The 144,179-nt window shown below is 36.7% G+C and overlaps 6 protein-coding genes across 12 annotated transcripts; 4 read left to right on the forward strand and 2 right to left on the reverse strand.

The window, feature by feature from the left end:
• Positions 1 to 1,999: 1,999 nt before the first annotated feature.
• Positions 2,000 to 23,577, reverse strand: LOC126773236 (sorting nexin-27). 2 transcript variants are annotated; one of them, XM_050493998.1, is made up of 8 exons: positions 23,281 to 23,577; positions 16,842 to 16,944; positions 15,512 to 15,785; positions 15,283 to 15,380; positions 14,460 to 14,706; positions 11,033 to 11,196; positions 10,252 to 10,617; positions 2,000 to 3,512 (listed from the first exon to the last, which is right to left on the reverse strand). In XM_050493998.1, exons 1-8 carry the CDS (start codon positions 23,547 to 23,549, stop codon positions 3,444 to 3,446), a joined length of 1,590 nt encoding a protein of 529 aa, XP_050349955.1. In that variant the 5' UTR covers positions 23,550 to 23,577; the 3' UTR covers positions 2,000 to 3,443. The 2 variants fall into 2 exon arrangements, with proteins under 2 accessions (XP_050349955.1, XP_050349956.1); XM_050493999.1 differs by lacking the exon at positions 23,281 to 23,577 and adding an exon at positions 17,456 to 17,911.
• A 318-nt stretch (positions 23,578 to 23,895) lies between these two features.
• Positions 23,896 to 65,532, forward strand: LOC126773226 (ATP-dependent Clp protease ATP-binding subunit clpX-like, mitochondrial). Of its 6 annotated transcripts, none has more exons than XM_050493978.1 (13): positions 23,896 to 24,353; positions 44,677 to 44,808; positions 47,505 to 47,712; positions 57,166 to 57,344; positions 60,247 to 60,381; positions 60,510 to 60,654; positions 60,965 to 61,056; positions 61,274 to 61,623; positions 61,734 to 61,826; positions 61,911 to 62,039; positions 62,192 to 62,341; positions 63,301 to 63,363; positions 64,463 to 65,532. In XM_050493978.1, exons 1-12 carry the CDS (start codon positions 24,281 to 24,283, stop codon positions 63,355 to 63,357), a joined length of 1,743 nt encoding a protein of 580 aa, XP_050349935.1. In that variant the 5' UTR covers positions 23,896 to 24,280; the 3' UTR covers positions 63,358 to 63,363; positions 64,463 to 65,532. The 6 variants fall into 6 exon arrangements, 5 of the variants coding, with proteins under 5 accessions (XP_050349935.1, XP_050349934.1, XP_050349937.1 ...); XM_050493977.1 differs by having other exon boundaries at positions 63,301 to 63,342; XM_050493980.1 differs by having other exon boundaries at positions 57,166 to 57,299; positions 63,301 to 63,342.
• A 74-nt stretch (positions 65,533 to 65,606) lies between these two features.
• On the reverse strand, positions 65,607 to 67,009 carry LOC126773259 (kynureninase-like). The gene has a single exon (XM_050494076.1). The coding sequence runs from the start codon at positions 66,976 to 66,978 to the stop codon at positions 65,698 to 65,700; it is 1,281 nt and encodes a 426-aa protein (XP_050350033.1). The 5' UTR covers positions 66,979 to 67,009; the 3' UTR covers positions 65,607 to 65,697.
• Positions 67,010 to 71,211: 4,202 nt separating this feature from the next.
• Positions 71,212 to 72,693, forward strand: LOC126773265 (serine protease inhibitor 77Ba-like). The gene has a single exon (XM_050494085.1). It carries the CDS (start codon positions 71,240 to 71,242, stop codon positions 72,398 to 72,400), a length of 1,161 nt encoding a protein of 386 aa, XP_050350042.1. The 5' UTR covers positions 71,212 to 71,239; the 3' UTR covers positions 72,401 to 72,693.
• Positions 72,694 to 80,132: 7,439 nt separating this feature from the next.
• On the forward strand, positions 80,133 to 87,219 carry LOC126773250 (uncharacterized). The gene is made up of 8 exons (XM_050494058.1): positions 80,133 to 80,811; positions 81,072 to 81,301; positions 81,618 to 81,906; positions 82,147 to 82,274; positions 82,501 to 82,673; positions 83,044 to 83,163; positions 86,290 to 86,457; positions 86,972 to 87,219. The coding sequence occupies exons 1-8, from the start codon at positions 80,617 to 80,619 to the stop codon at positions 87,043 to 87,045; spliced, it is 1,377 nt and encodes a 458-aa protein (XP_050350015.1). The 5' UTR covers positions 80,133 to 80,616; the 3' UTR covers positions 87,046 to 87,219.
• A 61-nt stretch (positions 87,220 to 87,280) lies between these two features.
• Positions 87,281 to 89,288, forward strand: LOC126773299 (uncharacterized). The gene is made up of 3 exons (XM_050494128.1): positions 87,281 to 87,452; positions 87,523 to 87,902; positions 88,969 to 89,288. Exons 1-3 carry the CDS (start codon positions 87,422 to 87,424, stop codon positions 89,206 to 89,208), a joined length of 651 nt encoding a protein of 216 aa, XP_050350085.1. The 5' UTR covers positions 87,281 to 87,421; the 3' UTR covers positions 89,209 to 89,288.
• The last annotated feature ends 54,891 nt before the right edge of the window (positions 89,289 to 144,179 follow it).

Raw genomic sequence — 144,179 nt, forward strand, 5'->3', positions numbered from 1 at the left:
GAATATACGTATGTGTAGTATCCGACAATAAATATTGCAAATCGACCTTTGAAAAGACAATCGGCTGATTTCAGCTTCGTAGAGCGCTATCCGGTGGTAGAGCTTTGTGCAAGCTCGTCTGGGTAGGTACCACCCACTCATCAGATATTCTACCGCAAAACAGCAGTACTTGGTATTGTTGAGTTCCGGTTTGAAGGGTGAGTGAGCCAGTTTAATTACAGGCACAAGGGACATAACATCTTAGTTCCCAAGGTTGGTGGCGCATTGGTGATGTAAGCGATGGTTAACATTTCTTACAATGCCAATGTCTATGGGCGTTGGTGACCACTTACCATCAGGTGGCCCATATGCTCGTCCGCCTTCCTATTCCATAAAAAAAAAAAACTGTGTCGCACACTACCTATGTGACATTTCTCAGTCGTTGTCCAACTGCGGTAGAGTGCGGTCGCGTTCAATTTAAAGTTGTACGATGTATCTATAGTGTGTTGTTCTGTTCTAGTTATCAACAACGAAGGGTGCCTTGTCGATAAGCCCGGCCGGCCGTCAGAGCGCCACGGTAGCATGCGCAAGCGATCCCGTGGCGCTCCTCGTCAAGACGGAAAGGGTACCGCTGGCTTTTAGTGGGTATTCCGATGTTCGGGGCGCACCCGGCGCCTTGGACACCGGCGAGCTCCACATACCACCCCCCACTGTTCCCGTGGGGGAAACGCGTAACGTGTTTTTGCAGCGTTAAAAAAGGGTGCTTTGTCGATAACCAGAATAGATCACGAATCCCCTATTCAAATACAGCTGATAGTGAAAATGATACTGACCTCATTGAGAGCACATCAAGACGATATGGCCTAGTGGTTAGAACGCGTGAATAACCGATGATAGTGGGTCCATACCCGGGCAAGCACCGCTGAATTTTCATGTGCTTAATTTGTGTTTATAATTCATCTCGTGCTTGACGATGAAGGAAAACATCGCGAGGAAACCTGCATGTGTCTGATTTCATTGAAATTCTGCCACATGTGTATTCTACCAAACCGCATTGGAGCAGCGTGGTGGATAAGCTCCAAACCTTCTCCTCAAAAGGGAGAGGAGGTCTTAGCCCAGCAGTGGGACATTAACAGGCTGTTACTGTTACTGTTACTGAGAGCACACATAGTGTTTGTCATGTATACTTTATCTGTAACTTAAAAAAAATACATCAACATGATATAAAAACGATATTTTTATTTTATTTTTTCATAATCTGAAGAAATCACTTATAGGAAGAATTGATTTATTTTATTCAATTACACAGACACTCATAATTGTTTTAACAACTCCTAATAGATACCGGGCGGTTAGTGTTTCGTGCGACAGAGATAGCACTCTACGAAGCCGAAATTAGACGATTGTCTCTTTTCAATGGTCGATATGCAATATTTATTGACGGGTACTATATATACATATATATAGTAAACACACACACACACACACACACAAATATATGTGTGTGCGTGTGTTTTGTTACTTTCCATTTAATATTCTTTCAAATTTTATCGAGTTAATATCCTTAAATTGTTAACTTGTATTTTTTTAGGCTTTTTTTTACTTTCCTTGTGAGTTATGTGTGGATCAAGTATTACAAATGATTTTTAAACTAGTTTAAACCAGTTTCACCTAACTGATTAAGATAAAACTTTCCACATTTAGTGCTGGTGAGAATTCAATCTGATATATTTAATATAATTTGGTAAGACATTGATTTAAAAAAAAGAAAGCTTTTTAAGTTGATACCTTAGTCTAAATAGTGTGGTTATTAAAAAAAAAATTAATAAAGGCGGTTAATTTAAATATATTCCCTTAATTACAATTAATATTCAGTTATATATATATATTTTAAATATATCAAATCGTTTTAAACCAAAACATGTACATTATTTTATTGAACGAAAAATATAAAAAAAAAAAAAACAAAACATAAAACTAACTGTATACATGTACACATTTTAGTTAAAACATTCGATTTTAATTATATATTTTAAGTATAATTAATAAAAGCTAGTATCCAGTATCGATTGATTTCAAATACAAGTTAGAATCATTCCAAATGGAATTAATTCCGTAATTATTTTAGGCTTGGAAATGAAGTTCATAGTAACGACCTATACTATTGGAGAGATTTATAAAAAATATGGGATTGTATCTGGAAGAAAGTGAGTACGAGACATTCTTGTTGTGGGGAGCGAGAGGGGGAAGTAGCCCAGCAGTGGGGTTATTTAAGGAGTGTTTCTTTTACGAGAGGTTTTCGCTTTTTAACGTGACAGTGACATACTGTAGCAACTTTTATTGACAACTCAAAAGTTGCCAATTTTTCATTTATGGGAACCAGCTTTTAGATCGGTGTGACTCTGAACCTTAGCTACCTCATTATAACAGTACACTATACTTTTGAATAACGTGCAAGGTATTTGCCAATACCGGGTACGCACAATCATCTACGCTGTTTATTTAATCCCACGGTCAACGCTTTGAAGACCTCTGCTTTGGAGAAATGTAATTTCCATTAAAATTATAACCATCAGATAAGCTTCAAGTGTCTGTGTTACCATAAAAATAAAAAGATTAAGTAACATTGTATCTGGTGATTTAATCTCGTGTCGAAATAATTTCAGATAATTTTATTAAAGTTTTTGATAACCCCCCATTAAATATTTTTTAAGCTAAATTCGCGCATCGAATATCATTAAAATACGCGTTAAATTTCTTGCTATTAGTGTAATGAGTGCACTTAAGACATTATGTATATATAAATAAGTTTTTTCGATATAAAAATCGTTTATTGAACGCAAGAACTGTCCAAGTACGGAAGTTTTCAAAATAGTTCGTATAAAATTATTCTTCTTCCCAATAAAATATCGACCTAAAAGCATTATAAATAAGAACCGAATTCGCTTCAAAGGACGCTCGCTGTACATAATTATTACATTAAACTTATATTAAAAAGATTATAAATTCCACTAATAATATTTGATTATGTATAAAAATTTGTAAGTACGTAATAAACGTAGCATGAGAGCCGGTACATTTCATTGACTTATATTATAAATTTAAGGTATATTAAAAAAAATTCGTTTAAAATTAATTTTCAATCCAGCCACGATTTATAAACCTGAACATTTCAAATGACATCCGATAAAACGAACCTATCACAGTATCTCCGTTCATGGCAACCCTTAAAGATAACACATCGTCTAAATTATTCCCAATTTTAAATAATCACTTAAAAACAAATCACATTAATATGATACGTAAACTAGATAGGATTAACGTCGCCATTTTGAAAAGGCTTTTTTTTTCAACCAGCAACATTCTTTTGTATGAGTAAAATCAATCTCGTCAAAATGGCGGTGCTCATTGGCGTAATACCGTTGATATCTTACATTCTAGTAGATTCTGGCCGGTGCGACGTTTTATTCGCCGGTGTCGACCCAGCTCGCTTCCTCCGCTATTCGGTCCATGCAGTTGCATAGAAATTGATACTGGAATGAAACGCATATTATGATCACTCCAAGTGTTAGATAATTTTTTGTCTTGGCCTCTCGTAAAAGACTTGAAGAGTTCGAAAGGTTTAGAGAGATAGAAAAGAAGGCGATTAATTCGAATGCATCCTAGGGCTGTTTCTATGCATATCGGCGTTTGTCGGTATGTGTCGACGTGTGTCAGTGCGTGGCGGTATGTGTCAGTGTGTGTCGACATGTGTCAGTGTGTGTCGACATGTGTCAGTGCGTGTCGACATGTGTCAGTGCGTGGCGGTGGTATATGTCAGTGTGTGTGCGGGACTCACGTAGGGCGTGTGCAGCGCGAGCGCGCGCGGCGGGCGGTCGCGCGGGCGGTATATGTCAGTGTGTGTGCGGGACTCACGTAGGGCGTGTGCAGCGCGAGCGCGCGCGGCGGGCGGTCGCGCGGGCGGTATATGTCAGTGTGTGTGCGGGACTCACGTAGGGCGTGTGCAGCGCGAGCGCGCGCGGCGGGCGGTCGCGCGGGCGGTATGTGTCAGTGTGTGTGCGGGACTCACGTAGGGCGTGTGCAGCGCGAGCGCGCGCGGCGGGCGGTCGCGCGGGCGGTATATGTCAGTGTGTGTGTGCGGGACTCACGTAGGGCGTGTGCAGCGCGAGCGCGCGCGGCGGGCGGTCGCGCGGGCGGTATATGTCAGTGTGTGTGTGCGGGACTCACGTAGGGCGTGTGCAGCGCGAGCGCGCGCGGCGGGCGGTCGCGCGGGCGGTATATGTCAGTGTGTGTGCGGGACTCACGTAGGGCGTGTGCAGCGCGAGCGCGCGCGGCGGGCGGTCGCGCGGGCGGTATATGTCAGTGTGTGTGCGGGACTCACGTAGGGCGTGTGCAGCGCGAGCGCGCGCGGCGGGCGGTCGCGCGGGCGGTATATGTCAGTGTGTGTGCGGGACTCACGTAGGGCGTGTGCAGCGCGAGCGCGCGCGGCGGGCGGTCGCGCGGGCGGTATATGTCAGTGTGTGTGCGGGACTCACGCAGGGCGTGTGCAGCGCGAGCGCGCGCGGCGGGCGGTCGCGCGGGCGGTATATGTCAGTGTGTGTGTGCGGGACTCACGTAGGGCGTGTGCAGCGCGAGCGCGCGCGGCGGGCGGTCGCGCGGGCGGTATATGTCAGTGTGTGTGTGCGGGACTCACGTAGGGCGTGTGCAGCGCGAGCGCGCGCGGCGGGCGGTCGCGCGGGCGGTATATGTCAGTGTGTGTGTGCGGGACTCACGTAGGGCGTGTGCAGCGCGAGCGCGCGCGGCGGGCGGTCGCGCGGGCGGCATATGTCAGTGTGTGTGTGCGGGACTCACGTAGGGCGTGTGCAGCGCGAGCGCGCGCGGCGGGCGGTCGCGCGGGCGGTATATGTCAGTGTGTGTGTGCGGGACTCACGTAGGGCGTGTGCAGCGCGAGCGCGCGCGGCGGGCGGTCGCGCGGGCGGTATATGTCAGTGTGTGTGCGGGACTCACGTAGGGCGTGTGCAGCGCGAGCGCGCGCGGCGGGCGGTCGCGCGGGCGGTATATGTCAGTGTGTGTGCGGGACTCACGTAGGGCGTGTGCAGCGCGAGCGCGCGCGGCGGGCGGTCGCGCGGGCGGTATATGTCAGTGTGTGTGCGGGACTCACGTAGGGCGTGTGCAGCGCGAGCGCGCGCGGCGGGCGGTCGCGCGGGCGGTATATGTCAGTGTGTGTGTGCGGGGCGCACGTAGGGCGGGTGCAGCGCGAGCGCGGGCGGCGGGCGGTCGCGCGGGCGGTATATGTCAGTGTGTGTGTGCGGGACTCACGTAGGGCGTGTGCAGCGCGAGCGCGCGCGGCGGGCGGTCGCGCGGGCGGTATATGTCAGTGTGTGTGTGCGGGACTCACGTAGGGCGTGTGCAGCGCGAGCGCGTGCGGCGGGCGGTCGCGCGGGCGGTATATGTCAGTGTGTGTGTGCGGGACTCACGTAGGGCGTGTGCAGCGCGAGCGCGCGCGGCGGGCGGTCGCGCGGGCGGTATATGTCAGTGTGTGTGCGGGACTCACGTAGGGCGTGTGCAGCGCGAGCGCGCGCGGCGGGCGGTCGCGCGGGCGGTATATGTCAGTGTGTGTGTGCGGGACTCACGTAGGGCGTGTGCAGCGCGAGCGCGCGCGGCGGGCGGTCGCGCGGGCGGTATATGTCAGTGTGTGTGTGCGGGACTCACGTAGGGCGTGTGCAGCGCGAGCGCGCGCGGCGGGCGGTCGCGCGGGCGGTATATGTCAGTGTGTGTGTGCGGGACTCACGTAGGGCGTGTGCAGCGCGAGCGCGCGCGGCGGGCGGTCGCGCGGGCGGTATATGTCAGTGTGTGTGCGGGACTCACGTAGGGCGTGTGCAGCGCGAGCGCGCGCGGCGGGCGGTCGCGCGGGCGGTATATGTCAGTGTGTGTGTGCGGGACTCACGTAGGGCGTGTGCAGCGCGAGCGCGCGCGGCGGGCGGTCGCGCGGGCGGTATATGTCAGTGTGTGTGTGCGGGACTCACGTAGGGCGTGTGCAGCGCGAGCGCGCGCGGCGGGCGGTCGCGCGGGCGGTATATGTCAGTGTGTGTGCGGGACTCACGCAGGGCGTGTGCAGCGCGAGCGCGCGCGGCGGGCGGTCGCGCGGGCGGTATATGTCAGTGTGTGTGTGCGGGACTCACGTAGGGCGTGTGCAGCGCGAGCGCGCGCGGCGGGCGGTCGCGCGGGCGGTATATGTCAGTGTGTGTGCGGGACTCACGCAGGGCGTGTGCAGCGCGAGCGCGCGCGGCGGGCGGTCGCGCGGGCGGTATATGTCAGTGTGTGTGTGCGGGACTCACGTAGGGCGTGTGCAGCGCGAGCGCGCGCGGCGGGCGGTCGCGCGGGCGGTATATGTCAGTGTGTGTGTGCGGGACTCACGTAGGGCGTGTGCAGCGCGAGCGCGCGCGGCGGGCGGTCGCGCGGGCGGTATATGTCAGTGTGTGTGTGCGGGACTCACGCAGGGCGTGTGCAGCGCGAGCGCGCGCGGCGGGCGGTCGCGCGGGCGGTATATGTCAGTGTGTGTGCGGGACTCACGTAGGGCGTGTGCAGCGCGAGCGCGCGCGGCGGGCGGTCGCGCGGGCGGTATATGTCAGTGTGTGTGTGCGGGACTCACGTAGGGCGTGTGCAGCGCGAGCGCGCGCGGCGGGCGGTCGCGCGGGCGGTATATGTCAGTGTGTGTGTGCGGGACTCACGTAGGGCGTGTGCAGCGCGAGCGCGCGCGGCGGGCGGTCGCGCGGGCGGTATATGTCAGTGTGTGTGTGCGGGACTCACGTAGGGCGTGTGCAGCGCGAGCGCGCGCGGCGGGCGGTCGCGCGGGCGGTATATGTCAGTGTGTGTGTGCGGGACTCACGTAGGGCGTGTGCAGCGCGAGCGCGCGCGGCGGGCGGTCGCGCGGGCGGTATATGTCAGTGTGTGTGTGCGGGACTCACGTAGGGCGTGTGCAGCGCGAGCGCGCGCGGCGGGCGGTCGCGCGGGCGGTATATGTCAGTGTGTGTGTGCGGGACTCACGTAGGGCGTGTGCAGCGCGAGCGCGCGCGGCGGGCGGTCGCGCGGGCGGTATATGTCAGTGTGTGTGTGCGGGACTCACGTAGGGCGTGTGCAGCGCGAGCGCGCGCGGCGGGCGGTCGCGCGGGCGGTATATGTCAGTGTGTGTGTGCGGGACTCACGTAGGGCGTGTGCAGCGCGAGCGCGCGCGGCGGGCGGTCGCGCGGGCGGTATATGTCAGTGTGTGTGTGCGGGACTCACGTAGGGCGTGTGCAGCGCGAGCGCGCGCGGCGGGCGGTCGCGCGGGCGGTATATGTCAGTGTGTGTGTGCGGGACTCACGTAGGGCGTGTGCAGCGCGAGCGCGCGCGGCGGGCGGTCGCGCGGGCGGTATATGTCAGTGTGTGTGTGCGGGACTCACGTAGGGCGTGTGCAGCGCGAGCGCGCGCGGCGGGCGGTCGCGCGGGCGGTATATGTCAGTGTGTGTGTGCGGGACTCACGTAGGGCGTGTGCAGCGCGAGCGCGCGCGGCGGGCGGTCGCGCGGGCGGTATATGTCAGTGTGTGTGTGCGGGACTCACGTAGGGCGTGTGCAGCGCGAGCGCGCGCGGCGGGCGGTCGCGCGGGCGGTATATGTCAGTGTGTGTGTGCGGGACTCACGTAGGGCGTGTGCAGCGCGAGCGCGCGCGGCGGGCGGTCGCGCGGGCGGTATATGTCAGTGTGTGTGTGCGGGACTCACGTAGGGCGTGTGCAGCGCGAGCGCGCGCGGCGGGCGGTCGCGCGGGCGGTATATGTCAGTGTGTGTGTGCGGGACTCACGTAGGGCGTGTGCAGCGCGAGCGCGCGCGGCGGGCGGTCGCGCGGGCGGTATATGTCAGTGTGTGTGCGGGACTCACGTAGGGCGTGTGCAGCGCGAGCGCGCGCGGCGGGCGGTCGCGCGGGCGGTATATGTCAGTGTGTGTGTGCGGGACTCACGTAGGGCGTGTGCAGCGCGAGCGCGCGCGGCGGGCGGTCGCGCGGGCGGTATATGTCAGTGTGTGTGTGCGGGACTCACGTAGGGCGTGTGCAGCGCGAGCGCGCGCGGCGGGCGGTCGCGCGGGCGGTATATGTCAGTGTGTGTGTGCGGGACTCACGTAGGGCGTGTGCAGCGCGAGCGCGCGCGGCGGGCGGTCGCGCGGGCGGTATATGTCAGTGTGTGTGTGCGGGACTCACGTAGGGCGTGTGCAGCGCGAGCGCGCGCGGCGGGCGGTCGCGCGGGCGGTATATGTCAGTGTGTGTGCGGGACTCACGTAGGGCGTGTGCAGCGCGAGCGCGCGCGGCGGGCGGTCGCGCGGGCGGTATATGTCAGTGTGTGTGTGCGGGACTCACGTAGGGCGTGTGCAGCGCGAGCGCGCGCGGCGGGCGGTCGCGCGGGCGGTATATGTCAGTGTGTGTGTGCGGGACTCACGTAGGGCGTGTGCAGCGCGAGCGCGCGCGGCGGGCGGTCGCGCGGGCGGTATATGTCAGTGTGTGTGCGGGACTCACGTAGGGCGTGTGCAGCGCGAGCGCGCGCGGCGGGCGGTCGCGCGGGCGGTATATGTCAGTGTGTGTGTGCGGGACTCACGTAGGGCGTGTGCAGCGCGAGCGCGCGCGGCGGGCGGTCGCGCGGGCGGTATATGTCAGTGTGTGTGTGCGGGACTCACGTAGGGCGTGTGCAGCGCGAGCGCGCGCGGCGGGCGGTCGCGCGGGCGGTATATGTCAGTGTGTGTGTGCGGGACTCACGTAGGGCGTGTGCAGCGCGAGCGCGCGCGGCGGGCGGTCGCGCGGGCGGTATATGTCAGTGTGTGTGTGCGGGACTCACGTAGGGCGTGTGCAGCGCGAGCGCGCGCGGCGGGCGGTCGCGCGGGCGGTATATGTCAGTGTGTGTGCGGGACTCACGTAGGGCGTGTGCAGCGCGAGCGCGCGCGGCGGGCGGTCGCGCGGGCGGTATATGTCAGTGTGTGTGTGCGGGACTCACGTAGGGCGTGTGCAGCGCGAGCGCGCGCGGCGGGCGGTCGCGCGGGCGGTATATGTCAGTGTGTGTGTGCGGGACTCACGTAGGGCGTGTGCAGCGCGAGCGCGCGCGGCGGGCGGTCGCGCGGGCGGTATATGTCAGTGTGTGTGTGCGGGACTCACGTAGGGCGTGTGCAGCGCGAGCGCGCGCGGCGGGCGGTCGCGCGGGCGGTATATGTCAGTGTGTGTGCGGGACTCACGTAGGGCGTGTGCAGCGCGAGCGCGCGCGGCGGGCGGTCGCGCGGGCGGTATATGTCAGTGTGTGTGTGCGGGACTCACGTAGGGCGTGTGCAGCGCGAGCGCGCGCGGCGGGCGGTCGCGCGGGCGGTATATGTCAGTGTGTGTGTGCGGGACTCACGTAGGGCGTGTGCAGCGCGAGCGCGCGCGGCGGGCGGTCGCGCGGGCGGTATATGTCAGTGTGTGTGTGCGGGACTCACGTAGGGCGTGTGCAGCGCGAGCGCGCGCGGCGGGCGGTCGCGCGGGCGGTATATGTCAGTGTGTGTGTGCGGGACTCACGTAGGGCGTGTGCAGCGCGAGCGCGCGCGGCGGGCGGTCGCGCGGGCGGTATATGTCAGTGTGTGTGTGCGGGACTCACGTAGGGCGTGTGCAGCGCGAGCGCGCGCGGCGGGCGGTCGCGCGGGCGGTATATGTCAGTGTGTGTGTGCGGGACTCACGTAGGGCGTGTGCAGCGCGAGCGCGCGCGGCGGGCGGTCGCGCGGGCGGTATATGTCAGTGTGTGTGTGCGGGACTCACGTAGGGCGTGTGCAGCGCGAGCGCGCGCGGCGGGCGGTCGCGCGGGCGGTATATGTCAGTGTGTGTGTGCGGGACTCACGTAGGGCGTGTGCAGCGCGAGCGCGCGCGGCGGGCGGTCGCGCGGGCGGTATATGTCAGTGTGTGTGTGCGGGACTCACGTAGGGCGTGTGCAGCGCGAGCGCGCGCGGCGGGCGGTCGCGCGGGCGGTATATGTCAGTGTGTGTGTGCGGGACTCACGTAGGGCGTGTGCAGCGCGAGCGCGCGCGGCGGGCGGTCGCGCGGGCGGTATATGTCAGTGTGTGTGTGCGGGACTCACGTAGGGCGTGTGCAGCGCGAGCGCGCGCGGCGGGCGGTCGCGCGGGCGGTATATGTCAGTGTGTGTACGGGACTCACGTAGGGCGTGTGCAGCGCGAGCGCGCGCGGCGGGCGGTCGCGCGGGCGGTATATGTCAGTGTGTGTGCGGGACTCACGTAGGGCGTGTGCAGCGCGAGCGCGCGCGGCGGGCGGTCGCGCGGGCGGTACAGCAGGCGCGCGGCGGCGGCGGCGTCGTCGGCGCGCCACTCGCGCACGTCGCGCCAGCACACGCGCACGTCGGGCCCCGCGCCGCCCGCGTCGCTCCAGGAGGCGAGCGACAGGCCGGCCCAGCCCAGCGTGAGCGCCAGCGCGGGCGCGGCGCCGCAGTCGGTGCGCGCGGGCGGGAAGGCCACGTGTCCGTAGCCGGGCAGCGTGCGCGCCAGCGCCAGGTAGTCGGCCGCGCGCCGCACGTCCTGCAGCGCCTTCAGCTGGTACAGGCGCGCGCCCGCCACGCACACGCCGCGGTTCACGTCCTCCACGGCCTGCCGGGGTGGATTCGATTTCAATATTAGGAGGAAAGCTCGATTATTTATATTAACCCCGGATGATTGATTTGATCCTTCGAGCCGGATGTAGAAGTTATGAACACTTTTCAATTGACATATTACAGGATTGTATTCAATGTAAATCAATAATCAGTTCGGAAAGCGTTAAACGGATTTAAAACTTAGTAGGTTCTCGGTAGCGACCCGGCGTTTGGAAGTTCGAAATTTGTACAATCCGTGCCCCCACGTCGAGTATTTGGTTCTCAGCTTGATTCCACTCTTGTCGTACCGAACTCCCGTTCTTTCGAAATATACACTGCACTTGTGTTTACGCACACACCCTTGCGCACTATAACATATAATATACTTATATATAAATTGGCCGTCGTGACCTAAATATAGATTATATTACCTGCCAGAATATAAAAGCCGCGGCTTTTTCGTCTTCCTTCACGACTGATATCTCCCTCTCAGGATTGAACAGCCACTTGCGTATCGACAGACAGCTGCTAGAAGCTGTTGAGTAGTTCTGGATGTATAGGGAATGCGGACATTCGTTTGGTTGCAGTTTACGCTCTGAAATGTACAAGATCTTTATTAACCTTAATTTTAACAGAGCGTCCGTACACTAAACAAATAATAGGGGAAGGTGACCTTTACAATATTAATACTCTGAATGCCAGTAGCAAGAACTGGTCAATATTTATAACCGGCATCAACTTTGGACAGTTTTGTAATACATATACTACCAATTAATAAGAAACCCATCCAACTGTGTAATTTTCCACATTTTACTTATTCTATTTGTCTTAATTTTGAACATCTATGGGCAGTCCCAATTGCTCGATAGCGTTCAATTTAAAATAACAATGTCAATGAGTGTCAATGTTTATGAGCGATGATAAACAATCACTTGACGACATTCGTTTACTATTTTTTATTCGTTTTTATTGGAATGGAAAAAGTTTACTTGACACATATATTTACTATTATATCAGTAATCCGTAACAGGCTGTGAAAGTACCACTACTGGGCTAAAGGCCTCCTCTCCTCTTTTTTTTTTTTTGAGTAGAAGGTTACTACTATATAAGATTACTATTATATACACCACACCAGAGCGATTCTGAAGCCACATTTTTTGAGTTCTTATCAGATTTAAATTTGAATAACCCTTTTGATAAATATATTGTTGTAGGAGATTTCAACATGGGAGATATTGTGTGGTCACATAACTCTGAAAATACGCTAGCTATCCAAAACCCATCCGAAAATAATTTAATTATGCAACTATTTGCTTTTATGTGCTTCTCTGGCTGGTGTCAGTATAATGGGATTTTTAATGGTAATAATAGACTATTGGATCTCGTTCTGTCTAACTGTAGTTGTTCGGTCGATAGAACAACACCATTATCTTTGCCTGAAGACGTTCATCATCCGTCTCTCTCTGTGTTGACGGATATTATGTTGAATGATTCAAATTTACGTTATGCTCCTCGAATTGTTCGTCGCTTTCATGTTGCTGACTACAATGCAATTAACAATGAGCTAAATAATATTGATTGGGTGGAACAATTCGAAACATGTGATATAATTAACGCAGTAGATAAGTTTTATTTAATAGTTAATAATATTGTGGATCGCTTTGTACCAGCTAAAACAGTATACGATATCAATAAATATCCTGTATGGTTTAGCAAGTTTTTAATTAAATTGATTAAAAAGAAATTACAAGTGCATAAACGATGGAAAATTTATGGTCATAATAGTGACTATGACAAATTTGCTGACCTTCGACACAGAACTAAATTGATGGAAAGAGAGTGTTATAATGTCTTTATTGCTAGGGCTGAAGATAATATTCATCACAGTTCTCGGAAATTCTGGTCATTTATAAAATCAAAGAAAGGTAGTAATAATATACCTGACACCATGTTTCATGACAATACGGTTGGCTCCGACGGCCCATCGATCTCTAATCTATTTAGTAACTACTTTAAATCAGTTTTTGAAGTAGAAGTGAATCAACCCGAGGTTGATTATTTAAACAAGCATAGTAGTCAGTCCTTAATTAGTACTATTAATGTATCATGCCGTACCATTGAAAGATATCTCTCAAAACTTGACTCGTCTAAAGGCAGTGGCCCAGATGGATTACATCCTATGTTTTTAAAACGATGCAGTAAATCTTTATCAATCCCTTTACATTTACTCTTTAACAAATCCATATATTCAGGCATACTACCACCTGTTTGGAAAAAATCGCTTGTTGTTCCCATTTTTAAAAATGGAGATAAGCATATTGTCAAAAATTATCGTGGAATATCAATGTTATCTATCATACCTAAATTATTTGAGAAGATTATTTACGATACTTTGTTTCCTTTAATAAAACCTCTGCTCATTACCCAACAACATGGATTCGTAAATAAAAGATCAGTTGAGTCTAATCTTGTTGAGTTTCTCGATGTTGTTCTTTCAGCCATGGAGAGAGGACATCAGGTTGACACTGTGTATACCGATTACTCAAAAGCATTTGATAAAATTCCACATACGCTATTAATTAAAAAACTTGCATATACTGGTATACACGGCGATTTGCTAAGATGGATAACGTCGTATCTCCGTGACAGAACTCAAGCAGTCGCTGTCAAGGGACACATTTCTAGTTTTGTCCCCATAACATCTGGGGTTCCTCAGGGCTCTCACCTCGGTCCCCTATTGTTTAACATTTTCATTAATGATATACTAAAAAATTTTCAAAATCCTGATATACTTCTATATGCCGATGATACAAAACTATTTAAAATCATAAAAAGAAGTGATGACTGCTCAAACTTGCAATATGATTTGGATATTTTAGTGCAATATTGTTCATCTAATGGCCTACATCTTAACTTTGAAAAATGCAATGTAATAACATTTTCTAGAAAAAAAAATCCAATTTTATTTGATTACACAATTTCCAATCATTTAATTAAGAGGGTAACCGAGGTTAGGGACCTAGGAGTGCTTCTAGATTCTAATTTATTATTTGACAGGCATGTGAATAAAATTATCGCAAAAGCTTACAGTATGATGGGTTTCATATTTCGCCAGGGAAGAGACTTTAAGCATATCAATACATATAATGTGTTGTATAACTCGTATGTAAGATCTAATTTGGAATTCGCTTCAACGGTTTGGAATCCACAATACTCTAAGTATGTTATGGCTATCGAAAATGTTCAGAATAAATTTATTAGAAGATTAACGCGTAAATTTGGGTCCAATGCTATTAATAAGCTTAATATTTTGTCGCTTGAGAAACGCAGGGAATGCAAAGATCAGGTTTTTCTTTACAAAATTGTAAATAATTTTGTCGATTCAATGTACTTAGTCAACAACATTTATATCAAGTGCTCACATTCCATTGCCCGTTCAAAACATACCTTTTATGTCCCAATGTGTAGAACGAACTATGCTAAAAATCGCTTTTTAGTAAGAGCATGTGACAATCATAATAAACGCTACACTAGTATAGATATATTTAACGAAAATTTATTTAAGTTCAAAGAAGCTCTAAAAAACTGTATTTGTCAGTAATATACTTATCGTTTTTTTTTTTTTTTTTTTTCTGTTTTAAATTATTTTTAATACTTTATTCATATATCTTAATAAATTGTTAAATAACTTGTTATCGTTAGGTTCACTCCATGTTTGTTTGTATAAGTGGAAACTTTGTTGGCTTAAGTGAAATTTATTTTGTTACTAAATTTTATGTATTATATTATGCTGTATGTTTCCCAAATAAATAAAATAAAAAAAAAAAAAAAAAATAAGATTTAGAAATTTCCACTAACCGAAGTTATACTCGACAATTTCAAATAGATAGAAATACTTTTGCACCGCCTTCGATAGACCGATCTTTTCACAGACGGCGCGATAAACATCATCAGCATTGGTAGACTTTAATACTGAAACCGTCACCACTTCTTTATCAGGAAGTAGAACTTTTAAGTCCACCGGCGATGGATTCGAGGAATCATCTGAATCGGTGAGGAATTCTTGAACAGCATCCGATTCGGCTATCACACGTACCGCGCAAACCTATGGAATATGAAATTCGATTCATCAAACCCAACTGGTTCCATTAGTAAATATTCTTTAATGAAACTTTGTTTATCTTATTGGTCTCTAAAATAATAAACATACAGAAAAACCAATGTCACGACAATCAATAACCAATTGAATTGACAAGAGCAAGTCTCAGTTGCAGGAACTATTTTTTTTTATATAGAATAGGAAGGCGGACGAGCATATGGGCCACCTGATGGTAAGTGGTCACCAACGCATGGGCGTTGGTTAACATTTCTTACGATGCCAATGACTATGGAGCCATTGGCATTGTAAGAAATGTTAACCATCGCTTACATCACCAACGCGCCACCAACCTTGGGAACTAAGATGTTATGTCACTTGTGCATGTACACTGGCTCACTCACCCTTCAAACCGGAATACAACAATACCAAGTACTGCTGTTTGGCGGTAGAATATCTGATGAGTGGGTGGTACCTACCCAGACGAGCTTGCAAAAAGCTCTACCACCAGTATTGGCTGCATCAAATAAATTTTACCATATATGTATTATTTTTATTTATGACAAAAATATACAGCATATGTACCTTTTCTAAATACTGTTCGAGACCTCTTCTCCTCGCGTCCAATTGTTGTTCACTCAAAGTGAACGGCCACTTTCCAGGTAACTTTGGAAAATTAAAACCTGAAATAGGATTTCAATTTTGACAACAAATCTTCTAAAAGTGCTTGGCAGAATACTAATATTCTATTTGTTGTAATTAATTATAATCTGACAGTTCACCTTTAATTTTGTAATATTATATAATCACTTACCAATAAAATCTTTTCTCAGAAGCTGATGTAGAGCAGCGAACTCCCTATAACGTCGACTGCACAAATGTCGTCCAGCCATGTGAACATTGAAAGCCACATAGGATCGTCCAGTGTTACGTTCCATTACAATCCGGTAATCGGGTATGGAGACGGGTAGTGACCGCTTGTCTGTGTAGTCGTAGCGTTGGTAAACGGTCGCTCGGGAATTGGCCGCTCCTCCTATAACTCCAACCGGGGCATTTCCGTCTTCCCCTGGCTCTAACCGTTCTGCCTCCTAAATAATTGTATTACATCCACTAATTACGCAAATGTACGAATGAATTGAATTGTACGAGAATATTGCCGGGACAGGCAATTAATAAATTAGTTAAACGTATGTATGTAAGAAATATGTCAGTTTCTAGTTATAAAATTGTTATTTTGCTCTCTGAATTAAACAGTTATTAGCGGTGACATTTTATGAACATATATTTTATGAGTATATATGCTCTCTGATATTTGACGCGTGTACTTCTACGATTATAGTGTACTAGTTTTTATCCGCGGCTTTATCCTTGGGAGGTGCAGATGTTAGATACCTCATGTCCTAATCTGATCCCCCGCCCCTGACAACATATATTCAAAACTTCGCGATGTTCGGTTGAGTAATTAAGACGTGAAAGCGTAACAAACAAACTAACTTTCGCATTTATAATATGAGTTAGGATCATAGACAATTATTTTTATCATCATTTAGAGATCTAAATACATATCTCTGAAAGACAAGAAAACTGTGTTGTGTATCGGCGTCGTCACAATTAATACAATTAGATGGAAAACGTTGCCGTAGTGAAATACTCCGCCTTAGGCTTAAACTAGCTCATGCGATAAATCCGTCTGGTGATTCGATTACGTTGTATTCAATATAGTTGTTACAATAGACGCTATTAATATACAAATTTAACAAATATTAGTTCAGTGATCATTTCTTTTTTATATATAGAATAGTAAGGCGGATGAGCAAATAGACCACCTAATGGTAAGTGTTCACCACCACCCACCGGGTAGCATCCACTCATCGGAAATTCTTAGTATTGTTGGTTTGAAGGGTTAGAGAGCCAGTAAAACTACAGGCACAAAGGACATCTTAGTTCCCAAGGTTTCATTAATTATTTAATGTTTCTGAAAGTGCCAACGTTAATAGGCGGTAGAGACCATTTATTATCAGATGGCTTATTTGTCCACCCGCCGAACTAGCTATTAAAAAACTTTCTACCCATGAATTAATACATTTATATATTTATTGGATTTTGCTTATTTATTACAAGCGAGGAGGAGTAAATTGACATACCTTGGGTGTGACAGAAATGACAGTTAGGGTGAGACAGTCGCCTCCTGATTTGATGAGATCGACCACTTGCTTGTGGGTCGCACCTTCAACGTTCACCCCATTGCTGGAAACAAAATTTATATATTAAAATAAATAACTTACTAATATTTTGAAAATATTATAATGATTTAGGATAAAAGTTGATCGGACTGTACATGATGCTTAATTAGTCGAGTCTTAGCAGTCGAGTTTGGGCAAACTCAAAAATGAGTCGAGACCTGATGTCGAAGTATTGGAAACACTGCTGAAGTTCCACGTGCATATTTTGTGTTTACATTCATCTCGTATTCGGAAATGAAAACACCGCGAGGAATCCTGAATATGTAGGACGTAAATCTTTCAAATATGTTCTACCCTCATTAGATGATGTTATAAGCTCTAGAACCACCTTCTCGAAAAAGATTAAGAGGACTTAGCCCAACAGTGGGACATTTACATACAGCAACTTAAAAAGGAGTTTCATTTCACATTATTGCACAAGATTTATTTAGTTATTATTTTCCCATAAAAAAGAAGCTCAAGTAATTTCAAATAAGCCTAATATAAACTACATCAAAAATAATAAATTTAAATACCTAACAATGTCTTTTTTGTTTGATTGCGATTCCAAATCATATATTTCGAATCCGGTATTATCGCAGTAGTAATAGCAGTAACGGAACTCCCCCACTCCTCCCCTACACACTGACATGTCGCTTCAAGTTCTTTGTTCACAAGAAACCATTGACACAAAATATTCCCATCAACTAAACACTTTTTTACTAGAGAAATTCATTCGAATTAAATTTTTTAATAGATTTTTTTACACTAAAGTAATTAATTGCTAAATATGCCATCAGTACCGAAAGAGATCACAAAAGTCACTAACCCAGTATCATCTAAACACTTTAATATATGCGTAAAATACATACGACTTAACAAAAAAAATAATAGGGGGTGATCAATTAAACAACGCTGTCTCCTTCTTACGAATATCAAATCAACGATGACAGAAAGAGAGAAATAATTGTTTAACTAAATCGATATCAATAGTCTTTGTTAGTTTAAACAAATACTCCAAGTGATATATACTTCGATATGAACACTTGCAAATGGTCTCATACCAATTAATAATGAAAATAATTGGTTAATTAGCAACAGACGTGTTTATTTACACAGTGATTATGTTCAATAACTGCGACGTTGGCCCACATTGATATATTATCATTACGTATTATGTATTGAACCTATTTTTTTCATTACTAATTAATCAATACATTCATATCGTAACAATTTACACACTCATATTTTCGACGGTTTATTATCTACTTCTCTTAAGAGATTAAACGTATGATACTTCTGAAAAAGTTCAAGCATAATTTAGACATTTTCGACTTTCCGTATATCGTAAATTTTTCTGATACTGAATGTTTATTACCTCTTATGAGCATTCTAAGTCAAAGTCTTGATTAAATATAACACTAACCCCATACCAGTTGATGACTGATGTTGAGTAAGAAATAGGACCTCAGGACCGAATTTAAACGAAGAGAGAATATCAGAGGGTCTATTAATGTTTATTATTTTAATAACAATTGTATACAATTTTGTGCATATTTAAACGGTTTTGAGACGATCATATTAATCATTACAGGAAATCGTCGTGAGGACACCTACATTTGCCAAAAAAACTCTTTCCCATATACATAAGTCCACCAAATTGCATCGTGGTAGCACCTCCAAACTTTAGAGAACACCATGACCCAGCAGTGAGTCATTTTTTTTTATATATATTAGCCGGGAGGGCAAATTACTACTCCACCATGGTAAGTGGTAGTAGAGTCCAAACGCGACGACGGCCAGTACAGTCGGGAAGAATGTTCTGCACTAGCCGCCTTCGCCTTGCCGACCCGCAAGATGCCTCTTCACGCCTCGTTTGAAGGAACCCGGGTTGTAAGAGGAGGGGAACACGTGAACTGGTAAATAATTCCATTTTTTGGAAGTGCGACCAAGAAATGAGTTGCCAAATTTCTTTGTGCGCGATGCAATTGATGTCACAGTTAGGCGGTGACATCGAGAGCCAGCACGCGTAGACTTATGAAGGAAGGGGGAAGCAGGAATTAGAGAGAATAATTCCTCAGAGCACTCGCCGTGATACAGTCGATAGAAAGCGCTCAGCGCTGCAATCTCTCGACGCAATTGTAAAGGCTCGAGGATGTTTGTCATGGTCTTAGATTAAATACAAGCATTGGTTACTTAGCTTTACTTAAAACTTGTCGGATGACTTGTTGTCAATCCAAATCGTTTGCAATTATTACATAACATTCGATATGTTCAACATTGCCCGATTTTAAAATTGTAATGAGGTCATCTCATTATGTTTCATTCGGCCAGGAAACACTCCGATAAGTATACGATTATTAAACATTGAATTGACAATGTAACAGAGCTCCCACACAGATAGACAGTCTTCTTAATATCTAATAATTTAAAGTATGGCCGTGGACACATGTCTACGGTGATGCATCGGTTACCGTGTAACGGCACGGGGCCGCTACCGGGAAAGATGCGGCGTCTTGCCGCAGTAGACGATGCCGCACGGTGCATCGCATTTTTATGTTTGCTCAACAGGTTTCCTGAGCACGTATTGTTACACATATTTCAATTAAAAAAAAAATTAAAGTCTCAAAGAAAAATTCTCTACTTCTTAAATAATACAATGAACAAAATAAAAACGTAATAAGAAATCGATCTATATTGATATGGCATTTTAATTACTTTATCTTTCGAGTGTCCAATTTGCAGTCGGTAACGAGAATAGAAAATTTCTTGTAAGATAACGAGCAACTAGGTTACTGGAATGCGTGCAATATCAAGCGAAACACAATATAATAACACTTCTAGCATTGAAGACAAATATTAGAATTAATATGTTAAAATTAATCAGTTCCTTGATATTTGTATATTATTTTTAAATTTAGAATAGTCAGGCAGCCTGACGAAATGGCGATCTGATTTTAATTGATTACCACAACGTTTTTTTTTAAAATATATTTAGGCTAACGCTTGACTGTTATCACACCTGATGGAAAGTGATGATACAGTCTAAGGTGGCGCGCGCTTGCCTAGAAGATGCTGAATAGGTCTTGACTTGAAGGTACCCATATTGTAGATGGTGAGGAAAACGGAGGTCGGGAGGGTATTCCAGATCTTAGTGATGCGTATCAGAAACGAGGAAGCAAATCGTTTCGTACGTGTCTTAAATACGTCAACTACGTACGGGTGAAGATCTTTTCGATGCCTCGCAGTTCTGTGGTAAATAGGTGACGGGGGAACCAAAATAATTTTTTATTATATGTACATTGACACTAACGAATATTAACTATTCTTTACATTGCCAATACGCCACCAATATTGACAACTAAGATTTGTTTATACACTGGCTCATTCGCCCTTCAAACCTGTTCACAATAATAAATATTGCTTTTTGTTTGGCGGTATAATATGTGGTGAGTGGGTGGTACTCGGACCGATTGAACAAATCCCTACAACAAAATTAATGTTATAGTATGTTAAATATAATAAAATAAAGAAATTTGCCACTTGTAAGATAAGTTCCGATTAATGGAGCAGCATGGAGGTAAGTCCACATTAGCTCCAAACCTTCTCAATTACAGTGGCCTTAGCCCAGCTGTGGGACATTTACTGGCTGTTACTCGGTTATTGTAAATATTGGTTATTTATAAATCTGGAACTTTGTTGCTACACGACTCCATTATAGCTATAATATATTGTGTTATAAATTACAATATATTTTTATACAAAACTTGCATTTTTCAAACTATTAATTTAATTTTGATTATGGACTTTTTAGATTATTGCAATTTATCAATCATTGTTCATCATTTTACTAACATTTCCATACTTGTTCTAAAGATTTGTTTATTTTTTTTTATTTGTTACTAAATTATGCTATGGTGTAAGAAAACAAGTCAAATCATGAAGAAGGAATTTACCATTATTATTATATAGTATATTTAAAAATAACAAAAAAAAAATTAATCACCAAACAACTAAACCACAGAAAAAATAAAGTTATTATGATTTTCAATTGTTCAGTTCTAAAAACAATAATTTGAAATATATTATCATAGTCAAACAATCTTGGAATATGCATATAATGAGTAGGATTTTTTAATGGTGTGGTATTTTCCCAGTGTTTTTTTTTTACATTGCAACTCTAAGAAGTGTAAGACAGTGTAATATTATAATGTAATGCCTACTCTTTCACTAATAATTGTTTACAACCCAAAATACTATCGTATGGTTGAAATCAATGTCTACTGGTATTATAAAAACCAGTAAATACTATATACAAATGTTTGGAAAGTATCGGTGGTCTACTGGCCTGTTTTGAAACTTTTATACTACTTATAAAAACATTTGAACATGCCACTCCCAAGATCTAACAGTACAATAAAAATAATAAAAAAACATTGCTATAAAATGCAGGAATATTTAACACAAGTGAAAATACTTGGAGCAGCTATTACGGTGAAGCCTTAGCATTACCATCTCATGTATTTTTAAAATACTATATATGAATGTTTCATAATATAATGTTAATGATTGATTATATAACATGAGGGTGTATAAAGGAGTTTCAAACATTAACACATATCAACACACGCACACAGATGAAATTAATTTCACAACAAACTTTTACTCTCATAAGAATGAGAACAATCATATTATGTGCGGGTATCATTTATTTTCAATTATCTGATATATACTGTGGGTTCTGCTTGATGGAATGTTCATTCGGACTGGTGATAGCTTTACATTAAATTTAATCTTGTAAAATTATTTATTTATTTTTACTTGTAATCAACAGCGTTACAAAAATGGTTATACAGTTATTACTCATTACTGAAGTAAGGCCACATAGGATTATAATTTTATAATACGAAGCTTCAGAAAAAATAAAAGTAAAGACATAGTATAAGTATTAATATTTACAGTAAAAAAAAAAGAAAAAGATTCTTGGTTAATATTAATGCGAGAATTTGTATGTATTGTTTGCGTTTGTGTGTGCACTTATGAACTCTGTAGGTGTTCCTGTCATTTAATAATAAACTAATGACATATTTTAGGAAAATTATGAACCATTTTTTCACTTGTATATAAACTAATTTTGCTTGATAAAAATAATATAACAAATTTTCAAGTCATAAAATTTAATTTGACAAAAAAACTTATTATTGTAGCATGTGCAAGCAATCCCGTGGAACTCCATGTTAAAATGAAAAGGGTACTGCTTTTTGGGGTGCACTCAGCGCCTTGAACACCGGCAAGCCCCACATAACCCCCACTGTTTCCATGGGGAAAACAAGTAATGCGTTTTTCTAGTGTTAAAAAAGAAAATGACAGACCATATTATAAACTTGAACATTCAACACATACAAAGTAAACATTGTATTCTGGGTATAATTATTAGATTATTATGGTTGATAATGAATGGTGAAGTCAAAGGAAGGTTATGCCCAGTACTTGGAAATTAAATGCCTGTTGCCAGACTAAAAATTAAAATGATTTAACATTAATATTAATCATTTTAATGAGCAAAATAAGAAACCAATAAGTTATGTTAATATATTATTAATTATTGTTACTTGTTTACTTATAAAGTTTCAGCCTATATATTTTTTTTAATTTTGGAAACTGAGATTTAAATAAAATATTGTATAAATGTATACAATGCAAATATGCAAATTAAAAGTAGTAGAAGTGTTGTAAGTAAGAATTTTATTATTTAAAGTTTTTTAGATCTTTTTTAGATCAATTATAAATCTCATGTAAAATTTATAGTTAAAAGAAACAAGAATAGTTTGAGTATTTTTTAAATTTATAACATCACTGAAGTATTTATCCATAATCCGTATCCGTATCCGTAACAGCCTGTGAATGTCCCACTGCTGGGCTAAAGGCCTCCGCACCTCTTTTTGAGGAGAAGGTTTGGAGCTTATTCCACCACATTATTATTATTACCATTATTTATCCATAATGCTTAGCTTCAATATACAATAACGAACCTCATTTCAAACAGAACTTGCTCCAAATTCGTCGTATAAATAATATTTTTGTTACACGAAGTCAAACAATTGTAGTTTACACAACTAAGTTACTGAATATATTTCGTAAAACAGGTTTTGTGACTCATAGATTCATTTAAATGATTATGATAGCAACAAAAAAAAAGTTAAAACTGCCTTTATTGAAACAAGAAAAAGCAAATGCTCCAGTTACTCGACTAAAAAAAGCGAACAATTATGGGAAAACCTATAGATGGCCAGCAAATACCAATATGGAAACTATAGAGTTATAAAATGTATGTAAATAGATACGAAATCATGTAACTTACACTTCGAGGATTCTGTCCCCTTTTCTGATACCAGCTTGCTCAGCAGCACCCTGTTCCAGAACAGCACTGACGTGCTGCAAAGGAGCATATAATTCCCCATTGATCGATCTTAACTGCCCACCCTCGGAAACCTGACCGCGAACATTAAAACCAAAACCAGTATCAGTTTTGTAAATGGTAACGCGACGAGGGCCATTATTTGTCACAGTGCCCTTATTATTTTTTTCGGGCCGAACAATACTGTTATTATCGGTTTCTGTCTCAGCCATTTTGGACAATTTTGAACACAGATGACATAGGAAATTGCTGTCGTTAAATGACACTAAGTGAATAAATAGACTGACAGAGTATTTTAAGTGTCGGAATAATTGCTAAATAAGTAAGATCAATATTTTAAAACAAAAATATATTATTATTATCAACCAATCATAGAATTTAAACACATTTTAGAGTTTTGTTATAATCTAGAATAAAATATTATTGATTAACTTTCGAGTCTATGGTGTAGAGATTTCTTTTTTTGCTAGCTACGCCCTCTATCGCATATAAGTTTTCACCCAAACATTCTGTCGGTAAAACAGTACTTATATAAGAAAACATTCAGATGGTAGATGGCACATGTTTCGAAACAACGTGGTACATATTAAATTGCAACTTCACACATCAAAATCAGCTGTGAATATCAGTATGGCCGCTCTTATATCCACAAAATAAAATTGCTATTGCTATATTCATTTCACAAACATAGTAAAGTGCAGTTTTGGTGTCTACCGCGCGTTAAATATTTTGATTAATCTTTTACAACCGTATCGATGTTGATGTTGACTAAAAGTGTTGCGTCATGACAGAATAGACCTCTCTCTCACTGACAAACAAATACAATTTTGCGAACTAGAGATTACAGCTAAAAGTGGTAGCATTTCTATTTCGCTCGTATAACGTATATGTCGAGTGTATTGCTGATGTGATTAAGTGAATTTGAATAGTAACAAATCTAATAATGAGTAGTGTTCGGTTAAGCTTCGTGTCTGTTGGGAGAATCGCTGTACGGAGAAATTCACAGTTGACATCAGGTGAGCAATATTATTCTTTGTTTTCTATAAGAACTGGCCGTGTTCCAGTGGTTTGCGTCGCAGTTTTGTACGTCAATAAGCGTATTAAACGTGTTTGATAACAAACGTCATAAATCGAATTACGCTTTATATTGGAGATGTAAAATTTTTGTATTTTTAAAGCGATAATTTTCAAATATCATGTAAAGGTTCTTCACAGTAGCAAGGTCATTAACATGAAAATTGTATAATCAGTGCTTGACATTGATGAGGAAGGTTTTTATGTAAATTAAATATTTATTTATGCATATAAAAACAAAATACATAATATTATGTATCTTTTGAAATAGATTAATCATGAAGATTTTGATATGATTGTAATATAAAACAGAAGTTGATTCTGCAAATATAAAAAATATAGAAAGCCATAAACGCTGTTTGCATTTAACTAAACTCTGTATGGTGATAGCTGAACCAATCCTCAGCTAATTTGTAGCATACTAAGAAATGTAAGAGCTTCCAATCAATAGGAAAATACTTGCATAGCTTGAACTTTTAATGCCCAAACATAATAGCCACCAGTTTCTTTATACTACATAATATAATTGACTCATCTAACAATTAAGCTGTTAGTTATTCAATTAGTTATATTTAGATAACATTAACATATTGAATAATATTAATAAAAATACATAATCGTGTCAAAAAATTAAGAAATGTTAAAGATAAAATTAGTTTTTTTTTTAACTTTCAATTTTACAGAAATAAAATAAATTTATCAGTTCTTGTTTTAAGCAAATAAATTCTATCATTATTTTTTTTATCTCTTTTATAATTAATTGTTTTTCAAGTGAAATTTTATGTTAATTCTATTTTATTTAGCTGCTATATCAGCAGTCACAACAGTCATGTATTTAACTATTTAATCCAAGATGTTCAAACTCTCTACCTCTCGAAGCAAGAAATGCACAGTCACTTGTTACATTCAAAATATAATAAAAGAACATTATCTTGCTTTCTAGTTTAGTATGTTGCACTATTATTTAATAAAATCCATTATATTCTGTTTATTTAGTAATATTGATTGATATTCTTAAGTTTATACAATTTAATTCTGTATGTATGTATGTATTAATATACATGTGTAGAATACATTTTCTTCTATGTTCTTTTTCTTTCTCATTACTGAGTTAGTATACACTTTCTTGCTTGTCTTCCTTGATTGTGTATAGATTCCTAAGTGGTGGTAGTGTTATAAATATTTTTTTAATTACATAGAGTTATTTGTTTTTGGATACCTGGAAGAGTTCACTGTCTTGCCGATATACCAGAATCAGAGATATTTTAACTTCCATCTATGTAAAATTGTAAAAAAAAATGTATTATTATTTATGTATATGTACCACACATTCATAATACAAAATAAATGATATAGTCTGTTATCTATTTAATATAAGTTGAGATTTTTTTTTTATTATTTATCTGATTTTATGTTGCTTTGAAAGGTATACTATTGTCGTATAACCGAACATGTTATGCCCCTTGTGCCTGCAATTATACAGGCTCACGAAATCGAAACACAGCAATTGAAAATATTGCATTTTAGTTGTAATGAGTATATGGATAGAATGTAAACAGTTTACTTAACTAGTACAGAGTTCCTTTAATTCCAAGTTCAAGACCCAAACTATGTATAGAATAATTTTTGATAAGTACGACACTAAAAACTGTCGGTCCAATAAACCATATAAAACAATGCAATATTAAACTACCAAATCTCTGTCTAAATGTTTGACGTAAAAATATTACTTATGATTTCTATTCGAGCCAATAATAACCACAGGAGGAATAAAGACAAATAAACGACATTGACATTGAATTGACACAATATTCAAATCAATGAAAAAATTGTGCTTTTGATATTGGCAAAGTTGTTATCGGATCTTTGGAAGTGAATTTTAAAGTGTATATGTTAATTTGTTAAGTGGAATAGTGTTTTATTATAATATAATATCTTGGTACATTCTGATCCCAAACTAAGCAGAGCTTGTACAATGGAAACCAGACAATTGATATATATACTTCTTTTCTTTTGTAAATACATACTTATATGTATAATTACACCCAAACTCAGGACAAACAGATATGTTCATGCACACAGATGTCTGTCCTGGGTGGGAATCGAAACCACAACCTTCTACGTGAAAGGCAAGTATCTACCAACCATTTCAACCGGCCCGTCGAATTAAAATATATCCATGAAGAACAGTTTTAGTGCATATTATACGAGTCAAATCGCATTGGAATATGTAAATCTAAGGTATGCTTATCTTTAGTTCATTTTTGATTGGAATAGGCTATGGTTAGTTTATTGGTAATAATTTTTTTTTGATTAAGTTTTTAGTCATTAAAAAATTATTTTTTATAATAGAATACCAAGAATGGAACAGCACAGAACATGTGTTCTAACTAATAGATTCGGCTTCTCGGCTGAATTTCGGCCAGAATCTTGTGTAAGATTGTGGGTTCAAACCATGTAAGCACCACTGAATATTTCATCCTTTTTTGTAATGGAATGCTGACACACACACTGGACACACGAGCCTGCTGTGTAAACATTGCCTGATGAGATTTGATTGTATTATTTTTAACTTACTGGATTTAAAACAAGTCCAAAGTTGTATGCCCTTTTGCAAGTGTCATGGCTGTCGGTCAGCGCTCTTTTTGCGATTAAATTATAAATAGATTTAAAACGATTATTATTAATAACTATTATTTATCTATGTATCCATATAAAAAGTAATGAACATTAGGTATAAGTCGAGCGTGTTTATCTGTGAAATATATATTTTTTTAAAGTTTAGTCGCTTAATTTGATCTTCCGAGTTAAATATACAGAAAGCCTTGGAGAATGTGATATAGTTAAGTAATATGTGTGGTGCGCTCGATGTTTTTTGGGAGAGGGCTATCCAATGGTGAATGAAACACCAATGGTATTCTCCGCAATGTACAAAACAATTAAGTATTAAATCAACCAAATGGTGTTGATAGTGTGACTGGTAAAGAGGCCGAATACTGATACTAAGTAAAAAATACACCAGTAGAAGTAACAAATTTTATTATTTGTTAATTTTAATATCTTCAATGTAATAACTTATGAGATATTTTATATTTAATTAAAACAAAATATCATATATTGTTAATTCGATGACAGTCGTTTAGTTCTCCTTGTATTATATATACGCGGGAAAACTATTTTTTTTTTTTCAACTTTATTACAAACAATACCAATGACGTTCTGAAACCGATTATATTTTTATTAAATCAAATACAATATAGAAATATGTAATTATTCAATATATTAAGTGAAATACATAAATAAGTATTTCTAACATAAGTAAATAAAACGAAGTACATGTGAGGGCTTATAGAAGTCTTAATGGTGTTTTCTACGAGGGTGCACCTTAACTTGACGTCGTTGAGTTCTAAACGATATACCCAGTTGATAATATACAAAAAATATGTTATATATACACATAATAGGTTACATTTGTATTCGTTTATAGTCGAAAAGACGAAAGTCGCGGGCACGATGTACGGCCGTGTCTCACTGCTAGTCGTTGATTTTATCAAAATGTGTCATATAAAATAATCTCACTTTAATAGGGTTGCCAACAATAATTATTTAAGATAAATAAATTGTGAGCTTTATCGCTTCTCAAATAAGACATACTGTAGTAGGTATATTTTTTTTATGGTAACTTGTAAATGTCCCACTGCTGGACCTCCTCTCCCTTTTTGAGGAGAAGGTTTGGAGCTTATTCCACCACGCTGCTCCATTGCGGGTTGGTGGAAAACACATGTGACAGAATTTCAGTGAAATTAGACATATGCAGGTTTCCTCAGGATCTTTTCCTTCACCTTAAAGCACGAGATGAATTATAATCACAAATTAAACACATGGAAAATCCGTGGTGCTTGCCCGGGTTTGTACCCACGATCATCGATTAAGATTCACGCGTTCTTACCACTGGGTCATTTCGGTTTTTTTTTATGGATAATTGTATTTGTTTAGTTTGATTGAAATCTTTAGTTATTTAAGATAACAATGGATCAGAGCGAAGACTTGACATAATGTATTTTACTATATATTAACGAAAAGTATCCAGATGAACCCAACTAAAAGTGAATGTGAGTTTTTTTGTTACGCTCTCACGCCTTAACTATTCTTAACTACTCAACTTATCATCGTGAAATTTTCCATACACGTGTACAGAAAATGATATAGAGTGCCTAACACCTTATTGTTTTAATTTTATTACCGGTTGCTTAGTTTTTAATATGACAATTAAGTAAGTGTAAAGCTTCAACATTGAATAAATAAATTTGAATTTGAAAAAAGAACACGTTAGGCAACCCTGCTTAGTACTCGTATTGTTAACGACAATGTTTGCATTTTTACGACTTACTTAGATGTTAACAGTTGAATGGAGTTGGTGGATTAATAGGCCGTCCTAGATTTACGTATTGGGTCATTTTTAAATTGACTGTACTAAATATAATAGAATTATGATATTTATTTAATATAAGAGAGACAAACAGCATAGAAAGGCAACGTATACAAAAATTATTATCACGTTAAAAGAAATCATATCAAGTCATTACAAATAATTAAATCAAAAAATACACAGCAGAAAAATAACTAATAAAAATTAAAATGAAAGATTGATTAAAATTTTACGGAGTATGTCTTAATTGATAAATAATTTTGAAAAAATTATTAAATTTTACATTTTAATTGTAATATTATATGATATAGTCTGTAATCACATTACGAATATATGTTTTAAAATATAAATGCATAGAAAGTTTGATTGCAATTAATAACAATATTATAAGTTAAATAAAATTATGTAATACGTTTAAGTTCTAAAACGAAAGTATCAAAAGTTCCAAAAAGATATGAAAAAAACGTGTTTTTTAACTGTGTCTTCGCATCGCATGTTGCGAACAAGTGACGTCGTATCTCGGGTATGTTTTTCGACCCTCACAATAATATCGTTAATTCGTTTACGAAAATGTGTTTTGGAATTGATTGTACTTCCACTAGTTCCACTGGCCGGCTAAATTTCAGACTAGCCTACGAACATAATACATAATCTAAGCAAAGGGGATATTTGATGGTATTGCTTTGTGCGATCCAGTCTGGGTACCACTCATCATTCATTGTTTTTTTTCGGTATGTAGGGTGTGTGACAGTGTGACTACAGGCAAAAGGGACACAAAAACTTCGTTCCCTAAGTTGGTGGCGATGTTATGAAGGAGTAAGTAAGAAATGGTTAATATTTCTTACACCGTCAATGTATATGGGCGGTCTTGACTACTTACCATCAGTTACCCCATTTGTCTACCTATAACATGAAAAAAACCTTCAAAATCACCAATAGACAAACGTACGTTTCATAAAAAAAATATATTAGTTTTATCGTATTAAACTTCGACTGTAGTTTGCTCCAGTGCGGGTTTTCACCAACCCGCACTGGAGCAGCGTGGTGGAATAAGCTCCAAACCTTCTCCTCAAAAAAAAAAAAAAAGGGAGAGGAGGCCTTAACCCAGCAGTGGCACATTTACAGGCTGTTACTGTAGTTTTTAAAACAACTGTTTCCCCGTTTCTGAAAGTTGTGGTATTTTTATTGTTACGAAATTTCAATTTTATATATCATACATAAGCTCTCGAGTTATTTTAGTGACTTTGATGACTTTCTAAAATTGAAAATTATCGCAATATATTAACGTACGTAGTACCTAGCATTATCCTCTTGTTATACAATGTTATTATTTGGGTTACGGTATATAATACATTTAACATTTATTAGTTCAAAAGTATTGAAATAGTATTAGAATTGTAGTTAATCGCTGTGAAAGTGCATTGGACATAACATTTTAAGGAGATGGTTTGAAAGTTACTCATCACGCTGATCCGCTGCGGATTATGTTAATCAATTGTGGTCGAATTTAAATAGAAATATTTTTATTCAAATAGACTTTTACAGGTACTTATGAATCGTCAAGCGTGACCACCCTGCTACCACTATGCAGGTTTCTTTACAATGTTTTCCTTCATCGGATTTGAAACACCGATGTTTCGATAAAATTAACTTATTCTAACTACAAAGAATATAATTTAAAAGAAAGTCAACTTGTATCGTTTAATATCCTATTTTTATTTATCATATAAAGCGAATGCCCGACACGTGTTACCAATAACTAACGCGTACGACTTACGCGTCATGTCATACTATTGTACGATCATGGTACTATGCCAGAAACGATTATTTAAATGCCAATAACGACGAAGTTGCAACTCTGTGATGAACGATGTGTGCATACAATACGAACAAAGACACGTGTTTTAATCCGGCAGACGTTTTGTATGTGTACACATTCAGCATATGTCGTGACGATCGATTAAACGATATAGTTGATGAGCTTCAGCGCCATCTAGTAGCGAGTTATTATAAAAATTGATTAGGAAAAAAACCTTCTCCGTAAAAAAAAAAACAAATTTCATAGCGATATCAACATCGTTCATGTCTCAAGCATAAATATACCAACATAGTTTTTATTTATTATAACACAAGAACACATGAAAGTAAAGAGTTGACGAAATAAAGACAAAAATTTGTGATAACTGCATGAACAATAAATCAACAAACACGTTATAGCACAAAAATCCAAGTATAAGACAAAATTACAAATTACAAAAAAATAAAAAATTAATAATATTTGGAAAAAAATATATCTGGATAATTATGTTTTATTTATTAATGACGTTATGGTCCTTCTAAGTTTGTGTCAACTATTGGTAAAGATGTCAACATCCTTTTATATTCTATAAGAGTTATATATTATATAAGACAGTATAATTTAATCCATTACTTCGCAAGTTAATAAAAATTCCTATAATAAAGCAAATACGACTAGTTAGAAACCGTCCCCCTTCTCTTATTTGGGCTTGCATCTCAGTCTATAGGCAGCCTAGCGCTGATAAGTTGACGTAACACCACTTTCACCTGGAAATTTAAGTATTGAGCTTAGAACATTGGAGCCATTCTTAATATAGATTGACATACAAAATATGATTTTATTTCGCGTTATATAATGAATTGTTTGAATAAATTATATAAATATATTTTTTAATTTAAATATACTGGCGATACATAACAAAACTATAACCCTCGAATTAAGTGTACAGCTTGTATTAAGAGTAGCCATGACACTAGCCAAAGGAATTGAACCAGCGACTTTTAAATCGCTACTTTATGTCGGCCTATTAACAATTGCACTATTGAAACGCCAATAACAATAAGCCAGTACGCTTCTATATTGACGGGCCGTTTAGCGTGGTTGGTAGATACTTGCCTTTCACGACGAAGATTGTGGGTTCGATTCCCACCTTTGACATTTGTGTGAATGAATTATCTATATAAGTATGTATTTACAAAAGAAAAGTAATATATATATATAGTATATCAGTTGTCTGGTTTCCATAGTACAAGCTCTGCTTAGTTTGGGATCAGAGGGCCGTGTTTGAATAATGTCCCAGGATATTGTAGAAAAAAAAAGTTGTGACGTCACATAAAATTGAACCTTTCACCTTTCCGAATCGAATCGATCTCCGAGTACCACAAAAAATGGTCGGCGCGATATTTAAAGAGGCTCAACCAGTCGCACTGGTAGTACAGGCCAACATTCCAGATACCTGATAGCTGGTAGACTGCCATTCAGATGTAGCTAGCGCAAACATGGACGAGATTGATACAGACATTACGTAAGGAAGTACATCGTCACGGGCGGAAACGAGGTCCCGGCTTGTGACGTCTCGTCGACGGACGTGACGACCACACGCTCTCAATGACTCCCAAGAGACACCCTTGGAATGTTCCCCTTTCTAAGTCCTCACATACGACGTAGATATCCCCCAACCAGAGCCACATCCCCATTTTAGAACGTCAAAACAAACAAATTATATTTAAAATAAATTCTTATAATTTAGATTTAGATAGTATACATGTAATAATTATATTATGCAATTAAAAATAGTTAATATATTATTTGTATAAAATTCGCTGATTCTACTAATTAGGTTTTAGTGTTGAATAATTGTTAAATTAAATCGTATATGAATATAATGCCTTGAAATACATAAAATATGAATTTGGGTCGAAATTAAGAACGCAACATCGCTCACGGTCGAATATTATATATGCCTAAAATTTTTGTTATGTAAAGAAGAATACGTAAATAATTTATTAATATATTATATATTAATAGTTATTTATATTTAAACACACGCATTTATTAATGAAACTCATAATATTATAATTTCCGCCAAGTTCATGTTGAATCGCGCGGAAAATTGAACGTTTTTATGCCGTTTATATGAAATAAAGTAAATTTTCTTCCAATCGAAGGAGGATTAAAGATATATCTTACATATCGTTATATAATATAATTCGACACTATTTCATTTAACTACACTTACACACTAATGCACTTTAATTTTACTTCGAAACTAGTGATCATATATTAAGAAACGTAATCTATGGTATGTACTTATATGACTTGTATTCAATAAGGGATGATAAAAAGTGTACAGTTAATATTCGTTTATTTCCATGCAAGATAAATAATAATTCAATTCTATTTAATCATCTTTGTAACTTGATTGCCGAAAAAGAGGAACTATTGAGTTTTTTGCTGGTTCTTCTCGGTAGAATATACATTCCGAAACGGTGGTAGTTTTATATTTAATTTCATTTACTGGTGGTAGAGCTTTGTGCAAGCTCGTCTGGGTAGGTACCCCCCACTCATCAGATATTCTACCGCAAAACAGCAATACTTGATATTGTTGTGTTCCGGTTTGAAGGGTGAGTGAGCCAGTGTAATTACAGGCACAAGGGACATAAAATCTTAGGTCCCAAGGTTGGTGGCGCATTGGCAATGTAAGCGATGGTCAACATTTCTGACAGTGCCAATGACTAGGTATGCTATGTAGGGCGTTGGTGACCAGTTACCATCAGGTGGCCCATATGCTCGTCCGCCTTCCTAATCTATAAAAAAAACTTTTAAAATGACGATTTAAAAGTGTTCACAAAATCCTGCTTGAATAAAGTATATTTTGTTTTGATTTGAATAAAAATAAATGAACTAGTTACAAGAATTGAAATAAAAAGGTGTTTATATTTATTAATGATCATCATGACGTCTCGACATATTGAAATGTTTTCAATGATATGTAAATTTGATATCGTAACAAGCGAAGCTGGCGAACTTGAACCTATACACCTCGCGGATCGCGTACAAGGTGTTCTGCAATTAATACGGCGCTAAGCGACTATGGCGAGGTTTTCAACCGCTTTAAGAAATATACATATATATGTAAATAAACGTATGTATGTAAATAAACGAGCGTCATGTACGTACTACGTAGTTTTTAAGCGCTTTATGCGATACTTTTTTTTAAATCAAATATGATAGTAAGTGTTATAACAAATTTTATAACGTTGTAACAAATATTAACCATTTCTTACATCGCTACTGCGCCACCAATCTTGGGAACTAAGATGTTATGTTCCTTGTGCCTGCCGTTACACTGGCTCACTCAACCTTCAAACCGGAACACAACAATACTAAGTATTGTAATTTGGCGGTAGAATATCTGATGAGTGGGTGGTACCTACCACCTTTGGTTAATATTTCTTGCAACGCATATGTGTATAGGCGATGGAGGCCCTTACCAATGTTGGACTATTTGTCTATCCGCCTACATATTTTATAGACATAAAAAAACATTGTTTTTAAATCTTATTGGTATTGATGAATCTTATCTTTATTTTTGGTTTTGTGTCTGGTATGATGATAATATTTTATTGTTTGTCAAATATATGTATGTAATTTATTATTAAGAGAAATCTTTTATACTCATAGAGTAATAAAAACAATAATTGGCTTACAATCGTAACGCAGCTGCAATTGCATAAGGTCGTATGTGACAAATAGATAATTGAAACCAATTAAAAACAGCGAAATATTGAATTTTTAAATACTTGATTTGTATGTTTTAATATGCAATCCTCGCCCTCAGCCTATGTCCTTATATCCTTACTTCATATCACATTTCATCAAAATCGGTTTAGTGGTTTAGTCGTAACAGGTATTTACTTTCGCATTTTTAATAATATTAGTATACATATTAGTAAATATTATTTGCTATGTACTCCTTGTTGGACTCAAGTTTGACTGGAAAATAATACGATACGCCGTTGCTAGCTTTACGTTTTTTGTGCAAATAAATAAATAAGATGAAGTGAAAAATAAATACGGGAGCAATTAAATTACGTTCCGTTCAATGTTTAATATAGTAAAGAGAAATGGATGAAAATATAGACAAAGATAATTTGTTCGTGATGGTTTCACTCTGCACTGCACATTAAACGTGTTCACAGTGCAAATATAGTTTTAAGTAACTTACATATAAAGGCTACTTGAGTAAATCTTATGTAAACAAAGTCAAGTCAAGTAACAGCATCTAATCTCCCACAACAGCGCTCCTCCTCCTATTGAGGAGAAAGTTCGTCATCCCTTTATCATGCTCCATGGTGGGTTCGAATAAGCAAAAGATATCACACCTCGGCTGCTGGTTGTAATTTAAGATAGAAATCAAATAAGTATACATCTATACAAATAAATAAAATAGAAGTATTTCTGTGATGAAAAAAATATGCGTCTTTTTAAGTTAATATAGCTATGTGAGTTACTAAAACTCTGTCTGTTTGTCCAAGGTAATCTTCAAAACGGTTAAAAGTTATAAAAGCATACAATGCAATTATTCTAAAGAATATTCCAAGGCATCTATTAGATTTATTTCATTAAAATCCGTTTAGTCTATTAAACGTTACAACAACTTAAATTATACGTACATTTTTGTTTTCAACTAATTTAATTTAAACGTTATAAAAATGAGTTCTTTTGAAATATTATCTTCTCGAATTGAATTCCGCGCTGGCGGATGTAATTGTTTCAGAAAGTTCTATAAGCGCGAGATGAACTTTGTAGGTGAATATATGTATATTCAATAAAATGAAATATTATATATAAACCATGACTCCCGTCATGTTATGGATTAAGTTAAATACAGAGCTACAACCGTTTCGGAACGTAGATTCTACTCAAGAAGCTCAGTGGTTACTCTTTTTTTAAGTAAAATTCATAGACAAATATATATATAATTATTTACGAAATTATCTGCAATAAAAAACTATTATTACTTAAACGTAGTAACTATTCTAGCTTTAACGAAATTTATAACAATTTGTAACATCCGAAATATTCCGAAAGCGCAACCATTCGCTTGTTAAACGATAAAATTATCAGTGCATCAAAGATTATGACTAATAGGCAATGGAATTTACCGTTTTATTTTATAGTTAGGTTTGAAGTGAAGGTGAGAATTATTTTCAAGGACCAGAGAAACAGATAATCAGTTGAGAGAGATTAACAATGGTTGTAAGAGATATACCATTGTGATACGCCAACATTTTTTTTTATCGAGAAACAATATTACCTACAACTTTGAGCCAAAAAACAACCAGTGATGTTTTATAGTTTTAGTAAATGATTTATTAAAATATAGTTTATGATAAAATCCGCTAGCAAACCTTAAATATATATATTAAAATGTCTGTCTGTCTGTCGAAACATAAGAAACCCCTTTTTAAAGAAAAAAAAAGCTTTAGGCGCCGAGTGCGCCCCGAACCCCAGAATACCCACTAAAAAACCAGCGGTACCCTTTCCGTCTTAACGAAGAGCGCCACGGGATAGCTTTCGCATGCTACCGTGTAAACATAAGAAACCCTGGTTCAAGTTTAAATTTGTTCCAAATACTAAATTATACGGTATCTTGGAAATTTCAAAGTCTTTGAACCACGCCAATCATCAACCACGCCAACCGGCTTGTATATATTAGATATCAAGGCTGGTGGCGCATTGGCAATGTTAGGGATAGGTAATAGAAATCTATCATACACTGCCAACGTCCATGGGTTGTGGCGGTGATGATGTATATATATATATATATATATATCGTCATGTTTAGATTGAATGACATCGAGATACACAATCGCTTTCACTAAAACCGTTCTAAGTTTATTTTCGTTTTGTAATATAACTACAATCGAAAAGGCAAAATGTCGCCAATTACTCGCTGACGAGGTGAATTGTATTGTGTTCCTATTTGACTTACGGCCGGTTCGTGTATTTAATTTATCGTTAGTGTAAATTAGTAACTGACCGTTTTTCAATAACGAGTGACTTCTACCTGCAACGAACAATTGTTTGTGAACCATATTCGATGCATTGAATTATCACAAACAAGCTTATTTTTAATTAAAATAATAATTAATGCATAATATTCTTATTTAAGGTAGCTTCGAACGACGAAGCTACCTAAAATAAGGATTACGAAGTGAATCATGGCTCGTCGACGATTCTTCTATCCTTAAGCAAAACGAATCGTTTCTTTATTATAGTAACCGGGCATTACACGAAGTTGTTTTATTTTTTCTTGCGACACGAGTTCTCTCACCGCAAACAGTTTGTAAGGTAATGGTAAAATAGCGACAATTACCTAAATGGTCACCATCATTACCAACCCATTATATATTTATTCTGGTCTGAGTGAAAGCGGCGGCTATTAAGGTGGAGTCCTCACTGGATATCGAAGAGCGAAGCTATAATGCGACTCATAATCATAACACGCTTCCTCCACCATCCCACGGTACAGAGAAGCCAGGTCAGGACTGTGGATGTTCTTAGTAGGTTATTTGAGCTTAGGTTCGGGGCGTTACAGTTGTATGGTCAAGGGATTCCGTGACGTCCCAACATAAGGCTGAGAGTACCGCTGCATTTTAATCAGCAGTCTAGCACTCGGCAAGAGTCCTACCATATGCCTAAATAGGCAATATGCATAAATGCAGTTTCTAATAAAAAAAGGCTCCCCTATTCTTCAACTACATTTAATCGAATATTTGAAGATCGTTTTGGATTACACGAACGTGCCGCTCTAAAAACGTTTTTTTGTTTTGTTTTTTGTAGTTCTTCTGGCGCACAGTCGAGACTCAGTCTTATTAAAATGATTTTTCTTCTATTGTTATACTTCTATTTATGTTTTCAAATGACTCGTTAAAAGCAGTACGTTTATTATTTGAGTTCGTTAGAGGTACTTTCATAAACAGTAACATCCTTACTGATATTATAAATTCATAAGTAAGTTACTCTTTTACGTATTAACAACCGATCATCATGAAATATTGCGTATACGTTTTCAGGGTTACGAAAAGGACATAGAGTACCTATCATTTATACCCCCACACCCTTCCCTTCACTTTACCACTTCCCTTTAATGCGCAAGAAGCTAGAGGCAGAAACTAGTACGTATAATGTTAAGAGAAGAGACCACAAACATACATACAACTTACGAAATCAAATCATAAGTTATTCAGTACGCTCGAAAAAAACTTTGAATAGTTTTAGAATTAATTTAGATTCTAAAATATGAATGATGTATATCATTCCATTTTATATTAATTACGTAAGATACATGTAATTGTAAAATGATGTAACTGTATTCATATGAAATAGTGCGTAATGTACAAAGTTTCTCTCGTGTTATATTAATGTTTGATCATTTGTAATAATTATAAATCTCGGACTCTGAAATGACGTCTGCTCATCGTACCTTCACACGCAATGGGATTACCCGTGCCCTTAATACGGCGTGAAAGTTCGCTATTAAATTATTACCCTTTGCGTTCTTGGAATAAAATTAAATATATAGATAACTGATCATTTGAATCATAATGATTTTAACTGCTTGGCTTAAGCCTCCTCTCCTTTTAGAGGAGAAAGGTTTGGAGCTTATTCCACCAAGCTGCTTCAATGCAGCCTGCATTGCTGTGGTGGATATGCGTGGCAGATTTTCATTTACAATATTCATATTTTCTCACGATATTTTCCTTTACTGCTGAACACGAGATGAATTATAAAATTACGTGGTGCTCGCCCGGTTTTTAACTCGTAATCATCGGTTCAGATTCTCGTAAGATCTCGTATATAAAACATGTGTGGCTTGTTATGTTAACATAAGATAACGAGAGTGTATATATACAATGTATTATTAATAATAATGTCCACCAGAAAAATTTCGGCCACGGCGGCCAATCTCAAGAGAGATTAACCAACTACGCAGGAGATATTATAGTGCACAAGTATGTGCGCAAACACAGGTGCACTCTCTATTCACTAGCTCTCATATCCGATGGGACGGCAATCCCACACGACCGGAAAGAGTTCAGGTGCAGGACCAACGGCTTTACGTGCTTTCCGAGGCACGGAAGTGTACACACTTCCAACTTCCAGACTGGTCTGTTACTGAGAATTTTCTGACAGAAAAACCCAATAACTTTTTATTGGCCCGACCTGGGAATTTAATCCAGGACCTCCGGATCTGCGGCTTTACATCAAGCCACTAGAACAACGAGGCAGCCAGTACAATGTATTAATTTGTATTCGAAACGAACGCCTGGAGGCGATCGTTTCGTTTGATGCGTTGTCATCTAAAAAGTCATTAATATTATAATATTACATTTATACACACAATCGTTCCTTAGAAAAGATTAGTCAAAAGTTATTAAAAAAATATAGTCATACGTTGATGATGAGAAAAACCGACCACGTCTTATCTTATCTATCCAAATCTAATATTAACTGAGCTATCTTGTGAGTATATTAATTAATTTCGTGTATGTCGGAAACGGCTCTAAAAATTTAAAATTTTGTATTTAGTTAAAGTTTAACTCTTCAAGTCGACGGGAGACAATTTCAAATAGTATTATTTTAATGACTAAAATTTTTGTTTTCTTTATCTGAAAACATGCTGCTAATGTAAATAATTCATTTTCGTGCTATTAATTAAATAAAATCTACTTCAATTTTAATTAAACTTGTTTACAATTTAAGAAGAAAAAAACAAGAAATTTCTTAAGTATTTCAATGTGCCAAGGTGTGGTTTCGTAATCCAAGGTTCAATTCCACCTCGCCATTGCCTTATATGAGAATAATTCAAGATTATATACCTACTAAGGACACGGAGATTACGAGCATGTAACGACGAGAATATTACACGAAAAGTTGATCCTTAGTGCTTTAAAAAAGAGAAATAAATAAGTCATTTATTATTGTATATGTACTTAAAGACCTTGTTGTATTTTCACCTCAGCGCACTAGATGGCGAAGCGTTGCAAATATTCGTCTCTAATTCGTATCTGCTATGCAATTCTGTAAGAACTCACTTCATTACTCACCCGTGAAATTTTGACAGCTTACTTATGGTGATATACTATTTTGATGCGTGTATTCTTAAAACGTTATTATTATTATGTCAATGTCACATCACGTTCTGACATTTCACGATCGTTTTCTGCGGTGAGACAAGACAAGATACACTTGACGGGATAAAGGGCCGGTTCATATATCTCCTACAAAATCAGAATCACGTACGATTCAACGGTAAAATGCGGTAGCATTCAATTGTTTTCAGTGAAATGTATATTCCGGACTAGCGATAGCGTTACGTTTAATTTGAGTGAAAATGATACAAAAGTTATTATATTAATGTACACGCTGTGTCTGTCGCTATGTCCGCGAATAATGTAATTTGTAAAAAAGAAAATAGCTACATAATATGTACAATGTAAAATGTAAAAGCCGAGATGGCCTAGTGGTAAGAAAAAGCCGAGATGGCCTAGTGGTAAGAACGCGTGAATCTTAACCGATGATCGTGGGTTCAAACCCGGGCTAGCACCACTGAAGTTTCATGTGCTTAATTTGCGATTATAATTCATCTCGTGCTTGACGGTGAAGGAAAACATCGTGAGGAAACCTGCATGTGTCTAATTTCACTGAAATTCTGCCACATGTGTATTCCACCAACCCGCATTGGAGCAGGGTGGTGGAATAAGCTCCAAACCTTCTCCTCAAAAAGAGGTGCGGAGGCCTTTAGCCCAGCAGTGGGACGTTCACAGGCTGTTACGGTAATATGTACAGACATAAATATGATGCGTACGCGGATAAAGCAGCTCGATAGCGCTTTTTCTTCTGAATTCCTTTACATAAACCATTATTTTAGCTCTTAATCTTATATTTAATGAAATAAACCTTTGTTTTTTTCTGGATAAAGTAGCTAATGATTAAAGATTTATTAAAATCGGTTCAGTAATTTCAGAGTTTATAGATTACAAACAAACAAATCTATCCTCAAAACAATATTTTTAATTAACGTTAATATGGATTGAGCATTGAATAAAGTATATTTAATATATAATAATGTAAATTCGAACTAAGCTATTTTAAATACAATAATTTTATAATTCCTACAATAACTAAATCATCGCATTCGTTTCTTTATACGCTGAATTGTAAATAAAGAAAGTAGGTCACAAATTACGAATCGTAAGATAAACGAAAACAAAGGAGTTCAACGTCCTCTGTCTTATTGTTGACGATATTAGGTATGCTAAAGGTTTTTTTTATGGATCAAATGAACCTCTTAATGTTAATGACACAGACACGTAGGTATTATTATTATACATATAAGAATATTTAAATAAAAACTTTTTTAATTTTTTTATTTTGGCAAATCAAGGGATTGAAATTAAACTGCTTTTTTTATTTCAAACAGGTATTTAGACACTTTGAATTTTCATATATCTAAATTTGACGGCGCGAGACTTATATTTAATGTTATAACATTTATATGTATGTGTTATGTGTGTTGCAGATGTTGATAAATATAATGTATTAACAGTAAACAGTAACAGCCTGTTAATGTCCCACTGCTGGGCTAAGGCCTCCTCTCCCTTTTGTTTGGAGCTTATTACACCACGCTGCTCCAATGCGGGTTGGTAGAATACACATGTGGCAGGATTTCAATGAAATTAGACACATGCAGGTTTCCTAACGATGTTTTCCTTCACCGTCAAGCACGAGATGAATTATAATCACAAATTAAGCACATGAAAATTCAGTGGTGCTTGCCCGGGTTTGAACCCACGATCATCGGTTAAGATTCACGCGTTCGAACCACTGGGCCATCTCGGCTTGTATTAATCAGAATATAATTATTCAAATATAACTCGAAAAGCGTAAAAATCTACTGATATACAATAATTTTATTAATAAAAAATAATATTATACAATGTTAAATGTGAAGTTATGTACTCTACCTGCTGAGTATATATATAAGCTAAATTTTTTTTTTATTATTTTATTATCTTAAGGATTACAAATAAATAAACCTGAGGTAGTTTTGTATCCAAAGAAACGACATTTACAAAGTTTATTATTCCGTTTTTGCTCACAATTCTTTATTTCTTTTCTTACTCAATAATTATTTTTTTTTAAAACTTCAAATCTTTTTTTAAATGTCATTTTTTTATTATCATATATAAACTATTACACAAAACATAAATGCCAGTATCGATGAAAACTTATCAAACATTAAAGAAATATAAATACAATTATTTCTTTATATATATATATTATTTCTGACTGCTTCGTTGGTCTAGTGGCTTGATATAAGGCCACAGACCCAGTGGTCCTGGGTTCAATTCCCAGATCGGGCCAATAAAAAGTTATTGGATTTTTCTGTCAGAAAATTCTCAGTAGCAGCCCGGAGTCTGAAAGATGGAAGTGTGTACACTCCCGTGCCTCGGAAAGCACGTGAAGCCATTGGTCCTGCGCCTGAACTCTTTCCGGTCGTGTCGGATTGCCGTCCCATCGGATTATGAGAGTTAGGGAATAGAGAGTGCACCTGTGTTTGCACACACACTTGTGCACTATAATATCTCCTGCGTAGTTGGCTAATCTCTCTTGGGATTGACCGCCGTGGCCGAAATCGGTCTGGAGGACATTATTTATTATTATATTATTTCACTGAAAAATAACATATTCTACTAATGTAATAAACGCGAAGGTTTGTGATGATGGGTCGATCGATCTTTACTACTCTTTCTTGTAAAAATTACTGAAAGGATTTGAATGTAATTTGGAATAGATTCAGCCTATACCCTGACTTACACATATGACACATAACATATCCCCCCCCACATACGTGGGCGCAGACGCGGGCGGAAGCTAGTATCAATTTATAGGTATATAATTTAATCTTTGTGAAATACAACACATACTAACTACACGCTCTTTATCATATAAACAGACTGATTAAAAAAAACATTAAAAGGTTGCAGAGCATGAAGTATATACATATATAGTATAGCTACTTAAATCTAAAAATTAAATATTTTTATGATTAAATTGTTTATCACGCCAAATGATATATAAACATAGCACATATAAGGATAATAAAATATAAAAATATACCTAAAAGATTTTTAATATAAGTTTTTAATACACGTACTTGTTAAATATACTCAAAAAGCTTGTCCCAGCAAAGATGTTTTGACTTTGTGTACTCGGAAAGTTGGTACTAAAAGCTTATGTGCTTCTCGATTCTATACAATTAAATAACCATTTCTATTAGTAATCAATATTATTGTGGATGTACATAACATTGTTATGAATAGTGACGTAACTGTAAGTCCTACCTTGGTCCAGAAATGAATGACGAGCTGCAAGATTATTTAAGACCAAAACAGGTCATTAGAATGAAAACAGTTTGAATATATGTAGTTATATCAAAGTGATTTGCGGTAAGATTGTACTATGAATATAACCCGATAATATTCTTGGAACAGGAAAACATTTGCCATTTACAAGCTTGCATTTTCCTTGTCTTGGAGCACACGTTTAAAACTCAAACGCTACTAATATAGACGCAAATGTTTGCGTGCAGCTTCTATAGTTTGATATGAAAGTTGATTTTTTTTTTTTTTTATATTCGCCGGGAGGGCAAATGACTCTACTCCACCTGATGGTAAGTGGTAGTAGAGTCCAAACGCGACGACGGCCAGTACAGACGTGAAAAACGTTCTGCACTAGCCGCCTTCGCCTTGCCGGCCCGCAAGATGCCTCTTCACGCCTCGTTTGAAGGAACCCGGGTTGTAAGAGGAGGGGAACACGTGAGCTGGTAAGGAATTCCATTTTTTGGAAGTGCGACAAAGAAAGGATTTGCCAAATTTCTTTGTTCGCGATGGAATTGATGTCACAGTTAGGCGGTGACATCGAGAACCAGCTCGCGTGGACTTAAGAAGGAAGGGGGAAGCAGGAATTAGAGAGAATAATTCCTCAGAGCACTCGCCGTGATACAGTCGATAGAAAGCGCTCAGTGCTGCTATCTCACGACGCAATTGTAAAGGTTCAAGGGTGTTTGTGACCTTTACGTCGCCAATAATGCGTACGGCACGTCGCTGCAACCGGTCCAAGGCCTCAAGTAGGTACTTAGCGGAGCCATCCCAAAGGTGCGAGCAATATTCCACGCAAGACCGTACCTGTGTTTTGTACAGCAGGCACAGTTGTTGTGGCGTGAAAAAGCGCCGCACCCTGTTCAGAACTCCGGGTTTCCGTGAAGTTGTTTTTTTAACAGCCTCGATGTAATCTCTTGGACTAAGGTCGCAGCGAACGTCAATCCCGATTATGCCGTGGTATAAGAAAGAGGATATTTGTTTTAATATTTTTAAGGATCGTATAAAAATTATAAACGTAAGCAAAGAGAGGCCGATTTATTATTATTATTTCAATATTAAGGCTACGTTCTAGTATCGAGATTGTGACAGATCTACTGCTTTCCCACCGCAGCGGTTACCCGGTTATACGAGTATCTGATATTTACAAACGAACAAATGGATAATTAACTCTTCGAGCTGTAAAGCCTGTAAATGTTCCAATGTTGGGCTAAGACTTATCCTTTTTGAAGGGAAGCTTGTGCCACTACGCTGCCCTATTGTGAGTTGGTGGATATAAGTGGCAGATAGTCATTCACCTTATGCAGGTTTCCTCATGATGCTTTCCTTCACCGACGAGCACGATGAATTATAAACACAAATTAAGCACATGAAAAATCAGTGGGGCTTGTCCGGGTTTCAACGCGAAATCATCGGTTAAGATTCTCACCATCTAACCACTGGGCCGTCTCGTCTCATATCTCATACGCTAGCCCTATTTTACGGACAGAATCATACCCGGTTTTAATAATTCCAGAACGATTACATCAATTTACAAAAAAGTATGAAATTCTTGATATATTTTTTTAATAACGTATCCTTTCCAGGTGGCGCACAAACATGCCGTGCCCTGCGGCGCCCCAGCACCCGCCCACTGAGCACGTGCGCCGTGCTGTGCAAGAGTCCTACCGAGCAACCGCCCGGCCCGCCGCACACCGCTAAAGACGCCGCGAGCACCGGTTCGTACAACAATATATCTAAGACGCATCGTTTGTTTTATCTTGCTAGTTAAATATTTAAGCTGTGTCGTAACCAATATTATAAATGCGATAGTGAGTTTGTTTGTTTGTTACGCTTACACGTCTTAACTACTCAACTGATTGTCATGAAATTACACATAAACATTGTCAGGGTTGCAGAAAAGTGCATAGGTTATTGAACATCAACCCACTTACACGCGGTTGAAGTCACTATCGGAAACTAGTATGCATATAAAAGCTCTACCAGCCCGCAAAAAATATAAAATGTATGTAGGTATAGGTATATTGATGCGTTTTTACCATGTTGAAAGAATCATTAAAAGGTTGTGAATATTTGCTCACTATAATAAGACTGCCTACCCTGACTTTGTACGTGTAAAATAAGGATTTTAAACTGGGCTATATAACTAATGATATATAAATGTACCATCTATATGTAATCTAATGATATATTAATGATAATTTAATTCAATATAATTATAATTTAGTAAATATCACGTATTACCGATGTCGGTGCAGCGGCCGCTTTGAAATAATGATTTTGCGAAATACTTTCTTAACGGGTCTCTACATTACGAAACTAAGTATACATACTTATAAAGTCGTTTGCCCTAATTGACTATCAACGCACAGCCAAAACGACTCAGTCTATAGAGCTGTGAGCAGAGTTTTATTTTATAACGTAAGCATCCGATGAGAACGGGACCTTGGGAATTTCAACTTTCAGGGGGGGGGGGTCTAATGGGAGCAACAGGTATAAATGTTACTCATACGAAATCGAGACGAGTGGACTCCTCAAAATACCAATAGGTCGTTTGCGAGTTTGATCATTGTATTTTATGTGTGTATAGACGGTAGATACCTAAAATGGTCGAGACGTTTTCGCACGGAAGGTGACCCGCTCCGGTGCAACGAACAATTACGGCTGATTATCTGTTAGGTCTTTGACTTGCTCAGAAAACGTTCACATTGCCAGGGATTAATTAGTTTTAAAACAATTACGAATATTTGAACCTATGGACCACAACTGAGCCGTCTCGGTTCATAATATTATATAAATGAAGCCTAAATACAATATTTCTTGTCTGTCTATTGTTGAAATAAAATTTACATATCATACTGCCACTAAGAATTTTCTTATATATTTGAGGGGTGTATGTATGTATATTTCAAGATCAAATTGATTTCAATTGCAAGGGAACATCGCTCAAATAATTAATATGTTATCGTTTGACAAAGAGCAATTGAACACGATGCAGTTGGCAAGGTGAAAGAAACCCAAGCTGTATATATACAAGGTTGAATTTTCATTGTTCAACTCTCACTGAATGACGCCGAGTCGTTATCACTGTTTCTGATAAAGGTCAAGATCCACTGACCATATAAAACCAGCTATTATTTTCAAGGGTCATGACGAAATCATACCTTAAACTGTTAATGCTTGTGTAATATACTGAAACTTTTAATTTATATAAAAAGACAAAGATAAAACGATTTATACTTTCTCTCTTTCTCGATCGAATTTATTATTTTTTTTATTTTGTGTGGTACCTTTTGGAAAATTGGAAATAATGGTAAAATTTTGTTTTGGGTTATGGGTGGTCGAATATCGAACGATATTCGACCACTTGGCAAACACTAGTATAAAAAATTAAACGGAATACATGTGTAATAACTAAATATATATTATTGTAATGATTCAAATTTTTGAGGTCAATTTTGAACAAGCTATTTGACCATTGAAGCACTTTTTTAACTTTTATTTGTATGTTCGTGAATATTTCTTTCTCATCTTTAAACTGAGAACAAATGATTTTACATCAAAACCAGGATTCCATATATTATTTTCAATTTGATTAAGCTTCATTTAATTTTAAATAATATTTAAAAATATTGCTATTTATTTTGAACAGCATCGAAATACAATTATAAATAATCTAGTGGCGATGTGCAAAGGCGGTCTTATCGCTAAAACATGATCTCGTCCAGACATGAAACAACCTTTGGGCATTGGAGCCGACGTAGCAACAGCGGCTTTTTTATTTTAAAAGCATTTAGTTTGGATGTTGGTTTGATTGAAAATATTCAGTAAAATAGCGAATAGGCTTTAAAGAGAGCACGCTCTCTTAAGTCCTTAATACAAGTTGAGACAATCGGTTTTGCGGGCAAACATAATACTGCCCAAATGAAGGATCCTTTGAATTTTACTAAAGATCCGAGGATAAGCAAATATCATAAACGGCATGAATGCCTGCTTCGAATTGTTTGTTGCTATGCTATATAAATGTGTATTTACTGGTGTTAGGGCTTTGTGCAAGCTCGTCTGGGTAGGTACCACCCACTCATCAGATATTCTACCGCAGAATAGCAGTACTTGGTTTTGTTGTGCTCCGGTTTGAAAGGTAAGTAAGCCATGTAATTGCAGGCACAAGGGACATAACAGCTTAGTTTCCAAGGTTGGTGGTGCATTGGCGATGTAAGCGATGCTTAACATTTCTTACAATGCCTATGGGCGTTGGTGACCACTTACTATCAGGTGGCCCATTTGCTCCGCCTACATATACTATAACAGAAAAAATCAAATCAAAACTACTATAGATATTATTATTCCTCACGATAGTCCCTCATATATTATCGCATAGTTAGCTAACTATAATAATAATAAATGCCTCCAGGTTCATCATCAGGCGGTAAGAAGTCGGGGGGTAATGGTGTGCTAACATGTCCGAAGTGTGGAGACCCCTGCACTCACGTTGAGACGTTTGTCAGTTCCACGAGATTCGTCAAGTGCGATAAGTGTCACCATTTTTTTGTCGTGCTCAGCGAGGTCGACACCAAGAAGAGCATCAAGGACAATGCCGAAAACAAATCTGGATTCTACAGGTATTTATATTATATGTAACCCTTTTGTGCCGTGGACCCTATATCTCGCTACTAACTGTGTGTGCACTCATCGCTACTGCACAGAATGCCGCAAATTTGTGCATTGTACAGCAAAACATAAGATCATAGTATCAGAAGTACAATACAAACATATTATACACCACAAAAAGAACACAGCCATTTTACATAACTTACCGGGACAAAGGCAAAGTTTATTTATGTAATAAAAATTAAAACGAACCCCTCTGTACCACTGCTTAGTGAACGCGGTATTTAAGATTCACGCGTTCTTACAACTAGGTCATCTCGGTTTACGCTAAAAACGAAATCTATTAATTGAAGCTTGCCTTGGTTTGAATCCAAAATATTCATCCATATCGAAAAGAGAAAGTTACATTTAAAAGAAAGTATTAAATATAAACAAAGGAAATAACTACAGAGCTCGTGAAACTAAAACACGGCGACAAAGACAATTGAACAAGAAATTAGAATTAACTGACGCATTGAGCTTGACGATTTGTCGTTTCAACAATTACAATACAATGATAATTATATATAATAATACATAATATAAGGTACATTATAAGAGTATCAGTATAAGATTATATAGATAATAATAAATATGACTGCCTCGTTGGTCTAGTGGCTTGATATAAGGCCGCAGACCCGGAGCTCCTGGGTTCAATTTCTTGGGAATAATCGGGCCAATATAACGTTATTGGTTTTTTCTATCAGAGAATTCTCAGAAGCAGCCCGGAGTCTGAAAGTTGGAAGTGTGTACATTCCCGGAAAGTACGTAAAGCCGTTGTTTCTGCGCCTGAACTCTTTCCGGTCGTGTCGGATTGCCGTCCCATCGGATTATGAGAGTTAGGGAATAGAGAGTGCACCTGTGTTTGCGCACACACTTGTGTACTATAATATCTCCTGCGTAGTTGGCTAATCTCTCTTGAGATTGGCCGCCGAGGCTGAAATCGGTCTGGAAATCATTATTATTACTATATAAATAACTCTAGGAGTAGTTATATAGATTAGTCTTGGAGTTTGTGTTCTTTGATTTTTACGCGGAATGTATAATGATTTATGAGATTGATAAAAAGTAACTACTGAGTTTCTTGTCGGTTCTTCTCGGTAGAATCTACATTTATAATACGTAGTAGATTAACATTCAATTTAACATGAATATTCAAAAGTGCTTATAAAAGTCACACTTAAATAAAGTACAATATGAATAAATAAATAAAAAATATATCTTAAAGTAATTTTTCTGTTTTTATTTGGCGCAAATAAAGTCCCTAAACTATAAATAAAGCTGTTTGTTCGGTTTAGTTATGATATTTGGATTATTTTGGCGTAAACACTTAAGTCTGTTCTAAAAATGGCACATGGCATTGCACATCAGAGATTTCGTTTTATCATATAATCTGTGACATGAGTCTAGTTGGCTCAGTGGTTAGAATTTATGCTTTATATATATATTATATATAAAGCATAAATTAATATATTGTGCCGTGGAGTACCGGCTTAGAATAGTACTCCCCCAATCTCATCCCGTGGGTGTCGTAAGAGGCGACTGAGGGACGGGGAAAAGGGGGGATGGGCAGCAGCGCCCCCCCCCCCATAAACTTCTTGCCCCCCTTCTGCGCTCGCCAACACGCCTGCCCAGCGCGGCGAGTATGGGCAAACCCTCCTTAATGGCAGATGCGCCCAAAAAAAGGCCCCCAGTTACCGGCAAGCCCGCTAGGCCCGACCAAGATAGCGGTCGCGGTATCGGCAGGCTACCGTATAAAACGACTGCACATGGCAACGTACAATGGACGTTCGATGAGGCTGGACTATCACCCCGCCGAATTAGAAGTAGAGTTAAGTCATATAAACTGGCATATACTAGGGTTATCTGAAGTCCGAAGACAGGGGGAGGACACGATAACTCTAGAGTCCGGTAACTTACTCTACTTCCGCGAAGGTGATAACCTCTCCCAGGGTGGTGTCGGTTTTCTAGTCAAAAAGGATCTCATTAGCAGCATTGTGGAAATCAGTAGTGTGTCGAACCGGGTAGCGTACCTTGTCCTAAAACTTTCCGACAGGTACTCCCTGAAGGTCGTACAGGTATATGCGCCAACTTCGACATACTCTGATGATGTGGTCGAAGCGATGTACGAGGACATCGCAAAGGCCCTCAACGACACCTACAAGGCCCACTACAATGTTGTTATGTGAGACTTTAATGCTAAAGTGGGAGTACAAGATAGCGGTGAATCGAAAGTCGGACCTTACGGCTTGGGCTGCAGAAATCACAGGGGGCAAATGCTGGTAAATTCTTTCTTTCAAAAGAAGCCTCAGAGGAGGTGGACCTGGCGAAGCCCCGATAACGTGACAAGGAACGAGATAGACTTTATCATTTCGAATAAAAGGCACATATTTAGAGATGTTTCAGTGATCAACAGATTTAATACCGGAAGTGATCACCGCTTGGTTCGAGGCACTCTAAATATCGACTTAAAAGCTGAAAGATCGAGAATGATGAGGTCTACTCTCCGACCTACCATGCTCCAAGCTGCTCAAGGCTCCGAAAAGTTCCAAATGGAACTTCAAAATCAATTCACCGCGTTGGAAACCGTAAGCAGCATTGGTGAGAAACACGCTGGTCAAAATACTGCAAAACACATCCCGCAAGTGTTTTCCGCCACAGAGAAGAGACAACGCACCAAAACTCTCTGCTGAGACACTCGAGCTCATGAGAAAACGACGAGAACTACCATCGTTTTTGTCAGATAAGGCCTTAAACCGAACAATAAAAACGCTGACGCGAAGCGATCTCCGACGCTCCAATACCCGTGCCATCAAGGCTGCGATTGAGCAAAATCGGGGATCGAAAGTGTTCGCTCGCAAGTTTGGGAGGCTGCGTCTGACAAAACTTAAGACTGAAAATGGTGGGGTCGTTACCTCTAGGCCTGAGATTGTCGGAGAAGTAGAGAGGTTTTATGGGCAGTTGTTCTCTTCAAGATCGGATAAACCCGTGGGAATCAGTATTGATGACCAGCGCGCCCCTCTTATGCGCCATTACTCCAAGGAGCTCCCGGTCGTTGACCAAGGCGAGATTAGGGCGGCTCTAGAACAGCTTAAAAACAACAAAGCTCCGGGAGATGACGGAATCACAACAGAGTTGCTTAAGCCAGGCGGGACTCTGGTCCTGAAAGAGCTAGCAAGCCTCTTTAATTCCGTCATCCAACATGGCAAGACCCCGGAAACGTGGAGCGGGAGGTGGTACTGTTTTTCAAGAAAGGTGATAAAACCCTCTTGAAAAACTACAGACCAATCTCCCTCCTGAGTCACGTGTATAAGCTGTTCTCAAGAGTCGTCACGAACCGTCTCGCCAGACGACTTGACGAGTTCCAGCCCCCAGAGCAAGCAGGCTTTCGATCAGGCTACAGCACCGTGGACCACATCCATACTGTTCGGCAGATTGTACAGAAGACCGAAGAGTACATTCAGCCGCTGTGTATGGCATTTGTGGACTACGAGAAAGCCTTCGACTCCATCGAAACCTGGGCAGTGCTCGACTCATTGCAGAGATGTCATATCGATTGGAGATATATCGAGGTACTGAGATGTCTGTACAACGCCGCTACAATGACTATCCACATCCAGGACTGTAAGACGAAGGCGATCCAACTGCGCAGAGGGGTGAGACAGGGGGATGTAATATCCCCGAAACTGTTCACCAACGCGTTGGAAGACGTTTTCAAGACGCTGGATTGGACTAGGTATGGAGTCAATGTAAACGGCGAGTACATCTCACACCTTCGATTTGCCGACGATATCGTCATCATAGCAGAGTCGCTAGAACAACTCACCGAAATGCTGCGTAGCCTAGGCGAGTCTTCCCGGTGTGTCGGTCTCGGTATGAACTTGGACAAGACCAAGGTCATGTTTAATAGGCATGTCGTGCCGGGACCGATATACGTCGAGGGGAAACCTCTCGAAGTTGTTAGTGAATATACCTACCTAGGACAGATAATACAAGTCGGTAGGAACAACTTCGAGAAGGAAGCCGATCGAAGAATTCGCTTGGGATGGGCAGCAATTGGCAACCTTCGTCAAGTCCTCAAGTCGTCTATACCGCAATGTTTGAAGACAAAAGTCTTCAACCAATGCGTCTTACCTGCCATGACATACGGTGCCGAAACGTGGACACTAACTGCGGGACTAGTCCACAAATTCAAAGTCGCTCAGCGTGCTATGGAGCGAGCTATGCTCGGAGAATCTTTGAAGGATAAGATCAGAAATGAGATCCGGAAAAGAACCGGAGTCACCGACATAGCTTGCAAAATTAGCAGGCTGAAGTGGCAGTGGGCTGGTCACGTATGTCTTAGGACCGATGGCCGTTGGTGCAGACGAGTCCTAAAGTGGAGACCGCGAATCGGCAAGCCCAGCGTAGGGCGCCCTCCAGCCAGGTGGACCGACGACCTTAAGAAGGTGGCGGGCACCAACTGGATGCGGAAGGCGGAGGACAGGGAGCTTTGGCGCACCCTGGGAGAGGCCTATGTTCAGCAGTGGACAACGATTGGCTGTTGATTGATTGATTGATATATTAAAGGTAGGCAGACTTGCAGATGAGTACCTAATGGTAAGTGGTCACCAACACCCATAGATATTGGCGCCGGAAAAAATATTATCCATTCCTTACATCACCAATGCGCCAGCAAACTTGGGAACTAAGATGTTATGTCCCTTGTGCCTATAGTAAAACTAGCTCACTCAGCCTTCAAACCGGAACACAACAACCACTTGATACTTAACCAGACAAAAGAAAAATCTTTAGTCCTCTGTTTACAAGCTATTATTTATTATATTTTACTGTATATAATGAAAATGCTACATTTTTATTCATATCAGTTAAATCCTTGGCTTCAATAGAATAGATTCCGGGAAGGTCGATTAAGTTAAACATTGGGGTCAACAGATACTGTTACAAATAGATACTGAAAGGTTTCCAAATAGTGGAGTTTTTTTATTTAATTTTACATGTCAATGTTCGACATAAACATAATGCTATTACTGGTGGTAGAGCTTTGTGCAAGCTCGTCTGGGTAGGTACCACCCACTTAACAGATATTCTACCGCAAAACAGCAGTACTTGGTATTGTTGTGTTTCGGTTTGAAGGTTGAGTGAGCCAGTGTAATTACAGGCACAAGGGACATAACATCTTAGTTCCCAAGGTTGGTGGCGCATTGGTGATGTAAGCGATGGTTAACATTTCTTACAATGCCAATGTCTAAGGGCGTTTGGTGACCACTTACCATCAAGTGGCCCATATGCTCGTCCGCCTTCCTATTCTATAAAAAAAATGCTTCAAATAGATAACTCATTGAGAAGGATATTTTAGAATTTATTTTGATCGATTTGGGAATTTTAATATCAAATCATTTTGGCTTTGTAGTATGTTTGTGTGTATTTATTTTATTTACAGTATATATATTCACGCACGCACACATACGATTTTCTCGCATTAGAGATTTCTCGCATTAAGAGTTAATATAAAATACATTCAACGTTGCATTGTTGCAGAAAATGTTTGTAATAATTTTAGCATTCATTATGATGATTATAATAAAATTTTATGTACAAACATGTCATGTCGATGAACTGCTTCGTTTCATGTCATTGCTTTACAATGTATATGTATCACGGAATCATATTATTAATATGTATGACTGGAATTATTTCGCGATAAAATTTTTTGCGCGTTTTTTTTTATTGTCCATAGTAAACATGTACAATACTAGTTGGTAGTTATAGGTAGGCGGACGGGCTAATGGGCCATCTGATGCTAAGTGGTCACCACCGGCCATTTACGTTGGAGATATATGAAATATTAACCATTACCAAACCTTATACGCGTTTCCTCCACGGGAACAGTGGGGGAATATGTGGTAAGGCGCCGATTGCTCCCCGAACATCGGAATACCCACTAAAAACAAGCGGTACCGGGTACAAACAAGGGTTTCCGTCTTAACGAGGAGCGCCGCGGGACCGCTTGCGCATTCTAACGTAAAAATCATATAACAGCTGCTCAAACAGCGATCGATGCCGCGTGCGAAAACTAGTAGGACATAAGTTTTTTTTTTTTCCTAATTAATATTTAATTAACAGCGAGTGGTTGCAATTAATATAATATTATATAAATAAGGAAGTTTGGGATGAAATTATCATTATATTCAATTATATAAGACCGTTGATACTAAAGTTTAATTAACATAATTTGTCCTATTATAATTACAAGCAACACCTTCGCGATTTATCACTTTCATAGTTCGTATGACGCTTAGTAAGCGATATAAATGACGGAGATGGCAAATATTTATTTATTATTACTTGTAATCAAAAGCGTTTACAGAAATTGTTTTACAGTTATTATTCATTACTAAAGTAAGGCCACATAGGATTACAAATTTATAATACGAAACTTGATAAAAAAATAAAAGTAAATATAATTATAAATATTTACAGTAAAAAAAAAACATTCTTGCTTAATATTAATGCGAGAAAGTCGTATGTATGCGTGCCTGAATATATATACTGTAAATAAAATAAATACACACAAACATACTACAAAGCCAAAATGATTTGATTTTAAAATTCCCAAATCGTTCAAAATAAATTCTAAAATATCTTTCTCAATGAGTTATCTGTTTGAAGCATTATATTCATGTCGGAAAAACAACTACCACTGTTAACAACTAAAGTTTAACTGTTTTGTATAGTTTAATTGTTATTTAATAAAATCACAGTTATTTAAATGAAACTTCAATCAAATGGTTACAATCTAGAGGCGGGTTCGCGACACCGCTCTAACGCCACTGAACAACGGTTATTAAGTCTGTTAATGATCCACAATCCACATAGATCGATTTTAACATAATTCCCGCAAAGAAAACGTTAAGATGGCGCCTCCAATTAGGTTCTAGACAGGCCTTTTATTTAGAATTTAAGAAATTATTTAATAAAACAATATATAAATCCCGATATTCAACAAATATCCAACTCTACTCCGATCGTAGATGAATATTACCCTAATTGATTGAAATTTTTTTATTTAGAATTTTGACTCGTTTCTTCAAACTAACGATAGGCTAATGAGTTTGCCAATTATCTTCTAATATGTCAACGGCTGATAAGCTTATCGTAAATGTGCAAATTCAATTTACAATCATATCCATCTTACGGCTCTTCAGACGGATGAATTAGGCCAAAATAAAGGTCAATAGCCTAATGCCAATAAACGGCTTAAGATTAAACAATATAACGTGGTCGCCTTTAATCGTTAATGATATCGCCTTATATTAATTTTCTTTTGATCGGCTAACATTGAATAAAATAAGTTGATTCTGTTGTGATATTTAATCTATACAAATAAATAAAATTGAGGTGTCTGCCTGTGATTTCAAAATCACATTGGCCGGTAAGCTGGATAGCCCTCTCTGGAGGGTCTGGAATTGTGTCCATATCGGCACTAGGGGTACATAGGTTAATAGTCACTACATACATAGAGTAAGCATATTTCTTTTCTTCTAGACTTTGGTCTAAAATAAAAATTATTATTATAAAATAACTTACCCTTTTTAAGTTAATTTACAAATTTCCGAAATAATACATATTTTTTATTGTAGGCATCCGCTGCAGCTAATTGTTTAAATATTTAATATGTATAATTCAAATGGGCACGTTAAGACGGCAGGTGTGGAAAGATTTTCGTCTCAAGCTATATTTCACGATAGCCAAGCCGCAGGTTTTACTAGTTAATAAATAAAGTTGAGACGAAGTCAAAATATTTATTCACATAGAAACATTACAATTACTTATTTCTGTATATGTATATCTAATTTCTGTATATACAAAAACAAACTAAACTAACATCCTACTACTATTATAAACGTGAAAGTTTGTATGTGTGGATGGATGTTTGTTACTCTTTCACGCAAAAACTACTGAATGGATTTCAATTAAACTTTCCAATAATATAGCTTATACATCAGAATAACACATAGGCTACAATTTATAAAGATATTGTGTGAGCTGTCCAAAATATGACATTAAATGTCAAGTAACTAGGAAAAAACCTACCTTCCTGCGAGCTATTCTGGCGTGCGCTGCCATAAACGATAGTTACACATAATTATGTAATGTATGATAGACATCATTTAGTTTAAATGCGCGATACTACGGGTGCGGTGTAGCGAGCGGTACGGCGCGGTTCGCCTCCGGCGGCGGTGGCGGGCGGTGCGACGCACTTGTGTGGGGGAAGAAGGCGCTCATCGCTGAGTGCGCGACCCGAACGCGGGCAGAAGCGCGAGGGCAGACATCGTTGACTGTTGTCTCCGTTTTGCGAATTTTCATGGTTATAGCGATTTTTTAAAAACGGATTGTACTTCAAGTAATATAGGCCCAAGATTAGGTATTGGCAGTTTTTTTTTTGGTTAGGAGTTACACTTAAATAAGATACTTCATTTTTATTTAAATTAATAGATATAGGTTACTTACCTGTTCATTATACCGAATTCCTTCTTTTTTTTGTAAATTACAGAGGTTGTAGGTAGGTTAGTAATTGGTCCTTTTTTGGTTGATTTATAATATTGTAAATAACGTGATGTATATCAATGCGAGTTACTGAACTAGGAAGGCACATTGTGAAGGCCACAATTTTAACTGGAGAAGCCAAGGGAGACAATGTTCTTATACCGCGCATCCCAATCATACCCAATAACTTGCCATTCAATTTTAAACGCCTACAGTTCCCGTTAAAAGTCGCATTTTCAATGACGATCAACAAATCGCAGGAGCAAACCTTAAAGGTAGCAGGCATACATTTAGGCACGCCATGTTTTTCTCACGGTCAGCTCTATGTGGCTTGCTCACGTGTTTCCAAAGCAAAAAAATCTGCATGTTTATGCTGAAGGAAAAAAATCGTTAAATATAGTTTATAAGAGCATACTGCAGTAGCTAGATAACTATAGGCCTATGATCAGGGTTCTGCAGTGCCTAATTACCGTATATTTATTATATTGCCAATTTTCTTATGTTAAAATATTGTCAAGCAGTTATATTTTTCAAATGCGACTCAAAAAATATTTATGTCATAATGTTAGTTCTTTTCTACGCCACGCTAATATAAGCTACTCCAAATACTAATTCTGCGTAGACGAAGTCGCGGGCACCAGCTAGTACACAATAAACGTATCTAATCGTAAGACGTTTAGCTTTCTTATGGTTGCCTGGAACATACATTACATCCATAATTATGATTATATAGCATGACTATTCTTAAGCTTTTGTTTTTTTCTTTTAACATGTTTTTTCCTTGTGATTGTGCAATAAAGTTATTTTAATAAATAAATAAAAAGTACTTTTATTGTGAGTATATGCGATATAAACTTTGAGTTTTCTTCTTTCAGAAAACCTCCACCTCCGCCCAAGAAGATCTTCGAATACCTCAATAAACACGTTGTCGGACAGGAATATGCGAAGAAAGTTCTATCAGTCGCCGTCTACAATCACTACAAGCGCATTTACAACAATGTCACGAATGGTACGACCACAGACGCCCACCATCCCTTACATCACACACACAGAGGTAATTCCATTTGAAAATACGTAGATGCGAAACAATTGCTTAAAAAAGGCGGTTGTGTGCGTTAGATATATCTTCTAGTCATATTTTATATAATTAAATTTCAATTGGTCTTTTTGATCTTAATATTTGTCAACACTGCTCTTTTTTTGAATAAAACACATATTCTTTATAACTCAATTTATAACAAAAACAAAATTTCATTTATACAAAAAATAAAAATTTAGCCAGCGCGATTCAGAAAGGCTCGATACCACACCCAGCGCCATCCAGTGACGAAGCGCCCGAACCACACGTGACACTTTTATTCCACTCTATATTTATTTACATTCTGGACAATATAAATAAATATATGTTATTGTTACCGTTATAGTAGCGTTCAAAGAAACGCATTCGAGCGATCGTTTTTTGTCGTCTTTATAAAATTGGTCTCCACGGAAAACCGTTATATTCTACGGTTTAGTGTTTTTGTCTATGTTCATCCTGAAGGCGCGTTCTACATATTAGTAAAAGATATTTTAAAATCGGCTGAGTATCTTCGGAGATTACCTCCTACATCCAAACTTACAATCTTTACCTTTTTGTTACTATAGAAGACTAATTTTCGCCAGCATATTGGGTCAGGAACTAGGTTCGATTACGGTAGCATGCCCAAACTAATGTCATATTTTAGGAAAGTTATGGTAGCATGCGCAAGCGATCTCGTGGCGCTCCTCGTTGAGACGGAAAGGGTACCGCTGGTTTTTAGTGGGTATTCCGATGTTCGGGGCGCACTCGGCGTCTTGGACACCGGCGAGCCCCACATACCCCCACACTGTTCCCGTGGGGGAAACGCGTAATTCGTATTTCCAGCGTTAAAAATAAAGGTACTAGGTTCGATAAAAATCTATGTCTAACCTTGGGGTTCAAGCTTCCCTCATACCAAATTACATCAAAATCGGTTCAGTTGTTTAGACGTGAGAGGCAGAGTTACTTTCGTATTTATAATATTAGTAAAGATGTCCTCTTTGTGTGAAAATATGACTTGCAAAAGCGTGAGGTAAATATAGATATGTGTGGCATATATCACCAATAAACAGATTACATTGTTAATGTTTTCTTGGCAACGAAATCATCTTAATGATAAATAATGTATTGACGATTTAAAGTTAATATTATTTTTATAAGGTTATAAATAAATAAATATATTATATTTTTATTTTTTTACAAAATACAAAAAAAAACGTAAGATCTTTCTAAGAAACTGGTCCACACTTCTGGTGACACAAGAGCTGGCGCTTATTTAGCCCAAAGGCTGAGTCTAGCGGTGCATAGAGGCAATAGTGCCAGCGTCTTGGGTACAATGCCACAGGAAAATCTTTTAGATGGCGTGTTTAATTTTTTTTATTTTGTATATTATAAAAATGTCTATATAATTTTGTACAAAAAAATATAAAATACGCTTACAGTTTCTCAGTATTCTTCTCATTTTTATATTTTTGAAAAAAATAATTCTAAATCCAAATTATTATTCGTATCCGATGATTTCTTATATTCCTGTAGGAATAAGTTTTTTTTTTTATTATTGGTGTGATGACAGTCAAAGAATGTACTGAAGGCTGGGACAATAAAAAGGTATTGACAATCCGCTTGGGAGAGTGTGTCGAATCGATTTGTAAGCATTTAAAAGCGAAACTGTCACGATTTTACTCGCTCCGTATTTAAATTGCGAACCGGATTTGTTTTTTTTATTCATTTTCGATAGTAAATTGTTTTTTTTTTTAAAGTGTTTGGCCATTTCCCGAGAACTGTTTCTTATTTTGAAATACAAGTTAATAGTCGATTTAAAATTACTGATAATGTTCATTCGTCAAACAATAAATCAAATTCCTCTTTCATTAGACTATTCAATAGTCTTTCAAAATTGGACTTACTGGTTACTTACTGGTTATTACTTAAGATCTATCGTATCTAATTAAAAACTATAAGACCAACTTTATTTATGGAATATCCATTACCATAAATGTTATATTTATACAGTACAAGTACAATACAATACAAGACATTATTTTTACATAAATTAAATACTCGAAGTGGTCTGGAGCTGGAGAAAAACACAGGCGGCATTTATTATATATCCATTGATTAGAACGGGCTTAATGACTTCAATGTATTGTCGGTATTGGCATAAAGAAAGAAAGAGATAATTCTATTTTTCAACAACATTTCAACATTGACGAGTAGGCGTGGTTGGTGGATGATTTCGGCCTTTCACGCCGAAGGTTGTGGGTTCGATTCCCACCCAGGACAGATATTTGTGTGCATGAACATGTCTGTTTGTCCTGAGTCTGGGTGTAATTATCTATATAAGTATGTATTTACAAAAGAAAAGTAGTATATGTAGTATATCAGTTGTCTGGTTTCCATAGTACAAGCTCTGTACAAGCTTAATTTGGGATCAGATGGCCGTGTGTAAATAATGTCCCAGGATATTATTAAAGTCCTCCATCAGTCTAGCATCATTAAACTCGTCTGATTAATTAACAATTTAATATCCTCTATAAAATATCTTTTTCCTCACCGATACCAACGACTCATCACATACTCTATAACCAAATTGAAATACTCACTATTGGTATATTCTGGCTTGAAGGTTAAGCGAGCCAGTATGATTACAAGCTCAAGAGACATAATGTAAAATATTATATTTATAATAAAAATAAAGCTAAAAATCACCGATACCGAGAACACATTGAATGCTCTTCATAAGATGCGAGTAATGTATTTAACATCATAGAGAACACTAACGCAACTGTCACTAGAAAGTTCTCCTTGTTATACAAAAAACAGTATTTACAAACTATCACCAAAATGTAAGTTCTCTGTTTTATTTTTCTACTTATATAAATCGTATATTTTCCCCTAGATCTTCTACACTTGAGTCACAACAGTGGGGCTACTGGAGGAGGAGGAGGGGGAGGCACAGAGGTCCTCGAGAGAAATAACCACGAATTGAGATTGGATAAGAGCAATGTGCTTTTACTAGGACCAACTGGAAGCGGTAAGAATATTTTGTACCGTTTTGGAGATATTTTGGGCTGATAAAATTTTCATTTGTTATATAGATTCAAGCATAATGTATGAACAAATTCCTAAAGTGTAAAATATTAATAAATTATATGTTCGTAGGTAAAACATTGCTCGCACAAACTATAGCGCAATGTCTTGACGTACCGTTCGCGATCTGCGACTGCACGACACTCACGCAGGCTGGCTACGTAGGCGAAGACATCGAAAGCGTCATCGCGAAATTGTTGCAAGACGCCAACTTCAAGTGCGTTTTATTTCATTGATTTCATTTTAATGCGCATTCATATGTTTTATATTGTGATCGTATTTTGCGGGCTGGCAAGGCGGGAGCTGTCGTCGCCTTTGGTCTCCACTATCACTTACCATCAGATGGAGCGGAGTCATTTCCTTTCCCGGTTTTTATATAAAAAATTAATGTACCACACAATAATTAAAGCTACCTATCGCGACCACGCTGTCATATGTTATTCAATGATTTGTCATTATATCTCACTATGATACCGGGTTGTATTTCATTAAAATATTTAATGTATAAGTAATGTTTCAAATCACAGCGTCGAACGTGCTCAAACGGGCATCGTATTTCTTGACGAAGTGGATAAAATTGGCGCCGTACCCGGCATACATCAACTCAGAGACGTGGGAGGTCAGTTTATGTTTTTTTTTCTTTATAATTCTAATATTTTAAGGTCGGAATGCTTCGGTACTCATTTCTAGTACTAATTTCGATATATCGTTAATTTAACATGGCCGTTTACATAAGTGATATTCGAATCAATCGAAGGCCATCCGACCTTCCGGTCCTTCGAGCGTTCGAGCGGGATTAAAGGCAAAAAATAAATAGCGGACAAAATCGTTCGCAGGCGAGGGCGTCCAGCAGGGGATGCTGAAGATGCTCGAGGGCGCCGTGGTGTCCGTCCCCGAGCGGAACTCGCGCAAGCTGCGCGGCGACGCCGTGCAGGTGGACACGACCAACATCCTGTTCGTGGCGAGCGGCGCGTACAACGGGCTGGACCGGCTGATCCAGCGCCGCAACAACGAGAAGTACCTCGGCTTCGGCGCGTGGGACGCGCGCGCGGGCCGGCGCGCCGCGCTGGCGGCCGCCGCCGCCGACGCGTCGCCGCTCGACAGCGCGCGCGCCGAGGCGGCCGAGCGCGACCACTGGCTGCGCGCCGTGCAGGCGCGGGACCTCATCGACTTCGGCATGATCCCCGTGAGTGCGCCCCCCCCCCCCCCGCCCCCCCGCCGCCCGCCGCCCGCCGCCCGCCGCCCCGCCGAGCGCGCCGTCGACCGCTTTTACATTCGTCGTTGACTTCTTTTCAGGAATTCGTGGGCAGGTTTCCGGTGTTGGTGCCCTTCCACAGTCTCAACCAGGACCTGCTCGTGAGGATCCTGACCGAACCCAAAAATGCCATTGTGAGTATTTTTGTATTAGATCGCTTTCATTATTATTTTCTTACGTGGTGTACGTCCTCGATACATCCATTGCGTTGGTCGCAGGTGGCCCAGTACAAGTTGCTGTTCGCGATGGACAAGTGCGAGCTGTCGTTCAGCGATGAAGCGCTGCAAGCCGTCGCCTCGCTCGCGATGGAGCGCAAGACCGGCGCGAGAGGACTCCGAGCCATCATGGTGAGATTAGTCGTCGTTGCACCCTCGATCCTAGTTTTTTTTATTGACTACATTTAATTTAGCTACAATGGCTTATCTCGTTCTCAATCAATTCCTGTTAAAAAAAAACCCTTATCAAATTTAACCATTCACAATTCCAATTCCATTCTCAGGAAAATCTCCTCCTGGAGGTGATGTTCGAGATCCCCGGCTCCGACATCACGTGCGTGCACATACACGAGGGCTGCGTGCGGCGCAGCGAGCCGCCGCAACTACGGAGACGGCACCCGCAGCGGGAGCGGGACCTGCACCACTGGCCCTCGGTGCGCGTCACCAACTGTACGTAGGGACACACACACGCGCGGGACCTGCACCACCGGCCCTCGGTGCGCGTCACCAACTGTACGTAGGGACACACACACGCGCGGGACCTGCACCACCGGCCCTCGGTGCGCGTCACCAACTGTACGTAGGGACACACACACACACCTATACCCACTCACGCGCACACAAGACATACACTCACACCCACACATACGCTATAATATACTACTATACTGGTGGTAGGGCTTTGTGCAAGCTCGTCTGGGTAGGTACCACCCACTCATCAGATATTCTACCGCAAAACAGCAATACTTGGTATTGTTGTGTTCCGGTTTGAAGGGTGAGTGAGCCAGTGTAATTACAGGCACAAGGGACATAAAATCTTAGTTCCCAAGGTTGGTGGCGCATTGGATATGTAAGCGATGGTTGACATTTCTTACAATGCTAATGTCTAAGAGCGTTGGTGACCACTTACCATCAGGTGGCCCATATGCTCGTCCGCCTTCCTATTCTATAAAAAAAAAAAAAAAAAAATATAACAAAAGTTAAGTAACACTAGTCCACTTTCAATTAGTTATTCCTACGTATATTTATAGAAAAATTATATTGTCACAAACGCTAATCAGACACTGATACTATCTGTAAACAAAACGAATCGTTTTTTATTACTAACATTAACATAAATAAATTAAATCTTTCACGCGTAACATACATTATAATAATGAATTTGTAAATAAACAATTCTAGGTCGAACTTTATTTATCTTTTCTCCTGTTATTGATATATAAAGTATAAGAATTATTATGGCAACATTTATAGATACTGTCAAAACAAGATTGACATTGAAATAATTTATTATTATCTTAAATAATACTGGGTATATTTATTTAAATAACGTTTGAGTCATTAGTTCTGGAAGTTTAAAATAATTTTTTTTTTCAATTTTTTTTTCTTCCAGGATGAATGCGTTAAAGCTGCGATGTGGCCGCGAACAAAAAATGGATGTACTATTTAAATTTGCGTTAGTTTTATTACGAAACACCATTTCATTTAATACGTTGATTTTAAACATTAGAATTATTAAATCACTACATATTATTAAAAATATATAATCACAGAATACATCTTAGAATCAGCCTTTTCGCTTTATTTCGTCGACGCTTATTATGTTTTAAATTCATAAAAAATTAATTTGAAACGAATATTTATTACTTAGTCAAACTATACATGGCAATTCATAACATTTTTTTTTCTAAATATACCCCTTTGTTCTATTGTAACGTATATCATACGCGCTTTACACGATACGGCAGATGAAGTAAAATATACAGTACAGTACAGTAACAGCCTGTTAATATACAGTACAGTACAGTAACAGCCTGTTAATGTCCCACTGCTGGGCTAAGGCCTCCTCTCCCTTTTGAGGAGAAGGTTTGGAGCTTATTCCACCACGCTGCTCCAATGCGGGTTGGTAGAATACACATGTGTCATAATTTCAATGAAATTAGACACATGCAGGTTTCCTCACGATGTTTTCCTTCACCGTTAAGCACGAGATGAATTATAAACACAAATTAAGCACATGAAAATTCAGTGGTGCTTGCCCGGGTTTGAACCCACGATCATCGGTTAAGATTCACGCGTTCTTACCACAGGGCCATCTCGGCTTAAGTAAAATATAGTATGTATAAATAATTATCATATATAAGAAGCCTATTCCGATGGGAGGATGGGTAAATATAAGGTAACTTTCGATTTACATATTCTACGCGATTCGTAAAACAGCAGATATAAACTTAGTTTTTTTACAGGATTAATATATCTTTGTTTTTACTTACCTTACTACTTATATATGCACTTTGATTTTAATTGCAAATTTCCGATAACTGTGACGACCATAAAATTGTTTTTTTTTTTTTTTATTTATTTATTTTTTTTTTTTCATGAATACGTTATAAATATCATAGATGATAATAATTTCGTGTCATTTCAACGTCATCGTTATTTTTCTTGTGTCGTCACTCCACCTGTCACTGATATGGCCTATATTGAACTTTAAATTCTGATGGTGATTATTTAGCTTCGTAATACGATAATGAAAATGTTTCATTATTTTACAGGAACTAAAAGCGACAGAACCCGAACCGTCTGTCACCCAGTGTGCGCTGTGAGGGCGAGTATGGTGGTCATGACGACATACTACGAATATAAACTGCATAGACAAACAATAACTTATAGTCAAATCACGTTTCCATAGATAAAAAAAACTAAAAAAAGTTCCAGATAATAACAAAAAAAAAAGATTAATGATAACTAATTATCCAGTTTTTTTTTTTTTTTGTTTTTTTTTTTTTAACATTTTAATTATAACTGATGAAAATATTTACAACATTATCTATACGAAGGCTAGTTTCAGCATTTAAAATCAGTCATTTTTTAATTAAAGTATACATTTGAGTTGGAGATATTCCTGATTTATTTTAGATTAGGATTTTTTTTGGCGCCAAAAAGCCGGTTTGAATATAGAAATTAAAGATAATTGTTTCAAAATTCAAATTAAAAAAGTCTAAAAAAATCTTCGGTGACATAACATGAATAGGTAATTGTGGCTCTCAAAAATATCTTGAAAATTACAATGATTGAATGTTATATTTATGTTTTAAAACACAAGTTTACTGTGTTATTTTATGTTTTATAAGAATGATCTTTATTTATAGTTCCTTTAGGGCTAAATTTGGAGTTTTGTGTTAAAATACAAAAAGTAAATTTAATAAGGAATAATGTTGTATTGTCAGCCACCGTACAACATTGCACTTGTGATGTAAATTACTGTAAATAATAATTGATAGAAAAATCTAGATAAAATAGTTAAGGTACCATAGATTAGGTTTTTTTTCTATGCCCATATAAGTTAAGTACCGAAATATATAGAAATAATAGCTAACGTTTGGAAACACTGTGAGAGAAACTATATTTTGACATTTGTTTTTTTTTTTAATTGTATTTTAATTATTTTCTATTTAAATATTGTAAAGTTGTGACGTGATTATTAAAAAAAAAATGAAATTTTTGAAATTTCAAGTAAAAAGATATATGGTGAATAAATTATTAAAAAAAGTAATCACATTACAGCTACAATTAAAATAGTCTAAGCCTATTTCGAGATAAAAATATAAAGAAAAGAACGGAATTTTTGTTTGATTTTAATAATCCTTTATTTATTATAAATAAAATTTTAAAATAAGAAATCTGAGTAGCGATTTGAAGCTTAGAAGACAGCAGTCATTTCACTCCTGTACTCCAATGACTAAATAAAATTTAAAAGTAAAGCCCTTAATGAATAAATATAGAAAAATTAAACAACCATATTTCTTGCGTCACTAATCTCCTTATAAGACTCATTCCGAACGATGTCCAGTAAGATATCAACCAATCTATAGACCTCTTCGTAACTCGTATACAAGGCGGTGGGTGACAAACGAATGACATTCGGATCTCTGAAATCTGGAACGACACCTCGAGCCTTCAACGCCAATGAGATCCTGTAACTCTCGTCGTGTTCTAAACACACGTGTCCCCCTCTCCTCTCGTCGTCCCTTGGGTTACCAATGGTAAACCCGTAACCAGATAACTTGGTGTCTACTAGAAACATCAAGTACGCGGTGATGTGGAGAGATTTCTTCCTAATATTCTTCAGACCAGCTTCTAGGAACAATTTCAAGGAGCCCTCGAGTCCTGCCATCGATAAAAGGTGCGGTGTTCCAATCTGCCAACCAGTGGCGTCGTGTCTGTGCTCGAATTTTTGGAGTAATTTGAATTGGGTCTCTGCCTTGTTACCATGCCAACCAGCCAGACCTGGGACCTGATGGAAGTGTTTCCTGTTTATGTATAAGCTTGCTGTCGAACCTGGACCACCGTTCAGATATTTATACGTGCACCAAACAGCAAAATCTATATCCAATTCTTTTAAGTTGACGTCGACGGAGCCAACAGCATGACTTAAGTCCCATCCTATAATGATATTCCTTTTCTTGGCCGCTTCACTTATCTTTTTCATATCTAAAATTTGCGCTGATCTGTAGTATACTGTCGGCAACAAGATCAATGCAACGTCTGGAGTCATTGCTTCGATAACATCGTCCTCGTCGATAAATTTTCCTTTGCATTTAACAATTTTAACTGCATCCTCTATTTCGTATCCTCTTAATTTGACTTGGCTTTCAATGGCGTATCGATCGGTAGGAAAATTGATATCGTCTACAAGTATTTTGTATCTATCGTTAGTTGGTTTGTACAATGTGCTAACCGCTTGGTGAATATTAACGGTAGTGCAAGCAGTCACGGCTATTTCATCACCGTCGACGCCCACCATCTCCGCCATTAGTATGGCTAAATGTATTGAATATAGATGGTATTTGTTCTCTTCTACATTCCAAATTTTGATGCCTTCTTCTTTCCACATATCCAAAACGTTTAGTATAGATTCTTCTGCGTCCTTTGATGCTAGTCCCAACGAGTTCCCGCACATGTAAATGCTGTTCTTCTTCAAGTAAAACCGCTGTCGAAAATGCCCCAGACTATCGTTGTTGTCCAAGAATATTGGATAATTACTTCCATCTTGAAATTGCTTGTCCATCTTAATGGTAAATGTAGTACGATTTGGTAAAAGTATCGTCCGAATATAAATTGTGAATTTTGTCCGCGCTTTTATATACAATGATGTTTATAACGTTGGTATTATTCATGTTTATTTGAAATTGCGTTGTTGACTGAGATGCAATTTTTTTTGTATGTGACCATGATATAATCTTAAACAGGACAATCTTGTTACGAATAACTTCGTGTAATTCTATTTGATTTCTCTCTTAATTCCTCATAATGATAAATTGTGTTTGTTTTCGGAGATCGCAGGCATACATTTACAAAATTTGTTTAATTTTTTAGTCATTTATATCTATCGACTGCCTCGTTGCTCTAGTGGCTAGATGTAAGACTGCAGACCCGGTAAAAAGTTATTGAATTTTTCAGTCAATAAATTCTCAATAGCAGCCCGGAGTCTGTAAGTTGGAAGTGTGTACACTTCCGTGCCTCGGAAAGAACGTAAAGCCGTTGTTCCTGCGCCTAAGTCAAGGAATTGAAAGTGCGCCTGTGCTTGCGCACACACTTGTTCAATATCTGAGCTACTACTAAGAGTTTCTTGCAAAAAATATCAAAAAGTTTTCATTGGTCCGAACCGGAACTCGAACCGTGAATCTTTGAAACTAGCTAAGCTACTCGTACTAGATTAACGAGGCAGTCGACGCTCAAGTGTAAAATGCAGTCAAAAAATGACACAACTATCGAATCTCATCTATTTATTTATTAATACTTATTAAATCTACGATTAATTTTCCTAAGAGGAAGTTCATAGTAAAAATCCTGAAACAGTTAATGTAATAGTCACCATACTTAGAATTTTATCTTTACTAGTGTGATTAAGTCATAAAAGTGATAGGCTGTAGTCCTTAACTGGCTATTATTAGTGATCTTGTTACATCTCTTTTTATTTTATAAATTTAATAAAGAATCAATGAGACTGACATTATAAGGCATTTGTCTCTCCCAAATAAACATACGAAGGAAATGTACGCGTTTGTTTTTCACAAGCGACAATACATATTGTTGTGATTCTTCCACACCATAGACCACTATGGGCAGACTTTAGATGATAATAACTTGAAAAGTATATCAAAAAATAAATACTCGAAAAAACTACAAGACAATAAAATGTTAAAAGTAATTCTATCATTAATATTATTGATAATGATGTCGTACTGACTGATGTCGTACTGACTGATGTCGGTCAATGTGGCCATTGCCAGTTAGAGCGTCACGGTAGCATGCGCAAGCGATCCCGTGGCGCAACTCGTGAAGACGAAAGGGTACCGCTGGTTTTTTATTGGGTATACCGATGTTCGGGGCGCACTCGGCGCCTTACCACATACTACTTATGTTACCGGAACAGTGGGGGAAACGCGTAATGCGTTTTCCAGCGTTAAAAAAAGGTAGCCATTACCAACAGAGAGTAGCCAACTACGCCAGATATATAGTGCACAAGTGTGTACGCAAGCACAGGTGCACTCAGTTCCCTTATTCGCACAATGCGAAGGAACGGCAAATCTGACGCGACTGGTGAGAGTCCAGGTGCAGGATATAATAAACTGATTATATAAATTTTATATATAAAATTAGGAAGCAGATTAGCAGACGGTCAAAGTCAAAGTCAAAATGGGTGGGTGATGCGAAGTGGTCATCAGCGCCCTTTGAAACACTCGATGTTTAAAAACTCACGAATTATAGGAAGATCATCCCAAAATTAGTAGCACCATGTCAAACAATTGCTCAGAACATCCCCCATAGTACAGATGGTAGAACACACACAGTGAGCCAACATCTTACCGGAAGCTTAAATAATGTGTTAGTATTGGGTAATAATTCGAATTGCCCGGCGGTGGACGGAATCTAAGGGTCCATCCCTTATTGTTGGTATTGGTACATAAGTGATAAGACGTACGTCATTCAATATTTCTTATATAAAATTTTAATGTTTTACACAATATAGTATAACTATGTATATGAGGTTTAACTTATAAACGCGACACAATGTGTAATACTAAAAACTTAAATAGCCTTCCAAATATATAAAATATGTATATTGGTGTGCTAAAAATAAATATATAATTCGGATGATTAGACCGAACTGAAAATAGCATGCCCCTTATGAAAAACTTCTTAAAAATATCACGAGACTCAGATCATCTTATTACTGTGTATCTATCTGATGTGTATATATCTGAGTATTTTCTAAGGGTCTTTTTGAGTTTCAATTTATTTTGTTATAGAAAGTGTAGTGATACTGAACTAGTTAGGTCCTAGACTTATGTACTAAGTATATTAAAATAAATATTGTAATATTTAGAGTACTTTAACTAATTTATATTTAATATATACCTCACATTATAAATTATATACAGTTTTTAAATATTGTTTTAACATACAATAGTTATCGAGAATGAATAATTTGTTTATCAAATATTTATTAATTTTAACTATATAAATATTAATAATAATAATTAATAATAAAAAAATATTATTTTTTTTGTCATTTAGAATAAATAAAATTACCTTTAAAATTAATTCTCTTTGATATTACATAGATAAAATTATCAATAAAATATTTCATTACGCGATATGAACTTAGCTAAGAGCAGGACACACAACTAATTGTTAAAAATGTAATAAAAACGAGAGTTCAATTACCAGAAAAAATATTCGTTATTTTGTTAGATAACTATTATTACATTTGAAATGTTTTGATAATAAACATCTCATAACAGCTGTCCAGTACACCGTGTAACCTTGGCTGTCATAACTGACGTCAAGTCCTTAGAGATTACATTCTCGCTATTAACATACAGACGGGATTAACTTGTTAAGTTAAAGTAAACAATTCGTTATCATCAGAATACGGAAATAAATTAATTTATCACAATAACAGTCTAAATTTCTTAATTTTTCTTCAAATTGCTGATCACATGATTTTGTAGTATAATCTTTTTTGTAAATTTGTACATCAGCGTTCCAAGTAATGTTATAAGAATTTTATATTTTTTGGTAAAAAAAAACCCACCATTCGATACTGCACCACCTACCACCACTACCGTCCAGGGAACCACAACAACATCCGTCCAGCTTTTTATTATATTTTACTGAAAAATTATATATATAAGTAGTAACAGTAAATGCCTGTGAAGGTCCCACTGCTGGGCTAAAGCCTCCTCTCCCTTTTTTAAGGAGAAGGTATAGAGCTTATTCCACCACGCTGCTAAAATGCGGGTTGGTGGAATACACATGTGGCAGAATTTCAGTGAAATTAGACACATGCAGGTTTCCTCACGATGTTTTCCTTCACCCTATCGGCGAGATAAATTATAATCACAAATTAAGCACATGAAAATTCAGTAGTGTTTGCCCGGGCTTGAACCTACGATCATCGGTTAAGATTCACGCGTTCTTACCACTGGGCCCTCTCGGCCGGCTATATAAGTATATGTATGTAATATCGTAATTGTAAAACAAACTTGTAAAACAACTTTTATAAAAACTTTGGGTCAAATAATGAAATTATACATTTTATATATATTATTCATTTTATAATTCATTCTTATCAAAGAATTACTATCCACTATGTTATTAATTATATATTTTTTCCACATCGATAAATTATTATCTTTAGTACAACATTATTGTAATTAATTATTGTATTTCATACAGGAGTTCTGTTTTATCAAAACTAATTCCGTATCTCACTAGTAAAATGTTGAATTGTAAATTACGGTGACACGCTATTTTGATGCGTATCCTTTAAAGATTAAACGTTATAATCGTTATTAGTTAACGTCGCATATTACTTTTAGATATTTCACGATCATGTTCTACAATGATCTGAATTCTTAAGGTGGATTCAAACGGTGCGTGATATTACGAGCGAACGCGTACCTCAACGAGGGCTATCGAGGAAAAATATTTTAAATTCAAGCTGTGACGACAAATTATATAAAACAGTTTTCCTTAAATTTTGTTTATTATTTTGCCACAAAGCTGACCTTTGATGACATACATATTTTATTACGTCTGATAGAGTTTTTGATACTTACATATAAATTGGAATTAACACAGAAACCGATTGTTTTAATAGCGTATGATTAGTTCTAATTATTATTATAATCGGTTATATATTATTATTTTTATAACCTTGAGAATACATATAACCTGTTTTGTAAGATGACGGGTTTGAACTTTACATTGAGTCAGTTGTAAATATAAAGCTATTACGTCGAGACGTGAGCAGATACACGATGTGGGTTTTACTTTTTATTTTTTCTGTCACATCGTGTGACGCTGCAGAGTTCAGCTCACGACCAACAAATGTCAGTCTGCTTCTATTACATTTCACGAGCGAAGCGATAAAAGGTCCAGTCGTTTTAGCACCTTTCGGGATATGGAGCTTGATGGCAGGCGTGTCATTTGGTGCCACCGGCGATACGAAAAGTGAAATCTTTAGAGCTTTTCTATTACTTACCGATAGAAAGAAATTCAACGAACAATATAAAAACTTAACGGATGTGCTGTTCCGAGAAAGTGCGACTGGTGTGGAGTTTTCGAATACAAATTACTTCTTTGTTGATAAGGACTCCTTTATGCTTCCGGATTTTAGGGATATGTTAACGAACGATTTTAATACGAAATTCATGACTATCGACTTCCAAGACCCAATCTCAGCAGCCGATCGTGCGAATTCGATAATTAAAACTCTAAGTCCCTCAGCGACGGTATTTCATTCAGATGATTTTAAAGATTCAACGATTATTATGAGCAATGTTATGATTTTTAAAGGCGATTGGTCATCACCCTTTAACAAGTCAAATACCGTATTGGAATTGGTAAATTCTTTCGACGGTAAACGTGACAACGTGAACATGATGCATATGAGAGCGAAAGTACGCTCCAGCCACATGGATTCCATGAAGGCTACTGTGACGGAGTTGCCTTATGGAAATGACGGAAAATACTGTATGCTACTATTATTCCCCGACCCAAATGTCAGTATAAAAGAAATGTACAGGAACTTCGAAAGAGTTACTTTCAAGGATATATTTGCAAAGCTTCAGGGCGATGACGATGAAATCGGACCAAAAGAAATTGACGTAAAGTTACCAAGATTTGTAAAAAGATCAAAAATAATATTGAATAAACCACTTAACGATATGGGCATATACGATGCATTCGATTCAAACTATGCTACATTTGCCAGGATAGCACGTGTGCCAATTTTTATAGACGCAATTGAACACCACGCTATCGTTGTAGTAACGGAATCTGGGACCATGGCGTATGGAACTACGCCGGGTATAACTGCGAAATTTCCCACTTTTAAGGAAAATAAGGTGTTGCCACCATTTTCTTTTTTTATTATAGAAAAGTCAACAGCAACAGTGATTTTCGGCGGTATATTCTAGTATTTACGTTAAAAAACCAAAAACGTTACATAAAAAGTGTACTCGAATACAAAATGGGTAGAGAAAAGAGATGAAGTAAAAATCAATTGTAAAATTAAAAGTACTTACTTATAAAATATAATTAAAAAACGGCAGTGAAAATAACTTTTATAAAAAGAATTTTGCAAATTGACAATACGGTGTGATAATATTACCAACTAAGTGATAGATAATGATATTATTTTAAGAATCATGTACAGGATTATTTCCGTTTGGTCATTAAACTGACTTGCGAATACATATTTTTTACTGAAGTTGAAGTTTCATTCCAAGGAGTTTATTTTTTATTGAATATATATCTCTCTCTCTCTCATTTATAACATAAAAAACATACAGACACATAGCCGAACATTTGTTACTTTTGTATGAAATAAGCTCGCTGGCGTAGCTTGCCCTTGGTGGGCCTTGTATCAAAATTTGGTCTTCATCTCCGCTTTTTTATACGCGTTTTTAGCGCCTTCGCCGTCAACGAATTAGACTACCTATTCAAATTTATTTCATATTAATTATAATGAATTTTTTTAAGCCATAGAGTTCGAATAACATTATGGATAACATTTTACGAAATTTTACTTACTCGGGTTCTGGGCCCCTGTAGCTGGAGGCGGCGTATCTTTAATACGGCTGATACGACGGTAGCTACGCCGCTGAATAAACTACGTTTTGTTTATTTTTAAACATTTATTCATTTTTTAAATATTTTGACGTCTTAAAATTATGGGAACATTGAAAAATTTTTGCTACCAGCAAAGTCAAGTACAACTTTATTTTAATTATATTTTGAATGTAAGTATTAAGAATAATATTATATACAATATATAATGTTGATCAATATTAATTAATTGAACAGTTTCGTTAGAAAAAGTTTATTATTGTTATCGTAAAAGTTATTGTTATTTATTTACCGAACAAGTAAATGAACTTTTTATCTATAATGAACAGAAGAATTAAACCTAAGAATATTTATCAATAATGTTCTTTGCAAAAACGTAACTTTGCAGTGCCTAATGTTGCAACATATCGAACGTTACGAGAGTTCTAATTTAATAAGAGAAAGTATTTATGAAAATATAATCAACTAGTGCTTTCTCCGGGTTTCGCACGCTACATAATGCAGAATTACTCTGTGTGAATAGCTGTAGTTTTTTCAATAATGAAGGATTTTCAAGCAAACTTTAATTTAATCTTTTTTAAGTGCTAACCTGCTATGTAAAATGAACCCCCGTATGTAAATTTTAATGGTTCTAGCCCGAGTAGTTTGATCCTCCAATCCTTCCATTTATCAAATTGTATTAATTATTTATCAGTATAATGTTCATATCCGATCATAACATATAATAACCTTGCCATTAAGAAATGATAACATAAAACACTGTTTCCTTATAGAATAAGTTTTAAATTTTATAATAAGTCAGTGCTATAGTAAACACCGAGAGATGAACACATTCACAATGTTTATGTTTTTTTCAATTTTCGTTTTCACGTTGTGCACCGCTGAATCAGAGTTTAGTTCGCGACCGACAAACGTCAGCTTGCTTGGAAAGGTCCAGTCGTCTTAGGACCTTTCGGGATATGGAACTTAATGGCAGGCATATCATTCGGTGCTACTGGCGTAACGAAAAGGCAAATCAACAGAGCATTTAAATTATCAAGAGATAAAGAAAAGTCAACGAAGAATACAAAAACTTAACAGACACACTATTCTCTGTGAATACTAGTGAAGTGAAAGCTTGGAATGAAAATTTATTTTTTGTGGACAATGACTTAAACGTTGTATATAAAGATTTTGCAAAAATATTATTGAACGATTACAGTACTACGTTCACGTTTCAAGACTCAGCCTCCGCTCCTAATCAACTGAAATAATCGAAACTTTCTTTCCAGAAGCTTAAACTCCAATTATGACAACCACTTAACCGCATGGGTATGTATAAAGCATTTGAACGAGAATATGCTCAATTTGGTTACATAACTGGAGATCCTTATTACATTGATTCAATTGAACATAAAGTAGTAGTTATGGTAGCAAAAACGGGAACCATTGCGTATGCAACCACATATCAACTGAGCATTTTCATGGAAAATAAGGTAATGCTTTAATTTCTTTATTATATAAAAATAATCCAGAACATTATAGGAGGAATATTCTAGAATATTTCTCTAAAAATCACAGTTACCGTAACAGCCTGTGAATGTCCCACTGCTGGGCTAAAGGCCTCCTCTCCTCTTTTTTGAGGAGAAGGTTTGGAGCTTATTCCACCACGCTGCTCCAATGCGGGTTGGTAGAATTCACATGTGGCAGAATTTCAGTGAAATTAGACACATGCAGGTTTCCTCACGATGTTTTCCTTCACCGTAAAGCACGAGATGAATTACAATCACAAATTAAGCACATGAAAATTCAGTGGTGCTTGCCCGGGTTTGAACCCACGATCATCGGTTAAGATTCACGCGTTCTTACCACAGGGCCATCTCGGCTTTTTTCACACAATCACAAATCACAGTTGCAGTAATGCTATCATTTACTTGTATCAAATTTGCTAAATACTATGTGATAATGATTTGTAATTTATTTGAATTGTCTGGTAAATTATCTCAAATTTATATAAATAGTGTCTAGACAATATCTAGACAATAGTTCTCTAAAATTGAACGATTGGACGATGAATTGAATAATTAATAAATTAATTAATATATAATTAGCACAATTTATTGCAAGTATACATTCATTGTTATTGGTAGTCTTATCAAGAAGTTAATATCATTATGCCACCTAAACCAAAACCGTGCGCTAATTGCTCAAAAAGATTAACAAACAAAGAGTATCTAAACTGTTTCTTATGTAAGGACGCTTACGATATTGACTGTGCCAAAATAACACATCAGCGTTTTATTTCTATGGAGAAGGATGCAAAGGACAAATGGAAATGCTCTAAGTGTAAAAATAAAGAAAAAAAAGGCACTCCAGTCCGTGTACAAACTATTGAAACTACCGATAGCGACAACAATATTTCTTCTCACGGCGAAGATGAATCAGATCTAAATGAATCTCCAAATTCAAACATTCTAAAACCCACGCTACTTTCAAGCATACGATCTGAAATTCAGGCATCTATTGATAAATCTCTCAAAATGACCCTTGAATCCACGATAATGAAAGAATTTGCATATTTAAAAAGTGAATTAGCGACTTTAAGTGATCTTAAAAATTGCTTAGAATTTTTAAGCGCAGAATACGATTGCTTAAAATCAGACCTCGTAGCTTCAGAAAACAAAATTAAAAATCTCACTAAGGAGAATATTAGTCTTAATAGTAAAGTGAGCGATCTTACTAACAGACTCAACTTGATTGAACAACATTCGCGTGAAACTAATATTGAGATTAATGGCTTACCAGAGAACAAATCCGAAAATTTAAACTCAATTATCGTACAGTTATGCTCTGTAGTCTCAGTACCCTTACAAGATTCGGATATTCTATCCTGTACTCGAGTACGAAAATTAGATGACTCTAGTCCTAAACCACGAGCGGTTATTGTTAAGTTACCGACTACTAAGCATAGGGACGTCATACTAGCTGCCGTAACAAAGTTCAATAAAAAAAATCAAACAGATAAGCTTAACACTAATCACCTGGGTTACGGTACTAACAAATCACCAGTATATGTCTCCGAACATTTGTCGCCACATTTTAAAGCTCTTCACGCACGCACTAGAAAAATTGCACGGGATAAGGAATATCGATACACTTGGATTCGTAATGGTCGCATTTATGTACGCAAAAACGACCAATCCCCTGCCAAACAAATAAAATGTTTCGAATCTCTTGATCACTTGTAAACTATAAAACCGCTGCTAAGTGCCCGTATCCATATCTCTTCAAAATTCAGGATCTATTACCAAAACTTTAGAGGACTTAAAACTAAAACAAAAGAAATAAGACTATCTTCAATGACATCATGTTTTGATATTATTATTGGAACAGAGACTTAGTTGGATGACAGTGTTCACGATAAAGAACTATTTAGCAACAAATACAATGTTTACCGTAGAGATCGTTCATCTACTTCATCTTCTGGAAAAACTGGAGGAGGCGTTTTATTCGCCGTCTCTAAAAATATTTGTTCGAAACGTGTTGATCACTTTGAAAGTTCTATGGAAGATTTGTGGGTATCAGTGAAAAGTGACGGTCAAGAATCGAAAGAAATTTTATTTTGTGTGCTTTATCTTCCTCCTCCAGTGACAAGTGCTTCATTGGACCCGATGTTAGAGAATATTAGTCATGTTATGCAATCTCACGCCGGTGATATTATAATTCTAGGGGATTTCAACCTAGGGTTCATAGACTGGAAACGAGATACCTCTGATATTCTCGCACTGACACCCTGTAATTATAATTGTAATCTTGGGCGTAATTTCGTAGACTTTATGTCTTTCAATAGCCTGTCACAATTTAATTATTTAAAAAAACCACAATAACAGAATCCTAGATTTAGTTTTAAGTACCTGTGAGGATATTTCCATAGAAGAAAGTATTAAACCTCTTAGTAAAATTGATTTATCCTGCTTTAGATATCGATTTAAAATTAAATAAGCGTTTACCAACTATTATATTTACTGGTGGTAGGGCTTTGTGCAAGCTCGTCTGGGTAGGTACCACCCACTCATCAGATATTCTACCGCAAAACAGCAATACTTGATATTCTTGTGTTCCGGTTTGAAGGGTGAGTGAGCCAGTGTAATTACAGGCACAAGGGACATAAAATCTTAGTTCCCAAGGTTGGTGGCGCATTGGATATGTAAGCGATTGTTGACATTTCTTACAATGCCAATGTCTAAGAGCATTGGTGACCACTTACCATCAGGTGGCCCATATGCTCGTCCGCCTTCCTATTCTATAAAAAAAAAAATAATAATTAGAAAACAATTTGCGTCTTATAACTTTAGGAAAGCTGACTATACTTTAGTTAATGCTAAGTTATGTCAAATTGATTGGGAATTGGAGCTATCTCCGTTTAAGGATGTCGATATGGCTGTAGCAAAATTTTATGACTTACTGGAAATTATAATTCAATCTACTGTACCCAAAACAAAACCTCGTAATTTAAAATATCCTTCTTGGTTTACACGTAACTTGATTAAACTTATCGCTGAACGCAACAAAATTCTCAAAAGGTACAAACTATACAAAAACCCTAGAGATCAATTAGAACTTCAGTTGAGCAATGATAGGGTGGAGTCTTTGACAGCTTCTTGTTATCGTATGCATATCTTAAGTACAGAAGAATCGGTTCTTAAAAATCCTAAGAAATTTTGGTCTCTTATAAAGGATCATCGTGGTGAATCTTCAGATCTTCCTAGAGAAATGTTCCTCAATAATATGACAGCAAATACAGGAGAAGATATTTGTAATCTTTTTGCTTCACAGTTTGCGTCAGTCTATTCCCCACATGATCAAGGTCGTATATCATATCCAGCAGATTGTTTTCCCCAATTTTGCTTAAGTAAAATTTCTTTGACCGAACGTGAAATATCTAAAATCTTAAAATCCGTTGATATTAGCAAAGGACCTGGTCCTGATGGAATTCCCCCATTATTTATTAAAATGACTAGTAAGTACTTAACACTTCCTTTAAAAATCCTTTTTTCAAAATCACTCGAATCTGCTAAATTTCCTACAATATGGAAAGCTGCCAATGTTGTTCCTATTTACAAAAAAGGCGACAAGCTTAATATCAAAAACTATCGACCTATTTCAATTTTAAGCGTTATTCCAAAACTTTTCGAAAAGCTCATTTGCCCAATTGTAACCAAATATTTCAAAAATATCCTCTCTATACAACAACATGGCTTTATGCAAAATAAATCAACATCGACTAATTTATTAGACTATCTTATAGACCTGTCCGAAAACGTTGATCACAAGACTCAAATTGATGCTATTTACACGGATTTTACGAGCGCATTCGACAAAGTTAGCCATACAATCATGCAATCTAAGCTTATGTATTACGGAATCCATGGTAATTTGCTGAATTGGTTAGTATCCTACTTAAATAACCGATCTCAACGGGTGATTACTCACGGCTATTCATCTTTTGCATTTGTTCCCACATCCGGGGTACCCCAAGGATCCCATTTAGGTCCAATTCTTTTTTTAGTTTTTATTAATGATATAGTAGACAGCATTAAATTTAGCAAATGCTTAATATTCGCCGACGATCTCAAAATCTACAGACCTATAAAAACGTTATCCGATTCTGACCTTCTCCAAGCAGATATAGACGCTCTCGCTAGCTGGTGCAATAAAAATAACATGGAATTAAATGTTAAAAAATGTCTTCATATAAAGTTTACAAGACGCAGAAAACCGATATTATCTAAATACTCTATATCTGGCGATCCTTTATCCGAGGTTAATTCCTTTCGAGACTTAGGTGTACTTATCGATAGCAATTTAAATTTTATTAATCATCTAGACAAAATAATATCAAAAGCTTGGAAAATGTTAGGATTTGTAAAACGAACATGCAAGGATTTTAAGAATACTCGCTCATTGCTCTGCATTTATAATTCTCTTGTACGTTCCAATTTAGAGTATGCATCAAATATATGGAACCCTTTTTATAACACTCATATCGAAAGACTAGAGCGAATACAACAAAATTTTACCCGTTTTCTTGCATACAAGGATACTAGTTGTCCTTATCGCGCTAACTACAACAATAGGCTAAAACATTTTAAAATGATATCACTTAAAAGTCGCCGTGAAATCAGCGATGTTTTGACCCTACACAAACTGATCCATGGTCAAATAATGTCATCCGAACTACTTCAGCAAATCAATTTAGTTGTTCCCCGCAAAATTCCTAGACACCCAATAAAAAAACCTTTTAGAACTACAGCTTTTAAAACAAATTTAGGTAAACATGCACCCCTCAACAGAATAATTAATTCTTATAATGAATATTCTTCTAACGGCAATATCGACATCTTTGCCCAAAGCAAGCCAACTTTTGTGAAGCTCTGTAAAGATCTCATAGTATAACTTTAAAACCATTTTATTCATAAATTAATTATTTCAACCCTTGTAGATTTTTGTTGTTGTATTTAAATTTTATTTTATGTTTTGTTTAATTATCTATAATTTATTTATCTTTTTTAATTTTTAGTTAAGACATAATTAGGTTAGTTTAGTCTTATCTTAAGGTCAATGTTGTTTACACCTGTAACGATTTATTCACCTAGATTTAATACCCTGTATCTAATGCTAAGTGAATGTGTTAGTGATAAGTCGATGGTGTAACTATTTCCAATAAATAAATCAATAAATATATCAATTATAAACTATTCTAGAGACAAAAAATAAGCTATTGATATATGATTCGTTCTAAACGTATAAACATAAATATTTTACGAATTTATACCTGTTTAGAACTGGATGTCGAAAGGTTGAGGGTAAGTTAGCTTGCTATAAAATGAACTATATTATTCATATTCGCAGCTTATAAACGAAATTGTTAAATAAACATTAATTATAATTACTTGCAGTCCTGTTTTGATAGGCAACCCAGCAGAAGCTTATTTCTCTATTTATAATTTCTTTATTTTGATTGTTTAAAACGCAGATCTTATTTAAACTATTATAACTATCTTATTATTAATAATAAGTTACTGGTGGTAGAGCTTTGTGCAAGCTCGTCTGGGTAGGTACCCCCATACTCATCAGATATTCTACCGCAAAACAGAAGTACTTGGTATGGTTGTGTTCCGGTTTGAAGGGTGAATGAGCCAGTGTAATTACAGGCACAAGGGACATAACATCTTAGTTCCCAAGGTTGGTGGCGCATTGATGATGTAAGCGATGGTTAACATTTCTTACAATGCCAATGTCTATGGGCGTTGGTGACCACTTATCATCAGGTGGCCCATATGCTCGTCCGCCTTCCTATTCTTTATATAAAAAAAGTTACTGTAACGATTGTCGAAAAGAGTGGGGCGCGTTGTTGTGTATTGAACTATCAGTATGTTTTGTTTTTCACGTTTTGACACTTATAACTCATCTCATGTCAACATAATTTGTCATTTTATGACCAAACTTGACGTCAATTATAAAGTTATAATATTTTAAGAAATAATATTACTTATATTGTAATTATTTAGTGCAATTTTATATAATGAAGAAATTATTCTCCATACTTTTAATCCATGTAAAGAAGCTATCGACGAGCGAATGTTATGAATCGGTCTGCTGGCCCAAGCCCAGCTATGGACCGATGGAAGTACAAAGATCAGAGATGTTGAACGGTACAAAAATTGTCGCTGCAAAGACTTCCGGAGCATTGATGACAGCCTGTACTATTATGTTCCAGGTAACTGTATACCACCATAAGCTTGAAGTCTTATTTATCTATAAATTCACTATATACGTATTAATTATGACAGAGTTTTTTTTATCCGCCATAGACCATACTGAAACGTTTCAATCAAAAATATTAAGATGTACCCATAGACAATTTTTATTTTCTTAATAAAATATTCTTAACTGATTTTATTTAAAAAACTATAATTTCCAATATTTGTATTATAGAATAGTTTTTAGAAAAAAAGTATAAACCAAGCTATCCTTTAGGCTGGTTCTCGATACGAGAGCTCCAACTTCCTTGGCGCTTCACACTTCCTCCGCGCAGCATCATCAGGATCCGGATGCGGTTTCACTGCCTTCTCTAAGTTACGAGTTCTACAACAACATGGCGCTTATTTGACTTGTTCCTCGGATAGACAATCTATTTCTTACACATTACAATGCCCGCTCCTATATTTTTCAGATCTCAAGTATTATCTTCTGGACACTGCTGTAAGGTACATTATATATTTATTATAGCGATGTATTTAAATTATTGTTGAAAGTTGACTTTCCACTCATCACATACTCGGAAGAGGGTAGGCCGTTCCCTAACAATGATAAATTCATGGGCTTGACTTTATACTTTACATGGGTTTGGATGCACAATTATCATTTTTTGATTTAAGAATATCTGAAATCACTTAATATTATCGAAGGTTTTCATAGTATATATTTTGGGAAATCCAAACTTGTAATGTCGAGTAACTAGCTCATATGAGTCATAGGCATGAGTTGTTTTAATTATAATTTAAATAATCTCCTTCTTACCAGATGTTGTTATCACGACTGGGAAATATCTGATCGAAAATCATTAGTGAGGGGCGATCTGGCTAGGATAGATCCAGAACAACGTGTTCTAGATTTGATTCAAAAAGCATTTTGGGCTGGACCTCTTGCGAATTCAGTTTTCTGTGAGGACGAAAGAATTGATCAAATGTCTGGAGATATATTGAATGACTACGTGAAGTGTAACTTTAAATCGAGTAACTGTTGTGTGGCGAGTGTAGGAGTGCCATTTGAAGAAACTATGAAGTTAGCGGAAATGATTGATACCCAAAGAGTATGGCTCATATCATATTACCATCTTATTCTTCCGGATTCTTCATGACAGAATATCATTTCTATATTGCACATTTCACAAAGTTATTTTTAAAAACGGTTTCTGTGTCGAGTTTTAATGTCTTACATATATAATTATTAACGGTTAACACATTTGATTGTATGTCGAATAAAGTAGATATAATGAAAATGTAAAACAATGTTTATAAGTTCTCTGAAATAATTTGAAGATATTTTCTAGGAAAAACCGAAATTAAAAGATCATCCCCCATCAAGACCTCGTGGGGGCTTCGAGTATTACGATCTAGGTTCTGGCAGCGATACATGGATAGCGGTGGCCATACCAAGTTGTGGAACAGATGATTTAAAGTAAATTTTACAATTAATTGTTTAGCTATAACAGTCATAATAACGCAGAATAATAAAAAAAATACTGGGAAATATTTAAGCAAAATGCATTAGGTTAGATAATTACTGCAGAGATTTAATAACAAGTAGTGTAAAAACGCGTTCCCCTTACAACTTCAGAATACTTAGGGTCTATTTCTTTGTTAAAATTGTTGTTGTAAAAAATATATTTGTCTAATACTTTAAGCAATTTATTTAAACACGCAATCGTGATGGCGGCTTGCGGTGTGGACAACATGCAACAAGGACAACACGAGCTGGATCGAATCCCCCAACCACCACTCGGATTAATGACTGGGGATGATATTTACACTAATTTTAGAGCTTTCAACATTTCATACGCAGAAACTGGAATATTTGGTAACTTTTACAAGAATAATAACTATAGTAATAATAGCATAACAATTACGCAGACGAGCAAAATAAACCACAATGCTTATGCTAAAACATACCAATCGATAACACAGGTGCTTCTTAAGCGACAGGTGGGTAAAATCCTGTCATGTCGGTAATGTTAATAACTGAAAAAAAGACAGATTACGCATTGAAACCGCTTTTTCTCTTCAGCTAGTGCATTTGCTTGTTATAATGTATACTTGTTATATTGTATACTGTTAGCTTATTTTATTATTTTTTAAGTTAATTTGTAAACTTATAATATTTAATTAAAATTAAATTAGTAATTATTTAAAGTTAGTAAAAGTATTTTGATACTTACCAATTTTATTAGGCATTGTAGCTAAAACGAAATCAGCTAACGCCAACAGGAATGCTTTCGCTGTGTCAGAGTTTCTTGCGAATGTTGGTGATTTAAACTTTACACAGATCCAAGATGGAAAGAAGAGATTAAGTGAGTTCTATCTTTATTCTATTACTGATAAGCATTATGCTATAGCGGTTGCTTAACACATTGATTTGTCTTCCTATTCTTCATCTTTTGAACAAATTACTGATGACAGAATTATAGATGAATGTGAAATTGATGTTTAAACTATTTACATGCTGTAAAACGTCTGTTTGAAAACCGTATACATATAGCCCATAAGCATATGATTCATCGCAATTTTCAGTATAAAGTCTATTATATGACACATACTATTTCCTTTTTATAACATAAGAATTTACTTAGAACCGATTTTGCAGAGTCAAAAATACGTTTGGGTTTTGATGTTGAGTCAGTTACAAAATCACGCAATTATCCTTATAAACCTAAACACGAGTCATAACTAAATCTAGTCAAATTGCAAAATATAAACATATACCGTTTAAAAAATTTAATAATCTTACCGTAAAAAAACAAATTAGTTAGGAAACAAAACAACATGTGACCATTATATGTGATTTAATAAAAAAAACAATCAACGTACATATATGACTATATGTTTAGCATGGAGCAATATTTCGTATCTAAATTGTATATTTTGCCTGCGAAATTATTTCAAATAAGATATAACAGAAATACATAAACAAGTTACTATTGAGGGTTGTACGAATTTTATTGCTAATACTTTTTTAAAACTTAAATAAATTGAATATCTTGATTTGATAATAGTTTATTTGTTTACAATTACTATTAGGAATATTCCTCCTTATGGTTGCATACACTTTATTGTTAATGCATTTTATTTAAACTTTATACACAATAAACTCACTATTTATATAGATTTGAGACAAATTACTAGTCAATACATATAAATAACAAATCATTCGATAGTATTTAGCAAATTTGATACAAGTAAGCCGATGAGCCGGTTGGTGTGGTTGGTAGATACTTGCCTTTCACGCCAAAGGTTGTGGGTTCGATTCCCACCCAGGACAGACATTTGTGTGCATGAACATGTCTGTTTGTCTTGAGTCTGGGTGTTATCTATATAAGTATGTATTTACAAAAGAAAAGTAGTATATGTAGTATATCAGTTGTCTGGTTTCCATAGTACAAGCTTTGTACAAGCTTAATTTGGGATCAGATGGCCGTGTGTGAAAAATGTCCCAGGATATTATTAAAAAAAAGTAAATACTACTAATATTCTAGAATATTCCTCCAAAAATCACAGTTGCAGTAGGCTTTTCTATGATAAAGAAAGTAAAAGGGGGCATTACCTTATCTTCTCTGAAAGTAGTATATGCTCGGTTCATACCCGGTGTAGTTGCATACGCAATGGTTCCCATTTCAGCTACCATAACTACTACGTTATGTTCAATTGAATCAATGTAATAAGGATCTCCAGTTATGTAACCGAATTGAGCATATTCTCGTTCAAATGCTTTATAAATACCCATACGGTTAAGTGGAGTACGTAATTCGAGTTTCGATCTTTTTGCGAATCGCGGTAATTTGACATCGATTTCTTTTAGACCAAATTTGTCTTCGTCGCTCTGAAGCTGAGCAAATATATCCCTGAATGTAACTGTTTCGAACTGACTGTATACTTCTTCTATACTGACGTTTGGGTCAGGAAATAACAGCAGCATACAGTACTTCCCGTCATTTCCATATGGTAATTCTGTCACGGTAGCCTTCATCACTTCTATGTGACTAGAACGCACTTTCGCTCTCATTTTCATCATGTGTACACTACCCGTTCTACCGTCGAAGGAGTTTACTAATTCCAATCTGGTATGTGATACGTTAAAGAGTGATGACCAATAACCTTCGAACCATAAAACATTGCTCATAATAATTGAGGAATCTTTGAAATCATCTGAACTAAAGACACTTTCAGAATCTGGAAAGTAGGTTTTGATTATTTGAGTTGCCTGATTAGCAGCGGAGACTGGGTCGTAAAAGTCGATAGACGTGAATGTTGTACGGTAATCGTTCATTAATATTTCTACAAAATCTGTATATATAACGATATCATTGTCCACAAAAAAGAAATTTTCATTCCAAGCTTTTACTTCACTAGTATTCACAGGGAATAGTGTGTCTGTTAAGTTTTTGTATTCTTCGTTGAACTTTTCTTTATCTCTTGATAATTTAAATGCTCTGTTGATTTGCCTTTTCGTTACGCCAGTAGCACCGAATGATATGCCTGCCATCAAGTTCCATATCCCGAAAGGTCCTAAGACGACTGGACCTTTCTCCGCTTGGTAAGTTAGATGTATAAGGCGCAAGCTGACATTTGTCGGTCGCGAACTAAACTCTGATTCAGCGGTGCACAACGTGAAAGCGAAAATTGAAAATAACATTAACATTGTGACTCTGTTCATCTCTCGGTGTTTACTATAGCACTGACTTATTATAAAATTTAAAACTTATTCTATAAGGAAACAGTGCGTTATGTTATCATTTTCTTATTGGGAAGGTTATTATAAGTTGTGAACGAATATGAACATTATACTGATAAATAATTAATACAATTTGATAAATGGATCGATTCACTAAATATAATTCTTGTAATTGCATTCGAGCTGACCCCTAAGTATCAAAAGTCATGATACTGGGAATAATCCCTATCAAAATCATGAGGATGAATATTATATTTTTTAAAATTTGTTTTTAATACATTTTTTTTTTATAAACATAAGTCTTACGTAGTACCAAAAAAACTTATATATATATAAAAACTTATTTCTATATAATTATGTATTTACAAAATAAAGGTAGTATATGCAGTATATCAGTTGTCTGGTTCCCATAACACAAGCTTTGTACAAGCTTAATTTGGGATCAGATGGCCGTGTGTGAAAAATGTCCCAGGATATTATTATTATTATTATTATTATTATTATTATATATCGTTAATTATATATAAATAAAATAAATAAGTCCAAATCAGTTACGTTACAGTTAAAGTTCAGTTACGTATACGGTTTGTTAAGTTACTTAAAGTTCCACTTTTATTCTACGGAAACGTATTAAAAGTAAAATGCTTCTATCTTCATGCTGGAAATATACTTACACGTTTTAACAAACTTACACGTTCATAAAATTAGTAACATATTATAAAATGTAAACTACATTTTTTGTTTTCAGAACTAAGCCTCGCCCTTCATGAAGAGGACTGTGTAAAAGTATCAGAAGATCTCGCTTTACAGATAGCCAATAATTCACAGATAGATAGTGTACAGGATTCTTTCACCATGATCGACATGATTAGTCTTGAAGAAATTAAAGCTACGGCAACGTCTTTGTCATCGAATTGTTAGTATTTTAGATTATATTATTGTACTATATTAAAGAAATGATTTATGATTAAGCATAAAAGCAGATTTTGTATTAATTTTTTATTTCATTGTACGCAAATTATATAATTGAAACTATAGCCAGTGCCACTGCTTGGCTAAGACTTCTCTTGAAGATGTGGACTGCTAATTCGAACAAACAGCCACAATGTTAATATATAGGGCCAGATTGCCTCTCGATATTTTCCTTCACCGCCAAGCACACATTGAGTTATAAGCACAAACTAAGAACATGGAAACCCAATAATGCTTGTCCCAGTGTGAATTAAGTTTGAAACCAAAGTTTAGGTTTAAGTTTTAGGCTTTTCTTTAATTTAAAACATGGATTCGTGTTAAAGGTATTAGTTACTTAGAAATCCATTCGATATTAAAAATAAATACGAGTAAATAGATTCATATATTGAACGGAATATGTAATGACTTAATTAAAAGATTGGTAAAAACTAATAGCATTAAAAATACACTTTTTTCAGGTAATCAAATGGCAGTGGCAATAGTGGGTGACATTGGTGTTGTGCCAACTGATCAAGAAATATTTAAACGATAAAATTTGAATATTTATTTCTAATATTTGTTTAAAGACATGACTGTAACAATTAAATAAAAGCAATTTTAGCTATCGTTTCCTAACTAATTCTCTATCTAATCTCATTTATCTAAAAGAAAATATTTTTTGTCAATTTTATTAACTTAATAGGCTGTACGTTGTAATACTTTAGCTTTTTCGTAGAAGCAATATAAAAAACATTGAAGGCTGATCATGTTCATGAGTCTGTGTCTAATTGTCACTGTCAGTTTATTTTTATGTTAAAGTTGAGGTTATTTTAGAAATAAATTACAATTAACGATTATATAAATTAAAGTATAATAAGTTAATAAAATAATGTCCTCTTTTTAAATATTAATTTGCAAAGAAGCGAAACATGATGAACTCGCTTCAGAACACCGTAAAATGTACGTAACACTTCAGGTTTGGTGTTCTATTAAATTTAATTTTATTTATTGGGATATTTTACTTTTACAGATTTACGGTTGATAAACTTAAAGACAGCTCTAAACACATTGAAAGAATGCAGACCTGCACCAACAGCGGTTACAACAAAATTGGATTTAATCTCCAAAGCGAAAACTATTAACTTCAGTCCACATAGCATCATTTTCGATATTAAGGACAAACCAACACAGTATAAAAAGCAGCAAGATCCCTTATCCTACATACCAATAGTAAACCCCCGGTCTATCCTACCCATAATTGACACAAACTGGAGAAAAGATGAAATTGAATTGCCAGCTATCCATCAAGAAGAGAAGCTAGCTGTACGTTTGATTGTCATTCGGAGGAAAAAGATGAAGAAGCACCAGAGAAGGAAGCTTTGGAAGAGGATGAGGCATCGCTGGGCAAGGGTGTGTATTAAATTGTCTATTAATACATGTTAAGATGTTTGAACAATAAAACATATTATATTATTACATTATAACAATAAGCATTACTTTGTGGTAGGACTTTGTGCATACCCCTCTGCCATCCACTCATCATATATTCTACTGCCAAGCAGAAATGCTTAGTATGTTATAAATGTTTTGGTTTGTAGAGTAGTGAGCCAGTAAGTACAGGCATACATATTATTTTTCATTGTTAGTGGTACATTGTTGATGTGCCAAATGGTTTATATTTTTTACAGCACTACTATATATAGGCAATTATCCATTTTCCAGTCTGCCTACTTAGTGCATATATATATATATATTTAGTAAATATATTCATATAAGTTTGTTAGTATTTCACAACTTGTGATGATAGTACTCAATACAGACCTATGTATTGTAGATAACAGTATATATGGTTTTGCTAGAAATAGTGATAAATATTGTATAAATATGAAAATTTAAGATTAACTAGTAACAACAATAAACAATAAATCATATGATACGAAGTTTTCTGTCTCTCCTTATCAAATTAGGTATTGGCCATTCTCATAGGCGACAAGCCAATTACTATGGAAATATTATAGTGCACAGGTGTGTGTATCTCTATATACCTCACTCTTAGTAATTGAGGGGCAGCAGCAAAGGCTATATGTGCTTTTTGAGACACAATGCATATAATATATATATTATAAAATTTAATATTCATAAGTCAAGATGGCATAGTGGTTAGAACGCATGAATCTTAACCAATGATTGTGCATGTAAACCTGGGTAAGCACCACTGATTTTTCATGTGCTTAATTTGTATTTATAATTCGTCTCGTGCTTGACGGTGAAGGAAAACATTGTGAGGAAACCTGCATGTGTCTAATTTCATTGAAATTATGCCACATTTGTATTCTACCAACCCGCATTGGGGCAGCATGGTGGAATAAGCTCCAAACCTTCTCCTCAAAAAGGGAGAGGAGGCCTTAGCCCAGCAGTGGGACATTAACAGGCTGTTACAAAATACAAAGGCACTAATGAAAACAAAAATTTTCAGGTAAAAAAGAATCGTCGTATCAAGAAGGAGAAGATCTTTCAAAATGAACTCTTGGCTATGATAAAGCAAGCAAATGCATTCTCTGCTGAGCAGTATTTAGCCAGTAAGTTGGAGAAAGCCAACCACACCCCGTTGCCAACTCGCTGGCGACACAAACGTCTCCCTAATTTCATCATCAGGCAACTTCTGGGGATTGATAAGAAAATTAATTACAAACATAGTGATGTGTATAAAGCTTGAATTTGCTTTTAATGCATTTTATTAGAATATTTGTAAGGAATTTTAATGTAGATAAATAAATTTTGGTTTTTTAAAGCTGATTTTGAGTTTTCATATTGTATCTTTGGGCCGAGATAGACCAGCGAATGTGAATCTTATCTGATGATTGTGATGATTCGAGCCCGGGCAAGCACCATGGTATTTCCATGTGCTTAATTTGTTTTTACAATTTTTCTCATACTCAGCATTGAAGGAAGAACGTTTACTACCTTGTGCCTGTAGTTACACGAACAAAACAATAATAAATAAAATCCAGACGGGCTTGCATAAAGCCCTACCGCCTAGTAAAGTTATATTTATTAATGCTTCCATTCGGCCTAAGGCTTATTAGATATCATTTAAAAAGCAGATTATTAGGGTTTTCCCCATTACCTGGGCATTTCTTCACCTGCAATTTAACTGCAGTGTCCTTAATTCTGGTAGTAAATCCATAATCCTGTCAATTCTTGACCCAGTGGAAGTAGGGAAGTTTAATCTGTAGTGCCTGCTTAGCCCTCCAGACGTCATGTCTCCATATCAAAAAGTACGTTATAATTAAGACGCTTTGTGTCGTATTATGTACTTATATGTATAAGTATTCAACATAAACAAGTCATATATTAGTTCCTTACATGAAATTGGCGTTTTGTACGGGAGGAATATAAAGTCAATTTTTTTTTGTAAAATATATTAATCAAAGTATGCACCGTTGTTATCTATGCACTTTTGCTATCTCATAGGTAGTTCATTGATCCCTTCACTAAAAAACCATGGGGGCGAGAATCAATAAACCCTTTGAAGGCGGTTTGGACTGCCGCATCGGACTTGAATTTTTTTCCTTGTAAGTTGTCCAAATTCCGGAAAAAATTGTAATCTGTTGGAGCAAGGTCCTGGGAGTACGGTGGATGTCGCAGATTCCAATTGTAGCTCATCTAACTTAGTGGTTGTATGTTGTGCAGTGTGTGGTCTTGCGTTGTCGTGAAGCAGTAGTGGCCTAGAGCGATTGACTAATCTCGGTTGTTTAGCAGCTAGTTCTTCCTTCATTGTTTGTTGTTGCTGACAATAGATATCTGCCGTAATCGTTTGGCCAGATTTAGAAAGCTGTAGTGAAAGACATCGGCGCTAGTCCACCAAACAAGTAAACAAAGTAACTTTTTCTGAGTCAATTTTCGTTTAGGGCAGGATTTGGCTGGGTCTCCAGCGTTCAGCCATTGCGACGAGCGCTTCTGATTATCGTACAGTATCCACTTTTCATCACAAGTAATGATTCAATTTAAAATCCCTTCATTATTGTATCGGGTTTGCAAGTTCGATTCACTCAATTCATGAGGTACCCATCGTGCAAGTTTTTTTATTTTCCCTATTTGCTTCAAGTGGATTAATATAGTTTTATCACTTACTCCGAAGCCTGCAGCTATCTCTGAAGTGCTTTGTGATGGATCAGCTTCCACAATAGCCTTTAATTCTTCATTTTCCATTTTTTTTGGTCTCCGGCCGTCCACAGGGTTGGTTCTGAAGGTCGAAATTTCCAGAACGAAAACGTTGAAACCAAAAACGTACTATGTTTTCTTTTGCGACACCAGCGCCGTACTCATCATTAATCCTTCGAGCTGTTTCTGCAGCACTGGTGCCACGGTAGAACTCGTACTCGTAAATATACCGATATTTCATGTTTTCCATTGTGCGGTAATAAGCGACGCCAAAGAAAAATAATGAGGAAAAAACAAGTGAATGACTGTTTTCAATACTCAAATGTACCAGCTAAATGAATTTATAAATTTGAATTAGGAATTCTTAACCAAAGAGGAGATATTTCAGATCAAAGTGGTCAGTACGACAAAACGCTATTTTCATATGTAAGGACCTAATAATATACAGAAAGGTTATCTGTTCTTATAAATACGAAAGTAACTGCCTGTCTATTACGCTTTCAAGGCTAGACCACTGAATCGATTTTGATTAAATTTTGATGGAAGCTTAAACCCCAACATAGACTACTGCCCCTCTGCCCTTAACACGTAGGCAAATACAATATTTAAAATATATATTACTGGTATTCGATTATTTTTCTAAAAATGCGTTTGTAGTTAAGTATATAACAGTTACAATTATTGTTAATAATAACTTAAATATTAATTTAAAGCATTTATTTAAAATTTGTTTTGATCGTAAAAAATATTAAAATTGTAAGTAATAAATTTAAAATACCATTACGTTTTAAATATTAATGGCCTTATAAACATTGTATGGAGAATGGTTTTTTAAACAATACTGTGTCATATCTTCCAAATGTCAAATGAATAATGACATAAATAAAGCGAAATCACTGTTTATTGTTTAGCCGCAGTGCAACGTTTGTAAGGCCACAAAAATGTTTACATTTTTTTACTTTTGTAATAAATCATAAATAGCAAGAAAAGAGTTATATATATATATATATATATTTAAATTTAACTTGAACTGGGTTTTCGAAAACATAAAAATATAAACTAATATCGTTCAATTTAGGTAGGTATTCGTATCCACAAACTTTGGAATATCATATTTTATTTATTTCGTTGAATAAACTGGACACAGTAAATTAATCGGTACGGTGAACAGAACATATTTGATTTAATATAATAGATGAATTTATTATCAAATAATCATGATCATTACATAGGATTTGATTCAAATTTACATTTTTAATTTTTATTATTTTAGTCAAATTTTAAAATAGTCCGTCCCGATTCCCACCCGACGCAAAGATGCCCATAATGCAGGCCGCATTTCCGCGTTGTATGGATTTGATTTTTTCAATTTTTATTTAATCGATTACATGCGGCTTAACAACAGCACCCAACTCCAATCATGTGCAGAATCTGCTGAGCGAGGTCTAAACGAGGCAAGAACTTACAAAAGAAAACTATAATAATAAACTCGACGTCAATACTAACCTTAAAAAAATGGAACCAAATTTGTATTATTATTATTTATAAACAGTATTGCCCAAAACAATACATCATCATAACACAGCATATTCGGCTATAATAGCGTGCACAGACGGCCTTGTCGCTACAGCTATCTTTTCCAGACTACTTTTGTGACGGAAACAGAAATAGGGTTTTAACAAAAAACAAAATAAGGTAGCACAAAATAGAATGGGTCTAAAACACACAATTACTAACGTATCTACTTTTTATTTAATTATTTATTAGATCACCACTTAAATATAATAATATAAATATTACTTTATTTTCTAAAATAAAATAATATAGCTTTTTTGGGGGACTGGTCGAGAAAAAGCCGAGATGGCCTCGTGGTTCGAACGCGTGAATCTTAACCGATGATCGTGGGTTCAAACCGGGGCAAGCACCACTGAATTTTCATGTGCTTAATTTGTGTTTATAATTCATCTTGTGCTTGACGGTGAAGGAAAACATCGTGAGGAAACCTGCATGTGTCTAATTTCATTAAAATCCTGCCACATATGCATTATATCAACCCGCATTAGAGCAGCGTGGTGGAATAAGCTCCAAACCTTCTCCTCAAAAGGAAGAGGAGGCCTTAGCCCAGCTGTGGGGCATTAACAGGCTGTTACTGTTACTGGGGGGCTGGCAGGTGTTAAGAATAAAAAAATAGCCTATATCCTTTAGTGAGGTTCAAGTTGGCTTACCATACCATAAAATCGGTACAATGTTTATTAGTGAAAGCGTAACAGTCATACAGAGTAACATATTATAACATTAGTATGGTTATTGAATGAGTTTTTCGTATTTTATTAAAATAAATACATACGTTTATAAATCGTTAATAATATAAATGCTCTCAAATAACAAAAAAGAATTAAACATTTTTCCTTTATATCAAAACATTTACTTCGCTAGAAGTGCAAAACGAAATGGAATAGAGAGAGGAAATTTTTCTCAAGTACAAAAAGCTGGCAAATCGTTTAAGCTGAATTTCTTTTGTTATTCTTATAGCGAAATCTGCAATGCAGAGTTAAGTAGGCAATCTCAAAATTTTGTTTTGCCGTATTCATCACAGACGGGAAGAAACGTAAATTAAAATAATATCAGGACAATGTCTGGTCTCCGTGTGAGCGAGTAGCGATATATTTATTTTTTACTTCATAAGATATTTATTATTACAATTACTTTCCGGCACAGACCCTACTACATAGAACAAAAACTTATGCCCGATGTTACCATAGACAATTATTATTAATTATATACCTACACATCAACAAGTTGAACAGATTAATAACCGACAAATTTTATATGAAGCTATACATACATTTGTAGTGATATGCCGATTGGTCAAAGCCTACTTATTGTTTAGTTATAATATTATGAGCTACTCGTTTCGTATTCGCACGGATAAAATTAGTATTAAGATTCTCAAAATATTATAATAGAAGCAATAAACACATTCGTGTAGTGGTTAGCTTTTAAGATTGCACACACCCCTCGGTGTTCTTCTTCAAAGAGGTTTCAAATCTTTGACCGGGGCAATAAAAAGTTATAGGATTTTTCTGTCGAAAAATTTTCAGTGGTATCCCGAATTCTGAAATGAATAGTGTTTACATTCTTGTTCCACGAATAACACGAAAACCCTTTGATCCTGCACTTGATTTTTCATGTCGTGTCGGATTGGTGGTCCCATTGGATTATGACAGTGAAGGAATTCAGAGTGTACTCGTGGTTGCGCACATACTAGCGCTATATATGCCCTGTTCAGATGGCTCCATCAAACATAGTCTAATCAATATAAGGATGACACCAAAGAAAATTTAGTACTTTTTACATAATGTTGTTCGCCTGCACTTACACCCCAACTATATTTGGGTCGAACGCTCGCGTTGCTTAATTTTTTGCTTTATGATAAACTTCTTAATTACTGATTCGACGTCTTGTTGACACGGATTAATGGCTGCCTGAGATGTTTGCTTCTCGTTTTTATAAAAATCTGCCTTTGAAGTTTTAAGAATTATCTTTGTCAGGGTTGAATATTGTTATTAACAGGTATTTAATTTTATTTTGTATTTAAAAAGTTTTATTTGAAGTTGCCTTAGATAACTATAGTTTACTTTTTGTGGTTAAAGACATTTATTTTCTCAAAAGATTTACATTTAAATCACTTACAGAGAAAATTACAAAACTATAAATAAGAAAAAAAAATTAAAGGCTTACGTAATAAGTGTACATTAACAGTTTTCGCTGGTACATTATTAGTATCATAGTATACATACATAGTTGAGTAGCAGTTTTAGTAGTTATTTTACATAAGATATATTCATAAGTCATATTATTTTAAGTTAATAGTAGTGTAGTAGTACTTTTTGCCAATGTTTTTCTCGTACATGCACCCATGCACCCAATGCTCGTTGGTCTAGTGTTATAAGGTGGCACATTCTAAGAGTTCAAAGCCCTTTGATTGAATTGTTTTCTGTTGAAAATTAAAATACAAACGGCTACAATATATTTGTATATAAAAAATATATTTTTCCGTGACACCAATTTGAGACTAAAGTGAAATGTGTAAAGCGATAGTTTATCTTCAGCTAATTATCTAAAGTTTCATTGGTTCAGAAGGGGGGGGGGGAAGAACCTTAGTGGTCACAGATCAAGGTCTAATAATGGGATACATGAGAAAATCATCAAAGCCTTTGCAAAGACAAAGGCAGATACGATACAAGACATTTGGGCGAATGTTCTTTCGAACTTGAACAGATTTCTCCTTTGCTGGTTCTTCAGGGTTAGTTTCATTTAAACGTGGCCAAAGGATAGGATCCATGACAAAAGTTTTTGAATTTATTTTTTTAAATTAAAAAATACACTTATTCAATAATATACTCCAAAATTTTTTATCCTCATTTTTTATCATTAATAAAACTACAAAGTATTTTATAGCATTTCGGACAAAATGCAATTAACGTGAAATTTAATAGCGTACGATATTATAGTCGGACAATCTCTGCAACTACACTTCTGTAATTACAATAAGTGCTTACATTACAGACTGAATTTTAATCCCTTATTCATGAATTCAACAAACTTGAACATGTGTAAACACTATTAATATAACAAATTAATATGTTACAATTTAATGTAGTTTATATAAGTCTATTTGATTGAGTCTCCAGGCCCGGGTGTAAGAGATCCAAGGCCCCTAGGCACTTTGACATTTGAGGCCTCTCATTCTGAAACGGTTAGAGTAAAATTATATTATTATTGGCTGGTTAGGACTACTCAGTTGGCGGGGCCCCTAGGCCGGTGCCATAAAGTTCAGGTATAAATCCGAGGCTAAGTCAGTAAAATAATGGGCACAAGTGAATTGACATCTTAGTTCCCAAGCTCGGAGGTGCATTGGCGGTGTAGGGAATGGTTAATCTTACTTAAATATATATTGATTATAGGTATAGTACGTTAAAATGTTGCATATTTTTGAGATAACTTAATATGCAGCCGTCGTGGGAAAGAAAATTGTCCCAGGCGTTCTGGAAGCGAACGCTGCCAAAACTATAACAGAAAAAAAAACTTTATGCGAGGAATTTGCAAGTCTCAAATATATTAACTACAGAAAAGTCAGCGACTGCAATAATTTATCTTTTATATTAAAAAAAAAAAAAACAATATATAAAAAAGCAGCATAGCATAATTAGCAAAATGAATTACATATTAATTACTATTTTAAATGTGTTATATGGATAAAAACTTTACACTTTGCAATTCAAACATTTAAAATATAACAATATTTAAAAATGTAATGTATGCGTTTTATGTACTTGTATTGACCGTACCGTAACAGCCTGTGAATGTCCCACTGCTGGGCTAAAGGCCTCCTCTCCCTTTTTTGAGGAGAAGGTTTGGAGCTTATTCCACCACGCTGCTCCAGTGCGGGTTGTTAGAATACACATGTGGCAGAATTTCAATGAAATTAGACACATGCAGGTTTCCTCACGATGTTTTCCTTCACCGTAAAGCACGAGATGAATTATAATCACAAATTAAGCACATGAGAATTTCGTGGTGCTTGCCCGGGCTTGAACCCACGATCATCGGTTAAGATTCACGCGTTCTTACCACTGGGCCATCTCGGCTTATTATCACTTGTATTGAATTAAGGCCTATTAAAAATACTTTAAAATAATCAAATAAAAAATATATACATACAACCGTCACCTTCAACGCGAGACAGAAATATTCAAGTAACCTAAGATTTGACTTACTTTTTATACACGAGACAGTATCTAGTCTCTCAGAATAGCTCTTTGTGCAAACCATTGTTCCTTTGTATTCCTTTTCAAGTCATTATGTTGTTAAGAGCTGGAGTTCCAGTTGTGAGTGGAAAAACTAAGATCTCGCATCTATATATAGCCATAGTTTCTTTTATTATTCAAATTAAACTTTTAAAACTGACATTTTACAAACACATATGTCGTGATTTCATGAAAGTTTGCAAGATGCGGATGCGGAACATCGAAATTGGTAAAAAAATATTGAATATTTTCTTATATAGCAACTAAATAATCATGCCAATGCCATGCACAAATCAAAGGATTACCATCAAAGTGCGCCAATATTTTTACATGAAAAACAGTGTTGAATCTCAGCCGTAACAAACAAGCCGGGGCGATCTAAGAACTAACTAAATACACTAAGGAAGTGTCCGGACCGGAATTGTTTTTCTGATAGTAAGACGTCACCGTTACGATCGCTCCACAATAAACATGTACGCAAGAAGAATCATAATATATAATAATGGATACGAATGCTAACAGCGGTGCTATGTAAAATTATAGCTTGGAACACTTTCCAGTATACAGAAGTAGTAGTCGCCCACGGTTTCGCGCGCATGTTAGGGGGAGAGGATAAGTAGAAAAAAGCGTCCGTCCTTGGGGTTCAACTTGCTTCATAACAAACTTTATCAAAATCGATTCGGTGGTTTAACCGTGCACGTAACAGATAGACAGAGATAGAGCTACTTTCACATTTATAATAGTAGTATAGACATACATCGAAATTGCCACTTTTCATTGGTTTTATTTCAAAAACGTTTGAATTAAATATACAACATAAACAGGAAGTAAGTATTGACCAATCAGTGAAGTCGAATATGTGTCCTCGTTTAATTGAGCGAACTGCAAATGTTTATTTTCTCTGATTAAAGACTACCTTTACCGTTCAGGGTATTTCATAAGTAGCGAACTGTATATAGCCGAGATGGCCCAGTGGTTAGAATGCGTGAATCTTAACCGATGATCGTGGGTTCAAACCCGAGCAAGCACCACTGAGTTTTCATGTGCTTAATTTGTTTTTGTCCAGAGGGTGGATCTACCAGTTATCTGTCCGATAGCTGGTTGGAATCACTACGGGTACGCGACCCCGGACTGCTCTTCCGTGATCACAGTATCCTCACCCTCTCCTTGATACGTTGTTTCCCAAAATTATCCCAGCGTCACGCCAAAGAAGAAGGAAAACTAATATTAAGCTCGGAGCGGTGCCTCCGTTTAGGCGTAAGCCAGTCACCTGCGGCCAAACCAGCACCACACGTATTGACTCGTCATTCCTGCGGATCCTGCTGGGGAGGAGGAGAGGGTGGCATGGGTACTGGGTAAGCCCGTGTTGCCATAAAGTCGCCTGGCCCAGGCGTAGCAGCATCCACGGAGAGGACACTTCGCTCACCTGTCTTGCAGGTGGAAAACAACACGGAGAGTGGCAGTCACCGGTTATAAGTCAGCACGAATAGGCGTAAGTGAGGACGCCAGGGGCCACTCTTGACAGTAGGAGGATCCATCGTAGATCCATTGATCAGTTACCGCCTGCTTTAAGTCGGGCAGCCCCCGATCAATAAGGTACTGATCCGCCTCAGCGTTAACTTGTTCCGCCTAGGTGAACGGAACACAAGCCTTACAGCTAGACGTTGACGCTGTGACATTAACCACCTGCTCAAAGAAACAAAAATCTCAAAACCCACACCAACGCTGCTTACATGCGCTTTGCGACATGGAATGTTTGAACGATGAGGACAGGCTTCCCGAACACCTACGGAAGCTCCGATTGCGCCCAAAAACTGCGCAAAACTTACAGTATCGACGTGGAGCTTAAAAGGCTCAATATCGATATTGTAGCCTTACAAGAGACCAGAACTGAAGACGAAGGGTCTTTGCGTGAAGCTAACTACACTTTTTACTGGAAGGGCAAGAGTTCCTTGGAAACACGAGAGCACGGTGTAGGTTTCTCGGTTCGAAACCATCTCATCAACGCCATAGAAACACCTGTAGGCGTTTCCGAGCGGATTATGGTCTTGCGTCTAAACACAAAAAGCGGCTTTGTCACGCTAATTTCCGCTTACGCACCGACGCTTAGTTCAAAACCTGAGACCAAGGATCAATTCTACGGCCAGCTCGATGAGACAGTGCGCAGGGTGAATCCAACTGACAGACTACATATTTTGGGTGACTTTAATGCCCGCGTCGGTTAGGGCACATCAGCCTGGCTTGAATGCCTCGGTGCACACGGCATAGGCAAGCTTAACGACAACGGACAACGACTGTTGGAGTTTTGCTCAAGGCACCAGCTGTGTGTTACCAACACCTCTTTTAAAGGCAAAATGATGCGGAAAGTCTCGTGGATGCACCCTCGATCTAAACACTGGCACCAATTAGACCTTGCTCTTACAAGAAGGAGGGATCTACGGGAAACGTTCCACATGCGGGCGTTTCACAGTGCCGATTGTGACACCGATCACAGCCTCGTTGATACTAAAGTCCGACTTGTCCCTAGAAGAGTCCATTCTTCCAAGCTACCCGGTCGAAAAAAGATAAATCTTTTCAAGACTCGTGACATGGAAGTAGTGGAGTCATTTGGGGAACTCGTCCGCAAATAAGTTGCAACTTGGGATAATACGGCATCAGCGCGAGTCGAATGGGAAAAAGTCAAGTCTCTTCTCACTGACACTGCATTCAAGATTTTTGGCTATCAAAAGGCAAAATCTTACGACTGGTTTCAAGAAAACGAGGAGCACTTACTTCCCTTGATTGACTCGAAACGCCAAGCCGCTTTAAATTTTCGCCTTAACCCTTGCGATGCGACGCGTAAAGATCTCACGAAGGCAAAAGCCTCACTCCAGCGTAGCACGCGCTTCTTTGTAAATGCGTATTGGACAGAGCTTTGCCAAAGCATCCAAGCGTGCAAGGCATATTGGCGGAGTATACGCGGGCATCAAAAGAGCTCTTGGACCTACTCCAAAAAAGACGGCACCTCTCAAGGAAACCGACGGTTCTGTTATAACAGACAGCACCCGTCAGATGGCAAGATGGGTAGAATACTACAAGGAGCTCTACTCGTGCCCAGTGGATATTCAGCCAGAAGCAATGGAGCTTGTCCCGAATCTGGCAACTTGGCACGAGCTAGACGTTGCGCCCACAGTAGAGGAACTTTATCTGGCCGTCAAGAAGCTCAAATGCGGAAAGAGCCCCGGAAAAGACGATGTTGTCACCGAAGTCGTCAAGCTTGAGTGCCTCTCGCCCATCCTTCATAACCACCTGGCTAAGTGCTGGGAAGAAAACTACGTCCCTCAGGATATGCGAGATGCTAACATCGTCACTCTTTATAAAGGCAAAGGCGATCGTGGCGACTGCAACTGTTACCGCGGAATATCTCTTCTTAGCATCGTCGGTAAAGCCTTTGCCAGGGCCATTTTAGGCAAACTACAAAGGCTCGCCGACCGCGTATACCCTGAGGCACAATGTGGTTTTAGGTCCCAACGGTCAACTGTCGACATGATATTTTCACTCAGACAGCTACAAGAAAAGTGTAGGGAGCAACATACCCCCCTAGTCATTGCATTTGTAGACCTAAATAAGGCTTTTGACTCCGTGAGCAGAGAGGGGTTGTACTTGGTTCTTGTCAGAATTGGATGCCCCCAAAACTCCTAAGGATAGTGCAATCGTTCCACGAAGGTATGGAAGTCACCGTCCTGCACAATGGCAACCCATCCACGCCATTCGACGTACACCGTGGTGTTCGTCAAGGTTGTGCACTGGCCCCCACCTTGTTCGGAATATTCTTCTCAGTGCTTCTGAAGGTTGCTTTTGGAGATGAACAGCAAGGCGTCCACTTACACACGCGAACCGATGGTAGGCTGTACAACATCTCAATGCTCAAGTCCAAACGCTACAGGGAGGACCTATTTGTAAATAGTCTCCTCTTTGCTGACGACGCTGCCTTCGTTGCTCATGACCAAGCTCAACTCCAGAGTCTAATGGACAAATTTGCCAGAGCGTGCGACCTATTTTCAATGTCCATAAACTGCAAGAAGACCGTTATTTTAGCGCAAGGATGTTTAGAGCAACGAGTCATCTTGCTTAACGGCGCACCTTTACAGGTGGTTAACAAATTTTGCTACCTTGGGTCGCATTTGTCGAGCAATCTCTCGCTTGATGCAGAGATCGACTTCCGCATCGGCAAAGCAGCCTCTACGTTTGGGAGGCTCTGTTCAAGGGCTTGGGATAACAGACACCTCACGGTAAAAACGAAAATGCTTGTTTACCAATCGTGTGTCCTAAGCACACTCTTGTATGGAGCAGAAACGTGGACAACGTACGCAAAACAAGAACGCCGACTAAACACATTTCACTTGCGCTGTCTTCGGAACATTCTGGGCATCACATGGCAGGATCGCGTGACAAACGAGTCTGTTCTAGGCGAGGCACAGCTGCCTAGCATCATGGCCATTCTCAAAAAAAAACGGTTACGGTGGCTGGGACACATGCATCGAATGGAGCAGACCCGTCTTCCAAGGCAAATACTACTGGGAGAGGTTGTGGATGCAGAGAGGTCTGTTGGGCGGCCTATGCTCCGTTACAAAGATTGCGCTAAGCGTGATATGGTTGCGTTTAACATCCCTAGCAATCGATGGGAGGAACTGGCAGAGGACCGTGCCAAGTGGCGACGCCTTATTCACGAAGGTCAATCAAAGCATGACAATGACTGGTTTAAACTACTAAAAGAAAAACGCACTAGGCGTTATGAGCGGGCTTCAAACCCCCGCCCATCTGGGGGCGCATACACTTGTCGGAAGTGCGGCCGGAGGATCCTCTCTCGCATTGGTCTTTTCAGTCATGAACGCAAGTGCCTTCGCGATGCCGCTTAAATCATCTGTCAAAGATGCAGAGGCCTATATATAATTTGTGTTTATAATTCATCTCGTGTTTGACGGTGAAGGAAAACATCGTAAGGAAACCTGCACGTGTCAAATTTAACTGTAATTCTGCTACATGTATATTCCACTAACCCGCATTGGAGCAGCGTGGTGGAATAAGCTCCAAACCTTCTCCTCAAAAGGGAGAGGAGGCCTTAGCCCAGCAATGGGACATTCATAGGCTGTCCCTGAACTATATTTACTACTAAAATTATTGTATATTAGTATAAGTATTTTACTGGTGGTAGAGCTTTGTGCAAGCTCGTCTGGGTAGGTACCACCCACTCATCAGATATTCTACTGCAAAACAGCAATACTTGATATTGTTGTGTTCCGGTTTGAAGGGTGAGTGAGCCAGTGTAATTACAGGCACAAGGGACATAAAATCTTAGTTCCCAAGGTTGGTGGCGCATTGGATATGTAAGCGATGGTTGACATTTCTTACAATGCCAATGTCTAAGAGCGTTGGTGACCACTTACCATCAGGTGGCCCATATGCTCGTCCGCCTTCCTATTCTATAAAAAAAAAAAAATAAGCACGTATACACTATACCATGCCGGTTCTTCTCAGTAGAATCTACATTCATTCGGAATGTAGATTCTACATCGGTGGTAGTTTCAAATTGAATTTAATCTTGTAAAATTACACTTCAAAAGTACTCGCAAGCGTCTTTCGATTTTTAATAATCTATATGCTTATATAACGGTAAATTGTAATGTATTATAAAAGTATTTTATTCTAATTATGTACTAAACTACAATAATTTAATTCTTAATATAACAATTTATTTGTTATCAATATTTTAATTCTAATTATTATTTTTGTAAAGAATTTGAATTGTAGTTATAATTTGCAATTCATGTAATTAAGAAGACACTTTGTTTATATAACTTTGTGATTAATGTATCATTCATATTTATTAGTGCACTCCTTGTTGGTGTTGATATTTTCATAAATAAATAAACTATGTAAGAGCCGAGATGGCTCAAAGGTTAGATAATGTGAATCGTGTCCGACGATTGCGGGTTCAAACCCGAGATTTCAGGTTTTTTGTAAATTAATATCGTGCTCTGCAGTGAAGGATCATCATCGCATTCTAGCAGCGTGGTAGAATAAATTCAAGAGAGCAGCTTGAGCCTAACAGTGGGACACTTACTTTTTTTTTGCTTATAAGATGGATAAACAGTTATTAAAATTAAAATACTTATATTAAACACAATCATTATATCGAAAAGTCGCTACATAAGATATGAACTTAATATTTTATTTTAATCTGACTTTTAATGTTTATTAACTGTTAATAAACATTAAAACAGTACATGCAAGTGATTCCTTATAATATTGATGTCCAGACGCGTTTCGTATCACAACTTTCCCTCGATGTTGTCGAGACTCGGTGAAGTTTAATAGCGTTTTACAGCACTTGGTAATTTTTACCATAATTCTATAGTACAAAGTTCGAGCAAAAATAAATAACCGCAGTTCTTAACTGACGATTTATGGACGAAAACTCAGGGAAAACCCAAAACGCTTAAGCGATGGCGCACATAAAAAAGTTCTTTATAATGAAAATTTTCTTTTGAGATCTGAGGATATGATTTGCCTTTAATAAATAAGTTGGTCCAACTTTAACGAGTGTACTTCAAATCATGTAACTTTATAGCAGGAAACTTATATTGTTTTTTTTCCTGTCTGTTTGTATTATTTATTATGTTTAGATTTAGACTTGAGTTCCATTATCAAAGGTAAAGCCACAACCGTTTTTGATGTCATCGGATATCAAACGGTTAAAAGTAGGGCTTAGGTTACAATTTTACATTAAAAAGCTTTTTTGGAAATAGCTGGTACAATCTGGTGCGATTTTTATCAATCATTTTTCATATAAAACTCTGTGATCTTAATTTTTTGAAGTCTATTATAAGTTTTGAAAAATTAATCATTGTCCTATTACAATATCATCATTATGATTTGTATTCAGGGTGCGCACGACAAAAGAAACAGTTCTTCACATATCTACATATGATGATGATAATGATGTCCTTCTGACTAAATTCAGTCACAGCAACGGAGAATTTACATTTATTAGAATTTACTCAACGGAGAATTTACTTGGTGGTATGGCTTTGTGCAAGTCTATCTAGGTATGTAACGCCCACAATAAACAGCAATACTCATAGTATTGTTGTGTTCCGGTTCCTTAGTTACTACTGTTCAATTATATAGCAACTCAATGAGAAAAAAAAAGTGTATATTAGTAAAATTAAAACTATATGAAGTTACTTTAAAATATAAAAAATAATATGACTCGAAATTCGTGTATTATTTAATAGCAAGCGCAGTCTCCGTGTCAACGATAAAAACGAATAGCCGGTTACGAGGTAACACGCCCTAAAACTCCAATCTGTTAATATACATTTGTGTTTATGTATTTCTACCCTTCGTAAAAAATCCGTCCCCAATTTTTACGGGTGTCACCTCAGAACAGGTTCTTGGAAGTGGTAGATATGATAGTGGTATATATGGATTCGGTGCACGTGACTAAATTGAAATGAACGAATGATTTAAATCAGAATCGTTTCATTTAAATGTTACATATAAAACGCTAAACTTGAATACGATCTTGAAATTTTTCACTACGCACAAAGAAGCAATTTCAATAGCTTTAGTTAGCTTCGAAGTTTACTTAATTCGATTAATTTCACTTATAAATGATTTATTAATTTATCAAACAAAAATCTAAACTTATAATGTTAATAATTTTGAAAAATATTATGTGATATTTGATAATTTTTGACTTATATTATATTATATTTTTTTTAGATTAAATAAAAGATCGGGTTGAAAGATTTGTTACCAAAACTACATCATCAAGGTTTTTTCATGTTCTTCTCGAAAACTTGAATTTTCGAGAAGAACATGAAAAAACCTTGATGATGATCTCTATACCCTGATTTTCAAAATCCAGACAGAGTTCTGCCATAGTACCAGCAAATGGTAGAATATACTGCCTTTTTTAACGCTAGAAAAACGCATTACGCTTTTCCCCCACGGGAACAGTGGGTGAAATGTGAGGCTCACTGGTGTCCAAGGCGCCGAGTGCCTCAAAAATTGGAATACCCACTAAAAAACCAGCGGTACCTTTTCCGTCTTAACATGGAGAGCCACGAGAACGCTTTCGCATGCTACCGTGACGCTCTGACGATATACTGCCTGCCTGCTTAACCCAATATTTTGTTTTAATGTCCCGACCAGGGCATACACTGGTTCATAAACCAGGCATCTCGATTTGCAACTTTATCAGCCATAAGACCTCAAAAAAGAACCTAGAATTACATACTGAATGATATATAAGTACTTAAGTTATCAGTATGTCATTTCTATATTTCACCTATCTGAGTTCGCAGAGTTATAAAGGCCGATAAGCCATCGTATAATCAATTCGTAGGACGCATTGCGTAAACAGAGAACCCTTTAATACTTCTATCCTTATTTCCACACTTTATCCCAAATTTGATGGAGCCTGTTTACGATTTACAAGTCATTTTAAGGTTACGTGTTCAATTTTGTAAAAAAATTGTTGTGCAATTATACACATGCAGATTTTTGATTATGCGGATGTCCTTATGACTGGTGGAATGGCCTGAGGAGATTACTTTTGAGATTGGCCGTCGAATCTCATGCGTCGTCCTAAATGAGCGACGGGAGGCGACATGTACCGATGAGACGCGACAAAATGCGACCAATACTTCACGGGGCATGTGTCCTACTCTGTCTGTTCGTGAGCGGCAAACGCGTCGATCTCTATTCATTATTGTTATAAATAAAGGTAATAAATAAATAATTATATATTGCGTTCTTATAATTTATATTTTAAATGCTTAGCTCTACAAAAACTTCGTAAACAATGAAAGAAGACAACAAGTATCTTATATTTAGAGAATTTAAAATCAAATGAGGTCGGCGTCGCGTCTCCCCTAAAAACAAGTTCGCACTTCACCGCGTGTAATCGGAGACTAATTATTCAACAACGTAGGCCACAAATACTACTTTATATTATCGCGTCTTGTAGCTTCGCATTGCATAACCGTATTTGTCGTTCACCAAAGACAACGGATCACCAATTGCGCAGGAGATGTATCAATTAGTATCTCTCTATTCTCTAACACCTATAATCCGTTGGATCGGCAAATCCGCCACGACCGGAAAGAGATAGGAACTACGGTTTTACGCTAACTTCCAAACTTCCAAGTTACTGAGAATTTATTTCTGTTTTAATTGTATCATTTATACATTTGTGTTTTATTAATCTCTCTTTCCAGTCGTTCCTTAATTCCTGAAGATCGCGGTACTGGCAGTGCAGGCTTATATGGATTATTTAACGATGGAACTTATAAAATCATCAATGGATGAAGATATTAGCATTTTTAGTGAACTTTTCTCATTTCCACTTTGGCAACAAAAACAAAGAAGTACAAATCTTCATTTAGTTCCTTCAGTTCATTTACCACTGATGTCTTAACAACACCTTCTGGTGTTTGTGTATGCCGTCATCATAATTTTATTATATTTTTGCAAAAATAAGTTTTACAGAGGGATACTTTTTGTTTTCTTCGCCATTCAAATGTGGTTGGTTTATGGTCATCCTGTAATTCACCGAGTTTAACCCAGAGCCATTAGAATTTGACCTCCACAGCGCTAAATGTACGATCACAGTTTATTTCTTCCTTACAGTTAACGACAATGACGATAATATCTGGGACCTATTTTATGTATTTACCAAGGCTTTGTTGAGAATTTTTATAGATTTTTAACTTAGCCTAACCTAACCTGTTTAGAAGTTATTGTGGCGGCTTTGATTTATGAAAGTCAAAATGTTATCAAATACAGGGTCTGTTTCTGTGGTTATATATATGTCATCATATATATGTGCTTATGTTTGTTTTGATGATATTTTTGCCTGTTGTTAAACTGGCTCAGTAACCTAAATATACTCGAAGGCTCTCATTCTATGAAGGTTTGGAACTAATTTCAGCATGATACTTCACTCCTGGTTGGTCTTCTCTTCAGCTAAGTCATCTCAGCTCAACTATTACAATACGGAACAAATATAATTATATTGTATTAGCGATTCAGCAGCGGCTTCGCCATCATAATCGAAACTCTAGTTGAATGGGATAAAAAGGCCAAAATATGTTAATTTACCATATATTTTAGCTGTAATAAAGGTTAACGAAGTAACAAATATTCAATTCACACACAACCTTTGGTATTTATGACAAATAAAAAAATATTGTTTTGGTTTTGGTAACTCAAAATATATTCTTATTAACTTTAAAAGAGGCACTTATTTTGAAATGACAGACAGACACTTGATTTTATTTATTTGTATATTAAGCTTTCATAGCGTATATAATTCATATAATCCAGTTAAAATCCAAGTAATATGCGTACTTAATTAGTAATATAATCTCCTACAACATTTTATTAAATCTAACATTCCCGATTCAAGATCACAAGTAGTATTAGGGTCGTTTCAAAAATATTTCTATTCTTAACCGAACCATGTGATAAATGGAATCTTTTGTGCCTAGGTGAAGTAGGTTTAATCTATAAAAGCCTGGATTAAAGCGTTGCTATTGTTGGAATTCTCAATGATATCAATAGTCTACTCCACGATGAATCTGGAATTGAATTGACAGCTATTTTTAAATTTTACAATAGGTTAATGCTATAGTTAGGTTAAACTGTTTCTCTGCCGATTTTTAAATATAAGGCGGTTACATTCGATATTATATGCGATATATTCGTTAATTGTGAACGGATTTTGACCATAGTCCAATACAATAAATAGTTATTGGGTTTTTCTGTCAGAAATTCTCAGTAGTAGTCCGGAGTATAGAATTTTACTGGTGGTAGGGCTTTGTGCGAGCTTGTCTGGGTAAGTACCACCACTCATCAGATATTCTACCGCAAAACAGCAGTACTTGATATTGTTGTGTTCCGGTTTGAAGGGTGAGTGAGCCAGTGTAATTACAGGCACAAGGGACATAAAATCTTAGTTCCCAAGGTTGGTGGCGCATTGGCTATGTAAGCGATGGTTGACATTTCTTACAACGCCAATGTCTAAGGGCTTTGGTGACTACTTGCCATCAGGTGGCCCATATGCTTGTCCGCCATCCTATTCTATATAAAAAAAGTTGGGAGTGTGTACACTCCCGTGCCTTGGAAACACATTAGGCTGTTGGTCCTGCGCCTGAACTCTTTTCGATCGCGTGGGATTGTGGAATCCATCACATTGGATTATAAGAGCTAGGGAATAGACAGTGCACCTGTACTTGTGCGCACACTTGTGCACTATAATATGTCCTGCACAGTTGGCTAATCTCTCTTGAGATTTGCTGCCGTGGCCGAAATCGGCCTGGAGGTCATTATTTATATTCGGAAGGTTTACTATTTAAATTAAAAAAAACTCAAAACCAGGTCAAATTAAAAAAGTAGAAATGACAATGAGTTTAAATGAGGTAAGCACATTTTCGTTTAAAATATAGAAGTATTTTTAGGAGTATCCTTATTAACTTCAATTGTATTGATCATAATGATTATTTTCTCCTGATAAATGGTGGGCGGTGGTCGTTGTCAACGGTCTCCATTTCAGCTTCGCAGCAGATATTATAGTATAGGCATGTATGCATCTATCAGCTCATGTACATTTAGACAAAAGCAAAATAATAAATACGCCTGTGCTACTTTCCGAGGCACGGAAATGTACCTGCAAATTTTCTTCATAAAAATCCAAAAAAATTTATGGCTCAACCATGTATTCGAATCAAATACCTCTGATTTCTTACCGTACAAGCTAACCACTGCACCAAAAAAGTAATAACGAATTGATAAATTAATATTCAATGGTAGCAAAATATCATTACGAGTATAAGATATGTAATTGTGCAATTTTGTTCGAATCACGCGAACTTGAGATAGAAATTGTGGTTTTTATAACAATATTTGTTTCAACCGTAAGCGAGGTTTTATTTTAGTTACGCAATTTTAGTCTTTATTGTAAAGGGGTAATCTATAAAACGGCTTGTACGGTGAAATAAATATCTACCATATAACTAGTTACGAAGAAGAACGATATATGTACAAATTCAACGAGAGTACTTGTTATATCATGACCCCTACTATCTGTTATTAGGTCGAACACATGAAGGATTGCTTAGTGAGCAAAGTTTTGCTTACTTTTGAGTAAAAAGTTTGGGGCATGTGGCAGAAATTTATAAGACATAAGCAGGCTTTCTCACGATGTTTTCGTTTACTGCCGCGCACGAGATGATTCGTAAATACAATGATCACATGAAAGCTCAGTTATTCCTGGGTTTGAACCCGTAATCTTCGGTTAAGATTCACGTGTTCTAGGCCACTGGACCATCTCGGCTTGACATTGCTTGTGTCCAAAAAGCTTATATATTTTTTATTGTTTCAAGCAGGTGAGCTGGCAAGTCGGCTACATGATAGTCACAGACATTGTAAAGAATATTAATCCCTTACATCTCTAATGTTCCACCAACCTTGGGAACTGATGTTACGGTTTTTTTGCCTTCTGTTATACTGGTTCACTCACCCTTCAAACCGGAACACTTATCCTTACAGGCTTGTAATGCCTTCGCACCATATAAATATCCTCCACATTGGGAGAATTAAAAAAAAAATTGAGAAAAGTATAAATCAAATTATACCGAGACCCAAAAACTTTAGTCAAAATGCGCTACACAAAGGGAGGATTGAAAAGAACAATGAATATATTTTACTTATTTTATGCTTCCTTTGTTCCCTTTCCGACTGATATAAGAGGAACACGTAGTAAAGGTAACCGGAACGACACGTACGTCGTGGAAATCTAAAGACGAAACTCGCATTGGCGGCAAATCAGGAGTAGGTAGGTAACCTTTATATTTTTGCAACGCTGGTCCGACTCGTGGTCTACGTTTGCACACGTCCGTACCTCGCTCAGCTTCGGTAGTACTTATTATGATAATCCGCTTTTTAGTTCGAAATTCAAAAATATTTTTTTATTAATCTACATTTATTAGTATGCGTTAGGAGTATATTAAGCCGTACGACAAACGACATTTATTTTTTTATTTCATTATAATAAATAAAGTTAAAAAATATATTTATTGGTTATGTCTTGTTACTAAAATTATATGCTAATTCAGTCAAACTATAAAATATACAAAACAGTTTTTTGTCAGGATATATTCTTTTTCATCAAATGTTCTAATACTACAGTTAATTTGAAAATAAAATTACAAGCTAGTATACTGCCATGTTTCGTTGTTACATATTCATTATAATGATAAGAAATAAAAAATAATATTATTAACAAAACATTAAAATCAATGTTTCACATTTGGCACGCGTCCCGGATCAGCTAATTTTTTAATTGTTGTTTGTATTTGAGTAATAAAGAAGAATGAAGTTGTTTGGTGGAAAGACCACGTCCATTGTGCACGTTGAATTACTGAAGATCGTGAGTTCGATATAATAGCTAGTATTTTTTCACTTGCTTATAATTCATATATTGAGAGATATACTTCACAAACAAACCTACACGTGTTGGATGAAGTTTTGTCAAATATTTACCCAATAAACCGCGATGGGGTCGCGTAATAGCTTCAAGCATTTTCCTTAACAGGAGAAGAGCGATTGACCAGTTGTGCGACATTTGTTGACTGTTAGTTTGTTTTTTTATGTTAGAGAGGGGCAGGAAGATCATCTAAAGGAAGTACCTCCATGGACACTTGCAACACCGGATGGGTTACAGGTGCATTTCCGACCTTAAAGGAAAGTTCTAAAAGAATACAATTAAAAATAATATATAAGTGCATATTATAATATAATTCTAATGAAAATAATCCTTATCCTAACTAATATTATAAAAGCGAATTGTGAGTTTTTTTGTTCGTTACGCTTTCGCGCCTAAACCAGTAAACTGATTAAAAAATTTTTTCACCAATGGAAAGCTACATACCAGCGAGTAGCACAGGTTATATTTTGTCCCCGTATGTCCACAGGAACGGGAACTACGCAGGTGAAACCTCGAGCAAAACGCTAGTTATTATTATAAATACAGACTGAGTGTATTTGTTTGTTACGCTTTAACGCCTAAACTACTCAACCGATCATCATGAAATTTTCCATACACGTTGTCAGGTGTACAGAAAAGAACATAACAGTAACAGTAACAGCCTGTAAATGTCTCACTGCTGGGCTAAGGCCTCTTCTCCCTTTTTTGAGGAGAAGGTTTGGAGCTTATTCCACCACGCTGCTCCCACATGGCAGAATTTCGATGAAATTAGACACATGCAGGTTTCCTCACGATGTTTTCCTTCACCGAAGAGCACGAGATGAATTATAAACAGAAATTAAGCACATGTAAATTCAGAGGTGCTTGCCCGGGTTTGAACCCACGTTCATCGGTTAAGATTCACGCGTTCTTACCACTGGGCCATCTCGGCTTATAAAAGAACATAGGATACCCAATATCTCAACCACATCACACGCGGACGGAGCCGCGAGCGGAAACTAGTTTTATAATATTTTCGCTCATTAAAGTAAAATTATTCCATCATAAGATTATTGGAGTGGTTTAAAGTCAACTACAGTGTTAAATCGACTATAGATATATTTTAGTCGATGTATTGCCGATGATGTTATCAAGACCATTTACGGTTCAACGCTGCTAACGTTCTTTTCATTCTTGTACATAAGAAATTTTTAATGTAAATTTATTTATTCTTATTTAAGTCCTTAATGTGAAATATTTAATGCGATAACAAATTAAAATAAAACACAAAATTTAAACGTTTTTAAGTACTAAATTATGACAATAATTCAATAAATTTATAAAATTATTACAATATAATGAGTATTCAAGTAGGGTCTTAAAGCATCAAGCATCTTGGTATGAATTAAAATGAATATTAAGCTACCACCGATTCGAAATGCACATTCTAGATTATCTATTTTTATTTTTTATATTATTCTGTAAAAAATGCCAAGAATTACGTACATAAAAATTATATATTCTCAATTTATATAAAAAAGTAAAGTAGCAGCCTTCATATATCTTACACATAGGCTTCCTGTTCTTTTGAGGAGAAAGTTATGAGCGTATTCCACAACTCTGCGCCAAAGCTGTATGGTGGGTAACATGTCTCGGATTTTTATCCCCGATGTTTTTCTTCACCTCGAGCACGAGATTAATTATAAATACATATTAAGTACATAAAAATTTAGTGATGGTTAAATTTGAATCCAAAATCTACGGCGACGATTCATTTGTTCAGACTACTGGGCTATTTCGGTTCTAATTTTTATTATTGTCAAGATCACAAATAAAAAAATAGAAGAATAATATAATTATAATACTATATCGATAATTAAGCACGTGAAAATTCAGTGGTGCTTGCCCGGGTTTGAACCCACGATCATCGGTTAAGATTTACGCGTTCTAACCACTAGGCCATCTCGGCTTTTTTTGTATTTATAATTCATCTCGCGCTTAACGGTGAAGGAAGACATCGTGGAATAAGCTCTAAACCTTCTCCTCAAAAGGGAGAGGAGGCCTGAGCCCAGCAGTGGGACATTAACAGGCTGTTACTTTACTTTTATATAGATAATAAAAAAGTGTAAATTATTTATTATTCGTTGATTGTCATGCAGGATATTTAAATTTAATTGTATATAATATACTAAATAAAGTATTTACAAGATTTTAAATTAATAAATAAATTATCGAAATCCTACAAAATTGATGCGTATATTTATAGTATTTATTCACATTATTAACTTTTGTATTTACTAATGTATAATATATAATTTGCAAACATATAAGAAGTGTAATCTCAAATGTAGTTGTGTGTCTCATTCCACTTGGTCTCACTTTAATGTCGGCTCACAGAGTCACTGGCTACATCACACCACTCAGATAGCCCTCGCCTCGGGGACGAACATTGAATTTCATGAGATCGGAGCCATGAAACGGAATCAAATAATACGTATCAAGATTTATGTCGAGAATAGATTGTAAAATTTTAGTTTAAGATAATATTGATTATTTTTCGAGTGGCTGATTCAATTGTAATAACTACCCGAGAGACTGTTGATTGCTGAATGACCGTCTCGTTCGTCTGGTGGTAGGTGAGGTCCTGGTTTCAAACACCTGGATGAGCCAGTAAAAATGTATAACACTACCATGTTTCGGAAAAGCATTTAAAGACGTTGGTCCTGCAACTCGTGTCGGGTTGCCATCCTATCGGTTTATAAAAGCGAGGAAACAGAGAGTTCATCTGAAATTACTCACACACTTACTTCGTGGTAAGGCTTTGTGCAAGTCCAGTGCATACCCAGATGGTATGTACCACGCATTCATCAGATGTCTGACGCCAAATAGCAATACTTAGTTTGTTGTATTCCGATTGGAAGAGTGAGTGAATCAGTGTAACTACAGACACAAGAGACATAAAATCTTAATTCTTTTTTTTATATTTGCCGGGAAGGCAAATGACTCTACTCCACCTGATGGTAAGTAGTAGTAGAGTCCAAACGCGACGATGGCCAGGCAGTCGGGAAGAATGTTCTGCATTTGCCCCCGCCTTGCCGGCTCGCAAGATGCCTCTTCACGCCACGTTTGAAGGAAATTCTTCAAAATTGCATTGGTTGTGGCGCATTCACGATGATTTCTTACGGCGGTGGTGATAGCTTACCATCAATTTGCCCATTTTACAGTCCGCATATCTGTCATAAAAGAATGGAAGCTGTGCTCAAAATCGGTTAGAATAACTTCATCCTCATCATCATAATTTAATTACTGCTTATAATTTTCAACTCCGGTGATTAATTTAAATTGCAATTTCGTTTAGCTCGAAAAGTTACGAGCTCAGTTCCTCTCATGTATATATTGTGGACACATAATCTGGAATTATTATCATAATGTGTTTTTTGAGCAACGAATATCTTGGATGGTTTTTATAATGCTTGTGGTCACAGTGATAGCGACTTAAGAGTAGATGACGTCACTTGAACGAATCATTGGAATCAGTTGACTATTTACAAAATGTCTATGTTATGTCTATTTATTTTTGTAAAGTATTTTATAAAGAACATAAAAAAAAAATTAAATAACATACTATTGAATAAATATTTTTATTTAAGCTTTTTTTATTGTATAAAGTTTTTTGTATATAAATTAATACTTAACTAAAGTCGTGTAAATTTATTCATGTATAAAATAAATTGCAGTGTATTTCACCATCAACAGAATTTCACTCAACACCGACAGGAATCCATCCGATCTGGAAGAACGTCATCCGTAATTAAACCTACAAGGTGTCCTTAAAAAAAAACCTTACATCGACAAATACGAGATGAATCGCATATATAAATAAAACACATGAAACAATGTTCAAAATTCGAACCCACAATCATCAATTACGATCTAGAAGTTCTTTCCACGGGCAGTTCTAGAACAAGTACACTCCAGTACCGCACCCTGCGCCCGTACACCGTGATTCACTAATGATATGAGCAAGCAGTTTTTCTTCGTTACATCGTTGACTTCCACTTACCTCCCTCACCTCTCTACTATTAGTTATTCAGCCTCTTAAGGGTAGCTTAATATGTATTATGTAATTCTTTTTCCCTCCTCAGTGCGCGTTTATTTTCAACCTTGTTTTGTATCAACGTGTAATACAGAGCTGATAAAAATATTATCCGCTTGTTTTTTTTAAATTTAAGTATGCTTTTATCTTAAAAGTCGAGATGGCCCAGTGGTAAGAACGCGTGAATCTTAACCGATGAACGTGGGTTCAAACCCGGGCAAGCACCTCTGAATTTTCATGTGCTTAATTTCTTTTTATAATTCATCTCGTGCTTTTCGGTGAAGGAAAACATCGTGAGGAAACCTGCATGTGTCTAATTTCATCGAAATTCTGCCAGATGTGTATTCCACCAACCCGCATTGGAGCAGCGTGGTGGAATAAGCTCCAAACCTTCTCCTCAAAAAGGGAGAGGAGGCCTTAGTCCAGGAGTGGGATATTTACAGGCTGTTACTGTTACTGTTATCTTACTTATGAATGATGATATATATGATGTTACAAGAAAAAATTAAATTAAAACCGATTTCGAATGCAGATTCTAACCAGAACAGTCGATAATAAAGAAATATAAACCATCCACTGAAAAACACAAATATTTTCATCATAATATTTCCAGCCGTTATAAGTTTATTTTATCCGTTTATTTCAATGGTTAATTTCAAATACACCCAGACACATTAGGAACAGACAAAATACATATTATTTACAAATTATAATTATTTATTGTTTTTTTCTATAATTTTTTAATACACATTACATATTTTGTTTATTTATATATTATAAAAATTACTACATAGTTTCCATTTTATAAGTTCATCCTGTCATTTACATGATTGTATACTGGTGGTATTCCCAAGGTTGGTGGCGCATTGGCTATGTAAGCGATGGTTAACATTTCTTACAATGCCAATGTCTAAGGGCGTTTGCTTACTTACCATCAGGTGGCCCATATGCTGTATATTTTTTTTTACGTCTATCTGCTATTTTGTTTACGTACCTGTGTAATGTGCCTTGAGGAAGAATATTTTAGTGCGCAATAAAGTATATTTATAAAATTTTCTGATTAGATTAGTAATTAAATGTCATATCTAATTAGACTAGTCGTTTTCTTTGGATATTAATGAGATAATTGGTATCAATATGGACGCTATATCAGCCTGTCTCTGGTCCTAAGCGTCTATTTAATAATTCAATTCTACAATTAACATTTCAATCAAAGTGAATTCGGACTGGAATTACTGGTGATATAACGCTTTGTCCAAACAGATTACGTATTAGAATAATATACTATGTGTATTTAATGACTGTCTTAATTTAAACCGAGTATAAATATGAAGGGCTGACCGAAGTTCGAATTATAGAAGAGTTGTGTTCTATTGGCCAGCATATTATGTGTTACTACTTTTTAGTGATAGATGGCGGTAATAAAATCTGTCAGTTTCCTGAATCGCGCTGTCTAGATTCGCTACTAAATATATGTAATGTGAAAGTGACTTTGTTTAAATGATCAGACAAAATAAATCATAGTGTATACAGTGGAAAGCTCTTCTTTAGTTTCATTTACCGTTTAAACCTCCGTATATGAGTTAAAAATGTTATTTGTCGAGAATGTGTTTTTTGTCGAGTAGACGGTTGGAGTGCAGGAGTTGACAGTTTTATACTCCCGTGTTTCAGAAAGTACGTAATGCAGCTGGTCATGCGCCTGAACCTTAAAAAACTCACGAGTTGGGAGGCAATTTTAGTTTTCATGTCCTGTAAAGAAAACAAACTCTTAGGTATAGAACAGTTTTTTTTAAGCATGAAGGCGATGATATTTACCATTAAGTCTAATAAACAAAAGCGCACCCAACTATACATAGATACATAAAAAAATAAAAAAATTTACAATCTCATAGAAAGTATCTAGAAACTTAAATACTAGCATATTGTATATAAATAACATAGAATATGCTACATAGATATATATTTTGGATTTTGTAGACAACTTCCAAGATATTTCGGGTGGATTAGGGATTTCAACGGTTGGAACTTTCTAGAACTATGAGACCTACAAACTTGAATTATCTCGTGCTAAATTAACATCAAATACGAATGGATTTCGTAACTAAAATCACGAGGGGATACGAGATGAAATGTACTCTTAGAAGTAGTCATTGTCGTATTTAATATATATTTTATTGAATTGTATGTAAGAGAATCTTAATAAAAACTGCTTTGTTATCCCACTACTGGGTATGGGTTGGAGTTGTTTCTAAAAAGCCATATCAGAGGAGCACAGGGTTATCGATTTCTCACAAAATTTCCCTCCACCGCTTTCTACGATTTACGATAAGCTAACATCCAAGTGTTCGAAGAGAAAAATAATCTTGAAATAATATATGTATATGCATAAATGGTAAATCCTTGATCTATGCGAAGTAACAAGTAATGATTAATATTGTATAAAATGAATAGAAAAATACAAATTAAACATGAAACGTTACATAAAATCTCACTCATGTAGTGATTAAAACTGTATCCATTTATTCTAGTAAAAGCCAGTTTCGATGTAATTTCACATCCAAAATCAAGGTATATTCGTGTCCATCTTCGGGCTAAATTCTTAGATGTATTGGTAAACGCAATTCAATCGGTGTTTCGGCTCCGCCGGTTCGGAAAGGTCGATTTCATAGTGTGAGGTTGTAGATCGTGTTCAGGTTTCAACTATTAATTTCAGCAATCGATGCTGCACCTAAATGCTCGAGTTTGCTAATAATACATTAGGAATATAACTCAACATGAGATTATATATATGATCCCATCAAAATAATAAAAAATTTGCAAGTCTTACAACCCAACCCGGGTTGTAAGACTTGCAAGGCATGAAGAGGCATCTTGCGGGTCGGCAAGGCGGAGACGGCTAGTACAGAACGTTCTTCCCGACTGTACTGGCCGTCGTCGCGTTTGGACTCTACTAGCACTTACCATCAGCTGGAGTAGAGTCATTTGACATCTCGGCGCATATATAAAAAAAGTCGTTCCACCGAAAATAATTCTGAGATCTCTTTGTAAAATCAAGTCAGTTATTTGTTATCAATGGAAGCAGCTTCAACGACTTTGTCATAAATTATTTCCTAGTTAGTTACTAACATTTAGTTACCGTATCAACATCAGACATATTTATTTATATAATAAATATAATGATATCCAAATAAATTGTATATGCCACCGTGTAAAACAGTCTGCTTAAAGAGTTGTGACCGTATCGTAGTGAAAATTTATAGTAAGTTGCCTTCTGACATTAAGGATCTGCCTTATTTAAGATTTAACAAAAAATTACATAATTGGTCGGTTGACAAATGTTTTTACGCGATAAAAGAATTCGTGCAATAAATATTTGACATTTATTTATCAATTTCATAAATATTGTTTAAATGAAGAATTATAATGTAATGTAATTTCTTGTAATTAAATTAAAATAATTTTATTGTATAATTTAAGCTAAAATATTTGCATGTCATAAATATAGTAAACATGTATATAATGTTTAAAGCAAATAAATAGAATTGAATGACTTGGCAATCGATATTGTTATCCATATAAATATAATCACATAAAAATTATCTACTATTAACGTCCAACCCGTTATTGAACATAACGCTAGCAGGCATAATATACGCAATATGTAGATAGGAACAAAAAACATTAAGTAGATCTTATTGTATTATTAACCATGTCTGATAATTAACAGATAAAAAGCATGGAGTAAATATTTGTTGATTTTTAAGGAGGATGTATACGTATGTCAGTCTGTCATCTGTATGTCAGTCTGTATGTCAGTCGGGCTAAGGCCTCCTTTCCTTAAGGAGAAGGTATGAAGCTTATTCCACCACGCTGCTCCAATGCGGCTTGATGGAATACACATGTGGCTGAATTTCAGTGAAATTAGACACATGCAGGTTTCTTCACGATGTATTCCTTCACCGTCAATCACGAGATGAATAATAAACACGAATTAAGCACATAAAAACTCAGTGGTACTTGCCCGGGTTTGAACCCACGATCATCGATTAAGATTCACGCGTTCTAATCACTGGTCCATCTCGGCTTTTGGTATGTATGTCATTGAATTGAAACTGTGGAAAAGAGTACCTAAGTTTCGTTATCAGTATAATCTATATTTAGAACCTGAGGTAGCTGAACATTTGATATAATTAATGCAAAATGTCCTAATGATGAAAACTGCTTGTAAAGGCTTGTAAAATAATCATATAAATCAATTCTGTGGCTTAGTCATCAAAGCCTAACAGAAGAACAGAGTTACTTTCATTTATAACATTAGTATCAAAATACTCAATATTTTAAAGTTAAACATAATTCGGATATAGGGTATTTTTAAATAACTATTAATAAGACAATAATTATAAACACAAATTAAGCACATGAATATTCAGTGGTGCTTGCCCAGGTTTGAACCCACAATCATTGGTTAAGATTCACGCGTTCTAACTATTAGGCCATCTTGGTTTATAATTCGTCTTGTGCTTGACGGTGAAGGAAAACATCGTGAGGAAACCTGCATGTGTCTAATTTCATTGAAATTCTGCCACATGTGTATTCTACTAACCCGCATTGGAGCAACGTGGTGGAATATGCTCCAATCCTTCTCAAAATGGAGAGGAGGCCTTAGCCCAGCAGTGGGACATTAACAGGCTGTTACTGTTACTGTTAAGACAATAATGTTTTGCTACGTTTATTTAATTCTAGGATCGTACGAAAATATATGAATTATTAAATTATCAATTGACTCGGTATAATTAATTGTCGTTAACTGGATTAACCAAAGGTCTCTGAGTGAAGTAAAATCAATACACGAACCGTCCCAGCCAATTTAATTCTCAATAGTATTTACATTTCAATTATAAGCCGTTTGTTCGTAGCATGCGGCACATCTTCCAAAATACTGTGACAATACTTTTTAATAATATAAATAATCTTAATAATATAATTAATATATAATCTGGTAATTATTATCCGCATACGATTCGAAATTAAAAGGGTATATTATATATTTATAATAATTATATATTTTTATTGTATAATATAAGTCACTTGAAAGGTACATCGTACATTCGATAACGCACCCATCAGAAACACTTTGTTAATGTCAATACAAAATGAACAAATTATACACATTTTCAGTCATATTTATTTTTGATATCAAATTGAAATAGGTTTTTTTTTTTTATAGAAAAGAAGGCGGACGAGCATATGAGCCACCTGATGGTAAGTGGTCACTAACGCCCTTAGACATTGGCATTGTAAGAAATGTCAACCATCACTTACATAGCCAATGCGCCACCAACCTTGGGAACTAAGATTTTATGTCCCTTGTGCTTGTGGCACAATGAACTGGCTCACTCACCCTTCAAACCGGAACACAACAATATCAAGTACTGCTGTTTTGCGGTAGAATATCTGATGAGTGGGTGGTATATACCCAGACGAGCTTGCACAAAGCCCTACCACCAGTAAAACTTTAGATTACTTTAGATTGAAATAAAAATCTATTATTCAATATTTATTTCCTGAAAATTGTTGTCATATTTCTGGCCACCCTCGTCCAACCCTTTGAGAGGGGTCTAACAATAACAAATAGATTTTATTGTTTAGATTGTTTCCTGATAGAGAAATTATAGAAACTCCTCATAAGGTCTCTGGAATCAGAACTTTGTTAGTTACGCCTGAACGAGTCGATGCAGGCATTTCTATTAAAGTCCATTTGTTGTAACATTTTAACATTTGTTGTAATATTTCCGGATATTATAATAATAAGTCTAATTTTTTATGAACTACATAAAATAAAATTAGTGAATTATAATCCAGCAAAAACGAAAAAAAAGTAAGAATGCAAAGAAAGTGTAAAATAAATAAAAATAATAATTACACAGTGTAATTTAATAATTTCACTAGTAATTCTATCTCGAGTAAGTCTATCTTATTTCAATAATTATGTAACTTTAAAAAAAAAACAAGTTTTATGATTATATAAAACACAATACACCTGAAAACACATTACTTTGCCACTATGATAAATAAAATACAAAATTCTATACAACGATACACGTTGTCAATCTTGTATTCCAACTGCTCACACAGAGGTAGGGCTTTTATAGTTTTTCCAAGTGAAAAGAGCACAGTGTTCGGAGCGTGTTTATTTAAAGGCCGTGAGGCGAGGTCGTATCTACGTTGGACTTCCCCGGGCTTAGGTAAAATATTGCTTAAGCGGACGTAGGAATCGGTGCTAAAATGTTGCTTTGAGAGAGAGATTCGATCGTGATTATATTTGAACCCGACTTAACATTTAACAAGCTGTCTTTACTTTTACGTAGTGTTTACTTTTTGTCTCTGGTCTAGTGGCTGGCTTGCAAGGCGAAGACCCCGAGGTCCTTTGTCAATAAATTCTCATCGAGGAATATCAACCATTTACATCGTCAATGCGAACATGAACAACCCTTGCCTCTATTTACGGTCAAGTCGGATTTGCTCGTTTTCTGTATGTAGTATGTCGTGTACTTGTGTTTGCGAATAATTGCACTATAATAAAAATAATCTCGTGCGCAGTTAGCCGGTGTCGCTTGAATGTCCGCAGTGGTCAAACACGGTCATGAGGTATATATATTTTCTATACCAATTTGTCTTGACTCATTTCGGTTTATTATACGCTCAAAGAACTTCAGACTAATTATCAATATTAGATGCTTATTTATAATAAATAGATCGCTAATAGTAGTTCTTAGAGTATAAGTTTCGTAGTCGAGTCTTGTCTGAAATTCATTTTCAATAGCAAACCTCTGGAGTAGCTGGAAACTAAGTTGGAGTTAGGATTTCTGTAGCGCCTTTGTGTTACCAGAGTACTAATTAACGTTAGTTCGACGATTTTCAGAGACCGTTGAGGGATTTATTTCTTTTATTTTAGTAAATAAATATTAATTGTATTATTTGATAATTATAACTTATATTTAATTATATATTTTTACTTATAAAAATATATAATCTTTATTTATAATAAAAATTATATATTTTTATATATTATTATAAATAAAAATTATATATTTTTATAAGTAAAAGTTATGAAAGTAAAGAAGGAATTCGATATATTATGTAAGCTTAAATTTTTTTTATCATTATTATTAGTTGATTCAGCATAACTGACGTTATTTATAGAGGATATCTCGTCGTATTTTGGGATTCATCTCATAATATGAAACGAATACGTCGAAATCTCCGCGCACAAGACAGCGCATCTTAAAAACTAGTCGATTGCATTCTTCATCTCATTTACTCTCACAAACCGATAAGTTTGAAATTCAAAAAGACATTGAGATTAGATGGAAGAACAACAGCTTTATATATTTTTGGTGGCAGCCCAAAAGAAAAATAGCAGATAGCTAACAGAAAATAACCTTTATTGCCAGATCTGAGAATCGAATCCAGGACTTAACGACTCCACCCACGTGCGCTGGCCATTAGATCAACGAGGCTGATAAAATACACACATATACAAATCTAAACAAGGAGAAAATTCTTTAAAAGTTTTAGCGTCATTTTAAAGCGCACGTTCATGACAGTGTAATTCTTGTGTATCGACGACATTTACGGCTCTCATAAAGAATAAACCTTTATTGATTTTTATTTACTTTAAACGTGATACAAATTATTTAGTTTTTTTATTTTATTTATTTGTTTATGAACAACCAGCATATTTTAACATGATTAAAGTATTCTATGTCTAAAATTTTTTTTTTTATGAAACTTCATTGGGTTCAAATTTCAGTGTTATTTAAAGCGTAATGTTTTTTAATTTTATGTATCTGATAAAATATCAACCTTATGCTACTCTTAGATTACGCCCAGAAGATCCAGTGATTAGAACTTAGAATCTTCGATTAAGATTGAGAGTTCAACCCCTTGCATGGACCATTGAGTTTTTAACGTGTTGTATAAGTGTTCAGAATTCGTTTTATACTCGGCTGTGAGGAAAAGTATCGTGAATATCGAGGAAAGGTATCCTGCATATGTTAGATCCAGCACGGTAAGACTGGTTTTCACTGTATTTTGTAATTTTTATTTTATATAGTTTTACGTAAATAAGAGAAAAACATCTATTCAAGGCATGGGTATGTCTTTTATATTAATTTCTGTTGAATGAAAAATTGTTAGATAAATAATATGCTACTTGAATTTCTTACACACAGAGAAAGCCTGTATAAATAGAAGCTTTACGTACTCAGTCGATATATTTTGATAAGGCCACCGGGATCAACATCTTTGATGTACAGTTGAATATGTCATAGCATTGTTGTACGTGTACAAACAAACGGACAAACAGTTAGCTCGTATTTTCTGTTATCTAAACTATTTAACTATCTTTGTAGCGGTCTAGAACAGTCACAGACAGGCTCTGTAATCCCATACGGTACGACGCGACGAGAGACGCACACATAAAATACGTGTCTAAGCAAGTACTAAGTACTAGCTTATGTTACAACTTAACACTTTCGTAAAGCACAGAGACACTGTGGACTTCGAGGAGCTGGTCTGAAACGAGAGTTGTCTTGCTTATTACTTCGCTACATGGCTGTCGATACAAAAAACGCTAAAATAATTCAAGAATAATATGTTATGTAGATGTATATATACGTGAGCGATACAATAAAAAAATGGAAAAAAGGTTACGGAAGCTAAAGAAAAAAAATGTTAGTGTTTGAAATCTAGAACGTTTAATTTTGGTTTAATTGGTCGTATAATTGTTCTTTTGCGTTCCTTATATGGTCAATGCGCCACCAACCTTGGAAGCTGCGATGTTATGTCCCTTATCTCTCACTCACAATAGTACTAAGTATTGTTGTTTGGCAGTAGAATATCTCATGAGGTGGTACTACCCAGACGCTCTTGACCAAGACCAAGTAAAAAAAATGTTAGAAGACTGTGTGACAGTTAATCCTAAATGAGCAGATGAACTTTAAGCCCTGGTGACACCTTCGCCGATAGACATTAGTAGGTAGGATATTTGTAACAATTTGTTGTTTTTTTTATAGAATAGGAAGGCGGACGAGCATATGGGCCACCTGATGGTAAGTGATCACCAACGCCCATAGACATTGGCATTGTAAGAAATGCTAACCATCGCTTAAATCGCCAATGCGCCACCAATCTTGGGAACTAAGATGTTATATCCCTTGTGCCTGTAATTACACTGGCTCACTCACCCTTCAAACCGCAACACAACAATACTAAGTACTGCTGTTTTGCGGTAGAATATCTGATGAGTGGGTGGTATATGGTGGTATATGTATGAGACGAGCTTACACAAAGCTCCACCACCAGTAAATACTAATAGTATTAAGCCGAAAGTAATTCTGTCTTTCTTTTCGTCTGTAACGTTTTGGTTTTTTGGAGGCAAGTTTGAACCCCAAGAAAGGACATAGGCTTATACAACCTGCATCCTTCAACACACATTTTGCATTTTAAAAAGTTCTTTTTTAAATAAACTTCGTTCAAAGACAGATAAAGTAAAGGCGAGAATATTTCTTTAAAAATATCCAACACTATTCTTTCGGAACAGAATTAGTAACAGTAAACGTTTGTGAACGTGCAAGAGTGTGCACGGAAGGATGGGACTGAACACGTAGAGAGAATGCAAATGCGGGGATAGCTCCTGTACCGTTTTACTCTGTGGTGTGTGGTACAAGACAAAGACGGTTGCGTTTTTATTTAATAATATTTTCTACAAAAGAAAAACAAGGAAATTAAAGTATGTAATAAATTATGTATGGCTATTAAAGACAAAAGACGACTTAAATGTACTTGGTGGTAGGGTGGTCATGGCCATCTGCGTCAGTAACTTCCATCTCACCAGGGTACCACTCATCACATATACTACCTCCAAACGACAAGACAAGAGGTAGGCGGACGGGCTACTGGGCCTGATGTTAAGTGGTCACGACTATAGACATTTTTGAGAAGGTGATACCTACCCAGTCATCAGTGATCAGGAAAAGTAGCCGGAGAAGCTGCAGGCACATATTATGTTAGTTCCCAAGTTTGCTGTTGCATTAGCATCGCCGTCAGTTACTCATTCGCCGAATCGAAATAAAAAAAAAACCAAAGCCAGTCAAACCGGGCTATATATTTTGCGTGTCAGCCAGAGCTGCTTATCATGAGATCTAAGTACGTTATGCCAGTAGGTAGATTCGAACTCATTGATTCGAACATTGGTGCTAGGCAGTAAAATTATATATAAATATATATAATAATAATAATGTCCTCCAGACCGATTTCGGCCATGGCGGCCAATCTCAAGAGAGATTAGCCAACTACGAAGGAGATATTATAGTGCGCAAGTATGTGCGCAAACACAAGTGCACCTTCTATTCCCTAACTCTCATAATCCGAAGGGATGGCAATCCGACACGACGTTCAGACGACACGACGAAGAGTTCAGGCGCAGGACCAACGTTTTTACGAGGTACGGGAGTGAACACACTTCCAACTTCCAGATTCCGGGCTGTTACTGAGAAATTTCTGACAGAAAAACCCAATAACTTTTTATTGGCCCGACCTGGGAATTGAACCCAGGATCTCCGGGTCTGCGGCCTTACATCAAGCCACTAGACCAACGAGGCTGTCAAAAATAAATAAATATATAACGGCAGTCCACCATCATAAACATCATAATAATCTGGTGTCTATTATTTATTAAATAAGTCATATACCTCTTAAATCGCTATACCCTTTGCCTCGTGCCTCTAACGTGGCTCCCAAAGCAGAGGCTCTTAGGAACCAATCAGGGGACCCGCATTATTAAATTCCTCCCTCCCCTGATAAGCTGCAGCAGATCGTTTAGCCATTGTATCGTAACGACAGATTACACTACGAAATAGTTATAACGATACAGGTGAAATTACGTTTTGATATTTATTTAGCTTAGTACTCTCGAGAAAGATTAGCTTGATACTTAAACGAGAATATATTCTTTGTTTGTGAGAGAATTAGATAGGATGGAGTCGCTTGATTATCTTATCTATTGTAATGTTATAGATGCGAAATTATGTCTTTGTCTGTCTTTGTTACTCTGTTACATGAAAGCTCATGGCTAAAACACTGAACCGAATTTGATGAAGAAAAATTACTAATCTTATATTTGTACATATATCCAGTTCAAATATTAAAATAAGATACTTTATGTAAAAAAAATATATTTTTACGATTTGTGCTTATTCAAAAACGTTTTTTCAATAACAATCACGAAATGTCGTCTAATTTTTACATTCTTCTGATTTATGCTCTTTATGATAAAAGTTATTGAGACAAGTATTGGGTCATTAATTATATTTACAAATAATCTTTTTACCTTTAAGAAATTGTCGTTGTAGATTAAAAAAAAGGCTTGTAAAGGCGCGGGTAGAATCTCTCAGAGGCTCTTAATAGTAAATATAAAGATATTATTATTATACCATTATTGACTCTTCTGTTACCAATAAGAACTTCGACGTCATAACCTCTTAACCCAATTCCATAAACATGTTTTTCTAAGCATTAATCTTTCCACCGTTACGAAGCATTTGAGTTGTTCTCTCATGTTCAACGTTCTTGCTTCAATACAGACGTGACAAGACGCGGCGGGACACAGAACACGAAGAACATGGAACAGGCAATGTTGACCTCATTTCGAGCTTACAAAAATCACAAAGGAAGACCAGTTTAGTTTAAGAGAAAGAGAGAATCCTTAGATCAGTGTTAGAAGCTTATATCAGTGTAGTCTACAATATTGGGCCGCCATCACTGAATTCCATTTGGAAGGTATATTATTTGGACGTTATTAATCTAACTCACACAACCAAACAACAGACAGCGATGTATGATAGTGCAATAAAATTGCGTGACGCGTAATCTCCGTTGTTTACCGATTTGCATTTACCGTCTTTCTTATAAACGTTGCTTAGCATCCGTTCAGTTAAACACTGATTTGACTCTTTCTGTCATTATTGATTTGACATTCGAAAGAAGAAAACGCAGCATTGATTACCTAATCTCCCGCTAAACAATTTTTATAAGGTCGTTTGATCCTAGTGACTTTGAAATTCGGTTGTAATGAATTTTCCAACTCATAATAGCATGTATATATATGCTCGTTTTAATAATTCACAATAAGAACCATTTCTAGCATCACTTTACATCAATGGAAGGCGTTCCTCGCTACCTCCTTACGGCGTCTGGTTGAAGATAAATGGCTTTAAACGACCTTCCTTCCGAGCTTTCGTGACTATAAAAAGTTGAATACGGTTTTATATAAAGAAGGTGATATATATGGACTATTTAATGTTAAAATAACAATAATTAATGATATTATGTTGTTATGTACTTTTTTAATTTTTATTAAACTTCTACTGACATAATTTTGATTTAGTTTTTTTTTCTAATATATCTAAATAACAACCGAAATATTTTAGGTACAATTGCATCGTTATAGTTATCTTTTTTAATATATATTCGCTAAGTCGGTTATGGTAATGTTTAGTTTAATTGGAAGTACGGCTTATAGCCATTATGTAAGTTTTTTTTATAGGTTATCACCGAATAATGACTGTTTCGTTGGCCTAGTGAGTAGATTTAAGGCCGCAGATCCCGAAGTCCTGGGCTTAAACCCGATAAGAAATTGTTGCGTTTTTCTGTTGAAGTTTCGCAGTAGCAACTTGAAGTCTCTAATTTGGAAGCGTGTATACTCTCGTGCCTCGGAAAGCACGAAAGCCGTTGGTCTTGCGCCTGAACTCTTTCCTTTGGTGTCGGATTGCTGTCCCATTGGATTATAAGAGTGAGGAAATAAAGAGTGCATCTGTGTTTGCACTCACACTTGTGCATCATAAAATGTCATATGAAATGTCCGCTGTAGCAGAAATCGAGGAGGACATCACCAAAATAATAATTTAGATATATAAACCTCATGTGTCAAAATCATACACAGGAAATATATATAAAGGGACGAAAAACATAACCATCCTTCCAGAACAGTCGGCTAGTAGCTACATATATTTATGTATCGTATTTTATACAAAATCCGGCAAAGGAAATTGTAAATAAAATTCGCTTTAGGCCCTCGAATAAGTAAGACGGGAGGAATGGAGAAATATAATAGACATTTCAAAATAATTACTGTAACGCTCCTGACTATAAAATGTACGCCTTAAATGTTTCCCTGTGAAAACGTTTTTAAAACGAGTAATTACTGTCGTATAATGGCGTATATTACACGGCAGCAATAGATGGCGCTGATTTAATATGTCATATTCCTAAATCACGCTGTCTAAATATTCGTCATTGATTATATAGTGTGGAACAAGTATTGAAATGTGATCAAATAGAGTGTAATTGTGTGAAGTTATGAACAGTAGAAATCACTTTCTTAGTTTCATATACCGATTGAATTAAATGTGAAAATTACCGAACGGATTTTCATGTGGATTTCACCAATGGGCAAAGTGATTCGTCATTCGAGATGAAGGTTCAGCTGTATAATTGATAAGTATTTTGTAAATATACTGAAATATGACAATTATTGTTGAAAATGTCGGAAATGAACATGCCGACTGGAAGCTTTATTTATGTATTCATAAAAGAAGTCCAGTACTATGTAATGCACCATTACAGGCATTTACAACAATACAACAGAATTACATTACACTTATAAAATAAACAATGCAGTTATAATGCTAACATTACATTCAACTTAAATTAATACATTTGGAAACAAATAAATAACAAATAGAAAAACTTACCAATATTTGTGTTATATCTAGGAATCCAAAATGTTTGTTTTATAAAAAAAGGAGGGCGTGTTTTTTACTGATGTGCATTGATCCCACCCTTGCGAAGTTGGGAAGGGTATATAGTATAATATAAATACATAACAACCCATCTTATTGCCTTCATTGGTGACAGATGGTCTGGTTCATGTTTTGCTCAGAATATCGGACAATGGGGAAACGCTAGCATTCTTACCATCATTCCACTTGATTTTTTATATTAATTTGTATATACTTGTCGAACTTCAACCTTTATAATTCTTATGTACATAAATTTATATACTAATATATACATATTTTACACTAGGATCTTGACATAATTCTAACTATTTATACATTTAGTTAAGATAGAATGCATACTTAGTTACATGACGGTAACCGCAGTTCCTCGAGGGTATCATGACTGAGCTGCGGTTTCTGGCCACTATGTCTGACTGTTGCTCTATTTATATACCCTTGTTTGTATAAACTACTAGTAGTTGACAGCAGCTATGTCTGTAATAAATAAACACTATAAATACATGAAGGAAAAGTCATATTAAAATGGATTTTTTACATTTTGATACCTTACGTCATTACTCATAAACGTTGCTTAGCGACTGTTTAATTTATTTATCTCTTTCTATCATTATTGATTTGACATTCGAAAGAATAAAACAAAGCAATGCTTAAGTAATCACTCAACGTTTATTAAAATCAAATGTTTATAAGTAAAATCGTTAGAGTTTCGTAGTTTATATAACATTTCCTTTGGAGATATCATAATGTTAACCGTAGTTGTAAAATAAAATATCGTTTTTGTACTTTTCTTATTATTTGCTTAAAAATACAAGAATTTTACATTTTGTAATTTAGATTATTAGTTTCTGCGAAAAATATTCGAATCGACGCATAAGAAAAGGGCTCAGAATGATGGAAAAAATAAAACTCGATTCAAGTACGTTTATTTTCTTAAAAAATGTGTTTCTTACTCGTTCTGAAACTACTAAAATAAAAATACTCGAATTATTTGTTTCAAAATTAAAAAGTTACGAGACATTAAATCGAGAAAATATTCAGGGGGGGCGAAAAATTCGAAGTATTTATTAAAATCGAGAGGAATTATTCAAATGAGGGTGGCCAGAGGGTGGCACCCTCGCCGTAAATAAAGCATAATTGATTCCCTGAAAGTTATAATAGCTGACAAATTGTTACATACTTTTGAACAATCCTAAGTGTTTTGCTGGCGTGAAATTTACCTTTAAAATTACCTCATCAGAGCTCAGACAGGAATTGTATAGTCGGAGGCTAATTTAACTATGTAATCATCTTTGAAATAATATCCTTCTGTAATGTAACGCTAAAACAATTTAAAAAGAGAGTCTTGGTTTCTTTTACCATTTTCATTTGTAGACAAAATTATTGTCTTGATGTCATATTTTCCGTTAGATATGCCAGTTATAAGTAAGTTAGTAATAAGTAATAATAATATCCTTGCCGTTGGATATGCCAGTTATAAGTAAGTTAGTAATAAGTAATAATAATATCCTGGGACATTATTCACACACGGCCATCTGATCCCAAACTAAGCAGAGCTTGTACTATGGAAACCAGACAACTGATATACGTATACTACTTTTCTTTTGTAAATATTTACTTATATAGATAATTTCACCCAGGCACACAAATGTCTGTCCTGGGTCGAACCTGGGTTGAATCGAACCCACAACCTTCGATGTGAAAGGCGAGTATCTACCAACCACGCCAACCGGACTGTATTATGGAATAGAGATTTCGCCTGTGCTTACACACAGTACTTGTGCACTATAATGTATCCTATTGGTATTTGGTATCCCTTAGAAAGTCATGTCCGCATTGACCGAAATCTGAAAGACATATGAAGCGTACGGGTAAATATTTTGAATGAGATATATATATATATATATATCATTCAATATATATATATATATATATATGTGTGTGTGTTTAAAATAAAATATAAGTCATTTACGATCTGACTTTTTGAGTTTAAAAAAACGCAATAAAAGTAATAAACTTGCGGATGTTATATTCATCACTTCATAATACAACAACAGAATTTTTTGCAATAACAAAAAAGTAATTGAAATATTTATGTTTTTACATTATGAAAATTTTGCATATTTTTATATTTTTTAAAGTTCATTACAGACAAAGGTAATATTGTATTTATATTCCTAATCAAGCTTTGTGTACAACGTACTCATATATTACTAAAATAAAAATAAAAATCATCAGAACCTTTTGCCTGTCCGCGTCATATGGTGTTGTCCTCATAATATTTTTCATAATAGAGCGCGAAATGAATTATTATAATTTCTAAAGTAATTAATTCGCATTTCTAATCACTAAAACGAGATGGTGCCAACACTTCTGGTGATCATCACGGAAACTAATTTCAGCTTACAATTACAAACACGAATATTTAAATTAAAATTTAATTTAGTATCAACATCTAGTGTTTGCCTTGTGTTCGAAAGCGATATTATTTTGCTATTGTAAGTATATGTTTGCGTGAGATGACGATACATGCTCACACATCAATCCTCGTGAGAACCTTGGCACTCACACCATTATTTTTAATTATCAATTAATGGTCACCAGTCACAGTCACCGTTGACAAACAAAAGAGGAAAGGGATACTGTTTTGTCTTTGGTTTATATACAATATATTATACAAGCATGTCTACTGTAGCATTTTATTACAGTCTAGTTCCCGCCGGTATATTCGTCCGCGAGTGAGGAGCAGGGGCGCGTAGGCAACCTATGCTCGTTTTGTAAACCTGAAAACATGTATGCAAATTTTCACAATAATCAGTTGCGTAATTAAGACTAATAACGCATTCATGTTAAGACAAATAAAAAAAGCCTAAAGAAATTTTGTAATTTCTGTGAAGATTTAACAACAATGATGACATCAGGGTTAGGGTAGTTCCTTTACTCCAGATAGGCTCTGTATTCAATATTTGTGTATGTCAGCCAGCCCCGACCCCGGCCCTTGATCAGGGTAGAACGAGATTGTCTTTCAACGCTCTTTGGTCGACGATTTTATTTCAAATAAAATGCATTTCAGTTAACGTTATATAAATAATAATAACTACATTTGTAAAAAAAAACAGCGCTTATGTACATCTGGAAATTATTTTTGTCATTTTAGCGCCTCGTAGAACCTGGCCTAAAGCGATCGCTTTTCTTGCTCTAGCCCAGGACCGGCGCTGATGTCAACATCAAATTGTACGTTTCACTAATTTGAAGAGATTGAAACTGTTGAAAAATTGTGACGTTATTTAAATGCCATTTTTTCGACAGTATCACGTATGATAGGGGAGAAATATGTGTGTAAGCTATGGCCGATTAATCGGTTCGAAGCTTGGAATTTGGTTTGATGACATGTATAGAAATGATGCAACACAACAATATAATAAAATAACATAGATAGATAATATTAATATGTACACAAAGGTTAATATTATGTACATACATTTTGGCAATACCCTAACAACAAGTAAATAACATAATTTATTAAATAATAATTGTTGTAGAATAATGAGAGATTAGATGACCAACAAGTAGGATGAGGCAAATAGTCGCTGTCTAGCAGAAACGAGACATGGTTAAATAAAACATTTAAGAATGCACAATCGGAGGCAGCTTCCCAGTTGCTAGCATGCCTTCATTCACGTCGTCCTTGCTGCTCATTGCATGCCAAAAAAAAAAACAAACTTACTTGATACGATAGTTGCTTACCCGGTTAAGAAATTGATACGGTATTGTGCTACATCCTAGATCGTGTCAAGCAACAACATCAGGCAAGATAACGGTCAAACGCTGCCATATAAATAATAAAAAAAATTATATGCATGTATATTGCTGCCTTAATTCAACATCAATTAAATTTTAACCAGCTTAAAAAAAGGAAGATATATCTACGATACTTCTTCAAAAATAATAGAAAATGTACTCCTCTACTTTTGAGGAGACGGTTTGGTGAAAGAGTCCACCGTGAGGCAACAAGTGCAGTTCACGTTGATGGATACACATGTCGTGCTTTTTTAACCAACAGGATCTCTGACAGTTTTAACTTTGGATGAACTACAAATTGAGCAAATGAAAATTCAAAAGTGCGTGGGTTTGAACCCCTAATAATTGGTTACGATTCACGTGTTCCAAGCACTAGGCCAACCAACTCAAAAAAAGAATACTTAAAAAATTCAAAACATTGCATCAAAAATTCGGGCTATCTACAACGAAAAGTAACGATAAATCATTACACGTAAATAAATAATGTCCCTCAGGCCGAAGATGACAGAGTAATAATAACAGGGGTATAAAAACGAATACTTTTTTTATCCTTAGCGGGGTTGAACTTGGCCGGTTAATCGTACCTCGGATATTTACAAAAAGGGTAAGTGTGATGATAAATTATCTTTGTAACAATTTCAAGTCTGTCAGAGACACGTGTGGAACAGACCTAAGTAACGTTTATCGTTAAAGTGATCGCGTTAGAATTGATGAATAATGAGCATATTGTGAATAAAATATTATAAAGACGGGTTAAAATTATTTTAATACAACAATGATATGACGTCATCCGGTTTACTAAAAAGCGATATATACGATACAGAATACGTTCAATAAAAGTAAAAATAAATTACGTCTAAATTAGTGCGAACTAGCTAAAACTAAATAAATAAACGTTATTTAAAAGTTGGCAACTCTGATTACACATTACGTGATAAAATCCACCGAAATAGGTCAATATATACCAGTTTATCATTAAGGTTACTAACTAGAAGTTACCTTATACTTCAGGTAATTATAATCAGAGCACATAAGACTTTTCCACGTGCTTCATCACGACTGACGTAAATATAGTGCCCCGAAGAGTTAGTGATTAATTGTGCGTATCGCTTACAACGAGGCCGGTGCCTTTGTTCCTGCGTGCCCTGCGGAGTGGCCATTGTAATAGCGGACATATTTAACGAGTGAGGTAAAGATATATTACACAATTTGGTTGAATTATTTTTATGTAAATGTGATGGAATGTGCTCATGTGATGGAAAGTGACTATCATCGTCCATGGACACCAGCAACATGGCTCTTTTTATGAAAGTTCCTTTCTCATATCGATTCAGAAAACTGGTTCCACAAATTAAGCCTTTACGCAATATAATTACAATCGAAATTCAATATGTTTTTTATTAAATTGAACGAAAAACGAATATAATTTTTTTGTAAATTGGCTGACATATGAGGATAATAGTTTAAGATGTCAGTAAAAATCATGACAACTCGGAGCTATACTGACGTGTGCCACATAAACTAATAATTATAATATATATCAAGACATAATCATTTTATTCGTGTGAAACCAAGACTGTGAAGTTAGTATTATTATAAACATCTTTTATGCGTTTGATTACTATGTGTTTGTATACTTTCGCTCTTGATATATGATACCTTTGGTCTTATGAAGAGAAGTGTGTTTATAGCAGTGTAGTGTGTCTGTTCAGTATGTATAAACTAATAATAATTTTAGTACATATTATCATAAATTTATCTATTATGGAACTTAAACGAATCTTTTTTTTTTTTATAGAATAGGAAGGTGGACGAGCATATGGGCCACCTGATGGTAAGTGGTCACCAAACGCCCTTAGACATTGGCATTGTAAGAAATGTCAACCATCGCTTACATAGCCAATGCGCCACCAACCTTGGGAACTAAGATTTTATGTCCCTTGTGCCTGTATTAATTATTACTAATGTACAGGACCACTATCTGTATCTAATATTATTTACTATGTACTATATCAACAAAAGTAGTATACAATAAGCCTGAAATAAATTAATAGCACTTTTAATTACGACTTACCTAATATTTTATTGAAATCAGAAACACACAGAAAATAATTACGAAATACAACAATGTTAAGTATTGCTGATTGGCGGTAGAATATTTGATGAGTGGGTTGAACCTACCTACTCGACCTACCTAGTAAAATTTTGACCAGCCAACCACCAAGTAAAATTTTGACAAATCCATAGAGCTTCTGTTTTTTCGATGGACCAATGTGATGATGATGATGAAAATCTAGGGAGAAATTAGTTAACAGCGCAGATTATAATGCAAACACAGGTTCACTCTCTATTCTCACACTCATAATCCGATGGGACAATCCGACACGACCAGAGAGTTCAGACGCAGATCCAATGGCTTAACGTGTTCGAGGTGCGGGAAATGTGCACACTTTCAAATTCTAGACTTCGTGCTGCTACTGCAACCAGTGTAGTTGGTGTCAAGATGCATATACCCTGCTAAATTTTTTTCTTGCAGTTTTCTATACCATGAATAGCACATATAAATGCTGTTATGGCTATTATATAATTGTTAACTGTTAATGTATCCATGACAGTCTTTTTTAATCTTAAAAAATATATATGAGAAAATAAGTGACAATTGCTTATCGGAATTAACCACCATTTACCATAAGTTATCACTTCCTTCAATATTCAACCATCGAATGACAATGATATACTGGTTGAAGACTCTTTTTTATGTACGTTATTTCTGGAGTTGGGGTGTTATTATCATTACAGATAAAAATAATGGCTAAAAAGTAGCAATAGCAGTGACAATATTTCATATATACTTGTGAATTTATACTAACGTCAAATATACTCATAAAATAGGACTATTAAATATCATTAGTCGATATTTTTTACCTGTGACATTCACTTAATATATTTGTAAAGTTTTTACTAACTTAAAATTATTTATCGCCATTTTCGTAGCCTCACCTTAATAAATAGTCCACGTAATACATTCTCTACTCTTAATTCCCCTCAGATTGAATCGCCCAAGATTTCACACGTGCGTTGCCTGAGAAGCGTTCTGGAAATACTGTAGTTTTTAAATGAAAGAGAAAACTACTTCAATATTCCATAGGTATACTTCATGTTTCTCCACGTAATAAGCAAAGTTTTCCTCGCGATTTTATGACTACCTTTTGAATTTTGTTTATTTAAAACTTCTATCTCTTCCAATCGATTAATCAATAGATAGAGAGATATAATTGTGGTGAATTTTAATTATATTTTTTGGAATATTTTCTACATATAATAGAAACGACATTTTTCAAATAATTAGTGATATCGTCAAAAAAGAAATCATATCAAATTATTTGATCATATAGCTAGTTAAAGTTTTGTATGTTTTATATATGATAACGTATGTATTATGTTTAACATACGTTGTGTTCAGTATGTAAGTATTTTTTTTAGTGAATAACCACCTGCCACCTGTTGGTGACCAACAACGCCCATAGACATTGGCATTGCACCCATGCGCTACCAACCTTGGGAACTATAATACTATTCTCTATATAGAAGCTTCTATCAATACTAATATTATAAATTCGAAAGTAAATCTGTCGCTTTCACAGCTAGACACTGAACCGATTTTGATTTGTATGAATCAAGATTAAGCCCCAAGGAAGGAAATAGGCTATTTTTTATACCTAACATTTTTACCTCCTACCACGCGGATGTAACATAACAACATATTCTATATAAAAAAATATCTTCATGTTTGTCCTCCTAATTAGGTGAGTGTGCACCAATTAATTAGTGTACCCAGTGCTGTAAACGCTCAGACATTTTTCCTTGTATGTCTATCCTTCAATATATAAACGCTTAATGTAGTCCATGTGAAGCTGGGAAGGGTAGCTAGTTACATAGAAAATGAATGTTAGTATATCTAATTGAGGTAAACCCGTATGCACAGACCTTTTTTGGCATTAGTTTAAATTATTTTCAGATATGTTATTTATTAGTTTTAAAACGAATTATGTCATAGTATTTGGTAGTTTTCAGTTCGGAAATTGATTTTTTTAATTGATTAGTGGGGGTGAATAACCATCAAAGGCGAATAGATAGACGTCGTTTGACTGATCATAGTAAAAGTTGGCACCATGAATGTTGACAAGCGAGAACAAATGTCACCTGACACTAAGTGATCATAGATGTCCCTGTAAGGATTTTTTTATGTTATAGGTAGGCAGACGAGCCAATGGGCTACCTTTTGGTAAGTGGTCACCATCGCCCATGGACATTGGCGAACTAAGAAATAATAACATTTCTTACCTCGTCAATGCGCCACCAACCTTAGGAACCGATGTTATGTCCCTTGTGCCTGTAGCTGCACTGGTTCACTCACCATTCAAATCGGAACGCAACAATACTAAGTATTGCTGCTCACCCGGCCAAACGGGCCTGTACAAAGCCCTACCACCAGATGATATATCCCATTTCTTGCACCGTAACTTATCATTGTGCTGGTAATTACCGCGGACCGCGCCCCCTTATACATCCCAATTAACTGATTCGCAATGTATTATTAACGCGGTATGACGTAATCCTTACTAATATTATAAATGCGACAGTGAGTTTGTGTGTTTATTTGTAACGCTTTCTCGTCATAACAATTATAATCGAAATTGCATACACTTTGTCAGGGTTGCAGAAAACTACCCAAGAACATATAGTACCTAATACAATCTACCTCCCTCACCTCTAAGCCGAACCACATTTTTTTTTTCATTTTATGTTATAATTAGATGGACGGGCAAATGACCCAGCACAAAGCCTAACCACCAGGTAAAAATAAGGTTAGCCACTAGGTAAGGTACTAAGCGATCTATTCGTTTCTTTTGAAAAACTTTTTGTAAAAATGGTGACTCAATCCTAACTTATAATGAAAGGTGATTACGGCCATCCATGAGAGAATGTTTTCGCGTGGATTACTTTTGTTTTACGAACGCTCTGATGTTACGTGGGACAACAAATTTTGTTTGTATACTTCCTTTAATTAAGAGCCTTTTTCTATTCCAAAAGAAAACAGCAGACATGGACAGGATCATTCTTGTTTTTCGGTTCATCTTTTATTATAAATTACAATATTATACTGTAAATAAATTCCTCTCAAACTCAATGATTAAACACAATCAAATTTAACTTTAACAAATGTTTATCTAAGTATAAGTGACTGATAAGAATATAAAACTTGTTCTCACACGAAATTTCACTTTAAGTTACATTTAAATTCATACCACTATTCCTTGACGTACCTAAAATGCCAAATGGTCTAAAATATTGCGATATTATCCAAAGCCTCCGTGCATTTCATTGCTCCCATTCCAGAGGCCTGAAAAATGTTTGCATTTACAATTCAGAGTGCGCGGGCTTGACAAATAAGAGCCGAACGTGGGCCTCACTAAATCGCGTGCTTTTACCGTAATTTATTTAAGAGTCAGGAATTCGATTACCGAACTAAATACGCGCTTAATAATCTGCAACCGCATGGCGCAGTGGTCAGTGGTTCTTCGATAAAGTTTAATGAGATCCCTTTACTCTAGGGTATAAAGTATTCTACGTATTAAACCAGATGAAATACTTTCGACATGACGATTTTTATTACAACAAATAATTTATATAAAAATTTTACATGTGTATCAAACGTGAGAACCGACTAATTGGAAATCGACAACTCGTTAAAATCTCTGTATTGGGTAATTGCTTTTATTTTGATGTAGTTATGTTTTACAAAATATTTTTATTTTATCAAATATGATATATATGTTACTAGATACACACAGCTACGCAGCCTATGTCCTCTTCTGTACTGACGTCGTGTATATAATTTTTTTTGATAATCGGTTGAATAGTTAAGATGTGAAAGCGTAGAAAACAAACTCATTTTCGCATTTATAATATTAGCTAGGATATATGTCTGCGATTCAATGCTATATCTGGGTTTTATATTATATATAAATAGTTATACGCAAACTACGCGTACAAAAACTATTTACGAGCATAAAAAAATAGAACTTTTCGTAGTGAAATAAAACTATTTCAAGAGACAAACATCGTTAGGGAAGCGGAAGTTCGGTTTGGCCGTTTCCCGCGGCTAGGTAATAAATAAACGGATTGTTTCGGAAATTAAATACCTCGAAACACTATTTTTTTCATCTCATGAAAAATGGAAAAAAAAATCCGCATTATCTTAAGTGGTGTCATAAAATTTATAAAATTATTTTATCACTCCTACAAATGTGCAAAATATTAAAAATGACTTGGTATAAAATTATCATCAGATTTTATCAGATATCTTATTCTACTTAATATTAGAACTTTGTAAATTACGGTATTATCTCTATAAATCTTATATTATCATTGTTCGTAATTATTGTTAGTTATTTTTATTTTTTTTACTTAATTTTTTTTATTTTTTTGCTAATTGTTTGAATGTCAAATAATTAATAAGCGTGTTATATTGCAGTCTGTAGTATTTATTAAATAGAGTATTGTTAAAAAAATTGTTATTGGAGGCTAACGTAACTATTAATGCTGTATATACCTATTAAGTGTTTGAAATTGTATCTGTCATTTTATCGTATTCTTATCTTGTTTTAAGTGCCATATTTCAAATACTGTGGTGTATCGATTAAATAAATAAATAAATAGATATTCTACCGCAAAACAGCAGTACTTGGTATTGTTATGTTCCGGTATGAACGGTGAGTGAGCCAGTGTAATTACAGGCACAAGGACATAACATCTTAGTTCCCTAGGTTGGTGGCTAATTGGCGATGTAAGCAATGGTGAAAATTTTGGGCCATATATACCAAATTTTGGCGTTGTATTTATATGGTTAAGATGATTTTGCTGTAGAAGAGAATAACGCACGAGCGTTTGTTAGTTGGCAGCATAACTGAAAACTGAGTGGTATCTATATAGGTTTGTCTTGGTTTCTATAATCAGTAAATGATGATGTGATGATGATGTCCCCCTGACCGATATCGGCCACGGCGGCCAATGTCTTGGGAGACTAGACAACTACGCAGGATATATTATAATGTTGTATACATTATATACATTATATATAACACAAGTTATTCCCTCACACTTATAATCCAAAAAAAAATCAGTAACTTTATTAACAGTAACTTAAGCCCGGCCTGGGGTTCGAACCCAGAACCTCGATTTCTGAACTGAACGAGGCGGTTCGACATTAAATATAATTAAACTTAAAATTATTTTCAAGAAACGAGTCGACCTATCCTCAAAAAATTCCAAAAGCTCACTATGAAAAAATAGACGAAACACAAAATTGGCAACCTGGCGATATCCTAAACAGTAATCTAATATTTCAAAGATAATATTTCTGGTAACAAATAGATATACCAGTTGAAAGTCAGTTCTCAAAGCGCTTATAATCTTTATTTATTTATTTGGTATATCTTGCACACAATTTATAAACAAAAAAAAGAAGAACACATAGATCATAAAGTACACAAAGGTGGCCTTATCAATTACAGTGATCTCTTCTGAGCAATCTTTATTAAAGATTAAGGCAGGAACAATAATCGGGTATAGTGTGCACTTACAATCTACTTAAATATATATATATATATATATATATATATATATATATATATATATATATATATATAAAATAACCAGAAACTTAAGAAATAATTGTAATACACCTACATATGTACTCTTATATATACAATATACACACACATATAAAATAAATAACCATACACGTATAATAATGTAACATGAAATATTTAAATTAACAATTATTTTTTTAAATTATCGCATATACGACAGTTTCTGATGAAAAATATCAGTAACGTTAATTATGAAATAAAAAAAGTCGTATTTTAATGAAAATAGCTTTTCAATCAGTATATTTATAAAATGAGCTGAATATACTTCCCTCCCTATTACAGAACCCGTTCCTGCTATGGACAGGTTGCTACCACAAAGCTCTTCACGGCGAGTCTTTATAACGAACCTCCATTTTTGCCTTGTCACCCTGTCACCGCCTTCTTTGTTGCTGTATTCAAAGCAAAGCGTATTAGTCAAGTGTACATATCTTTAGCTTTATATATAATTATTTTAATCGATATACATAAATGAATCATTGCTTTTTTATTATTATAAATATTAACATTACAATTTATTATTTGAAAAACCTGTAGGGAATCGTTTCATTCTTAAGATACATGTTGTATAAGCTAATATTAAAAGCTGTAGAGTTTGCTTGTGTGACATTCCAATAGTTATAACGCGGGAAATAGTGCCACAATGGTGTTTGCCTGGGCTTGAACCCGTAATCATCGTTCAAGATTATCGCGTCTTAACAACTGATGCATTTCGACTCCGCAGAAGAGTAGAAGAGGCTCTTTGTTAGTGTGACATTTTTATAGACAGATTCGACTTTTTTTGCTATAAATGAAATAATTTTATATGATTTGATTTGTAGTGATAACTTCAATGCTCGGTTGTGCTTCCGTTACTTTTTGCATAACTGTGGCCTTACGAAAGAGCGGAAGACATCGTTTTGCATTGAAATTTAAATATTCTCTGAACTTTAGCGGTTTAAAGTTCAGCAAAGAGTGAACATAGTCTAGGAACCGATCACAAAAACTACTTACATTATTGTTAAAAGTATAATTCTGATGATGTCGTCCTGGCTCATTTAGGCCTTGGCAGCAATTAATGGTCATCTACGCTGGACATATTGTGGTGCCCAAGTGCGCAAACACAAGTGCACTTAATAATTTTTGCTCTTATAATCCGAAAGGACGGCAAATCCGACGAGATCGGACACAGTTTTCGAGTAAGACAAATGGATTTACGTAATTTCACTCACTGCCAATTTATAACTCCGAGGTGATACTGAGAATTTGATGTCTTTTTTTTTTATAGAATAGGAAGGTGGACGAGCATATGGGCCACCTGATGGTAAGTGGTCACCAAACGCCCTTAGACATTGGCATTGTAAGAAATGTCAACCATCGCTTATAGCCAATGCGCCACCAACCTTGGGAACTAAGATTTTATGTCCCTTGTGCCTGTAATTACACTGGCTCACTCACCCTTCAAACCGGAACACAACAATAACAAGTACTGCTGTTTGGCGGTAGAATATCTGATGAGTGGGTGGTACCTACCCAGACGAGCTCGCACAAAGCCCTACCACCAGTAAATAAAGCTCAATAAATTAACATTGATGACGGTAATGAAATTAACGTTAATATTTAATTTCATTAGTAGATACATCTATTTATGTGATAATACTTATTAGATAATTGTTTAAAATGTGTATAATATAGATACAAGGCAAAATTTAGACAATTGTTATAGAAATTAATTCAAAATTAATTTTATATTTTTAATATAAGGTTTATTTTTATTATTGGTAAAGAAAAAAAAATACTGTATTTTCCTAAAGAAGCGAACACTGAAGGATGAATTGATTGTGATTACAAAAACACAGTAATTGTTAGCTTGAGACAAGATTAATAATCAATCAATATTTCACACTTTTTTGTAAATATAATTAGTATTTACTGTACTTTATTTATTTGTTAAAACATAACATTATTTAATATCATTTATGCAAAGCTATGAAATGCCACCAGCTCCCACACTACATCCTTTATCCTTGTGTTACAGGTAGTTTTCACTGTAAAACATTTCTAAGGCTTTATTAAATATGTATGTGTTCGTAGTATTAATAATATTCGTACATTTCTATCCAATGAAGTGTCAGTCTTGCTTTAGAAAAGACTGTACGAAAAGCGTACGAACGAATGTACGTACGTTCGAACTGTATAGCAAGGGCTTAGGATCGACCCTTCGATCATTTCGTCACTTAATCTTTATAATTTATATATATTAATATCGCCATAAGATGGAAGATGAGAATTAGTGCATATTTTAGCAAGTTTTCACTTTGTGGATAACCTCGAGTAAAAATCACTGTAGAATCGTTGAGTAACTTTTATTATGCAAATCAGTATCACAGCGTATTTAAACACGTCCTTTCAGTGCAAGCTCCGATTAAAGAATGACGAATGCGCGTTCAATTATAATTCAATTTTGACGTCACACTTGCGTTCAGTAGTGGTAAGCGATTATGTATAGTGGTAAGCGATAGAGCTTAGAATTATTTTGCCTCGAAATGTCATTGACTTTGTTCCAGTCAAAAGTCATTTTTGTAAAATAACCTCATTCAAATCTACTGCCTTTGTAATATCTTATTTAATGTTAACTTTTATTATTATAATGATTTAGAAGTTAATATTTCAGTTCTTCACAATCTATAATTTGAAATAAACTCCTAAAACTTTAAATTACTTGTACTAGTTTTTAAAATTAATTGTAATTAATGTACTGCGGGCGAAACCACGCTGAGCAGCAAGTAATTAATATAATACGTCCAAGTTATTTGAACTAACAAAGATATCTGTCACGTTGCAAACTTTTCAAGTATCGGAACGAATATAATTGAATTTCCAGTGAAAGGATACTAATTATTCTACATTTGTGAAAATACCCGGCGAATCCATTACTGACAACGGAGTTGAATGAAGAGTGACGCTTCGGGAGTTTCGACTGACTTTTGTGAATTGATTAAGAAGCTACCAGAGCTGCCAATAAATGTTTGTATTTATATTGTTTGTCAAGTATATTATATTATATTGAACCGGTTGGCGTGGTTGGTAGATACTTGCCTTTCACGCTGAAGGGTGTGGGTTCGATTCCCACCCAGGACAGACTTTGTGTGCATGATCATGTCTGTTTGTCCTGAGTCTGGGTGTAATTATCTATATAAGTATGTATTTACAAGTATATGTAGTATATCAGTTGTCTGGTTTCCATAGTACATGCTCTGCTTAGTTTGGGATCAGATGGCCGTGTGTGAATAATGTATCAGGTTATTATTATTATTATTATTAATAGTCTAATTAATGTCGGTATCATATTATATTTGGTTATTATGCAGACGAACAGGCAAATATGCCACCTGATGATATATCCTTGGTATTGGCGCTGAAATAAATATCATCCCCAGTGCGTTAGGTACTGGGGAATTTTATCTGTGATTACAACTGCTTTCTTACGATTTAAACCTATATTAAGTGGAGCAATTTAAAAGCAGAATAAATTTTCTAAACGTCGATAGCACAATGGTATCCGATACACCCAGCGATGTAAAAGTCGCAGGTTCGATCCTGAAATTTTGTCTATAGTCATCCCCACTCCTAGCATAAACTGTACGCTTAATTGTAAAAACTAGATCACATATCTTAATATAAAAAATTAAGTGCTACTTTAACGTAATTTATGGCACTGCTTTATTCAAACACGTAATATAACAATATTTATTGTTTCGGTGTAACGTTAATTTTCTATCTCGAACCTTTTAATGTTTAAATTTATCTAATAAGCCTTATAATGTTATAATTTAAATTATTTATTGTTATATTTATTCTAATATTATATAACTACAATTAAAAAACAAACGTATTATAAATTTATAAAAGATTGTACTCTCGCATTGAACCCGAGACTCTGGCACTATTGCCTCTTTGCACCTATTTTAACTACAGTTTTCATTTTATTTTACTTTCATTTTGTACACCTTCTAACATTTTTTTATATCTTGAGATTGGCTGTTTGAAACACAAAGTTTTAGTGCCCACCTGCTATGCAATTAAATTTTGTTGTGCAATAAAGTATACAAACAATAAGGCGTTGAAAAATCTACTATATCATCCGCAATGCCAAGTTTTTAATAAAATGACTTGTAAGATACATTCATTGGTTTTCTGACATTGATATATACTAGAGGGACCATTATTTTGGAAATTTGTACACTTTCTCGGTGTCACTTAAATTGTGTGTTCATTATCACTTGGCTTTTTCTGTTAGAAAATTCTCGGAGTCTGGAAGTTGGAAGTGTGTTCACTCCCGTGCCTCGGAAAGCACGTAAAGCAGTTGGTCCTGCGCCTGAACTCTTTCCGGTCGTGTCGGATTACCGTTCCATCGGATTATGGAGTTAGGGAATAGAGAGTGTACCTGTGTTTGTACGCGCACACTTGTAATATCTCCTGGCTAATCTCTTTTGAGATCATTAGTATGTTGGGCAGTTTTAAAAAAAATTTAGTACTACTAGCTGCTCAGCGCTATCAATTATATTTGTTATATGAAAATTATTTATATATAAACAACAACGACATCATAACAATTTCTTATTAGATTATTATAATGTATTGATCAGTCAGTATAGGGTACTCAAATAATTATGGGGGATTCGTCGTTGACCGTCGTAGCGTGCGGACGTGTTCGTTATCTCGAGCGCATGTTGCTAAGCAAGTTACGAAT

The sequence above is a fragment of the Nymphalis io genome, chromosome 14, assembly GCF_905147045.1.
Source record: "Nymphalis io chromosome 14, ilAglIoxx1.1, whole genome shotgun sequence".
NCBI classification, from domain to species: domain Eukaryota; kingdom Metazoa; phylum Arthropoda; class Insecta; order Lepidoptera; family Nymphalidae; genus Nymphalis; species Nymphalis io.

Excerpts from the sequence above, each read along its gene's own strand:
- LOC126773236 (XM_050493998.1), bottom strand. The coding sequence starts at position 23,549 with ATGGCTGAGACAGAAACCGATAATAACAGTATTGTTCGGCCCGAAAAA. Across the intron at positions 16,945-23,280 it reads GGGGACAGAATCCTCGAAGT|CAATGGGGTGAACGTTGAAG; the intron begins GTAAGTTACATG and ends TTTTGTTTCCAG. Across the intron at positions 11,197-14,459 it reads AATTGTCGAGTATAACTTCG|AGCGTAAACTGCAACCAAAC; the intron begins GTTAGTGGAAAT and ends TGTACATTTCAG.
- LOC126773226 (XM_050493977.1), top strand. The coding sequence starts at position 24,281 with ATGAGTAGTGTTCGGTTAAGCTTCGTGTCTGTTGGGAGAATCGCTGTA. Across the intron at positions 57,345-60,246 it reads CTTACATCACACACACAGAG|ATCTTCTACACTTGAGTCAC; the intron begins GTAATTCCATTT and ends ATTTTCCCCTAG. Across the intron at positions 61,827-61,910 it reads CCGAACCCAAAAATGCCATT|GTGGCCCAGTACAAGTTGCT; the intron begins GTGAGTATTTTT and ends CGTTGGTCGCAG.
- LOC126773259 (XM_050494076.1), bottom strand. The coding sequence starts at position 66,978 with ATGGACAAGCAATTTCAAGATGGAAGTAATTATCCAATATTCTTGGAC.
- LOC126773265 (XM_050494085.1), top strand. The coding sequence starts at position 71,240 with ATGTGGGTTTTACTTTTTATTTTTTCTGTCACATCGTGTGACGCTGCA.
- LOC126773250 (XM_050494058.1), top strand. The coding sequence starts at position 80,617 with ATGAAGAAATTATTCTCCATACTTTTAATCCATGTAAAGAAGCTATCG. Across the intron at positions 80,812-81,071 it reads CCTGTACTATTATGTTCCAG|GCTGGTTCTCGATACGAGAG; the intron begins GTAACTGTATAC and ends GCTATCCTTTAG. Across the intron at positions 82,275-82,500 it reads TGTGGAACAGATGATTTAAA|CAATTTATTTAAACACGCAA; the intron begins GTAAATTTTACA and ends TAATACTTTAAG.
- LOC126773299 (XM_050494128.1), top strand. The coding sequence starts at position 87,422 with ATGATGAACTCGCTTCAGAACACCGTAAAAT. Across the intron at positions 87,453-87,522 it reads GCTTCAGAACACCGTAAAAT|ATTTACGGTTGATAAACTTA; the intron begins GTACGTAACACT and ends TTACTTTTACAG. Across the intron at positions 87,903-88,968 it reads TGAGGCATCGCTGGGCAAGG|GTAAAAAAGAATCGTCGTAT; the intron begins GTGTGTATTAAA and ends AAAAATTTTCAG.